This window comes from Martes martes, assembly GCF_963455335.1.
Source record: "Martes martes genome assembly, chromosome: 18".
Classification (NCBI taxonomy): domain Eukaryota; kingdom Metazoa; phylum Chordata; class Mammalia; order Carnivora; family Mustelidae; genus Martes; species Martes martes.
In genome coordinates, this window is record NC_137906.1 from 29,398,284 (window position 1) to 29,540,589 (window position 142,306).

The window sequence follows — 142,306 nt, forward strand, 5'->3', positions numbered from 1 at the left end:
TTCCCGATTCTTAGAACACTGCCTGGCATACAGTGGACTCTGAGAATGTATTTGTTGAATTAATGCATTCAATAAATCCATTCATTCATTCATTAATTCAATAAACAAATAAATTCATACATTCGCTGAACTCTCACTATGTTCCAGACACTGGGCTATGGAGGAGACTCGGGATGTAAAATTGCTTGCTTGGCCCGTGGAATGTCTTTAATATGTAATACTCATTAAAACCAGATTGGAAACACTGGATATGTCTGGAAATAAAATCTTTCCATTGTGCCAGGGTGTAGATTCATTATCCATGCATCCGTTCATTCTACAACCGTTTTTAGAGTCTACCTGCTAGTTACTGGGGACAAAATAATATTACAGACAGACTCTGTCTCTGCAGAAATAACATTTACAGTCTATCAAGGGAGACAGACATTAAGCAGATAATTACAATTGTGCTAATAAGTACACGGAAGGAGTACAACTGCCTTATATGAACACTTAGGACATTTCCCTGAGAAAAATGATACTTTAACTTCTGCCAAAGAGGTTAGAAGTTTAACCAGGGGAAGGAAGGAAAGAACAATCCGGTTAAAGAAAACCACTTCTCAGGAAAGAGCTTGCTGTATTAGAAGCACAAAGGAGGGGCGCCAGGGTGGTTTAGTCGTTAAGCCTCTGCCTTCGGCTCAGGTCATGAACCCGGGGTCCTGGGATCGAGCCCCGCATCGGGCTCTCTGCTCAGCGGGGAGCCTGCTTCTCTCTCCCCGTTTGCCACTCTCCCTGCTCCTTCTCTCTCTCTCTTTCTCACTCATTGTCTCAAATAAATAAAATGTAAAAAAGGAGACGGTAAAGGGGGAGGAGGGAGAAATGAAAGCTGAGATCCAAGGAGGCAGAAAGAGGCCCCACCATATTTGTGGACCGTGTGAAGGAGGCATGCTTTACTCCATGGACAACCCAAGGCTTCTAAGCAGAGGATCCGATTTCCCTGTTTAACAGACTATTCTGGTGGGTGTGTTCGGGATGGTGGGGCTACAGAGATTGCTTTGGTATGGCTCGGTCCCGGTGTGGGGATGGAGATGGGGACAGCTGTGAGAGATATTTAAGAGGACTGGAAGAGGTTGGGGAAGGAGAAACCACCTGGTGGGTGATGGTGCCTTTACTGGAATGGAGAATGTCGAGGAGCTCTTTGTTGTGGGCCGAAGAGAATGAGTTCAACGCCCAGCTATGAATGTACGTAACGGGATCACAAGTTTCAGAAACATGGTGATCCTTATTGCATGTGATACACTCTGATAATTTTTAATCAACTTTATTGAAGTAGGTTTTACATATAATTAAAAATATCCATATTACACGTACAGTTCAATGAGTTCTACAAAGGTGTATACCTCTGTATACCACCACAATTTAAAATAAAATTTCTTAGGTGCCTGGGTGGCTCAGTCATTGGGTGTCTGCCTTCGGTTCGGGTCATGATCCTGGGGTCCTGGGATCGAGCCCCACATTGGGCTCCCTGCTCAGCGGGAAGCCTGCTTCTCCCTCTCCCACTCCCCTTGCTTGTGTTTCCTCTCTCACTGTGTCCTTCTGTATCAAATAAATAAATAAAATCTAAAAAATAAATAAAATTTCTATCACCTCCCAAAATTCCCTATCACCCATGTTAATTCCCCTCCATCCCTGGCCCCAGGCCTTCTGTCTTTACAGGTAAGTCTGCACTGCCTAGCATGTCACATAATTGGAATTACACAGTGTATATCTTCATTTGTATTTGGCTTCTTTCAGCCAGCATAATGTTTCTGAGGTTCATCTAGGGAAGAAGTCCGCAAACTATGGCCTATGGGCCTAATCTGGCCCACCAACTATTTATATAAAATTCCAAGGAGTGTAAAAAAAAAAAGTACAAGCACTAAGAATGACTTTATATTTTTAAAATGTCTAGGGGGGAGGTGAACTGAAGAAGAATATTTCATGGTGTGAAAATGGTATGGAATTCAAAATCGTGTCCATAAATAAAGTTTTATTGAGACTTACCATTGGCCCATTTGCCCCCATATTGTCTATGAGTACCTTTATGCTCTGGAAAGTTGTGACAAGCTGAATGGTCCCCAAAGCCTGAAATAGTTACCATGTGCCACCAGGATCCTTACAGAAAATGCTGGCTTTTATGGTGTTCCACGTGTCAGTAATCATATGGCTGGAGTCACACGGGTAGGCAAGAAATATTTTCCTTTTTGCCTGTTGATGGACATTTGGATCGTTTCCTAATTATCCCTCCTCCCTATAATGCGCCGTGATGTTTTCTATTCCATTTCAGTTTTTCAAAAATTGCTAGTCACGATCCACTAAATTGATTTCACAACTCATCAGCGAGTCGACTGTCAGTTTGGAAACAATACTGGTGTAGACTGTTGAGGGAAAGAGCGGAGGACACAAGGCAGAGGGAGAAAAGAGGAAATCCAGCGATGAAATGTCGAAGAGAGGAAGAAGGGTGCAGAAGAGTCAGGCAGAGAGCACAACCGAGAGATTTGCTCCTGGGAGACAAGGGGAGTCTCAGTTTCCAAAAGGAGGCCATTATCTGGATCAAAGGCGGCGGACACTTTGTATATAATGGATGGGGATGACTTTAGCGAGGTTTGGGTGGAATGAAGACAGATTGAAATGAGTTGGTGGTACGTGTGTGAGGAAAATTGAGACCATAAACGTAACTGAAATAAGAGGTGGAAGTTTGCTTGTTTTTTGATGTAAAAACCACAAGGATGCTTGAAGAACGCTAAAACAGGAGCATAACTGGAATTTTCAGATGAGGAGACAAAAATGGCATGATGTTAAGGAACTGGCCAGAGTAGCTTTTTGGTTTGAAGAGCTCAGATTGGTTTGGGTCAAGGATCTGAGCTCGTAGTGCGTGTTCTTCTATGATCCAGGGAAAAACTGGCCCCTGCGTAATCCACCGTTTATACCTTTGCTTTATAAGTCTACAGATGAAAGAATGCTTTAATAATTTTTTGTAGGCTTCTTGGGAAGAAAACATGGTTATTTATTATCTGAGATTTGTGAATAATAAGAAATTCGTCTACTTTTCTATCAGGTGGGGCTCTGGTCCATACGAGGCGTTTATGGAGGAAAATCATAAGGCATTCTAAATATCAACATTAGGATCTTCTTAAAAATAGTTGGAAACCCCCACTGATGGACATTCTACAAAGTATTTGTCCTGTACTCCTACTTGTTGTGAGATACACGGAGACAAAAGAACTATTCAAGGGCACACTATTCCAGACTTTTTCCTAATGCTTTATTTTTTTTTTCAATTTTTAAAAAGATTGTATTTATTTATTTGACAGAGAGAGCACAAGCAGGAGAGCGGCAGGCAGAGGAGCAGACTCCCCACTGAGCAAGGAACCTGATGCAGGACTGATCCCAGGACCCCGAGATCATGACCTGAGCCGAAGGCAGACGCTTAACCAATTGAGCCACCCAGGCGCCCCATTCCAGACTTTCTATTAAGGACTTTACTGGGAAAATTGCCCAAATACGAATAGAGTAATATCATTAAGTTATTTAGAGATGAAAGGACATCATCTGCAACCAACTAGGAAATGAATCAGGGAAAAAACATGTGTGTATTCGTATTCATGTATTCATTTAAAGAGAACGTTAAAACAAATGCAGTGACATGTTAACATTTGGGGAATTTGGGTGAAGAGTTTAAGAGAATTCTTTGTACTCCTCTTGCAACTTTCCTACAAGTCTAAAATTATGTCAAACAACCACGAAAGGATGATAAGAATCATATCTTGGCAAACTTCCTTGGATATAAAAATGTGGGTGGCATGAGAAAATTCACAGCTTTTCTCATTTAGGTCAGAATTAATGTAAAGTAAAGAATGTTAGCGCCTGCTAACAACACAAAAAGAGAAAACCAGGTAGCACATGCCTCATTTTTTTTTTTTTAATTTTTGAAAGAGAGAGAGAGAGAGAGAGAGCGCGCAAGCATGCAAGCTTGAGAGGGTAAGGGTCAAAGGGAGAAGCAGACTCCCTGCTCAGCAGGGAACCTGATGCGGGACTCAATCCTGGGACTCCAGGATCATGACCTGAGCCAACGGCCATTGCTTAAACAACTGAGCCACCCAGGTGCCCTACAAACCTGTTGATGAAGAGAACAACAGCTGTCTCTGAGTAGGTCCCCAGAACTTCAGACCTGAACCTGATTACACCTTGGATCCATCTACCAATTTGCAGGAAATACAGAGAACAGAGGAAAATCCAGGCTAAGGAAAATTCTAGAATAGTAACCCTGATGTCTTCAACAAATCAAATGTAAAGGGAAGAAAAAAGATTTAGGAAAACTTATGGATTAAAAGTGACTATATATATCATATATGTATGAATATATATGACATACATATGACTTAAATATATGACAAAATATAGAGAGAGACTATGTTAAGAAACTATGTATATATTTTTATGGATATATTTTTATAGTATTTATGGATGCACATTTGGGTGATAAAACTGCAAAGGAATTGTAAGGACATGATTGCTGTAAAGGTCAGAAAGTGGTTATTTTTTCTTGGGGTGGGGGGAGCCGGATTTGTTTTGGGCAGGGGCTCCCAGAGGACTTATGTGGTGTCTGAGAAGTTTCCTCTCAGGGAGGGGATGGTGATTATAGGGTGTTAGTCAAGGACAATTCATTTCTTTTAAGCTGTTCCTATATTTTAACAATAAAACCTGTTTTTGTTTTTGTTGTTTTTGTTTTGTTTTTTTAACCGTGTTCATGAACTTGACGAAGCTAAGGAAGCAAGGTCTCAGTGTTGCCACCTCAAGTTGCCTTTAGGAATTGCAGACTTCTGTCCAAAATTTCTGAGTAAGGTTTAAAAAATGATTGAAATCTATTTTTATAGGTAATTTTCTTAACTTTTTTTTAATTCATAAGAGAAATACTAATGGTAAAAATTCAGAGAGTGCAGAAGAAAATAAAATGGGATATTGCCAATTTCTTTTTCCCTCTTCTCTAAACCCCTACTCCCATTCCATAGATTTTGCCTTCTATTTTGTAAATAAAAAATCTTTGTATCTGTTACTTAATTTAGAAAGAATCTACTGTTTCCTTACTCTATAAAATGGGAAATTTATTGCCACTTGCACCAGCTCTCCTATCCTCTCCAGCTCCTGATTTTTGTTACTTAATTTTATTTCTTCTACAAATAAAAGTGAACACTCTTCATGCCTTTAAATATCACACTTAAGGGGCGCCTGGGTGGCTCAGTGGGTTGAGCCTCTGCCTTCGGCTCAGGTCATGACCTCAGGGTCCTGGGGTCGAGCCCCGCATTGGGCTCTCTGCTCAGCAGGGAGCCTGCTTCCCCCTCTCTCTCTGCCTGCCTCTCTGTCTACTTGTGAGCTCTCTCTGTCAAATAAAATAAATAAAATCTTTTTTAAAAAATCACACTTAAAACTTTGAAACTGTCCAAGGTGGCAGCCGACAAATATATTTGGGTAAATACTAGTATATGTGCTGCCAAAGGCAGTACTGTTTGGGTAAATATTAAACCAGTTATTCCCATTTTTCATGGGGGGAATAATTTTCATGTTTTAAAGTTTACTTTCAGAATAGAAAATGTTAGTTTCATCTCTCTAGTTTCTGTTTTTTACGATCTACTTTGTAATGTAATGCAAAGACACTTGGAGGTGTGACTTTAGAAATTACGAAATTTTAATGATATCCATGATGAGATGTTCAGGGATGAAATATCTTGATGTCTGCAACTTTGAAGTGTATCAAAACAGAAGACATATTCATGAATAGATTACATGCTTACGAAATCAAGCATATATAGGGAAATGCTCATTGTAGAATCTAGAAAGAGGGCACGTGGCTGTTCACTGCACAGTTCTTTCATTTTTTTCTAAATTTTTGACTGTTTTCTTTCCTCTTTTAAAAAAGATTTTATTTATATATTTGTCAGAGAGCGATCGAGCGAGCACAAGCAGGGGGAGCGACAGCCAGAGGGAGAAGCAGGCTCCCTGCTGAGCGAGGAGCCAGATGTGGGGCTCCATCCCAGGACTCTGGGATCATGACCCGAGCAGGAGGCAGATGCTTAACCAACAGAGTCACGCAAGGGTTCCTAAACATTTTCAGAATACACTGGAAAAAGTGACTTGTTTTGCTCTGAACCGGCACACAAGGCTTCTTTCGGTAGAAAACAATTTTATTAACATAACTGGGCAATTTACCAAACACAAGTTAGATAGCACAAAACATGTAATTACTACACTGAAAATGCGACGCAGTCATTTGCGCAGATTTCGGAAGAGACGCGCACAGAAGAGGGGAGAAAGGGGATGGTTTTGTGGTTGTAACGTCATCGGTCTTTGGTGAAGTGCTTTACTGGCTGCAAACGTGGGAGACAAGTCTGTTCCTTCCTCATTAAAGGAATAAGCAAATGCACGCCCTCTCGCATTCGTGAGAAACACACGCTGGTACGGCAAGAAGGGGAGCGCTTATGAGGCAGGATGCGTACTGGACAGGCGCCGCAGTGAGGGTGCTTGGGTCTGGATCCCACCTACACTGGCCCTGGGAGATGGATAACGACCTCTCCATCACAGGGTCGCTGCACTATAAAGTGGAACAGGAGCAGCGGACTATTATTATTTGTATTATTATTATCACCTGACAAGTCATAATTACGGCTCCACATAATGGAGGAAGCTGGACCAGCTGTCTCAAAAAGTCTTTTCCGTCTTGGATCCTGCGGGAGGATCTGAGACAAATACCCCAGATCGCACCAGCACCTTTTTTGAGCACGCGTCACTGGAGAACCTTACACCTGAAGCCCCGCAAACTCCCGGGGCGCCTAGTCAACGGCCGATCCTGCGCAGGCGCGGGGGCGCTCGCCAGCCCCGCCCTTCCGTGGTGCATGGCCTGTTCCATTCCTCAGGGATGTTGACAGTGGGGACAGCTTGGAAGCCTAGGCCCGGAAGTACAGGTGTGTCACTAGCATTTCCAGACTCTCAGCGCAGGAGTGATCACTGGCGGTTATGATATGTCTACCCCGAAGCCTGCGATGGGCTTCTGAGTGTTGGGAGCGACTCCACAGTGCCTCCCCCCCTCACCTGGGGACGTTAGGGCTGGCCGGCGTGACGGCCAGGTACGGAAGCCCAGAGGGCCCCGCCCACCCCGAGGGGCCCCGCCCACCCCCGAGGGGCCCGCCCCGCCGCCCCGCCTCCCCGCCTCCCCGCCTCCCCGCCTCCCCGAGCCCCGCAGATTTCCCACCCCGCGGCGACGCCAGGCAGCTCCTCCTCGTCTCCGCCCCGCCGGCCGCGGCCGCGGGGGACGTCAGCGCTGCCAGCGTGGATACCGCGGCGGGCCGCGGGAGGCGGAAGTAGCACTCGGACCGCGGAGCCTCCATCGGACTCCGCCGGCCGCCTCAGCCATGGACGCGTCCCTGGAGAAGGTCCGTACTCGAGCTGGGGGGAGGGGGTAGGTGGCGGCGTTGCGGCCCGGGGTCTCCTGGCTCCGGGGTGACTGTTTCCCGGTCGCGAGCTGCCATTGTGACCGGGGAGGGGCCCAGGGGCTAACTGGCCCTGCCTGAGGAGGCCTGGACGCGAGGGCGTCCGGCTGGGCGCTCGCGGCTGAGGCCTGGTCACGTCATGGGGCCGGGAGCCCCTCGGATCCCCTTGGGCCGAGAGAGGCCGGGCCGGTTCTGCCCCGAGCCCGGTGCGGGAGCCGCGGGGCCGACCTTGGGGCCTGCCCGAGCTCGGTTCCCCCTTTCGGGTGACAGCTAGCCACTTGCGGCCCCAGAAGAGCGTGGACAGAGGCTCCGGTGGTTTCGGAGCCAACTGCAAGCCTGTAGGTTTTCTGTGGTCTCCAAGTCAGGGAGGAAACAGTGTTGAAGCAGTGGGTTTCCAACTTCAGCATGACTAGGGATCCTCTGGGGCCGTTGGTAAACAGCCAGATTTCCGGCCGTGGGGTCGGACCCTCAGTGGGTGCGGACGGGGATCTGCCTGTTTAACAAGTTCCCGCACGTGATTCTGACGCTGTAGTTTGTGAACACCTGTGAAGAGCCCACTCCTCCCCTGGTCCCGAGGTCAAGAAGGGGTGGGTCTTCTGTAGGTGGTGAGTTTGCTATTCCCCCTTTCCGGTGGGGGGTGGGTGGGAACCCGAAGTGCCCAGATAGCCTCGCTTTCCTCTGGTTTGCCCTGGGGGAGCAGCCGCGGGAGGTACCTGGCTCACTGCTCTGGCAAGGGGGATGGATTCTAATTGTCCCTGATTTGGGGCTCATAGATGAGAACCAGTGCTTGGATACCTGTCTTCCCTCCAAGTTCTTCGTCTTCGAGCTTGTGAGTCTGCTCGTGCAGACCCTGTTCTTTGGTGCATGCAGAATTCGGGAGCGGTGCTGCCTTATTTTGGTTTTGAACTGGCAGAAATGTCACACTTTGTCATCGTGCCCCCCCCCCACCAGTGTGTCATCTGCTGTAGATTGGTTCTCTTGTCACTGGAAAGTTGAAGGGATGAAGGGAGTAATTGTACCAGTACAGCCGGGTGTATAGCTTACACCTCATAAATTGGGTGGAAGGCAGTCAAGAATAGAAAAAGATTATGTTTTTAACCTTATGTGTTTTGCTGGCTAGGAATAAAGTCTTTCCAGGCTTTTGATTAGTACACAGTGTCTACCTTGTGGTACCTTTTTTTTTTTTTTTTTTTTTTAAATTTATTTGACAGAGAGAGAGAGCAAGCACAAGCAGGGCAGCTGCAGGCAGAGGGAGAGGGAGAAGCAGGTTCTCCTCAAAGCCAAAGGCAGATGCTTAGCATCTAAGCCACCCAGGCACCCCTACCTTTTGGTACTTTTGAGTTATAGGCTAGGTCAGTGATTCTCAACCACGGTTGCAGTTTTGTTCCCTAGGGGACATTTGGCAGCTTGTTTGGAGACATTTTGGTTGTCACAGCTGGGGGTCCGGGGGGGGGGTGTTGGAGATGCTGCTGGCACCTAGTGGTTAGAGGCTAAGGATGCTGCTGAACATTCCACCTTGCATAGGACAGGCTCAATACCAGAGAATATGTGCTTAAAACGTTAGTCGTGCTGAGGCTGAGAACCCCTGGTCTAGGTCACCTGTGTTATGCCAGTAGTTGAATATAAAATGATACTAAAATTGCCTCTTCTTTGTTGTTTCCTGTCCAGTTTCATAAGACAGGATGGGCGTTGTGTCTTTTCAGTTAGAAACCTAAAGAACTGGCGTGACCTTTCCTCCAAGAATAGTTTCTTACAGGCAAATCTGCAAAAACAGTGGGTTGGAATCCCACTTTAAATACTACTTTTCTGGCGTTTAATTAGTCGATTATACTGGTTTCTCCCTATAAATGTTAATTGATGCCAAAGGATCGTAAACTCTCCAAATGAGGATCTGAAGTGCGATGAAATTCCAGAGTGCCTACGGCTGGAGCATTCACAAAAATGGCAGTGATCTTTGAGGAATTCAGAATGTGTGGGCTGGAAGTTTCTGCCTTAGGCCAGTGTGGAAATTCTGAATGCAAGTGTTTGAGGACTAAGACTGTGTCTTATTTTTATATTCCCTGTTCACATCTAATGAGCGATTTCGGTTGGTGCTAAGTGGGCAGAAAAGAAAAAGAATTGCTATGTGAACATTGAGGGTTTCATGTTCTGAAAAACAGTTTGAATCAAAGTAAAAACATTGAATTGTGTCTGCTCTCCCTGTTTCTTTGAGGGGTAGGCTGTTCTGCTAAATTGTCCATTGCTAATATAAAACTATTTGAGCAGTCCTGAATGATCCCATTTAAACGGATCCTTGCATAATTTACACTGGCTACAGAAACCACAATGTTACTTGATTCCCATCCTCTAATTTCAAGTAATAGCTCTCTCTGAATGTAGTAGTCCGTCCTCATCTAGTACAATCAGTCAGTACATTTCCTTTGGTTCAAATATAATTCTGTGTGCTTGCCTTTTCTTTACGTAATATGTAGATGCGAGACCTGCCATGACAGAGCCGTTTTCTTGTCCTGACCACTCTTTGTTCCCAGTACTCTCCACTGTATCTGAAATTAGTGAGGTCTCAAGAAACCAAGACAGGTCAATTGAAGGGGCAAGGCATTCAGACTGGAAGAGTAGGAGCAGGGGCCTCAGACCCCCAGTACTCTGTGTCCAACTCATTAAGGGGCAAGGCCCTGTCGCATAGTCTCACAGTGTTTACTTAGGTTAATAATCAAGTTTTAAAAATGCCACAGGAAATAACTATTCTGATGCTTTAGATCTTAAGTTAACACACCTGCATACACTTTTCAGTAAAAACTCCTTTTTTTTTAAAGGAGTTAAACTTTAAACTTGTACAACAGCCCAGACCTTTTCCTGTTCCTTAAAAAAGCTCGTTCTTCCTGGGTATTATGTTTGGACAAAGCGTATTGCAATTTATTTGCATTTACTTTAATTCCAGCCTTGAGTAAACTTAAACTCAGCTGTGCTGGCATGCTGGGCTGGATAATGCCGTGTTGGGAGAAGCTGGCCTGTGCATCGTAGAATGTTGAGCCGCACCCCTGGTCTCTATCAGCAGCATTTCTCGTAGTGTGAGAACCAGAGTCAGAGAATGAAGAAGTTGTTCCCTGGCAGGTGGGGAGACTGCCTCTGGTTGAGACCCACTGACTTAGAAAATCTGAAGCTGCACTGTTCAGTAGGGGAGCCACTAGCCCCATTTGGCTCCTTAAATTTAGATTAGTTAAGATTAAAATCTAAAATGCAGTTTCTCAGTTGGCACTTTTCAAGTGCTCTAGAGTGACGGTGTGGCTTGTGGCTGCGCCACCGGACAGTGCGGACATAGAACATTTCCATGACCACAGACGGTTCTCTTGGGCAGTACTAGAGAGTGAGGCTCGTTTATTTGTTGTATATTTACTTTTTGTCTCTACAAGAGGCAACTTTGACCCTGCTTCAGATCAAAATAATTGTAACCCAACCCATTATTTTTTCCTATACTCCTTCTAAGCAAAATTTCTCCCCCACCCCCTTTGGACCTGTTTTTGGAAAATTGTTTCATCTTACTGATGGCAGGTTTATAAGGAGCAATAGGAGCGTGACTGGAACGTTCCTGATTATTACTGATAACGACTACCAGGATTTCTATTCCTGTTTTGTATTTTAAAAGCTCACGAAAGGAATACCTGTTAGCCATGTTTGAAATAACCATTTTCAAATGGAAAAAAAAAAAAGAAGGAAAGAACCATTTTCTGTGGTCTGACTTTGTAGACCTTACCAGAAAAGGGGACGGGAGATGATGGCCTGTAATTTTAACATTCATTTAAAGCTGACGCCTATATCATCATCATGTAACGATTTTGCATACAGGTGCTTGGTGGCCAAAGTGGTAAATGATTATCAAATGCTGGGTGTCCAGGAAAATATGGTACAAAGATCCTGATCCTAAAAATTTATGGCCTCGGGGATTTTTGATTTATTCAAGATTGTAGAGGCAGTCAGTGACTGAGCCGTTGATGGTCCCCAGTCCATTGTGTGTGCCACCAGACCTAGGATTATGAGTTAAAATTATAGAGAGGAGTTGCCTGTGTTTAATGTCAGCTGTTTTCACCTAAAGCAGTGGCTTGCTTTGAGTTATAATTTTTCTTGAAGCCCGGCTATGGTCATAGCCCAGTGCTGAGAGAAACGCGAAGTGAATAAGATCTGATCCTTGCAGGAGGTTATGTTCTGGTAGGGGCATACCTGTTTAGACAAATCCTTGTATAGCATGGTGGGATAAAAAGGGGAATGCATGGAATTGAGTGGCCAGGAAAGATTTTTGTAGAAGAGATTCTTTAGGTAGACTATCAGAACCATGTCTTTTCTAGTTTCTAAAAAATGTAAATAAAATGTAAATGCTTGGGACGCCTGGGTGGCTCAGTGGGCTAAAGCCTCTGCCTTCGGCTCAGGTCATGATCTCAGGGTCCTGGGATCGAGCCCCACATCGGGCTCTTTGCTCAGCAGGGAGCTTGCTCCCCCCCCCCCCCCCCCGCCTACCTCTCTGACTACTCGTGATCTCTGTCAAATAAATAAATAAAATCTTTAAAAAAAATGTAAATGCTTACTTTACAGTACAATTGTGCCTCATATTAATTGCTGGTAGATCAGAAGGGAAAGGAAACCCATTTCACGTTTTGAAGTTTAAATCAGATATTTAAAAAATATGTTTCCAGTCACTTTGAAAATGTCCAAAATCTAGCTTACATCTATTTTTCCAAGCAATATTCAAAACAAAAATATTCATTATTTTTAATTTTTTTGTTTGATTTCTGTTATTGCGGTTTTTTGCTTTATTAAATGATAAATATTTAGTTGCCTTAAAGTTGCATAGTCTTTGCGTCTAGCCTGGGACCCTGTCCACTTTTTATTTCTGTGGAAAATGCATTCTGAGTTTAAAAGAACTGAGGGAGGAGTACACTCTTCTAATAAAACCTTCTTCCTATATGCGGAAAAGCAGAAACAGCAAGATAAAGCCTTCACTGTAAAATGTAACTCCTTGGGGTGGCTCAGTTGGGTTGAGTGTCGGACTCGATTTCAGCTCAGGTCTCGATGTCAGGATCTCAGGGTCATGAGTTCAAGCCCAGTGTTGGGCTCCCTGCTGGGTGGGGAGCCTACTTAAAAAATAAAATAAAATGCGACTCCATGACATGGAACATTTAGCTACAGTGATCTCAGGACCCTAGCGACACTGAATTACTTACTAGACTGTACATTGTATTAGGTGGAATCCTATGAGGTTGTGTGGGTTTTGTGCATTAAAAACAGTTGAATGTAGGCACTTTCACACAGTTCAGCCTTGAAGGTCTGAAGATGCATAGATACCACACAAAGGCTTCAGAATCGGTGGGTTCCTTTCCTCAGAGAGACGTGGCTAGCAGCGTTAGCCCTACAGAGTTCCCATTCAGTAAGGGACAGAGCGATACTGGTGAGGATAATGGGTATCTTTATCTTTCTGATTCCATCCCCACCAAGTCCTAGGAAGCACTCTCTATAAGAAGCACATCTCAGTGAAAGAGTTCTATTTTCAAGGGACTCTAGCATGCTTTTTTGTAGGCATTTTTTTGTGTGTTCCAGAATGAGTGTGTGATTCCAGATGAACTAGTAAACGTCTTAGAAATAGAGCTTGCCTGGTGTGTGGTACTTTTCCATCTGTGTAGTTGTTGGGAAGCATTTATTCATGATATATATAAAGCCTGAATGAATTGATTCTTCAGAGGAGTGGTCTCTAGGAATATGTTGTTGAAACTTAGACTTGAATCCCTAGCATTCCCAACACATATCTTAAGGCGAGTGATCTGAATGCCTTTTTCCTAAACCCTCTGCATGCTTCTGTGACAGGTTTGATCTGATGTTACTAACTGCTGCCTCCTTATCTCTACCAGATTCTTACTTCCCTGCTATTTTTGCCCCTTCTTTCGCCCATATGTTCTGTTTTGCCTCTCCTCTTGATGAATTGGTAAGATTAGATCCTAATGCCCGATGGAATATTTGAATATTCTTCAGCGAGGAATCTTAAGCTCCTTAATGAGCCAGTGATTACAGTATGTCTTCATGTTCTCACAGACACACTCAAGCATAGAGTCCGTGATAGTTAAAAGGTTTTCCAAGAGTATCCACTTCTTAGAAGACACAGACAGTAGTGCCTAGTTCTTTTTTTTTTTCTTCAAGATTTTATTTATTTATTTGACAGAGAGAGATCACAAGTAGGCAGAGAGGCAGGCAGAGAGAGAGGGGAAAGCATGCTCCCCATCGAGCAGAAAGCCCGATGGGGGACTCGATCCCAGGATCCTGAGATCGTGACCCAAGCCGAAGGCAGAGGCTTAACCCACCGAGCCACCCAGGCACCCAGTAGTGCCTAGTTCTTAGTGAAAAACTGTTCTGTTGAAATCAGGCGAAAGTATTTACAAATGGAGGAATTGAGATGCCAAGACAGCAAGCTAGGTTTGCAAGGCACTATATCAACTTCCCAGAGAATCCCTGTCAAAAATTTTCTCTTGTCCTTGACCTAAAAGGAACAGCTGTGTTCCTGGAGTGGCTCCTTGGTGCTGCTCAGAGATGTGTAGTGTTTGGGGTGCTTGTTGAGCTAGTGCTGGATAGCAGACACTGTGTCTTCACTGGGGAGGAAAAGAAATGATTTTAAGAGAGTTGATGATAGTTGCATGATTATCTCTCCGGGATTCACCTTGTTTAGAAAGATGTAGAAGGCCACAGTAGTTAGTATGTTAGAAACACAGGATTTTGGGGCGCCTGCATGCCTCAGTCAGTTAAGTGGCTGCCTCTGGCTTAGGTCATGATCCTGGAGTCCTGGATTGAATCCCAGGATCAAGTCCCGAGTTGGGCTCCCTGATCACTGGGGCATGTGCTTCTCTGCCCCTTTCTTTGCTCATGCTTCCTCTCTCGCTTGCTTGCTCTCAAATAAAATAAATAAAATCGTAAAAAAACAAAACAAAACAAAACAAAAAAGCAAAAAGCAGGATTTTAGAGTTTTTCTGATTGCTTTGATTGAAGAAAGGGAGTGATTTTTTTTTTTTTGAGATTTTTGTTTATTTATGAGAGAGAGCACCAGTGGGGTGGGAGGCAGAGGAAGAGGGAGAAGCAGACTCCCCGTTGAGCAGGGGGCCCGATGTGGGGTTAGACCCCAGGATCATGACTCGAGCTGAAGGCAGATGCTTCACCGACTGAGCCACTCAGACTCCGAGGTGGTGATTTTTTCTTTTAACATGTCTAACACATATGTTGTAAACTAGCGTTTGATGACATCACAGTCTTCTGTCCAGTATGAGCAGCTGGCATTCTCACATGCCTTAGTTCTTCTTTGGTAATAGTTCTAGAACTCCCCAATTATGAACATTCCGCCAATGAAAAAGCTTATTAAAACTACAGTATCACTTCTATTGATGAATGTTGTGCTTTTTAGATTTTAAGATTACATTTTAGGCTTCCTTTTCCCCTCTCTTCCGGGGGTCTGCCTCCCTATAAAGGGTTAGCTCTGTATTTCCTAAATAGCCGTTATTCATATACCATTTTTGAATTTTGCCACATCAGTATGCCATTTACACTATTATTTGCTTAATATTTCTTCTAAATTGACTTTAAATCAGTTCACCCACCTTTTTAAAATTGAGGGACAATTTATGTGTAATAAGAATACCCACTTGGATGATCCAGGTTGCATTTTGGCGGTTATACACAGATATATAATCATGAGCACAATCAAGATATGGAACATTTGCATCTCCCCTAGAAGTTCCCTTGTGCCTCTTAACAGTGGGTCCCAGATACGCTTTCTGTTCTGTAATCTGCCCCCCTTTTTAAACTTAGATTTTGCTAAACGGTAGTGTCTAAGAATTCAGGGTTCGAGGTGTTATTTTTTTCTCCTAATTCATTTGAAAGTAAGTATATGATGTTTGTTGTCACACTTGGTTCCACCGAGGAAATATATACAAGAGCTTGATTAAGCATGCTTGGAAGCTCTGAGAACATTCTAAAATTTACTGTAGAGCAGTTGTCAAATTTTACACCCTAAAATTTTTCTACTGCAGTTTCCACTTTTGAAAGGTTCTTATAAACAACTTCTTGGTAAATAAACTTTATTAACAAATGGTTATTTATCTGCTTGGTAATAACTCCCAACATCCATACCACAGGTTATATCCTATATATGGGATGTCAAATCAACTTAACAGATCATGATCAGCAGGTTTTTAAAAAATGAAAAAGAACTTGGGAAGCCTGTGTGGCTCAGTCAGTTAAGCACCTGTCTTCAGCTCCAGTCATGATCCCAGGGTCCTGGGGTCGAGCCCCGCATCGGGCTCCTTGCTCAGTGGGGAGCCTGCTTCTCCCTCTCTGCCTGCCACTCCCTCTGCTTGTGCTTTCACACACACACACACACACTCTCTCTCTCGGACAAATAAATAAAATCTTTTTCAAAAAATGAAATAGAACAAAACAAGTAGGATGTATTTTCAAATAAGGGTAGGAATAGTGCCAGCATTACTTTATACTGAATTAATACATTTCTAGCCTAGAGCAAAAGTAAGTGATTTTTTTTTTTCTGCTAATCCCTGCACCCCTATTCCAGTTAAATTTAGAACTTCCTACTAGCTTTTGGAAAACTTGAGAATTACTCCATGACTTCTTTTACTGTTTTCCTTTGCATTTGACTCTTGACTTTTTTCCTCCAACATTTAAGTTGAGACCTTTAATTCATGATGTTTTCACATTACAAGTGTAATATTTCTTCTGATAGTGGCAGGATATTTACCTCTTCCACACTGACTGAAAGTGATGAAAATCAACTAGTATAAAAATGGTTCTTGGGCACCTGGGTGGCTCAGCGGGTTAAGCCTCTGCCTTCGGCTCAGGTCATGATCCCAGGGTCCTGGGATAGAGCCCTGCATTAGGCTCTCTGCTCAGCAGGGAGCCTGCTTCCCTACCTCTCTCTTTCTCTGACTGCTGCTCTGCCTACTTGTGATCTCTGTCTGTCAAATGAATAAATAAAATCTAAAAAAAAAGGCTCTTAAATGTTTGTAAAATAACGAATGGTGGAGCTTGTTTTACAAAATGAGCTGTTGCAGTTCTGTGACAATTATCGTACAAACAATTGAATGGTTCATCTTTAGCCTTGAAATTGCATTAAGCCATACCACGTGCTTTTGTTAGATATAATTGAAGCAAAAATACTGAATCCACTTCATTACACAGCAGAATCAGCCGTAACTGAAATATAATTTATGAATTTACAATCTAACAACAGTCTAATGGCTGTCTCTGAATCGTCAGTAATGAGCATGTAGTGGTTTCGTGATTAGGTACACACACTTTGTAAATGCTTTGTTGCACTGTTTTAACAGTCTGACTGCTGCAAGCCTCTTTAAGGCTTAGGGACCTGGGTGAGCAGCGGCCATGGGTGTCCAGCTCAAAAGTCTGAGTTGACCTTCTGCTCCCTTTCCTAGAAAAGCATCTGAAAACCCCCCGCACTCACCTACTTTACAGCCTGGATTGACTTGCTTAAGGTCGGTAGGAAAGACAATGGAAAGGAAACAGCTAAAGGCCCCTGGCCTCTAAAGGATTGGTTGGAATCTGTTGACCTTTTCATTAACAGAGGGATTTTTCCTGAAGTTGTTCCTGGTAGGCCCCAGATTTTCAGTCGGGTCACTTTGTTCAAGATTTCAATGAGGGAAAATGGATTCAGATGTGTTTATAGGTAGGAAAAGAAGTCCTTGGCAATACTTGGACTTCAGGTGCACTCCTTGCAAATTATACATTGTCTTTGATTTTACCTTGTAACTCAGACAGCCGTGACCATAGACATTTCCATGGGCTCCGCTAGATGGAACAAGGGCATGAGTTCTGGAATGAACATTTTAGTCAAGGCCAGGGTAACTGTACATCCTGGTTGGCCCAGGACGCTCCCAGTTTATACCTATTGTCGTGGCTTAATTATTAATAGTGCTTCCTTCACTCTTGAAAATGCCCTGGTTTGGAGGTAAGTTTTTGGTCATCTAGTCATCTAGTTGACACTGTGAATTTTTCCCACTAGGAAGAGCCTTCTGATACACTTTATCTAGCTGAAAACATTAATCAAGGAAGGATCATCTTAACACGAGGTCTGAGACACTTGGGTGGTTGAGTCGGTTGAACACCTGACTCCTGATCTCAGCTCAGGTCTTGATCTCTGGGTCATGAGTTCAAGTTCTGCCTTGGGCTCCATGCTGGGCGTGGAGCCTACTTTTAAAAAGCTTAGAGGGAGGCCTTTACTCTAATTAAGACTTTTGAATACAGGGTTTTTTCAAAGTGTGAGTTGCTTTGTTTACTTATTTTATAAAATTGAAAAGCAGTATTGCCTAGTGGTTAAGAGCACTAGTGGTTAGGGTCGTACAGGCTTTGTTTTAAATTCTGGCCTTACACCCCAATGTTTATAGCAGCAATGTCCACAAGAGCCAAACTGTGGAAGGAGCCTAGATGTCCATCCACAGATGAATGAATAAAGGAAATGTGGTATATATACATAATGAATATGACTCAACCATCAAAAAATGAAATCTTGCCATTTGCAACAATGTGGATGGAACTAGAGGATATAATACTAAGTGAAATAAGTCAGAGAAAGATAATTATATGATCTCACTCATATGTGGAATTTAAGAAACAAAACAGAGGATCATAGGGGAGGGGAGGGAAAAATAAAACAAAGATGAAGTAAGAGAGGGAGATAAACCATAAGAGACTCTTAATCTTAGGAAACAAACTGCGGGTTGCTGGAGTATAGGGGGGTGGGGTGATGGGGTAACTGGGTGATGGACAGTAAGGAGGGCCCTTGATGTAATGAGCACTGGGTGTCATATAAGACTGATGAATCATTGGGAACCTGGGTGGCTCAGTGGGTTAAAGCCTCTGCTTTCGGCTCAGGTCATGATCCCAGGGTCCTGGGATCGAGTCCCGCATCGGGCTCTCTGCTCAACAGGGAGCCTGCTTCCTCCTCTCTCTCTGCCTTCCTCTCTGCCTACTTGTGATCTTTGTCTGTCAAATAAATAAATGAAATCTTTAAAAAAAAAAAAAAAAGACTGATGAATCACTGAACTCTACCTCTGAAACCAATAATACACTAAGTTAATTAATTGAATTTAAATTAAAAAAATAAATTCCAGCCCTAAAGCATACTAACTGCCTTTGGATTAGTCAGGAAATAATACATATAAAAGTATTAGTTGGCATAATGCCTGGAATATAGGAAGCAGTCCAGTAACTGTTAGTAATTAACAAGGATCACAGATCTCATTGAGCCCTTTTTCTGTGCTACATCCTGTGCTTGGTGCTAAGGAATAAAAAAAAAAAAGGACATTCTTCCTAGGAACCTAGGACAGATACTACTCTTTTCCCCCTCAAGAGCCAAAAACAATCTTAATCTAAATACTGAATAATAGATACATTTTTTTAAACAAGCAGTCTACACGTATGTATGTATGTATGTAAAGATTGTATTTGTCAGAGAAAGAGAACATAAGCAGGCGAATCACAGATGGTGAGAAGCTCCCGCTGAGCTAGGAGCCCCATGTGGGGCCCGATCCCAGGACCCTGGGATCGTGACCTGAGCCAGTGGCTGTAACTGACTGTGCCACCCAGACATCCCCTGATACACAAACTTAATCATTCACGCATTTAGGTTTGTGTCTGGCTGTTGCCTTTCTGTTGTTTATTAGCAACTGCCTTGTCTTGCACTGTAACAGGAACTGAGGATAAGAAATATGAATTAGATAATCACGGCTGCCCTCACTAGAAGCCCGAGGAGGCATGGTTTTTAGTTTGAAGGAACCAGTTAACAAATACACATTTTTCCTAGAGCATTCCTTGACGGAGCTTATTATTATCCTGCAGCTGGGTAACACTTTATATTTTGGATTTCTCCAGTTAACAAGCCCTTGAGGGTGTGTGGCATTGGAGTCCCATCACACTCAGATTTAATTTACTGGAAGTTAACTATAAATGTTATTTTCCCTAGCCACCCACTTTCCGCCACCTGCTCCACCCTCGACTTTGCTTCCTAAATGAGAGGAGGAGCCAGAACGATTTAAATGTGAGCCATTCCTCTCAGTGAGCACGGGCTCTGTATGGAGAGACTCACACCAGAGAACGCGAAGCTGCGTTTCGCTCCTGCCTTCCGCAGTGTGTCTTGTCATCACATGTGAATTCTTGTGTTTAAAAATAAGTACTGTTCATAAGAGAGTTCTAAACTAAGTCAGCTATTTTGTCTACTTTCAACTGAAAAACCATGTTCCAGTCCTATAGGAAAATGCTAGCTGTGTTGTACTTAGAGCCAGTGTGTTGATGCCCATTAGGCTCTGCCTTCCAAAGGGGTTTCAGGTGTAACATGACAGTCCAAGAATCAAGCCGACTTGAGGCCCCTAATCCTACAAAAACAGTCAAAATGAGTAGAGTCTGAATCACTGCCTTCAGGAAGCTTATAATCTAATTGGAGAGCATATACTGGAAAGATCATCTCTAAAACAATTCACAGTAAAGGATGTCAAGGAATCATAAGGATAAATGACAGTTGCATATTAGAATGGCCCCGGTTTCACATGTTCTGTTCAATATACATGTGTTTCTGTTCCCATAAATACAGATCTTTTTGTCAGGCAACAGATCCAGAGTCTATGGTTAAGCAAAAACAGTATTGCTATCTTTAAAGAGAATACAAGAGAGAGAAGTGGTTTTATCCATCAAAGTTTCTTGGAAGTATTGAATTGTGATTTAATAGCTGGAAAGATAAAAGGCAGAAGGACATTTCAGACAGGGCAAGTGTTACAAGCATGAAACAGGGATGTATGGTTGATCAAACAGAGCTGTTTATCTTTTCATTTGGCCAGATGACTGGGAACACCCTGGAGGGTCACAGAGGGTAAGGGTAATGAGGTACATGACCAGTAGACGGAGGAGTTCAGATACATTCTCTTAACCATTATCTGTTCCTCATCCTACTCACAATCATTAACTGAGAACACAGAGACCATTTGAGATTGTTTTGTAACCCATCTCATGGTTACATTTAAATTGTGAATTTTTTTTTTTTGCAAACATCAGTTTTAAAATGATTTTTCTATCCTGTGTAAAATTGTATTGGACGTGGCTACGCAGTTATTTTGTAATCTGTTTTGGGGTCTGTGTGATGTACCAGAAAGGTCAGAAACAGGAGTCAGGAAACCAGAGTTCTGGCACTGCTCTGTCACCCATTCGCTCTGTAACCTTAGGCCAGTCACTTTACCTCTGAATCATTGATTTTTCACTTCTCAAATGGTACACCAGAGGTTTACATGCTATACTTTACTTTTTTCTTCTTTTTTTTCAGTGATTTCCTTTCCAAGTGAAAGTTAAGACTCTTGTTGTAAAACAGATCTGATCTCCTTAGTCGGGTGCAGGGAGCTAAAAGCCCCAACTGCCTGTCCATCCCTACTTCCCCAAAGTTCTTCCTGGAAGTCTTAAGACTCAGAAGAACACAAATGGAAAATCCTTGGACTAGATCCCTAAAGTTAACATTTTTCCGAACTTTAACTGAGTAGCATTTCTTAAGAACAGTTTTGAGGAGGGGGTGCCTGGGTGTCTCTGTCACTTAAGCAAGTGTACAACTTTTGATTTTGGCTCAGATCTCTGGGTTGTGAGGTCGAGCCCCATGTCAGGCTCTTCACTGTGCATGAAGCCTGCTTAAGAGTCTCCCTATCCCTCTCTTAAACAGAACAAAACAAAACCTTTTTTTTTTTTTTTAGATTTTATTTATTTGTTTGACAGAGAGAGACATAGAGAGGGAACACAAGCAGGGAGAGTGGGAGAGGGAGAAGCAGGCTTCCCACTGAGCAGGGAGCCCCAGGGCGGCGGGCTCGGTCCCAGGACGCTAGGATCGTGACCTGAACTGAAGGCACATGCTTAACGACTGAGCCACCCAGGTGCCCCCAAACAAAACAATTTTGAGAAGATATGGCAATACTCATTGTAAAACAACCTATTGTACACTTACTCCATATAAGTTATGATTAGGTACAGTAGGCAGTCTGAAGGGAAAAAAGCATAAATACACTTGAAATACACTTGAAGAGTAAGAGGGGAACAAAAGAAAGCCTCCATAACTCTTTGTAACCCAGCTTGTATGGAGATTCAAGACAACTGGTTTGCCTTAAGATTGCTAGGGAGATTAAGAAGTAAGAAAGGAAAATGAGTTTGTGTGTTTAATTTTGCATGATTTTTTAAAATGTTGTCTTAGTGATCTTTTGAATGGAAGTAAAAATTCACTTGGTAGTAAAACCAGAAAAGAACAAAAAGCCTTGAGCTGAAAAGACTCCCTCTGATCTGACGCCTGTCCTTCCAGTTCCCTTCTCTGGAGGCACTCAGTGTGCCCAGCTGTGGAAGCTTCCAGAGTTTTTGGAATCACTTCCAGATTTTTTTTTTTAAGATTTTATTTATTTATTTGACAGACAGAGATCACAAGTAGGCAGAGAGGCAGGCAGAGAGAGAGAGAGGGAAGCAGGCTGTCTGCTCAGCGGGGAGAGCAGAGAGCCTGGTGTGGGGCTCGATCCCAGGACCCCAAGACGATGACTTGAGCCAAAGGCAGAGGCTCTAACCCACTGAGCCACCCAGGCGCCCCGGAATCACTTCCAGATTTATGAGGATATTAGTTTCCTGTGGCTACTGTGACAAATGAGCACAGACTGGGTGCCTTAGGACGACAGAAATGTGTTTTCCCATGGTTCTGAAGGCTAGAAGTTTAAAATCTGTATCAGTGGGCTGAAGTCAGGTGTGGGCAGGGCTGAACTCCCTCCAGAGGTTCGAAGGGAGAGTCCCTTTCTTTCTTGGGCCAGCTGATGTTGCCTGCCGGTACTCATTCCTAGGTCCATGGCCCCATCATTCCAGTTTTTGAGACCAGACCTTCAAATCTCCCTCTGCTCTGTCTTTACATGGTCTTCTCTTGTGTATTTGTGTATTTGTGTGTGTGTGTGTGTGTGTGTGTGTGTGTGTGTGTAGGTGTGTAGTCTCCTTCTACTTCTTTCTTAGCTGGATGCATGTGACTGCATTTAGAGCTCACCTGGACACTCCATCTATAGATCTTTAACTTAATCACATCCGCAAGGACTTTGCCATATAAGGTAACATTCACATGTTCCAGGGTATTATGTGAATTTGTTTTGAGAGGCCATTTTTCAGCCTACTACAGCGATAAAACAAATAGGATACTATGCATACATCTCTGTACTTTGCTTCTAGGAGTGTAGAACTGGAATCATCTAACAAAAATTCAAGACTGGTTAAATGATGAAGTAGCCATAGAGTCAGGTATAGTGTCACCACTACAAATGAAGTGGATATATACTGACATGGAACCATATTCATGATAAAGTAGAAAAAAGCAAGTTGCAGGACTTCATAGGGGTGGCATGTGAGTTTAGAAGATACATGTCATACCTGAGTGGCTTCCCCTGGGGAGTAGGAATGGTGGTTTTTTTGTTTTGTTTTTTTACCTGTTTGTACTTTGGAATTTTAAAATCAAATGTATTTGAGGGGCATCTGGGTGGATCAGTTGGTTAGGCATCTGACTGTTGGTTCCGGCTTAGGTCGTGATCTCGGGTCATGAGCTAGAGCCCCAAGTTGGGCTCAGTACTCAGCGAGGAGGCTGTTTGGGATGCTCTGTCTCTCTGCCCCTCACCCCATTTGCATGTATTCACTCCATCCCTGTCCCTAAAATAAATAAATAAAATCTTTAAAAAAATTTTAACAAAAATAGAGAACTTGTAAAACAAGTACTTTATAATAAATTCATGTGTTTTATAATAGATCCATGTGTTTTATAATAACCCCAGAAGAAAATGGACTTGAGTTTAATTTTTTGGATGAATTATGTTGCAGAAGTAATACAGGATTATTGCAATTTAACCTTTTTTGATTTGTTGCCCAGATAGCAGACCCTACATTAGCTGAGATGGGAAAAAACTTGAAAGAGGCCATGAAGATGCTAGAGGACAGTCAGAGGTGAGCCTGGAACAGAAGTGACCCTATTAAACGTGTTCAGCCTGTTGTGAAGCTGGTGGCACTGGTTTCCTGCTGGTAAAAACACCTCTTGGTTTCACAATGTCACACTTAGCTTAGCTTCATCTGACTTTAAAGACGGTGTTTGTTTTGCATAGAAGGTACTTTGTAATTAAAAGATTTTGAAATTGTGGGGCAGGACTTACTAATGTTCAGTTCTGCCTATTAAGAATTTCATTTACTTAACAGATTGATTTGAATTCTATAAATGCTCCTTGCTCTATGTTTAGGTCATATAGAGCATCAGCTAACCAAAAAATGGGTTAAAGTGTTACTCATTTCATGTTCTTTTCCTGAAATTCAAACTGTACCCCAAACTGGGGGCTAGGACAACGGGAATAGGGCAAGAGATGTGGTAAATGTATTTCAAATCCTATGTCAGTTACTAAGAGGTTAAAGGCAACATCATCACATGTTTACATGTTCAAATCTTAGAAATTTGATAAGATAGAACAAATCATTTTTTATTTCCTTTAAATCAGAAGAACAGAGGAGGAAAATGGAAAGAAATCATCAGGAGATATTCCGGGGCCACTCCAAGGCAGGTAGGTGACAATGAAGATACATATTTTAGTTGGGTATGTGTTTTCTTTAAATCGAGATTTCCAGACTATAGTTGATGGATAATTTTAGTTGTGATAAGCACAGAGCAAATTGAGAGTCCTGTACCGTGTCATATCAGAAAACCGGAATGCCGTTGGCTAGTTGTGATAATGCTGAATCTGCCTGCTTCTCACCCTTTCCCATTCAGGATTTAATTTAATTTCCCATTCAGAATTTAAGAACTTCAGGACTCAAAAGTGATGCACAAATTTAAAATTCTGTAACTCGACTGTCATACTTAGTTCATCCTTGAAACCCGTCCTCTATTCAGTAGACTGGGCTTTATGGTGAGAGATACATTAATTTGATAAGATATATCATTTTTATAATACAGTAAAATGAAAATGTCAGCTTCATTCTTTTGTAGGCAGGGTGATTTTTTTTTTTTTTTTTTTTTTTTGGCAACTAAGCCAGTCTGTCCAGTGTGTATGGTTGAAGCTAGTAGGCAAAGATCAGAAAAATAAGTAGCTATGTACCTAAGATACTCACTGATGTTAAGACTCAGTCTGGAATTAAAGTCCCAGCCCAGCTTCCCTCAAGCTTTTTTTTTTTATAACCAGGAAACTGCACGTAGGTAAACAGTACAACTCCCTTCAATTGTCCTTTGACCTGTATGTGAATATGTACAAGGTTGCAAAAGAGAAGCATGGAGGAAGGACCACTTGTGTCACAAGTATCCTAGCTAACACACCCAGATACTAGCATTTTAAGATAGGCTTCCTGACTGTAGCCTGACGGTGCTGATCTGAAGCCCTTGGATGTGAAATGAGTTCTACAGCTGAGAGCACAAACCAAGTCCTGTCCCCCCCTCTTCGCACACCTCTGGAAGGGAATGAAAGGGTTCTGCTGATCCCACAGAAATTTCCCTACAAGAGGTAGTAGCAGGAACTTCTCGAATTCTCAGAATAGGAGGGCATTAAAGCCACAGAGCGGGAGCAGTCACGCTTAATAATGCTGACACCAACACAGGAGATCGTGTTTGCCAGGCACGGCGATAAACGTGTTCCATGCACTGATTGTGTCCTCACTGTTCTGTAGTGGGGCTGAGGGAGTTTCAGCAGCTTGCTCAAGGTCACGTGCCTAGCCCCCACTCTCTCCACAGTGTCCAGGGGCCAGAGCCCCTCTCATATGAAGGTCAGCACCTTGGGGAGAAGGGGTATTAGGGCATTGTTTTGTCTGTGCTGCTTTTTCAAAAGAGAACCTTTTTGTTAGTGATATTCTCATTAATGGAGTGATACTATTTTTACATTACAGTTACTACAAGTCACCTCGCCATTGCTTACTACCGTAGCCATTCACATTCTCCTCATAAGTTTTCAACCCCTCATGTAATAAGCGTTTAATAACATATCTTGGATAGAAGTAAAACTGTTTGCACTCGCAGTAGATCTCCAGTTTCCCTGCCTGGGGAAGTGGGGGTAAGAAGCGATGCTTGCATTTCATGTTTAAGTCTGTTAGAACAGCCAGGCAAGACTCCTCCGTGGAGGGAAACTAGCCATACCAGTGGCCTCGGAGTAGTCTTAGTCCCGCTGTGACCTTGCAGTATCTTAAAAAGACTATGTTGGTTCTTTAACACGCTTATTAAATGTTCTCCTTGGACTCAGATGAACAGGTAGAGAAGTAATGCTGACGTAATACTGGTGAAATTTCAGAGATTGATCTCCTGTTTGGGTAGAAGATTTAATAATGACATGGTTATAGTGCAGATTCGGTTCATTTGAGGTTTGTTTTTAAAAGATGTCTAGTGTATCTCAAGCACATTCTTATGCTCAATTTAAAAAGAACAACTCGCTAGAGCTGCTTCAAGTGAGGGAGGTAGAGTGGTGAGGGATGTGTGCTCTTTCCGCCCGCCGGTCAGCTCTCTTCTCGTTCTGCAGTGGACAAGACATGGTTAGCCTCCTCCAGTTAGTTCAGAACCTGATGCACGGAGATGAAGACGAGGAGCCCCAGAGTGCCCGGTAATGTGGGACGGTTGGCAGCTTCTGTTTGAAAGTATATGTGTTCTTGATTTTGATAGTGATTGCATTCTTTTTTTTTTTTCCCTGTAAACAGTGATTGCATTCTTACAAGTTGCTAAAACAGAGCTATGTTTCATTCAGAGTTACGCCTGATATTAAAACAGTGTTCATTTCTTCCCTTTCGGAGAGACATTTAATATATTTTAGGGAACATACTTCACAAAAGGAAGGCGCTCCCTCAGGCTCAATCCTGTAGTTTCTCTGGCATCCAGTCTTAGAGAGGGGCTGGCACAGAGAGTGGAGAGCACTGCTGTGGGCTTTCTGCCGCGGCTGGCTCCTGCTTCACGCTTCCGCTTCGGACCGCGGAGAACTGCCGCAGCTGAATCTGTTGGTGGCAGGCCCCGCTGTCTGTGAATCATCCGTTTATTTTTATTCATCTAACTTCGCTATTCATTTAGTTTCATGGTTAGTTGTTTTAAATTTAATTTTGGGGGGAGATAAGTAATGGCATTCTCCTTTTTCAAATTTCAAACAATAAAAAAGGCCATTTTCGGTCAGTGATATGATGGCCTGTGTTACCTGAACCCAAAATTGATGTGAATTCCAAAATGACAGAGGCCCTGCATGAAAAGGGGAATTTCCTTCATACTCTTCCCCTCCCCGCTTGTTCTCGTGTGTTCTTCAGAGATAACGTATGTGTATGTGTACACAAGCAAAGTCTCCGTATGTTGTTCTGCACGTTGCTGTTTTCATTTATGTCTTGGAGTTCATTATTTATCAGTATACAAAGAGCTTTTGCCTGTAAGAGCTGTTTAGTTTTCCTTTTGATGAATGAACCATATTTTATTTAACTGGTCTCCTGTTCATGTTTACTGTCGCAAGCATTGCGGCTGCCAGTAACTGTACGTGTGTCATTTATCATACAGACGAGGGCTTCTGGGGATCGAAGTCCTAAAGTGGTATTTCTAGGCCAGATAGTTTGTATATTTGTAATTTTGATAGATACTGCCAAATTTCCTGGGGAATTATGCCAGTTTGTAGCCCCACCTGCAGTGCATGAGAATATCTCTCTGCCCACACCTTGCCTACGAGGCTCTTAGCAGACCTAAGGACGGTTGCCAGTCCGCAAGGTGAGCAGTGATATGTCGGCATAATTTTAGTTCACATTTTTCTTATGAGTCAGGTTAGGTTTCTTTTTATGTATTTTAAGGCCCATTTACATTTCCTTTTTTATGAATTATATCCTTTGCTCAGTATCCTGTCCAATTTTTTGGTCTTATTCTTATTGATTTATACTTTTTATAAGGGAAATTAGTCCTTCCATTTTAATTATGCATAAAATGCTACGTGGTTCTCCTTGAATTTGCTGTATTGTTATAAACAGCCCACAGACAGTGTGTGTGAGGGGGTAGTTGATCTTCATCTAATGATTCTTTGAGAAAATTTTCTGTCCAGTGTATCTCAGCACTATGCTCTGTAGTTCTTACAGCTGACATTTAATTAAAAAAAAAAATGGAGACAGAAAATTATTCACAGTTTGTATATTTAGTAGATATTCAATAAAAAGGATATGTATCTCCTAGGATTTGAATTTTTAAAATCTTTTTGTTCCCCAGGTTATCAGTACTTTATATACATGAATTTCCTAAATTTATCTGAATATTTGACTTCTAGGCCATTAAGTGGATTTCAAATCTGACAGATTTCTGTGAAAACCCTGTGTCTCTAGGTTTTGTTTTATTGCTTTATTCATATTCTAAATAAATAAATATTTTAAATTTTAAAAAAATAAAAATTTTAAATAAATACTCTTTTAATATAATTCATTTTGATTAATAGAATCCAGAATATTGGAGAACAAGGTCATATAGCTTTGCTGGGGCATAGTCTGGGAGCCTATATTTCAACCCTGGACAAAGAGAAGCTTAGAAAACTTACGACCAGGATACTTTCAGACACTACATTATGGCTGTGCAGAATTTTCAGGTAAGGACACACATGAGTCGGGTACAGACTTTTTTTTGGAGCTATGCTGCTTAAGTTCATGTCTGCTTTTTCCCTTTCCTCTTGAAGGGTTTCTTAATCTCTGAATGTCTCAGTTTCCCCATCTGTTAAATGGGGATAACATTAGTCTTTATGTCATGGTATTGTTACGAGGATTAAATGAGCGAAGACCAAGAACATATGCACATATAGTTTGGATAATGTCAGAGTTAGTTATTTTTAGGATTCCTGCTTGGCATATGTTGATAGAAGATGGAGTAGGAAAAATGCTTCAAGTATTTTTAATCAAAATACTAGCTTCGGCTTTAGTAGAAGGGAAATGCTGCCATAAGGAATTTGAGTGTGTGTTATGAAATGGAAATTTGCTTTATGCTCCGATAATGTTGGCATTATTAAGGAATTATAGCAGGTGAGGAATCAGTAGAAGACACAGGACCAGTGGTATTTTTGTGTTTATGCTGTTACTTATAAAGAAAAGAGATGTTTGCCTAACCCTGTAAGATTTAACGTGAGAGACACGCTTTCGGATGTTGGGAAAGAGCTTGGCCTGATGAGAATATAAACTGTATTGGCAACTGTATTGCAAAGAAGAAATTTTCTTCTATTCTAGTAATAGTCTACCACCTGTAATTGAAATTCTCTCTCCTTTTCTAGAAAGCAGACTGAGAAGAGTAATTGGCCCCAGGCAGATAATAGCAAAAGCAAAAGTTGGGTTGCCTAGCATTTTTGACAATTTTATTTACTTTGGATGTTTTAGGGCTAAAACCGCTAAGAACCTTGAGTGTGTTATTTATGCTGGCCTTCTTGTAGAATAAGCCAAAACCATGATTTCAGCCTTTTTACATCAAAGAGATTCCTCTTCTCTGCTGTTTTTCATAGTCACTGCTCTCTGTGGAGTTGAGTACAGATGAAGGATCGTTGCCTCTGTTCTGAGGCATAAACAAAGATTTATGTATTTGAAAGAGTGAGTGAGCAGAGGGAGGGGCAGAGGGAGAGGGTGACAAGCAGACTCCTTGGCAGAGGGAGAGGGTGACAAGCAGACTCCTTGCTTGAGCAAGTAGCTTCTCTCAGGGCTCAGTCTCAGGACCCTGAGATCGCGACCTGAGCCGAAATCAAGAGTTGGAGGCTCAACCGACTAAGCCGCCCAGGAGCCCTTCCTCTGTTCCTTATAGCCTCCAGCTGTAAGGTGTGGTCAGCCATCTATGATGCGGGTGACCCCTATCTCCCTCTGACTGTTCTAGGTGACAGTTTCTAGGTTAAAAAGGAATTATTTCCAGGATTATAAGACTAGGATTGTAAAATCAGAGTTACCCAACGATCAGACCATATTGATATATGGCTGTCTCTTAACAGGTATGAAAATGGCTGCGCCTATTTCCACGAAGAAGAAAGAGAAGGACTTGCAAAGATCTGCAGGCTTGCTATTCATTCTCGTTATGAAGACTTCGTAGTGGATGGTTTCAATGTGTTATATAATAAAAAACCTGTCATATATCTTAGCGCTGCTGCTAGGCCTGGCCTGGGCCAGTACCTTTGTAATCAGGTAAGGTGGTATACGGTGGATATTTTAAAGCAATTGTGTTTTGTTCTGTCCTGAAACTTTATAGTGTGTAATACACCCATTTCTTTAGCTCCAGTTTCAAAAGGAAAGAAACATATATGCTTGTTTTGTCATTGTCAGCAAATTTATTAAAGTATATTGATGAATTCTCGGATATATATATATATATATATGTGTCTGTGTGTGAAAAAAATACGTATATATATTTGAGAGAGAGCACACGCACATGCAAGCAGTGGGTAAGGGAAGAGGGAGAGAGAGAATCTTAAGCAGGCTTCATACTCAGCATGGAGCCTGACGTGGGGCTCAGTCTCACAACCCTGAGATCATGACCGGAGCTGAAATCAAGAGGTGGACACTTACCCGACTGAGCCTCCCGGCGCGGGGGGGGGGTGGGGGGGTGGGGTGTGTGTGTGTGTGTGTGTGTGTGTGTGTGTGTTTAGTTGTGCAAAGGCAACCACAGTCAACATGTTTTTTTGCAGAGTTTTTACACAGTTATGTGTTTTTACGTGGTTATGTCTGGCTTTTTTCATTTAGTGTTATAACCAGTACATATGCTGTTTGAACAGTTCTTCCAACTACAGTTTGTTTTTAATATCTTCATAATACTACTTCAAGTGACTGTATGGTATTTTGTTTTATTTATTTTTTAAAAGATTTTATTTATTTATTTGACAGACAGAGATCACAAGTAGGCAGAGAGGCAGGCAGAGAGAGAGAGGGGGAAGCAGGCTCCCCGCTGGGCAGAGAGCCCGATGTGGGGCTCGATCCCAGGACCCTGGGATCATGACCTGAGCCGAAGGCAGAGGCTTTAACCCACTGAGCCACCCAGGCGCCCCACTGTATGGTATTTTAAATACTGTTTCCCTTTTGGGCAATTAAAGTGTTCACCTTCTTTTATTTATCTGACCATTTTCAGGTAATGCTTTTTCCATAGGATTATTATGGACATCTTTGTGTACAAAACTTCTTCTGTATTAAGGAAATATTTTCTATATTATATTGTTTAAATAGATTTTCAGAATCTATCTAGAATTGCTAGATCAAAGAGCATTACCATTTTTTAATTTCATGGTACATATAGCCCGATTGGGGGGGGGGCTACAAAAAAGTGTTCAGCCTCTTGGCCAAGATTGTTTTAAGGCAAAGCCCATAGGATTAGAGCGTTTGTCTTTTGTAAGATGGAGGAGTCCTGGGAGGACACATGGGGGGAAACTCAGGGATTTAAGTTGATTATGAGCTGTGGTCATTGGTGGCAAGAAATTATGTCATCTTTTTCCTTCCAGATTTTATTTGTTTATAAGCAAGAGCAGGGAGAGGAGCAGAGGGAGAGGGACTACAGACTCTGCACTGAGTGCAGAGCCCAACATGGGCCTTGATCTCACAACCCTGAGATCATGACCCAAGCCGAAACCAAGAGTCAAATACTTAACCAGCTGAGCCACCAGGTGCCCCTTATGTCCTCTTCTGAGTGTGTACAGAAAGAGCAGATTTATAATATCCTTACAGAAACCTGGAACACATACTTCCTAACTACTACAGGCCAGGTTCTTATGGACCCACAGTTGTCTTGGGTCAGCAAGACAGCTGGGACAATTGGGACAGCAATTCCAGTTGGAATTGGGACATTCCCAATGCTTAGGAACAGCAGTCCAATCTTCAAAAGCTGTATGGGAGCACCGGTGTACTGTCATAAGACCATCACAAGACCATGCAACTCTTAGTCTTGGGGTCATGAGTTCAAGCCCCACACTGGGTGTAGAGCTTACTTGAAAAAAAAACAAAAAACTGTAGAAAGGTATTTTGTTAAGTCAGGCAGATGGCAGAATAGTATATATACAGTGGTCATATTCATGTTTTTTAAAGTGTTTATGTGTGGGGTGCCTGGCTGGCTCAGTCAGTGGAACATGTGACTCTTGATCTTGGGGTCATGAGTGCAAGCCCCACATTGGGCACAGAGCTTGCTTTAAAGAAAGAAAGTGTACATGTGTATGTTTTTTGTATCAAAAAATATTTTTATAAATACTTAGAAAATATTTAGAAGGTTTTATACTAATTTGTTAACAGTAGTGGCTTGATGGCTTATGGGGTGGGAGGGGATATTCACTTTAAACTTCTCTATTTTTTACTGTGTGTTTGACTTGGGCTTCATTTTCATAATTTAAAAAGAAAATCCGCTAAGGGGGAGAAAGTGTGCTCATTAAATTTTTGGTCTCGAAATGGTACTACCAAGTCTTAGTTACACAGGACAATATGCTGCCACTGTTTAAAAATTTCTAAAACTATAACTCCTCAAGGATTGGGAAGCTAAAAATAAAGAATATAAAATTTATTTGACAATTACTATCTCCATTCATAACACTGACTTCGTTTCTTTTAAGAAATGTACATCTGCTAATCCATATTTATTGCTTTTTTAGGAGTGGGTGGATCCATAAATGAGATCCTGTTCTTTGGATGCCTTTTGCTGGTGTTATTTGTCACTAATGCTTGGAGGAAGGATCCTAAATTATCTCTCAAAATGCTTAGAGCTTGGTTGTTTCTTGGTTTGGATGTGTTTTTATTTTTTGGTATATTCTGGAATATAACAAAGATAGTTACCCATTTAGAACACAAGTTGATAGTTATTCATTTTGTCGACACAGAATATTACATTGTCTGTAACTCCTTACAAGAATCTCGGTGCCTGGGTAGCTCAGCTGGTTAAACGTCTGCCTTCAGCTGAGGTCTTGATCCCGGGGTCCTGGGATAGAGCCCCACATTGGGGTCCTGGCTCAGCCAGGAGCCTGCTTCTCTCTCTCCCTCTCCCCCTCCCCTGCTTGTGCTCTCTCAAGCGTGCACTCTCTCAGATAAATAAATAAAATCTTAAAAAGAAAAAAAATTTCTGCTCCTGGAAATTCACCCTTTTTTTTAAACTTGACTCTCTAGAGGTACTTCAGCATCTGTTCATAATATTAAGAGTTCCTAAGGAGAGATATTGTTTAAAAAGGGTAATTTTGAGTTTCTTAGAGCCACATTCTTTAAGGGGCTTAAGTGGATGGTGGCAAAGCTCTTTCTTACAAAATGGTGTGTTTCTTCTTGTAGCTCGGGTTGCCCTTCCCCTGCTTGTGTCGTGTGCCATGTAACACTATGTTTGGATCCCAGCATCAGATGGTGAGTTCTCTTTTTGGTTTGTAAAATAATACGGAATTGTTTTTGAAACCGTGTGTTCCTTTCAACTGAATTCTGTTTGTTGGCCTCCAGATAATTATTGGCCTGTTCATTTATCATTTATATCTTCCCACTGCATAGTACATGCTTCTGGAGTTGAATGTCCATGAAGGTTGGGTGGTAGATAGATCAGGAACACCTGACTCTTAAGGAATCTTGTCATTACTGTATCACCTGCTCTAAGTAGTAACCTGGGAGTCCAATTAAGCACCAGAATTTCTTCTAAAGCTCATCCTTTGAAAGGTTATCATTGTTGTCTGGATTTGTAAATGGCAGATTTTGAAGATGAGGTTCTTTATTGTAATGTGGGGTTGGAGTTGAATTCTGCTTTTTTTTCTTAATTTTTAAAATTTTAAAATTTAAATTTAATTAATTAACATAGTGTATTATTAGTTTCAGTAGTGGAGTTCAGTGATTCATCAGTCTTACATAATAACATCCAGTGCTTCATTACATCACATGCCCTCCTTAATGCCCATCACCCAGCTGCCGCATCCCCCACTCCACTTCCCCTTTAGCAACCTTCAGTTTGTTTCCTGTGATTAAGAGTCTCTTACGGCTCGTTTCCCTCTCTGATTTCATCTTGTGTTTTTTTTCCCTCCCGCCCCCTATTCTGCTGATTTTTAGACATTCAAGTGTTAAGCCTTTCCATACTGAAGCCAGAAACAAAAGGGATAGATTTTAGGGCTCCCTGTTTCTTTTTCCAGGGTAGTTTGATCTTCTGGTTTGGATACATCAATGAATAATATTGGAAATAAATTTTTGGCTATTTTGGGGGATTGAGAGAATATATTCTCATAAGTATTTAAAATTAGGGAAATATTTATCTGGTATATATGCAGTTTTTAACTTTGATCTCATTTAAGTGATTTTTGTACTTAGTCTTCAAGGTAAACTATGTGATTTTTGTCTCTGTGATCAGCGAAAATAGAAAAATGGTCAAGAATAAGAGTTGAGCCTGGGTGGTTCAGTTGGTTAAGCCTCTGACTTTTGATCTCAGCTTAGGTCTTGATCTCAGGGTCATAGTGTGGAGCCTACTTTAAAAAAAAAAAAAGGATAAGAAATGATTTGCATGATTTATATTGAGAGTCATCTGCTTCTTTTAAAAGTTAGAATTTTTTATTGTATAGCGTTTTATGCAAGTTGCTTCATGTTTTTGTGGTTTGCCTTTTTATCTAGGATGTTGCCTTCCTGGAGAAACTGATTAAAGATGATATAGAACGAGGAAAACTGCCCCTGTTGCTTGTAGCAAATGCTGGTGGGTATTATGAACTGAATCTACCGTTTCAGATAGGAGAGAAAGACTAGGTACTCAGCCTTAAAAACAAAAAGTCTAAAGTAATATTTGTGTGCCACATGGTTAAGGTAGTTTGTATCAGCACCGTGGTGAGAATTACAGTACCACACTGGGCTCCTTTGATTCCCTTTAATTGTGGGTTTGTTTGGGGAGTCAGTTTGTTGGGTGTGTGTCTGTTCTCATTTAGGTTATAAGTACTTCTCTTGTGTGCTTCCTTTCTAAATTGAATTTTATTATTTTATTTATTTATTTATTTGACACAGAGAGAGGGAGATCACAAGCAGGCAGAGAGAGAGGGGGAAAGCAGGCTCCCCGCTGAGCAGAGAGCCCGATGCGCACCTCGATCCCAGAACCCTGGGATCAGGACCCGAGCCGAAGAGGCTTAACCCTCTGAGCCACCCAGGCGCCCCTCTAAGTTGAATTTTAAAATGTCATACTTAAATGTCCACCTCGAACATGGCAGTTCAACCACCCCTTTCTGCTCTGCTTCCCTCATCATATTTAGCATTGTACTTGAAGCTCTAGACAGTGCGTAAGGCAAGAAAAATAATGATGTGACACACGTACTAGAAAGAACCAGCTGTCTTTACTTGCAGATGGCATGATTATACAGACAGAAAGTCGTAAGGAAACTACAGAAAAGCCATTGGCTTTTCTGCAAATTTTCTGCAAATTTCTGAAAATAAGCAAATTGATCAGGGTTGCAGGATTTCTATATACCAACAACAAACCATTGAAATTCAATTAAAAATGCCATTCATAATAGCATCAAAAAAATGAAAACTTGGATTTATGGATAAATTTAATAAAATGTATGCAAGATTTGTACACTGAAAACTATAAATGTTGCTGAGAGAAATTCAAGAATGATACAGCATATGCATCTGTGGAAAGACTCAATATTATGAAGTCTTAATTTGCTCAAATTAATCTAGATTCTACAGATCAGTCCCTATCAAAATTTCAGCAGGCTTCAATTTCTTCCAGAAGTTGATAAGTCAATTCTAAAATTTATGTGGAAATACAGAGGATTTGAGGATAGCCAAAATAATTTTGAAAAAGAACAAAATTCAAAGATTCAGGCTATATCTGGCTTTTAGACTTAGTATAAAGCCACAGATAATCAGGACAGTGTGGGATTAATTGAAGACAATAGAGTTTAGAAATAGACTCACATGTATGTATTACAAAGATGCCAAGATATTTCAAAGGAAGAAAGGTAGGTCTTTTCCACCAGTGATCTTGGAACAAGGAGATAAGCACATGGAAAAAAAAAAACTGAACCTTACGCCTTACCTCACTCTGTATACAAAAATCAGGTAGAAATGGTTTATAGACCTAAACCCTGTGAAAGAACCACTTGCAGTGGTAGTGTTTGTTAAGGCAGTTGGTGAGGGTTTGCAACCTAGTAAGGTGGGATTCTGGTAACTGGAAGTTTGGGACAGTCAGGAGAATGTACTGAGTCCTGTTTTACTCATGCTCCAGGAAGAGGGACCCGCCTATTCAGCCTGTGGTGTAAACGGACTTAACAAGGGGACAGGGTAAAGCACTCAGTATGTTTCAGCTGACTTTAGAGTGCATGTTCTATATTAAAACAAAGAACTTCTCGTATTGAGTTTTAAAAAAAAAAAAAAACCCGCAAATTTATTTACATTTATAATAGACACACCTACATAAAAATAACCCAGAGAGTGACAAAAAGCAAGCGTGAAAATGGGTATCTTGGGCACATAGTGACAGAACGAAAGTACTGTAGGCGTGTTGGTGTGAGATAAGGTAGACTCTACGCTAATTACAACACGTGTAATCCACTAAGACACAGCAGTTACGAATGCTGATGAGCATAACTGAAATAGATAAAGGAAAACCTCGGGAAAAATTGATAAAATACAAGCATAAATGGACAAACCCACTATCTTAGTGAGAGATTTGAATATCTTTCTCCTGAAAGAACATCAAGTAGATAGGGAAAAAAAAAAAGCTTTAATAAAGAGGTTTTAAGTAACAGCATTAACAAGCTTGCTTCTATAGATACATACAACGGAGACTATGTACACGTCGGAATTTGAATAACCAACTTGTAAAAGCTGATTTTAAGCCAGTTCACATAGCTAATCTCAATAAAACGGATATAATGTTACTTCCTTCTGAGAGAGAATGTATTTAAAAGCTTCTGTCATGCTGTAAAGACTCAGAAAGTATTTGTTCCTTTTAGTATCCTTTTTTGTGTATTTCGTCCTAGGAACTGCGGCAGTAGGGCACACGGACAAGATTGGACGTTTGAAAGAACTCTGTGAGCAGTATGGCATATGGCTTCACGTGGAGGGGTGAGTGGAGGGCAAGATTGGCTCTCTGGTGGGCCTGTGCACAGTGCTCATCAGGGGCGGGCATCCAGGCTCTTAAAACAAACAAAATAACCCAGAGTGGCATGACTGAGAAGAGATTTTATTGGCCTACATAACTAAAAAGATGGTGTTAGGATTATTTTAGGCACAGCATCAGCCAGGGCTCGGCATCTTTCTCCCCCCACCCGCTGCCCGTCACTGGGCCTCATTTCCTCTGTGGCGCCTCCTTTGGAGACTTTGCGATGTTGGTGCAAAGTAGTTGCAGTGGCCGCAGCTTGCTCTCCAGGTTTTTGTCCTGAGGGTCAGAAGTCCCAGCAAAAGTCTCCCTCGCCGTGGGAAACTCCCAGAGTCCCTCGCCGTGGCCAGGGAAAGGTACCACTTCCATTATGTAGGTGTTATGCTTGCCCGTGGAGCAGGTGGCGGTGTCTCCACCCAGAGCTGTGGTCTGATGGAGGAGGTGGGGGTGGTTTCCCGGAATGGCTTAGGGGAGGATAATGGGCAGCCACAGGAATCCATCCCTGGCACACCATATGGGCTGGGTTATTTTGTCACTCTGGGAAAGCACTGATGACTGGAAAATAATAGGTTTGAAAGACAAAAAATAAGACAGCCATTAACGTTGCCATCAGTAGGTGACATCCCCTGAAATACATTTGATTAAAGTGCATTTTCAAGGTTTTGCTGAAATTTGTATATACTGCATTTTCTGGTGATACACTTATAACCCCGCTGAAAGACATTTTAATGTCAGCTTGAAACAGCACAGCCTTTTTTTTTTTTTTTTTTTTTTTAAGTATAAACTCAGTGAATAAGCAGCAATAAATAATTTGGTTTTTTTTTTCCAGTGTGAATCTGGCAACCTTGGCTCTAGGTTATGTCTCCTCATCAGTGCTGGTATGTGACTGATTTAATAAATATTGTGTTTTTAAGAAGGATTTAAAATCACTTAAGCCCCAAGGCGCCTGGGTGGCTCAGTTGGTTAAGCATCCAACTCTTGATTTTGGCTCCCGTCTTGATCTCAAGGTCGTGGGTTCAAGCCTTGTGTTGGGCTCTGTGCTGGGCATGGAGCCTACTTAAAGACAACAACAACAATCCCTGACAGCTTTTCATGTTTTTTTATGGATGGAGGAGGGTGTTGGGTTTAATGGATTCTGATAGTCTGTAGCAAAAAGTTGTTTTCTCTTTGGTAGGCTGCAACCAAATGTGACAGCATGACATTGACTCCAGGTCCATGGCTGGGTTTGCCGGCTGTCCCTGCGGTCACCCTTTATAAACACGACGATCCAGCCTTGGTAAGCTCACTCTCACTGGGAGGGACTGGGGAGTGGCTAATAATCACTCTGGAGTCTGGGAGCAAAACATGGAAAAAGTGAAAAATTTCCTTATGCCAGTTCTGTGACTTTTTTTTTTAATCAAAAAAATGTTTCTAACATAAGTGAAACAGTACTGTGTATGTTTTTTCTATTTATTCTCATAGGCCCCCATGTGTATGAAGAATGTTTTATGACATTTTATGACTGTGTAGTATTCTCTTACTTACCTCAATTTAATCATTCTCCATTTGTCAACTTTGAGGATGTTTTCAAATTTTTGTTACTAAAACAATGAGCATCTTCAAATTATTTCCTTAGAACAGGTTCCCAGAAGTGACATAACTATTAAAAGTAGTTAAAGCTCTCGATCCCCATTGTCTAGAAGATTGTAGAGTATTTTTCCTAAGAAGTGGTTCTTAATAGTCGATCCCTCAGTGATAGGCATATGCAAAATAAGCTTTGAGTGTTTCTTATTAAAGCAGTTAATGTCTTGCTCAGTTGATAATGGTCCCCTGTTTGAGGACGCTCAGAACAGCTTTGGCTCTGGGACGGGACCCATCTGGATTCTCATCCTGGCTTTGCTACATCTGAGCTGTGAACCCTTGAAAGCAAATTCTCTGACCTGGATTGTCTAGAATACTCCCCTCATGGAGCCTTTAGATGATCAGATGAATAAGGCCAGCCAAGTGCCTGCTGTAGCATCTGACACACACTAAGTGCAGAGGAAAATGGTGACTAATCTGCTGTGTCTTCGTTGGCTTTGATCACTGAAACCATATTGGCTTCTTTAGACTTTAGTTGCCGGTCTTACATCAAACAAGCCAGCAGACAAACTCCGTGCCCTGCCACTGTGGTTGTCTTTACAGTACTTGGGGCTTGATGGGATTGTGGAAAGGATTAAGCACGCCTGCCAGCTGGTGAGTAGAAACCTTAAGTTTAAATGAGCCATCAATACTGTGGCAAAAACAGTTACAGAAAACTGCCTCATTGCCTCACCCACTGTCCATGACCCTGTTGCCTGGATTTGGCTTCTAAGCGACCAGAGAGCATGCGTACATTTCCTGTGCAAAGTTCTGGGAGGGACTGCAGGGGTGTCCCAGCAGTTGCGTCCATAGAAATGAGTTCAGATGATTCATGTTCACTCATGTGAACATAGGATGAGACAAGGAGTCACAAGATGAGAGCCAAGGATTGGAGAAGGAAGCAAAAAGGGGTGGCGGGGAGGGTGGTAAATGAGGCCTCTGACTGGCTGTCTCTTGAGGAGGAAGGAAATATGGCTGCTAGGGGTTGATGATAGATGGGCTGCGTTTTTTTTTTTTTTAAAGATTTTATTTATTTATTTGACAGAGATCACAAGTAGACAGAGGAGGAAGCAGGCTTCCCGCTGAGCAGATAGCCCAATTTGGGGCTGGATCCCAGGACCCTGGGATCATGACCTGAAGACAGAGGCTTTAACCCACTGAGCCACCAGGCGCCCCTGGGCTGCATATTTTTTTTTTAAAGATTTTTATTATTTATTCACTTGATAGAGATCATGAGTAGGCAGAGAGGAAGGCAGAGAGAGAGAGAGGAGGAAGCAGGCTCCCCGCAGAGCAGAGAGCCCGATGTGGGGCTCGATCCCAGGACCCCGAGATCACGACCTGAGCTGAAGGCAGAGGCTTAACCCACTGAGCCACCCAGGTGCCCCTGGGCTGCATATTTTTAATACCAACTGGTTTGGGCTCCCAAATGGCAAGGCTCTGGGGACAGTTCTGTAATTTTCCTTCCGTATGAGGTGTTCTCATTGTGAAGATGTAATTATGCTCTAGTTTAGATAGCAAAGAAAGTTATGTTTATGCCGTTTGAGAGCTGAGTTTGGAAGCTTCACGTTGCCTGTTTGCTTACCTGGTAGATGGGTGATGTAACAAGAGATTGTTAGGACTGAATGAGCTCAGACCTGTGAGGCTCTTACAGTAGTGCTTGATTCCATGCAGACGGATTTAAAAATAAATCTTTGTTTTAAATGTGTTCTGTGGAATTGGTACTTCCTCACGTGTCATTTTTATGTTTAGGGGAAACTAGTGTCTTCGCGTCCCTGTAGCAGCTCTCTTTGCGTTTGTCATGTCAGGATCGTTCATTCTAACACTCCTTTCTGATGCAGCAGAAACACTGTAAATGAAGTAGTTTGATTTTTACATGAGATGATTTTGAGGTTTCTGTTCATTAGGTTTACAGAAGCACATTTTGGGAAAAATGTTGTCACTGGACTGTCAGCTCACGTCTTGAGGTTTGGTTGTTCAGAAGGGAGAGGCCTTTATTGCCGTGGTAACTCGGGCACTGCAGGGAAGGTCTGGGCATCAGGGGAGGGCTCCTCAATTCCCTCTGGCTTGCAGAGCACAGGAAAATAATGAGACGTCCGCTCCCAAGCCCTTGAGGTCACTGCAGCTCTGTCTTCCTGCAAGCAAGCGCTGTAGCTGGTCCCAGGACCGCCAGGCGCCTCTGATGGCCTGTCACTGACTCCCCGCTGCTCCGAGTGTGCTTGAGACTGCAGGGACACTTAACACATGTGGTTGTCTGTACGGTCATGCCTCTCTGGGTACCCTCCTCCTCCACTTCCTCCCATCATCATCGTCATCAGTGTCCTCATTCTCCTGGAAAGCAGCTACAGAGCATTTACTCTGCACACGGCAGTGCGCGTGCGCGGTCTCATTCGAATGTTCCTAGACACGAAGGCCACGGGTAACGGCGTACTGGGTAGTTTTCGTGAGGGGTTTTCCAGTGTCTGATGCTCAGTGAGTAACTGCAGAATGAATGAACCCAACGCCGTGAAGTAGCTGCTTGTTGATCCCACATCAATAACGAGACCTGGGACGGAGATAGCAGTACAGTGAGGAGGGGGTCATCGCACAGGCGATGCACATGGTGTTCTGGAGACTGCTTCCGGGTTCCTGCCAAACAACCCTGTCAGATAGCTACCCTCCTGGTTTTCTCATCGATGGACCCAAAGCACAGAGAGGCTGAACAAGGTGTCCAAGGTCATAGCTAGTAAGTGGCAGATGGACTTGGGCCTTGTCCTGTAGGTGAGATTTTGAACTCAGGTGTGCGTATTGCGGACCCTGTTCTCTGAACAGCGTTTCCTTGCTTGCCTTGGCTCTTCTTCCCCAGTGTCCTGTTCTGTGTCTTGTGGGCCTTTGCACGCAGTAGCTTTGTGGGGGGCTTTTGAGCTCTAACTGGCATATAACGTTTTATCAGTTTCCGGTGGACAGCATAATGAATCGGTGTTTGTGTATACTGGGAAGTAATCGCCACAGTTACAAGTCCAGTTAACACGTGTCACTATTCATTGTTACAGAATTATCTTCTGTTGTGATGAAGACTTTCAAGATTTACTCTCAGCGATTTGCAGATAAGCAGTATAGTTCAGAACCGTCGTTACCATGCTGAACATGACATCCCTGTGACTGACTTGTTTTACAACCAGAAATTTGTATCTTTGAACCACCTTTACCCATCTTTCCCACCTCCCACCCCCTGCCTCTGGCAGCCACCAGGCTGTTCTCTGTATTTATGAGCTTGAGGGATTTTTTGTTTTGTTTTAGATGCCCCGTATAAGTGATATCATACAGTATTTGTCTTTCTCTGTCTCAGTTATTTCACTTAGCATATTGTCCTGAAGGTCCATTCATGTTGTCACAAATGGCAAGATTTCATTCTTTTTTATGGCGAATAAAACTTCATTGTGTGTGTGTATCTACACTACCTTTTCTTCATTCACACATGCATGGATGGACACTCAGGTTGTTTCTATATCTTGGCTGTTGTAAACAGTGCTGCAGTGAACGTGGGGGTGCAGTTTTCTTTTCAAATGGGAGGTTTTTGCTTTGTCTGGATAAATATCCCGAAGTGGAATTGCTGAATCATACAGTGGTTCTGGTTTTAAATTTTTGAGGAACCTCCGTACGGTTTTCCATAGGGGCTGTGCCAGTTTGCGTTCCACCAGTAGTGCTCCAGGATTTGCCATTTTCTCCACATTCTTGCCCAACTTTCTTGTATCTTTTCTCTTTGATACTGGCCATTCCGACAGACGTGGGGTGACATCTCATTGTGGTTTTGACTTGCATTTCCCTGATGGTGGGTGATACTGAGCATCTTTTCGTGTACGTGTTGGCCATCTGGATGTCTTCTTTGGAAAAATCTCTATTTGGATCTTCCCATTGTTTAATCAGATTTTGTTTTTTTCCCCTTGAGTTGTAGAACTTTTATATATTTTGGACATTAACTCCTTATTAAATAGTTTATTTGCAAGTGTCTTCTCCCATTCAGTAGGCTGACTTTTCATTTTGGTGTTGGTTTCCTTTGCTGCGCAGAAGCTTTTCAGTCTGATACAGTTGTTCATTTTTGCACTTGTTGCCATGTACTGAGTAGGTTTTGAAAGAATGAATGACTTATGTTGCTAATATGACAAAATCACTTGTGTCTTATAGAAAAAGCTTTTCTGGAAGCACTACCTGTAACTTTCAACTGAAAGATGGGGGAACGTTTGCAGTTGTTGAAAAGCAAGAATTGGCAGCCTAACTCAGGAGCCATTAACTGACAGATGGCTTTATCTGCCTGAGATCCTTGTTTGCAGGCCTGCAAAGAGCCTCCTGAAAACCAGTTCTTAATATGTTATGTTTGGGGCTCCTGGGTGGCTCAGTGGGTTAAGCCTCTGCCTTCGGCTCAGGTCATGATCTCAGGGTCCTGGCATCGAGCCCTGCATCGGGTTCTCTGCTCAGCGGGGAGCCTGCTTCCTCCTCTCTCTCTGGGTGCCTCTCTGCCTGCTTGTGATCTTTCTCTCTGTGTCGAGTAAATAAGTAAAATTAAAAAAAAAAAGTTATGTTTAGCTACTGAAATTATAAGTAATTATTAAAGACATATAATGTAATGAAATTATAGTGATTATTAGCTGTTTTTTGTCTTTTGCAGAGTCAGCGGTTACAAGAAAGTTTGAAGAAAGTGAATCACATCAAAATCCTGGTACAGTATTATACTTTGATCTGTTTTTGAAGTGAATAGTTCAGGTTCAAGTTACAATGATCATTGTGACAATTCTAATAAAACCGCATTCTTTGGAAGAGAATCATGATGACTTTAAGTCTATAGAAAGCACAAACCTTAGAAATTTTTACCATTTGCTGAACCCCTTTGGTGCTTTTCATATAATCATTTGTAGTCTTATTCTGTTAAAATTTAGAAATGCGCAGAGATCTCACAAACACGATTGACTTCACTGCCAGCGATTTTAAAACACCCATCTTACTGATATGAAAAGTCATTTTGTCTCTCACAGTATTTTGACGACATTTTCAGAAACCTTCTGACACTAGAGTTTTCATTTGCACCGAGTGGGGAGTGAGGAAGAGATAAGCAAGTGACCTTGCTCTTGTCTTCCCCTGGTATCTCCCTACAAGATGCCAGACTCTGTCAGAGAGTGCTGTCTGGGGGTAGTTACCAGACGAGGAGGTGAAGATTTACCAGGGCTTAAAACCAGTTATCAGTTCAGGCTTGAATGTTTGCATGTTTTGCTTCATTGTATTTTAGAATTTCAGAAAATATAGGTCAGATTCTAATTTAAAACAGGGTCACTGGGTGCTGCAGGACACAGTTAAGTATAAAACTAATACTTGAGTTAGTTTGGGGTTCAAGTTAATGCAGTAGATTTCCATTTAGTACACAATTTGCTTTAAGTACCTGATGGGGGCTGCTCTGCGTTGGCTTCAGAGTAGGAGCTTGGAGCTCAGTTGACCTGAGATGACCCAAGTTCTAGCTTGGAAGAGGACAGTGGCCCACTGGAGAAGCAGAGAGATGCACGTAAGTCAGGAGACTTGGGTTCTAATTTCAGCCGTAGCGCTGAGGCCCTGTGACGTTGAGTCACTCTCTTAACTGCCTAAGCCCGTGAGCTCAGTTGTCAGTGAAGGTATGTTGGTTGGACTCCTTTAGTAAACAGAGAAGCCCAGACTGTGGACTAGCAGGAGCAAGATGGCAGGAGTCACGGCAGTGCTGGGCCAGTGGACTTTCTTTCCCTCCCTCGCTGAGCCCGCTTGGGCTCCTCATGTCCCCTCTTCCTCCTCCTCCTCCAGGCTGGGAGATTGTGCTGGTGCTGGTTAATCACCAGTGGGTTTGGGGCATCTGTGTAAGGCCCGGGAACCCTGCCCCAGCCCTCCTTCCAGTGGATGCTTTTCTCTGGAGACGTACAGCCGCTGGCCAGCCCCCTGCAGCACTGCAGCTGCGGTAACCGTCCTCCTCCCAGCTGCTGGGAGTGAGATGCGTGCTGTGCGCTGTGTCCGGCGCTGAGCCTGGGCGTTCGTTCATTTACCCCTCATTTACCCCTCACTGTAGTCTCTTCATTCTAGCTGGAAACACTGTCCCTTTCCCTTCTTTTCATGACTTGTTCCTTACCCTTCAGATCTGAGTTCAAATACCATGTCTTCAGGGGTGCCTAGGTGGCTCAGTTGGTTGAGCATCCAACTTCTGATTTCCGCTCAGGTCATGATCTCTGGATCCTAGGACCGAGCCCCGAGTCGGGCTCTACATTCAGCAGGGAGTCTGCTTGAGGATTCTGTCTCCCTCCTTCTGCCCTGCTCGTGCTCTCTCCCCCTACCCACCCCTCTCAGATAAATAAATAAATCTTAAAAAAAAACAACATAAAAAACAAATGTCATGTCTTCAGAGAGGCCTTGCTTGACTGTCCTTTGTAAACCAGCCCTGCCACTGTCCATCGCTCTGTCCCCTGGGTGTGTCCTTCATTGCAGTTCTTATTACCTGAGACCATGTGTGTGTTCCTTGTTTGTTTTGCTTTGTAAAAGCTTTGTAAAGGCAGCAACTTTTGTCTTTTGGCTTTTTCATACTGTGCCAAGCTCAGTGTTTGGCCGGGAGTAGGTATTAAGCGTGAATAAATAAATCTACTCTGTGGGTTAGTCACAATGGCTGTCCCCTCTTTCCTGGTGAGGAAGCAGGCACAGAGCAGTTCAGTGACTTGCTCAGGCCACACAGCTAGGACACGGTGGAGCTGGGATTCACACCGCAAAGCCCGTGTTCTTAACCAGGGGGCCGTTGGTTCCCAGTCTGTTTTCAGGAGAACTTAGTATTTGTCCTGCTTCAGTGACTGGTTACGAAGAGCAGGTCAGATAATGTGAGACAAAGCGGGATGAAGAATGTAAGGCCCCACGAACTACCAGTCATCACTGGATGGTTTTGCTCTTCAGAGTCTTTGTGTGGCGCGGCCATAGAATCCTGGGCATTGAGCCCTCACCGGACATCCCTGTGGCGGAGTGACGCCACTTCTCTCTTCACTGTGGCTGCCTGTCCCAAGTCCCATCGTAGTAGGTGGCTGAGCCAGGACTTGCACCCAGCGTGTCGAAGATGAGCCGCATCTGCAGCACCATAGCTCCTTCTCCAAGGCCCACGGGCCTCCTCGCCCGGTCAGATGGCTGACCCTTCAGGAGCCTCCCGGTCCCACAGCACAGCCGCGCTTCCCTGCTCAGCAACCCGGGGCCTCGTCCCGCCGCCCGGATACCTGGGGCGGCTGCTCGTTCCGCGGGGCGGAGTCCATCTTCTCCGCAGCGGCGTTGTGGCCACTGTCTGACCGGCTCTGCTGGGTGCGTGGGCTGCGCTCTAAGCTCGGCATTTAGGGGGAAGCTAATGTTTCCCCCTTACCTCTGGAACCTCACAGGGCCCCTGTGTACAGCTGACATTCCTGCTGGCTGTTAAGATAGTCTCCGTCCTTGGGTTCTGCTACTTTGACCGTGGTGGGTCTAAATGAGGATTTTCTAGAACTCCTGCTTGGGACTTGCGCTTATTAAACGTGAGGGTTCCTTTTTTCCCTAATCGATTCTGTCAAGTTTGTTTTTTCAACTATGACCTCTTTCTCCAGTCTTACCTCTGGACCTTGATTCGGCAGCATACTGAACCTTGTCGCTCCGTGTTCCGTCCGTCCCTCTGACACGTCCCATTGCTGCCTCTTTGCTGCTGCCTCGTGAGTTTCTCCAGGCCTTTCTTTGCTCCCGAGTGGCCTCTCATCTGCGTCAGCCATTCGCTTTGTGTTTCAGTGACTTTTTCTTCCTTCCAACGTGTTCTTTTTAGTTTTTGTTCAACTTGGTGCTTTTGGTCATTTTCTTTTTTTAAATTGTTCCTGGTCTCCATTTCTCCGTAAGTATGATAGTTACCATCTGTTTCTGATTGCTGCTTCATCTTGGGTCACCCCTGGATCGTGTCTGCCGACTTCTGCTCCGTGTGTGTGTGTGTGGCAACCTGTCATTGTGAGCTAGATATTTTTGCGTGTGTGACTGGTCCAGGTCCGTGTCCTGTCAGATCCACAGCTTTAGGACTCCTGTGCCACACAGGACATCAAGCCCGGTGCGGTGTGCATCTGATGCTTTGGTCTCTCGTGAGAGAATTTTCTCTCCCTTTGCAGACAGAGCCTCAGACAGAAGCCCTCTTGCTGACCAGCGGGTGGAGTTTTTCCTCTCAGGACCGTCCTTTGAGGGTCCTTTAGCGCCATCCGCACATGGGCCTGAAGGCACTAGATGTGAAAGCCGGCTTCCTGTATCTCCGCCCCTTCCTCCAGCCCCGGCTCGGCCGACAATGTTCTTTGCTTTCTCTTTTTCCTGGGTTCACTGTTCTTGTGAGCTTAACCGTGGTTTAAAGGTTTTTTTGGGTTATCAGGATATTGAATCCAGCATTTCAGTCTGCCGTGTGCTAGAACCAGAATTCTGTGCACGTAACCCTGGACAGTATTTCTCATGCACTGACAGACATTTGAGACCACCGAGCTCAAAGAAACAAGAAACCGAGGACTGTATTAAACTATATATAGAAGTCTCTGCACTCGAATCGTCCTGCCTTATCCTAAGTGAGGATGGGGGAATGGCTGTAGAAGTTTGCTGCTTTTGTGTCTGTTTCCATCTTGGGTTTGCTCCATTCTATTTAGACATTCAGCCCCTCCAGCTTTGAAAGTATCACTAGATGGATTTACGTGACAGGCAGAGGAGATGACGGGTGAGCACAGGAACCAGCCCGGTCGGTTGGTAGGTTGGATACACACACTCTGCTTGATCTAAGTCACATCCGTGTGGTCCTTTGAGAGGTTAGTAGAGAAGACCTTGGGCCAGCTCCTTCCTGGCTTTGCATGTTAGCATTTCTACCATGGAGAGCCTTGGAAGATAGGTTTGGGGATCTTTTTGTTGTTGGTTTTAAAGATTTTATTTGAGAAAGCACGAGCAGAAGGGGGGCAGAGGGAGAGGGAGAAGCAGGCTCCCCGCTGAGCAGTGAGCCCAATGCGGGGCACAGTCCCTGGACCCTGAGATCATGACCTGAGCCAAAGGCAGATGCTTAACTGACTGAGCCACCCAGGTGCCCTGGAAAATAGAAAATGGGTTTTATGGCTAGAATTGTTGAATGCTCAAGAGATCCTCTGTCCCTGTGTGCCATAATTTGTCAAGCGCGTTGCTGTTCCCTTTGTATTCTGACCTTCTGATGGAGCTGATGGCCGGCTGTGTGTGTGTAGTGCAATGGTGGACATGAACTTCATGCTGGCTTATCTTAATGCAGTGAATGTTTTTGTCTGTAATGAAATCCATTGATGAAGTTAGTCATCTGACCCCTGTCCCGAATATAAGGACCACTTCAGTGATGGAGAAGATACGAAACTTCAGCTCTGGACTGTGTTTATCTCCTCCCGGGGAGACTTACATCCTGTTCTGAGAGTGTTACAATGTGAGAATATTTTGTCTGTGAATATAAAAAGTTGCAGTCAGGGGCGCCTGGGTGTCTGCTCAGTCAGTTAAGTGTCCAGCTCTTGGTTTCACTCAGGTCACGATCTCAAGAGTCATGAGATCGAGCCCCATGTTGGGCTCCACACTGGGCATGGAGCCCATTCTTCCAACCCCTGTGCCCTGCTCTCTAAAATTTTTTTTTTTTTTTTTTAAATATAGTGCAGGTTTTTTTTTTTTTTTTTAAAGATTTATTTATTTATTTATTTGTCAGAGAGAGAGAGAGAGAGAGAGAGGAGCGAGAGTGAGCACAAGCAGACAGAGTGGCAGGCAGAGGGAGAAGCAGGCTCCCTGCCGAGCAAGGAGCCCGATGTGGGACTCGATCCCAGGACGCTGGGATCATGACCTGAGCCGAAGGCAGCTGCTTAACCAACTGAGCCACGCAGGCGTCCCATGCTCTCTAAAATTTTAAAAAAAGAAAAGAAGTTGCAGTCAGTCCTGCTTGAGTTAGCTTTAATTTCTGGATTCTTGAAAGCTTCAGCTCTCCCAACACTGATTCTGGTTATACTTTTTCCTTGCCTCCTTTGACCTTTAATGGCAGGCTTACGTTTAGTAGTGGCGCAGTTTCCTCCTGCTTTAATTTCAGCACTCCAGTGTCAAGATGTCACAGTGCAGGAGAGCCTTCTCGGAGCCAGCTGAGAATTAACTTCTAAGAATTTTACTAAACCCTTGATTGTTGTTTCTGTAGCAGCTGAAATTAACCTTTGAGTTTTACATGTTGATTAAGAAAACATGCTATCTGTAGCCTGTTGTTCAAACCCACAGTTTTATTTTGCAGGTGTTAGGATTTAATGTTACTTGGTAATAGCAGATTGATTTTTCAGGTGGAAGATGAGCTCAGTTCTCCAGTTGTGGTGTTCAGGTTTTTCCAGGAATTACCAGGCTCAGGTAAGTGATTCTAAAACATGTTATTTTTGTATTTGTGTTTAAGGACTTCGAATTTTAAACCATTACAACATATATAGATAGTCCAAAATATTTTGACTGCTAAAATCTTCAGTCATTGTTTCAGAAAATGTTAATTTTCAGGGGCACCTGATTTTGGCTCAGGTCATGATCTCCACCTTGGGTGTAGAGCCTGCTTAAGGTCCTCTCCCTCTCCTTCTGTCCCTCCCCACCCCCACTCTTGCCGGTGTTTGCACTCACTCACTCCGGGAAAACAACGACAACAACAACAACAAAAAACCACCTCACAAGAACTCCAGGCCTAAATGCCTTAGCGTTTTGCCGATCGTTTCCTATGATCAAAGCAGTGGTTTCCAAATGCTAGTCCCTAGACTAGCGCTAGAATGAATGGGTACGAGTCCCTTGAGAATAGAGATCTGGATACACACTTACATACCGTGAATGTGAGTATCTGAAGTGGGGCCCCCGAATCTCTTTATTTGTGTGCGTATCGTAGTTTATTGCTTAAGTACTTTAAAATACAAGGTGAACATACATTAAAGACAAGGGCAGTTGAGATTGGGAATAACATGAGGCTCTATTTAAAGGCTGCCCAAGCGCCACCATCCTAGCGCAGGGCACGGTTATGTGTCCCCTGGACAGCCACAGTAACCACTGAACTGCTCTCTCACACACCTCATTCCAGACCATTCTCTGAATGCAGAGTGGGTGGTGATGCATGTGGCAGTCCCGTGGTGCCTGGTCACTGCCCAGACCTTTCAGTATCTTACTGTTTCTGTTGAATTAAGTCCAAGCTCTGTCCCTTGTGAGGTCTGTGGGGTCTACCCTTTGCTATCTCCTTTAGGCCACCTCTCGTCTTGATCACTGTGCTTTAGTCAGATTGGTCTTGAGTTTCTAGAACATTCTGTTCTGTCCTAGAGCAAGACCTTTGCAATTGCTGTTCCCTTTGCTTCAAGCACATTGCTCTTCAGTCTTCTCGCTGGCTCCCTGGCTTCATTCAGGTCTCCAGAATGTCCAACCTCCTCAAAGAGGCCTTCCGTGTCTGTCCTGTCTTAGGTGACTATATCAGAGTCCCTACCTTCTTTCTTCACACCAGCAACAGAATATGGTGATTTCATTTTTTTCTTTATGGTGTTTTTCAATAGAATAGAAACAGCAGGATGACAGAAGCCTTGTCTGCCTTATATCCCACGCGCCCAGCACAGCACCTGGTACGAGCAGGCACCCAGACCATTTAAATGGAAGGAGATAATTTTTGTTGTGAGGCCCCCTCTGGGTCCTCTGGGGTTCTCTGATTTACCTCGCACAGTGGTTGATAAGACTAGTTGATGACTTAGCGTGTTAGACTTTCATTTCCTCTCAAGATTCCTTGAAAGAAGGACTTCTTTCTTTCTTCCATTTTTTAAGATTAATTTTATTTATTTGTCGGAGAGCGAGAGAGAGAGAACAAGCAGGGGGAGCAGCAGGCAGAGGGAGAAGGTTCCCACTGAGCAAGGAGCCTGATGTGGGACTTGATCCCAAGGCCCTGGGAACATGACCCAAGCCAAAGGTGGACACTTAACCGACTGAGCCACCCAGGCGCCCTGAAAGAAAGACTTCTTAAATGAAATTAAGAATTCTATTTGTGAGACTATATTCAAGCATTCTATTTTTCATGAGGAAAAAAATGTGGACTCTTAAAACCCCCTGATACACATTTTCAAAAAATTTTAATTATGGTAAAAAGAAAAGTTTACCATCTTACATGTACAGTCCAGTAGGGTGAAATGTATGCACGTTGTTGTCCAGCAGCTCTCCAGAACATTCACGTCTTAAAAACTGAAACTCCATACTCATTACACACTAACTCCCCATTTCCGTCCTCTCTCCCAGCCCCTCATGACCACTGTCCACCTTCTGAGTTTGACTCTTGTGGGAACCTCCTATCACTGGAGTCCTACGACATGAGTCTTTGTAACCGGCTTGTTTCACTTAGTGGAATGTCCTCAAGGGTCATCCCTATTGAGCTTGTGAGAGAACCTCCTTCCTTCTTGAAGATGACCAGGTTTTGTTTACTCATTTATCACGAGCTACACATTTTAGTTTCTGTAATGTTTGCGACTTCTCTCCTGGGCTCATGTTGGGAGCTCAGTGAAATAGGGTTTGAGGGGTGCGTATAGAGCTGTGTGTCTAGAAGGTGAATCCCCTGTGTTCTGGTGGCAGATCCAGTGGCCAAAGCCGTCTCCGTGCCCAACATGGCACCTTCAGCAGTCGGCCGGGAAAGACACTGCTGTGACGCCCTGAATCGCTGGGTAAGAACGGCGGTCCGGTGCCCTTTCTTCTCCAGCCCGGGTGGGGGCGCACGTGCTCACGTCGGGGAAGTCAGACCCTGGAGGGATGCTCCTGTGGAGGCGCAGGGCTTCCCTCCAGGGCTCTTCCTCGGATCACCGGTCCCCGTGCCGTGTAACTTCGGGCCGGGCTGATTCCCTCGGCTGACCATTTCCCGGCCGCTGAGGACGGCTCGAAGCCACATGCCAAGCGGGGACTGTGGGGCGGCCGCTTGGGCCTTGTGAGCGTCTGTAGCGGTGTCAGAGGGCTCGTGAGCCAGACCCCACCCCAGCACCCGGCCATCTGACAGCACAGACCGAGGACACTGTGCTCCTGCTGCCATTCGGTGCTGAAATGGCCCTTCCCGGATTTGTGTGTAAAGAATGTTCTGAACAGTGTCAGGGTGTCCACCACAGCCGTGTGGTGTAACGTGGGTCAGGCCCCACCTGGGGGCTTTGATGAGTCCGGATCCATTCATACGATGACAGGCAGAACAGCCATTAGAAACCATGTCGCTGGGTGTTTATGGCAGAAAGGAAATGGTCATCGTAGCTTACATGAAAAGCTGCAGGTTACTGCCCGGTACGTAGAATGTCGTGTTTTATGGCAACAGAAAAAACAGACACCCGGGATGGGTCTATCAGACGTGAGCAGTGGGCGCTTCTCAGTGGTGTGCTGTGGGTAATTTTTATTTTATTCTTTTGGTTTGCCTGTATTTCCTAGATTTTTCTACACTGAAGTTGTATTTTTTAGCAACAAAAAGTGTAGAACTTTTAGTCCGTTTAAATGAAGTGGCCCCAAGTATTCAAAGAGAATCAAAAGATTGGGGGGGCCTTGCCCCAGGGAGCCTCCGGGCCTGGGGCTGAGTGGGCGAGGGTAGGTGCGGAGAAGACTGGCGGGTCCCTCCCTGGGGAAGCCACCTCACTGTGTCCTTGTCCCTGCAGCTGGGAGAGCAGCTCAAACAGCTGGTGCCCACAAGCGGCCTCACGGTCATGGACCTGGAAGTGGAGGGCGTGTGCATCCGGTTCAGCCCTTTGATGACAGCGGCAGGTAATGGGTCTCTATGGGTTGCCCGCGCTGGTTCTGGGAGCGGCGGGGAGCTGTGTGCGCAGGTCCGGGCTGTGGCTTCGTTTGCTGTTCCGTGGGATACTCCGCTCTGCCTTCGAAGGGGCTTTTTCTTTGTTATGCGCTACCATAGGTAGATGAGTTTTCCAGAGTAACTTCTCAGAAATAGCCTTCTCCACTCGAGTCTCCCTGTTTGGTGTCTTGGGGCCCTTCCCTGTCTCCTGTGTTGTGCTCAGTCTGCGCCGTGGAGCTGCGGACCCCGGGGCCCCCCTGTTTGCCGAGATGCGGGTCTGTGGGGCAGAGGCCATGGCTATGTCCCTCAGAGCTCCCCAGGCAGTTTGCACAGAGCCACGGAGGTTGAGGGCCGCTGTCTTAGGTGTCTTAGAAAGCAGGATGGCTGCAAGTGCATGCGCTCCCATGGCGGACCATCCTGGTTGCGCCTGTCTTGGCCGTTTCACACGTGTGGGCGCCTCAGCGAGCGGCCTCCCATCCAGACCCACTCCCCGCTGCCAGATGCCACCTGCCCTGGGGGGGCCAGAGGTGGGGCCACCTCCTGTCCTGGGACTGAGAAATCCGCTGACAGACGCATTAAAAACTGTGATGCTGCTGTTTTCTGAGATGAATTAAAAGATTTTCTGAAAGTCTTTGATTTTTTTCTTTATCAGATATTTTTAACATTTTTGGAAAGATACTTGATCTAAAGCCTCAAAGTAGGGGGCTGTGGGCATTTGTCCTGCAAAGAAAAGCCCACCACGAAGACGGCTGGTGGCCTTGTCTGGCAGTGATTTCTGCACCGGCTGTGTGGGGCCTGCGCCCCAGAGGCTTAGTCTGTAAACCCAGCGGAGTGAGCCAAGGACACCGGGGCAGCACGTACAGAGGCTCAGTGGGATCCCTTGCCCCGTCTGAGTCGCATGCGGGGGTAGTGATGTTGGGTCCTGCAGCTGTGGGGGTGTCAGGCTGTCCTGGGAGCTGTTGTCAGCCCGCCCTCCTGCCTCCCCGCACACCCCCGCCAGAATCCCTCCCTCCCCATGATGCTCATGTGCAGCGACAGCCATGTGCTTGCCTCGGCCTTTCTAGCACGTCGTACGATGTTCATGACTTGCACTGAGTTCATGAGAAGAATCTGATTTCTCTGTCCGAGTGTCACTGTGTGTGGTGCTAGGGCTCATTCTGTCTTCTGTGTAAGAGAGCGCGGTGTCCACACCTGGGCCTTGTCTGTTTCCATTGCGCGATCTCTCCATAGGGGCTTAGTAGCCTTTTTTTTTTTTTTTCCCTTTCTACTGCTTCAGCTCCTGCTAACCAGATGTCCCCGTAGCTGCCGAATTCCCGAACAGTGAGAGGGGAGCCCTGCCCTCTGTTTTTCACCATGTTCTTACACTTTTCTTGAACTCTCTGGGGACGGTTTCAGTTTTAGGCACCCGGGGAGAGGACGTGGATCAGCTCGCGGCGGGCATCCAGAGCAAGCTGCCGGTGCTGACCTGCACACTGCAGCTGCGGGAGGAGTTCAAGCAGGAGGTGACAGCAACGGCAGGTCTCCTGCACGTCGATGACCCGAACTGGCCTGGAATAGGGGTTGTCAGGTATGTGTTCATCCCGCTCGGCCGTACAGAGGCCGCGGGTGTGTCATTTTGTGGACCGGCTCTGTATGGGCACAGCATACCGATCTCTTGGAAATTCAGTGAGACCCTTCCGACACTTAGAAAAGCCCAGCACAGCGGTGGCATGGCCGCCCTTGCCCTCAGTAAAATAGGGATCCCTGTATTTTCTGTGCCAGCTCGCAGGTGACTGGGGGCAGGGCACTTAAAAGTGCACAGCTGATGGTTACTCCCACGGGGTACAGGGAGCCACAGATCACTGAGACCAGGGACCAGCTCACCGGCCGAGCACACGCCTCTGCCCTCCGTCGCTTGGTGCGCACGGATATCCCTTCCGGGAGGAGGGGACGCTCCCTGCTTCTGCTACGAATGAGGCTTCCAGACCTGGCCTCTCTTAAGTTTCATGGACTGGAGACTTGGGCCTTCCTTGCCATGTTCTTGACAGTGTCTGAGCCTGAGACGCTCCTCGGCCCATGTGTCTCACCTTCCTGGAAACAGCCAATAGCTTAGACCACTCGCAGTCCCGTGTGCGAAGAGACGTCTGATCTTTTAGACTGAAATACTGTTACTTGATATTGTCTGTAGGTATGAACATGCTAACGATGACAAGAGCAGTTTGAAATTAGATCCAGAAGGGGAAAAAATCCATGCTGGACTCCTGAAAAAGTTAAATGAACTGGAATCTGACCTTACATTTAAAATGGGTAACTACTATTTTTATAAGTCAACTCTGGACTTCGGAAGGCCATTTTCTGACTGGTTAAGGGACTTTGGACTCTGTTCCCTGGGAGGAAATGCTGGTTTAGTTCTTTCTAGTGTGGGCTGGCTCCCTCCCGCTCCCACAGCCTGTCCGGGCGTCCCGTGTCCCCGTTAGCACTTTCCTCGCCCGGGGAGGGAGGCTCCTTTGTGCCTGGTCGTGCCTTCGTACAGGAAACCAGACCCCGGGCAGCCTTGTGACCCAGGACTGGGGAACCGAGTCGGTCGGTTGTTTCTTCCCACAGGCCCGGAGTACAAAAGCATGAAGAGCTGCATCTACGTTGGCATGGCGAGTGACGATGTGGATATTTCGGAACTGGTAGAGACCATTGCAGTCACAGCCCGAGAAATTGAGGAGAACTCACGGGTCTGTAAGACTAATCTGCGTCTCATTCCTTTTCTGGGTTCTCTCCAGGCAGCTAGCGGAGGTCCCAAAGGAAGCCGCTCCCCTCAGAAATACCTGTTTGTTCCTGAAAAGTGTGTGAAGGCTTCCTCTGAGCTAAGCCTTGCACCGGGAACCTAGAAGCCCATGGGGACTGAACACAGTCCCTGCCCTGGGTGGGCTCACAACTGGGAGGCCAAGAACCGCATAGGCAGGCGAGGCAGTAAATGCCGTGGGGGAGAAGTTAGGGGTAGCAGAGCGTTCGGAAGACATAGTCACCCCTGCCTGACAGGGTGAGGGGAGACTGCCTGAGCGTAGCGGGTCCTGGGGCTGCATGAGGCACATGTTTCTCACAGCAGAACTTCCTGCCAGTAATAGATCTTCTTTGGCCAGCTGTTAAGGAGACCAGACTGTAGACCTCATGGATGTTCTGCAGACCAGGTACTTGAGTCAGTAGAAATCCCTCAGAAGCAGAGAAGAGGAACTAAAGCAAGATGGCTCTGAGGAAACCAAGGCATGTGCGCGGCCCACTCCCGCTAGGGAGGGGAGAGGAGGCTGGCTGTGAGCTAAGGAGCCAGCTCTCTTCAGTCTCGGGCGGACTTCCTAAAGGTTTTTCTAGACTCACTCTGTCACTTCCAGTTCCATTCCGTGAGTGCCGAGCCGTGTGTCTGTTTTCTGGTGGGGGGACGCAGATCACATTTCTCTCGTCCCTTCCCTGACAGATGAGGCTGGTCACCTAGGTGTGTCTTACCTTATCCAGGCATTTTATCCTCTTCTGTTTAATTTACTATTTTACTTTGTATCCTGACACCTAAAAGTGCAAGATTCCATTTACTACTACACTTCTGAAAAATATCGCCTGTGCTGTGGTAATAGTTCTAGGTCTCAGGCAAGCTTAGACAGCTGGGGTGACTGGGTGGCTCACCCTTGATTTTGGCTCAGGTCATGATCTCAGGGTCATGGGATCGAGCCCCACATTGGGCTCTGGGCTAAGCACAAAGTCTGCTTGGGATTCTCTCTCCCTCTGCTCCTCCCCACACTTGTGTCCGCGTGTGCACACACACACACACTCTCCCCCCCTCTCTAAACAAAATCTTCAGAAATCTTGGACAAGTAAAGTCTTTCTTGGTCCTAACACAGCTTCTAGAAAACATGACAGAGGTGGTTCGAAAAGGGATCCAGGAAGCCCAGGTTCAGCTGCAGAAGGCAAATGAGGAGCGGCTTCTGGAAGAGGTGAGGCTCAGACAGACCTCCCAGCTGCCGCCGCACCGGGGCCCCCGGCGGGATGGCCATGAGCTACAGCGGTTGTGTTTTGCAGGGGGTGCTGCGGCAGATCCCCGTCGTGGGGTCCGTGCTCAACTGGTTTTCTCCGGTACAAGCTTCACAGAAGGGAAGAACCTTTAACTTAACAGCAGGTAGGACCGACCAACATCATCCCAGGTCTCACTGATTTTGCGAGTTTTGATGCGGTTCCTGGGATGCCCCACTCCAGTGGAGGAGCCCGGTGCACACACAGCCCTTGCTCGGCGCTGGGTCTGTGCCAGGAACCGGTCCCAGGAGCCGGAACGCATCTGCCCCGGGGAAACTACGGTGTTGTCTTCCTCTCTGGCCCCGCTGGCTGCGGCGACATGAGAGCAGACCCCCCCTCCCCCGACCCCCACCATCCCTTGGGAACATGCTTTCTCGGCCCGTCACATCCTCCACGCAGTGTCCTTTGCTCGGCGCTCAGCCGAGTGCTTCCCGCAGTCTGTGCGCGCTTCGCCCCAGCAGAAGGCTGCTTCTCAGGGGAGACGAGAAGGTTGTAGTCCGGAGCCCGGGCCAGCTTACTTCACACCTGGCAGCCAGCAAGTAGTAGCCGTTGTCCGGAAGGATGTCCCACTGTCGCTCTCTTCCTTTCCTGTTCTGCTGGGGGAACAGTGCCCTCAGCCTGGGGTCCCTCCAGAGGAAATGACGGCGCCCGCCGTGTCCTCAGACCGTAATCTGATTGACACGCCAGGCCTGGGCCATCAGCAAGGGGTCTGTTCCTTGTGGCTAAAGCACCTTTCCCACGCGCATGTGGACCCCCAGGCATGCTCGTGCCACCCTGCCGGCCGAGGACCATCCCAGGGGTGCGGGATCCCCGGGGAGGTCTAGGGTTGGGACCCCTCCCCCCTGCGGGGCCTTCTCCAGTTCCCAGTGCGTTCCGGAGGCCCGAAGGCTCTGCTGGCCTGAGCGGGGCTGAAGGGCCGCAGGAAGCTTCTCGGGGAACGAGGCTGCCCGGGTCAGCTCCCCGGGTGGCACATGCTTACCGCTCTCTCCTCGGCAGGCTCCCTGGAGTCCACGGAACACACCTATGTCTACAAGGTACAAGGCACGGGCGTCACACCCCCGCAGACCCCCTCGGGCACACGCACGAAGCAGAGACTTCCAGGTATGGGACGTCTCCCGGGGGCATATGAACCCTGAGAACTGGCGGTTCCTCTGGGGAACGTAGACCTTCACGTCCTGGGGCTTTCCCTGCTCGGTGCTCCCTGCGTCCTTCTGTTTTCTTGGTGCTTTCACCTGAAGTCCTGTTTCTCTTAAGACTCGCTGTCATTTTAACCTTGGCAGTTGCCTGGAGCTTTAACTTGGAGAAATTTCTCTGTAGCGCTTCACGGGGCGTTAGGGTCCCGAGAGCTGGCATCACGTCTAACCTGGTGCTGACCGGTCTGAGCCGCGCCGGCTTCCTGCCCGTTCTCCTTCCTCACCTCCTCCCTCTGGGGCGTCCCAGCTGGGGACCGCAGGGCTTCTCTGGGAGCGCGCCAGGAGCTTTCAGCACGGTCCGTGGCCCTTTCTCTAGGCCAGAAGCCTTTCAGGAGGTCCCTGAGAGGTTCCGACGCTCTGAGCGAGACCAGCTCGGTCAGCCACAGTGAAGACCTGGAGAAGGCGGAGCAGCTGAGCGGCGCAGCCGAGCCCGACGCCCCGGAGCCCGGCGGCCCCGAGCCCCCTCCCGGCACTCGCACCCCGCAGGACGCCGAGCAGACGGGTGCCCTCCGGAGCGGGGCCCAGCGCCCGGAAGATGACCGTCTGCAGGTAGAAGAACCGGAGAGCTTAAGATAAAAGTCGGTGTTTTGCTTGGAGACTGTAGTATCGTTTCAGGGAAGAAGTTATACTGACAATGTGAACCGTGCCACGTGCTAATGCGAGAGAAATGACTGTTGTTTGTGCGGAACTGGCATTTTTGCACACATCCGTGCCTGAAAGCCAGACTTTTTAGAAGGGCAGTTGATTGTCTCATTCCATGGGTCTGTGGAGCAGCTCCCGTCGTTTCTGTCTGCCCAGCTGTAGTTCGCACCGGTTTCCCCCGTTACATAAACACTTTGATTCACAAAGAACACTTAGAGCTCAAGTGCCCGCCCCTTGGAACACTCGCGCTCACCTTTCTAGACCCAAGTGTAAGACGCTGTATGCGGTTACGTGTAACTCTCCGTTGAGGCCGCTTTCGATAGAGCGCTCTGGACTCGCGCCGCCCGGGGAGACAGCGGCGGAGCGGGCGCTGGATTTGGTGGGGCTGCAGCGCACAGTGGGTGTGGATTCAGCTCGAAGGAGACAGGGATTCAGTGGGATGGTGAGCGAGCCCGAGCCCGGGCCTCCTGTGCCCGCTGCTGCTTCCCCGGGGGTGTGGGGGCCGGGAGCCCCCCCACCGCAGGTCTATTTCTCCCTTTATGTACTATTTGTAAACACATTAAAGGACTATCTATGAAGAGTAACTATAAAACTCTTGACCATATATATGTATATTTTTAAATATGGGTAAAGCTTTTAAATTGGCACACAGGTACAGGCTGTGCTCATTTCTACGTTTAATATCTGAAAACCTGATAGAGACGCTCCTCTTAACTAATGTGAACTAAGTTCCAATTCTAGAACAAGTAGATCTTTGAGCCGGTTGACATGGGAGCTTCTGTGGCTTCTCCCCACTAGCAACTCACCTCTTTGGGCCCAACTCAGAAACAAGAACCAGCAACATCCTTGCTTCGGCTGGTCAAGCCAGACCGCTGCGGAAATAACTAGAAGTAAGCCCTTAATTACCACCCGTTTCTACTTTTCCAGAATTACCGCGTCTCTTCGTTTATCCTAGGTAATGGCCTCCGTGCCTTTAGTCCAGCCAAGTCAAGCTATGGGCCGCCTCAAGGTAGTGGGGATTCACACTGGGTTTGTGGACTGTCCTGTTGGAAGCCTTAGTTACACCGTATTAAGCCTATAATTAGACTCTGATTGGATGTGATCTCTGACATTTGGCACTTGTCAACATGCAATTTTTTTTTTTTTTTGGTGCAGATGATTAAAGTCTTCCCTGTTTATTTGGTGCAATGAAGTATAGCAGATAAAATGGGGAAAGGGGAAATTATCACCTTTAACATGATTAATTTTTAAACGTTTTTATATATATTTGGAATTGTTAAATTGGTTTTGCTGAAACAGAATTTCACCCTTAAGACACTATTTGAATGTTGGTTTCAATAAAGGTTCTTGAAATTGTTACCAGTGAGTTCAGTTTCTACACAGTAATTGATCAGACTTCGTGCCTGCCTTTTCAGAAGCATAAAGGTCTCTACAGGTATGACTGGCATATATCACAGTTGGGGCATTTTAATGACCTTACACCTGACAGAACAGACTTCTCAGTGGCTTTGTGTAGCTCTCATTAAGTACAATCTCCTAGGAGATTATTTTGATTATACTGCACAGCAAACTGACCAGGTTCTGAACCTAGCATTCATCTAGAAGTGTGATACCAGCTTTGAAAATGATGCTTCTAAAACATTTTTGGGGCCAAAAAACCCCTCTGTGAGATGGATCAATTTTCAGAGAATTTTAGTGCATTTTAAATACTGTTTTTAAACAAACTTACCATTTTTCCTTTACTCCCTGACGTAGCAGAATGAGCAGCACTCACCGCGCATCTGAGACGGCTGCTTGTAGAGTCACGAGGCAGGCGGCTCCTCTGGTGCCCTTGTTAGCAAAAAGGAGAGGCTGGAGGTCAGCTTCCGTGAAGCAGAAAGTAAACCCTGTAACAAATGCCTTTGCCAAAATAAGATTTTATTTTGAAAGTCATTTGAAGGACAGTAAGGAGGGAGATCTGGGACTCGGCAGAGGGAGACTCTGATGCACGTTCTTTGCAGGCCCCACGGTGGTCCAGCAGGCCAGCAAGTTGCTTTCTTTGGTGATCCCGTGTTCAGCTTCCGGGAGAAGAGATCTTTTCCCACAAGCCACCTTCATTCTTTTTGTAGAGCAGAGCCTTGTTTCCAGGAAACAGTGCGCTGGTGGGAGATGGGTGTTTTTTTAAAAACATCAAGGTAGACCTAATATGTTCCACAAAGTGGGGCGGCTCAGCCAGAGGCGAAGTGGAAAGGTTCTGGAAAGATAAGATTCTGTGTATGAGAGAGAGGAACAAACCTGGCTGTTACCTTTCCTGATAGAGCCGTCACAGTACCTCCATGTTCTTAAACCCGGACCTGGACATTCAGGTCACCCAGCATCCAGCCACTGCAGAGTCACCAGACGGGAGGGCCCCGTGCTAATGGGGAAAGGAGGTTGGCGGCATACTCCTCCCAACCCATGCCGATGCCCGGCCGGGACCTGACTTCCCCGCTGATCTAGAAGTTCAACGGGGTCTGCCGACGGCACCCTAGAAATAACTACTGCCCACTGAGAGCCGAGCAGCTCTGCTCTAAGCACCTTTTTTTTCCTTACAGATGAAGAAAACGGCGTGCAGAGATTTAAGATTTACCCAACCCGTGAATGTTCACCTCTAGTATTTGCTTGTCGTCTTGCTGCAGCCAGAAGTCCACGTGCGGGAAGGGCACCCAGGAGTACGGTCCCAGACGCAGCTGTTCGGTCTCTGCGTCGTAGATACTAATCATCTAAAATGACCATTTCGAGGGCAGAACGTGAGGCGTGCTCCCCGCTTCTCAGAGCCCGCCAGTAAAGCCAGCCCAGGGTAGGCCCGCAGCCCCGCATTTACCCAGAGGACAAGCTTCTCGAGAATGTCTCACAGAAGCTGCTCCGGCACCGGGTGACAAGCAGGATCTCCTTCAATCCCGACAACAGTCCTCTAGGAAGACCGTGTTTTTCCCACCTGGGGTGAAAACCTGAGGCCCAGAGGGACAGACACTTGGCCCGCGGCGGCACACGGCACTGCGGGGAGCAGCTGCAGACCCGGGCACGCAGAAGCAGGTAGCGCAGGCCGCCCGCCACCCGATCCGATCGAAGGCAGCGAGAGAGCACCGCGTGCCGGTGCGCATCTGCCGGCCGTCGGGTCCTGAACGCCCCAGCTGCCGGGGTGGGGCCTCTAACCGGCAGCTGTCGGGCTTGGGCTCTGAGACTGGACTGGGTGCCGGTGTTAGCGGAGCCCAGGCCATTGTGCCGCCAGAGAGAGCGCATGAGTCATCTCCCAGCTGCGCGCGGGCTGGCCAGAGTGCGCTCTGAACCCACACGCGTCCCGGGAGGACGTCCACATCTGGTCAGCGCGCACGTCCCTTCGCGGGCTGCGACTGCGCCGGCTGGTCTCACCCCGGGAAGGGGCCAGAGAACCCTTCAGGCATTTTGAAATGACATGTAAGGCTCGGGTGGTTCTTTTTCCTTCAAAATTAAGGTATTGGTATTAAAAAGCACCCCTGGATGGGGCGCCTGGGTGGCTCAGTGGGTTAAAGCCTCTGCCTTCGGCTCGGGTCATGATCCCAGGGTCCTGGGATCGAGCCCCGCGTCGGGCTCTCTGCTCAGCAGGGAGCCTGCTTCTCCCTCTCTCTGCCTGTCTTTCTGCCTACTTGTGATCTGTGTCTGTCAAATAAATAAATACAATCTTTAAAAAAAAAACAAAATAAAATAAAATGCAATTGTTTCCTATTTTAAAAAAAAAAAAAAAAAAAAAGCACCCCTGGTGATCAGACTTGTGGAAAGTGAGCTGACGATTCTCGTGGGCGAATCCACCTGCTGCAGCAGACCGCCCTCCAAGGACGTGGTCCACACGTGTGTGGGCTGCCGAGGTGCAGAGGCAGAGACCTCTCCCCGCTGCCTGGCTCTCCTTTCCTCGTGAGTTGTGTGTAGGCAGAGGTTGCACCAGGAAAAAGGGGTTCGTTCTCTCTGCGCTGGATGCTGGGCGCGCACGTTACCTCCCTCTACCCCTTCGAGGCCGAGTGCCTACAGCCTAAAACCATTCCTTACCCTTCCATGTTGTGTGTGGAGGGGAGAGGGGTGACCCCTGATCATTTTGTAGCTTTAAAGAAACTCCTATACAGTGTTCACTTCCAAGGTCTATAAAACTTGAGGCTTTGGAGCGCGATGCCCTTTTTCCCCCAAACCCCTAACACAAAGATGATTTCACACTCACTGGTCCTCCTGTTAAAGCCCGGGCAGCCCGCAGCGCCTCCTCTGGACCCCGGTCTGGGAAGGATGCTCGGTAAATCTCCGCGGTCTTAATGTTGACAGCTGCGGGGGACGAACGACATTTTCTTTGACTTAAGACGCAAATGGAAAGTTCGCGTGATCTTACATTTCTACCACATGTAACAAAGTGCGGAGTCTCCCCGAGAGAGAGGAGAGTCCTCTTGTTCCATTTCCACTGTGAGGAGTCTCCTGCACCCCCCTCCGTGGAGAGGGACACCGCGGCCTTCGAGCCGAGCCCACCGCGCACCGCTGGGGCCTGGGCCAGCCAAGGGGAGACTCTGCTCCCAGCCCAGGGTGGCTGCACAGCGCCCCCAGCGGCCTGCCATTCCTCCCGGCGGGCACGTGGCCGACCCCCCTGCTTGGCCTGGGGCACGAGTGTGGCCTGGGATCATGGCCAGATCCGGTGTTTGTGTTCTGGCTTCTCTGGAGCCGGGAGAGCTTTACACCTTCCTTAGGAGGAACTTTGTTCACAACCAGACCTCACGAGGTTGCTTATGGGTAAGGAGATGCAAAGGCCCCAGCTGCTTGGAGCCCCATTACCATTGCCACCGGGTCTGCCTCCCACCGGCTCCCTTGTTTGTCTTTCATGGCCTCAGGGTGTGGACGTTCTCGGTTTCGTAGACAGAGGTCAGAGAAGGCACGCTCCTTGCCCGGGACCCCCCCCCCCATTGGGCCCACAGAGGAGCCAGGACAGGAACCTAAACAGTGCCCCAGCAGGCTCACCACGTGGTCCCGTCAGCATGGGACTGGCCTCTGACCCTCGGTGAAACATGCTACTTACCGATGCCATATATGATTGGAAAGTGGTTTTCATTTTCTTCCCGGTCATTTAATTCTAACAACAACAAAAAAAGTTCAAGATTTAATGTCTAAGAAATACCCAACAGTTGCTTTCATGTTCCATAATCAAAGCCAAGAAGGAGCCCACACCACAGAAAGGGGGAAAAAAGCAGAACATGCAAGGGACTGTTTTCCTGTGTCCCTGCCAAGTTCCTGAGCCGTGGGGCTGGGGTCCGCAAGCCCCGTGCCGAGCTGGATCCTCCCGGCCCCCCACACCCGCAGCCCTCCGCCCGCACGTGGCGGCTGCTCCTCCCTCCCAGGAGCTGGGGAAGCCTCGGAAAAGCCCGAGGAAGGAGAGGGGGTGGCACTGAAGGTGGGGGTCAGGGCAAGGAGGGTCAGTGTCAGGAGGCCGCGCTGGGGGTGGTCGTGGCCACAGAGGACACCAGTGGGGCACGCGTCAGCCAAGCGCCGCCGGACTGTCTCCCATGACCAAGGTGTCTGTCTTCAGGGGGAGGGCACCAGTCTTGGGGAGGACGACAGAACTCACCTGTCACACATAACGTCACTAAGTGAATGTCCTCCTCTTGTCTGTCAAATTCACCTACAACGAGAGTTCTCAGTTAGCAGCACACACGCTGAGCGAGGTGGGACAGGGCCGGGGGGACAGCAGCCACCGAGCCATGCCTGTCCAACCTTCCGCCACAACCAGGCCCGTCTGCAGAGGCCAGATTCCCGCGGACTGACGCCATGGCACCCCGCCTGCCTCGGGCCCAAAGGAAACCAACCGGGCCGTCCCCTCCTCTCTCCCCGGTGAGGGCAGTGGGGGGACCACTCACTTGTAAGCTCTTTACTATTAAGTAAATTCTGTCCTGATCAACGGTCATAAAAAGGTCTATCACTGTAAAAAATAAATAAAAGGAAAATACAGGCGAGTGTAAGGAGTACGTGGGTTATGAACGGCCACAATCCCAGCGCGTGCATTTCCTTACCGCCTGTGCCCTGCGGAGCCCACACCAGGGGGTGAGGGTCTGGGAGCAATTTTGTGTCCCAACCACATGCATCTGCCTTCCAAGTAATCCTAAGTCTTGCTTAGTGGCTCCTTAACTATTTACTCGTGGACGTTTAACTGCTTCCTAACGTAAAGAATGTTCTTACCGCCCATCTTCAGGCCTAAAGCTCTATGCACAACACAGATGATTTTCTTAGAGTCCCAGGTGGGAATTACTGGGTCCAAGGATGTGAAACCTTCGGACTGAAGCCCCGGGGCCAGGTCGCTTCACCCACAGCTTGAAGCAGCATCTAGTCCCCTGCATGGGAGCACGGGGACAGAGCGGGGCTTTTTTCATGTGACTTAAGTAGGACTACAGTGGCATCGTTGGTTTTAATATTCTGCAGATTAAGACAGACATTCCTGCCCAGAGCGGGGTTCTGTCTTCACACAGTTCAGTGCCGACTATTTTGCACGGTGCCGACCGCTGGTGCCCGGGAAATCTCGGCCCCGGCCCCTCTGCCCCTGAAAACTTAGCTCTGTTCTGCACGAGTCCCGGCAGGGCCATGCCCGGGGCTCCAAGCTGCGGGGACCCCCAGAGGTGTGGCACAAATGAGGACTTTACCCAAGCTACAGTGGGTGCAGACTTTGATCAGAGTTGGGGAGAAAGCAGGGCACTTACTAAGAAGCTGATGAGTAAGTTTTTGTGACAACTGCCTATCGTCACTGAAGCCTCCCACGAGGTGCACCTCCAGCCTGGCAAAGAGACGGGACGGTGGTCAGAGGACCGCACGACAGCCACGGGGACCCTGGGTGTGCTTGGGATCTCAGCTCTCCGCGTCCACGAAGCCTCGCTCTACAGCAGTGCTTCCTCCGGGCCGCGTCCGGGCCGTGGCGCAGGGAGGACACGTCTGGGCGGCACTGGGGGAAACGGGTGTGGCTGCCAGGGCTGCGCAGGCCTCTGGGGACCCCGCCCAGGGGCCCTGATGGCCGAGGGGAGCTGCGTCTGCATACGAGATGCCCCGTTCTGCAGGGACAAGACTGCCTCACACTTTCACCCACCCAGCGCCGGGTGCTTCCAGAAACCTCTTAACGCATCTCAGCCTGAGAGGGTGCGGGGCTAGGGAGGGGAGGCGGCGGCCGCTGCGGGGACTGGGGGGGCCCCCTCGCCGCACAATGTCCTGTCCACCTCACCCAGAAGGAAGGAGTATCACTTCCATTTCCAGAAGGAAACAGGGTCTGTTCCTAAAGCCACATGTACCCAGTACACCAGCTTTTCCAAGCTGGGGACACCGTGCCCCTCCCTTGGGGTGACCCTCCCTAGGACGGTTCCCGCACACACAAGCACGGCAGAGCCCCGAGAAGCCCCGTGGCTGGAAACGCCCAGCTCCCCTGCTGGACCCTGTGTTCCCTGCCCTCGTCTGCTGATCTGTCCGCAGCCTGGGACAGCGAGGGACAGCGCTTTCCAGGACCAACAAAACCTTCCTGAGGAAGGAACCTGAGCTGGCCACGTCGCCAGCACGAGGACAAGCATCGGGCGGCCCCAACAAACATGAGCCAGCGAGAGGAGCAGTGATGGCCACGGGGCTGGCCCGGGGACTCCGGGTTTGCTTGCCCGGGTACCCTGCCGCACCCCTGCCAGCGCGCCCACGTTGGTTCCAGAACTGCACCAGGATGCCTCCCGCCGGCGGGGCCCGGGGAAATCAGGCACTGCCCGCACGGCTCACCGGCCCCTGAAGCCGGCCCAGCCTGGCTGCCACAAAGGAAACTCAGGCTGAGCTTCCCTGCCTGGGCGGCCTCCAGCCCTTCCCAGCGCGCACCATCCCGGGGCTTCCCGCGGCCCCCCTGCCTTAGCACGTGAGCGCCCCGGGGCAGCTTCTGTCTCCCGTGGTTGCGGCTGCGGCCTGGGGACCTGGAACGGGGTCTGGCTGGGAGGAAGTCCCCGCCAAGTGGCTGCCGGGAGAGCGAACGAACAAACGAACGAATGAATGAATGAATGAATGAACCCAGGGAGACGGCATCTGGGGTCTAATGGAGCGACGTCCGACAGGTGAACATCTAAAAGCACACGAGTGAGGAGACGGCTGGAGGTTCCAAGTCAGACCTTCGGGACCGTCAGCCTGTACCCATCACCCCACAACCACCGACGAGGGCCCGGAGCTGTGCCAGCTGTGCTCACCTGGAGCAAGCCGGCCGTGGCCGTGGCCGTGGCCGTGACCTCCCGCGCGGCCGCCTCGGCCGGCCCCTCCACACCACTGCGCACAGTTCCGGACGGCGCGGGACAGAGGGGCGTGGAGCTCACCTTCCACACTGGGCGTGGTTGGAGAAGGACTTTATGGAGCTCATGATCAAGGGGACCTCTGCTCTGGTGTCGGTTCCATCGCAGTGGGTCAAGCAGGTGGCCCCGTTACCTGGAGAGAAGGGAGGAATGACTCGGGTTATTCCCACTGAGAACCCGGGACGCACGGCACACCCGCTCCGGTCTCTCCGGACCGCATCCCTCCGGGTAGCCTGGACGGAGGAGCGACAGAAGCACCTGTGCTGCCCGCCGAGCCTCCTGACCGGGGCCCCGGGAGACGCCGTGCAGACTCAAGAGAAGGGGAGCGGGGCCGGGCTTCGGAGGGGACCCCGGGACACTCGGGCACAGGCTCTGATGGCCCCACGCGGGCGGCCGCTTTCAGCAACGGTTCCCTTCGCGTCTCTCGCCCTACCTGTGTGCCTCAGGACCACAATGTGACAAGTGGTGGCATCATCAGAACCCAGAATGGAGATAGAGCCTGTTTGAGAAAGAAAGAAAATAAAATATCCAGTAGCCTTGGGGGGTAACGCCCAATTCACTGCTTCCTAACCTACCATCCTTTGGGGAGGTCACTGCCAGCTCTCTTTGCTGAACATACAGAAGGCCCTGGGGTCCCACTTGTTGAACAGACTGACCTCTGAGAAGTCTGGCTCTTTCCTGTTTAATTAAGAAAAAAAAAAATAAAATAAAATCGTGATGGCAATTAGTAGGGCTGAGTACCCAGCGAGGGCTGGCAGGGCTCGGCGCGTGAGCACTGCGCGGCGGACGGGCTGGGCTCACAGGGCAGTGGCAGCTGTTGCAGGGGACGAGGCGGAGGAACAGTGCGGTTCTGGGCTTTGATGAACCTACAATACGAGACCTAACTCGGAAGCAAGAGACTCTGCCCAGCTCTGCCGCTGGGCAGGGAATCGGGGTGTCCGGGCAAGCGCCCCGGCCGGCTCTGCAGCCACAGCCCTTGTGGGAGGGAGGCTAGGACTGTCCCCGTCCCCAGTCTGGCCCTCCCACTGTGGGACCCCCGCACTGAGTATGCACCCCAAACACGCACCTCCCCACGCGGTTCACGACAGCCGGACGGCCAGCAACGCCGGGGACTACAGAGGAAGGTGGCTCGGCGATGTACATGGACAAGAGGAGAAGGTGTCAAAAAAAACCACAAAACCCCAAAACGTAAAAGCTCTTAAGTGTGCCGGTTCTATGGCAGGGCTCAGGGGCCACCAGACACGGGAAGCTCAGTTCTGCAGATGCTCTCGGGTGGGGTCCCTACCGACACAGAAAACTGGAAATGAGTGGCCAGAAGTAAGCCACCCCATGGAAAGGCCGGGGTACCATCAGGTGTCAGGACTTCCTCTCCTCGAACATGAGCCTGAATTCTTCCACGGACCCGTGTGTGCGAGTGCAGGATCCTGGACCACGTGCCTGGAGGGAACCTATCCCCCAGGATGGCAGTTACACTGGAGTTAGGGTTTCAAAACTCTTATTAGAGTTTTGAAGCCTAAAAAAACATTTAAAAAAATAGTAATTAGGGGCACCGGGGGGCTCAGTCGTTAAGCATCTGCCTTTGGCTCAGGTCATGATCTCAGGGTCCTGGGATCGAGCCCCAGGTCGGGCTCCCTGCTCAGTGGGAAGCCTGCTTCTCCCTCTCCCACTCCCCCTGCTTGTGCTCCTTCTCTGTCTCTCTCTGTAAAATGAATAAAATCTTTTTTAAAAAAAGTAAGAAAAAAAAAACACCCACAGGCGTTCAATTCTTTAATGAAAACTGAAGTTCTTCAAAGACATCAGGTGGATATACAACTGCGATCATTATAGGATACACGGGCTGTGTCCTTACTTCCTTCTTACTCGCAACAAGCAAGAGAGAGAACAAATTCCCATCGCAGCGGGCAGACAGGGGTGCGTGCAGCGTGGGGCCTGGAGCAGAGCCTTCGGGTCCTACACGCCTGTCTCCTGGCTGGGGCTTACTCGGGCTGGTGCTTGCAGACTTCGTAAAACACAAGATGTAAAAACAAATTAACTCACTAACTAACCACGATCAGCTTGATTAGTTACACCTTGTTCTCTCTTTGCAAACTTGCATTAAGTGGAAGCAAGGCAGCCGTGAGCATGACAGCGGCTCCTCCGTGGAACCAACCAGAAGGAGCCCAGAACCTGCCATGTCAGTTGGGCCGAGAGGGACCGGCGGGGCTCGCCGTCCTGACACCCAGGGCGCCTTCTCACCTTCAGGGAGAGTAAGAGCCGGGAGGGCGCAGCGTCTCCTCTCCGTTAGTCCTTGCACACATACCCCTGGCTTTATTCTTTCGGGGCTGGGGGAAGGAGGGTGAAGACCACTTTCACGAGGGGTCCCCGCCCGAAAGCAAAGTCGAGACCAGAAATCCCATCGTCCCAGCCCCCCACCTCTCCCCCCGAGGCTCCTCTTTCCCCGACAGACAGGAGCATAAACTAATTATCAGAAGAGATGATGCCAAGGCCCCTGGGAGGCTCAGTCATTAAGCCTCTGCCTTCGGCTCAGGTCTCTATCCCAGAGTCCTGGGATCGAGTCCCGCATCGGGCTCCTTTCTTAGCAGGGAGCCCTCTCCCTCTGCCTGGCCACCACCCTGCCTACTTGTCTCTCTCTTTGTGTCAAATAAATAAAATCCTTAAAAAGAAAAAAAAAAAAAGACGAAGAGATGATGCCACAAAGCGAAAAGAACATGTTGTTTTGGTTTCCCAATTTTAAGAAATAAAAAAAAGTTTAGCCACACGTCCCCGCTGTGGAAAAACACCGAGAGCTCCTCGGTGAACTCCCATCCCGTCCCGAAATAAAGGAGCCCCATCCTCTTGACCTCTGACGTTCTCTGGACCCTCAGAGGCCCTACGGAGCCCCCGGTGCGGCAGCCTCTCCTTTCCCAACGCCTCTGCCTTCGCGCCGCTCGCTGGAGCCAGGGCTCAGCAAACTTTTCTCGGAAAAGGGCCCCAGAGGAACTCTTTTGGGCTCTGCCGGTGCGGTCTCGTCCTGCAAGCCCCAGGCTCTGCCGTGCAGCCTGAGAGCGGCAGAGACAACACGTCAACAACCGGGCAGGCGCCGTGAGCCCAGAAGACCCTGCGGACGGACGACGCCGCAGTCTGAATGACCATTTCACATGTCACCAAGTACACCTCGATTTCCACCCCCGGCCCCACCCCCAATTTAAAACTGTAAAAGCCACTCGTGGCTCACGGGCTGTGCAGAGACAGCATCGGGCTGGGGGCTGCAGTTTGCTGACCCCGGTCCTGGCCAGTCACAGAACGACCAAGTGGCCCCTTCCCCCTACTCCTGGAGTCTGTCCATTCTTCCTGCAAATTCTCCTGCCCTGGGGAAAAGGGGATGATGCCGTCTGCTCCTTAGTCTGTCTGAGGATTAACTAGGGGGCTGTCCCCATGCCCGCCTGTTTCCCTGACCCCGAGGTCCCCCTCACCACCCACACTACCCTCCCCGATGGCTGCCAGTGGCCCTGCGTCAGTTCTAAACGTGGCTCTGTCACACCCCTTTTCTGCGTGGAAACCCTTCGAGTCCCCCAATTTCACAGGTGGGAATCATTACAGGGGCTGATGAAGACTGAGCTCTGTGAATGTTGGTAACGCAGGAGATCTAGAAACATCCTGTGTGCATAGAGGCAGGAACTAAGCTAAGGTGCGTTCATGTCCTGGAATCCTATGGCACCACACTTAGCAAGGTGCTGGGGGGACTGGGTAAAAGAGCAAAGGCTCGAAGAGAGCACCGCCCGAAGGAATGTTCTGGGGTGCGGACCATGACCTAGACCCGCCCTGCCTCACAGAGTAGCCACCAGCCACACCCCGCTGTCGAGCTCCTGAAACATGGCCAGTGTGACTGAGGAACTGAGCTTTCCATTGTCTTACACGGTAATGGCATGTAAGTAGCCCCAAGTAGGGGGGAGAGTCGGGGTCCACACTGAGCAGAGCCGCGTTAGAGCCAAAGGCAGGCCACCAGGGTCCCCACGCCGGCTTCGCCTCTTTAGGACTCGGGACTCTGGGCAACTCACTCCACCTGTCTGTGCCTCCAAGGGCTCATCTCTCAAATGGGCTCATCTCTAACACAGGCCTAGTGACAGCACCCGCTTCCGCAGGTGGGGCCCAGTCCCTGGCATTCCAGGAACGGGAGAGGCAGCTGCTCTGTGCCGGGCCTGGCTAGGGACGGGCTTCTAACTGCCACCACAGCACAGGCCACATCATTCCGTGAAAAAGACACATCACCGACCAGAATATGTAGTTTGCGCTCACTTTCAGACGTACATTCTCGTATATAAAGAAAACCCTCTGTCGAGACGGGTACCAAAACGTCCGGAGTGGTTGTGGTCCTCTTGACATTTACATGTTAGTTCTTCCAAAGGGGAGAGGCTACTTGTTACAGAAAACCTAACGAAAGCTTTCAGCTCCCCGCACTGCGTATTCTTTGAAAGATCCACCGAAACCCCTCTGACCCGAGGCCGCCCACCTCCCTGGGTCTCTATCTTCTACTCTCTCCGCTCACACCCTCTGCCCAGGCCAATCCACCGGCCCTCGGGGCGCTTCCCTTCCTGCCCACGCAGCTCAGCTAGACTTGCCCAGCTAGAATGCCCTCACCCTCCTCCCCCTGCTCCGATCTCTCCCCTGCGTCCATCCTTCTTCCCTAAGACTGCTGAAAAGGCCGGTGAGCACCCCCAGTTTCCTGGAATGCACGCTGCCCTCCCCCCCCCCGCCCCGCCCCTACACAGGCCGGCCGACTCCCCACCGAGCCTGCTGCTTCGGACTCTCATCTTTCTGACCTTTTATCACAGAAATTCTCAGAGAAACATAAAAATAGTGTCACCTCAATTCTGCAGGCAGCTGAAAGATTTTCCCCTTGATGAGTCCTACTCTGACTTCATTAGTTAGCGAGGTAAGAGTGATGCAGCCCCAGGAAAACGCTCAGCACAGGGCCCAGTGTCCGCTCGGTCCCCGGCAGGTGCTGGCTAACATCACAGCTGTTTTCGTGACCTGCAGGCTGGGAATCACGGAGTTTCCCCTTTCTCCTGCAACTCCCCATCCTTCAGGTCGTTCTCAGGGGTCCCTCTGTTCATTCATGGACATAACAAGTATTTACAAAGTGCAGATTCGTCACCAGAGACTGCCCTAGGCTCGGAGGACACAGAGCAGTAACAGACACACACCGCTCAGGAAGCCGACGATCGGAGGGGGCAGGGGAGGGGGCAGGGGAGGGGGTGGGGCAGGTCAAGGGAGAGGTCGACACAAGTATGCAGACAAAATAACTCCAAAGTGTGCAGCGGAGAACAGGAAACCCCAAGACGACCTTCTGGGAGCCCCCGGGCTATGTCAAGCTCCCGGGCCTCACCTCTCAGAGGGAAAACGGGCATTCTTCCTGGGCGGCACTTAGCAGCCCAGGGCGTCTGAGCCCTTCTGTGATTACAGACCAGCCCCTGTAACGCGGCGGTGAAGCATTCGGCCCTGATTGTAGGACACACGCGCACACGGTGCCCAACCGACATCAGAAGCTCAGGACGAAGTGACTCCAGTCCACGAACGGACGGATTCCCCCTCAGCCGGATCTGGACCCGGTTCTTTTTTACATTAAGAACCCCTTTCTCTGCCTAAGCGTGGACTGAGGGTTCAGAGAGAACTATTTGAGGACAAAAGCAGGAAGACGAAACAAAACCTAACCCTTCCATCAGGGCGTGGTCCTCAACAAGGCTCAGCTGGGGGAAAAGCAGGGCCCTTTCTTCTGGCTAAAAATACCCGGGGGCCCTGAGCCTCGGGGTTGGGGGTGGGGGGGGCGAAGCCCGGGGGAGCGGCCCGATCGATGGCCCTGGCCGCAGCCCCGCCGGGAGGAGCCGCTCCCCGCGGGGCGCGGTCCCCCGCGACTGCCGGCGCGCAGGGGCGCTGCCCGGTTGGCCTCAACCGGCCAAGCCCGGCTGGGGGTGGGGACCGGCCTGCCCCGGGTCGGGGAGTCCCCGGGCGCCCTCCGACCGGCATGCTGTGCGACCTCGGGCAAGTCGCCTAACCTCTCTGGGCCGCCGGCCCCTCGCCCGGCCTCGGCGGACGCCCTCGAGCGTCCCAGGGAGGGGAAAGCCGCACGGACGCCCCGAGCCAGGGCAGAGAGTCGCTGCCGGCGGCCGGGGCTCCCGACGTGCCGCCGGCCGCCCCGCTGCGCCAAGTTTAAACTCTGCCTCCGGGAGCGCGGTTGGAGGCGGTGGGGCGAGGAGGGTCGGGCCCGCCCGCCAGGGTCCCTCGGGCCCGCCTCGAAGCCCCCCTCCCCCCGGCGCGGGCCCCGCTCACCTCCAGAGGCGGGTGGGCTCGCACGAGGTCCCCGGCGGACTGCGGCAGCCGCACTCGCCGCCCTTCGACGAGCAGCGGCATCGCGGAGGCGGCCGCCCCGGCAGGCCCAGGGAGGCGGCGGCCTCCCCAGCCCCGGGCCGCCCGCGGCCCCCGCCCCCGGGCCGCCCCGCCGCGCCCCGCCCCGCCCCCCGCGGGCGCCGCCGGGAACTGGAGTCCCACGGGGCAGGGGGCGGTGCATCCCGGAGCGGCTGGGGAAACCGAGGGCGGGGCCGCACTGCCCTGTGGGAGATGTAGTCCAAACGGGAGGGGGGGCGGCCCGCGACCAGCCCCCTCCGCAGGGGGCGCTGGGAAATGTAGTCCCGAAAGCGTGGACGTCCAGGAAAGGCGGAGCCTCAGCTCCTGGTGCCTTGCTTGGCTCGGTTCGCGGGTCAGCCAGCCTGGCCAGAGTGTGGGTTCCGGGATCTGACCGTCTCGAGTCAAGACCACGGCTCTACTACTTCTTGTCGTGACCTTGAGCAGGTTATCTGATCTGAGTTGCGGAAGCTGCTGTGCTCCTCCACAGGATTGTGTTCAATCAACAATAAACGTTGAACTGCGAAAATAGAGCCGAAACTTGGCTAGCCCCACACATTCAGAAACCCTCAGTAACACTTGCTGCTTGGTGTCCAGGAGGCACGCACTGATGGGCTCAGAACCCTGGGAATGAAGATCAACAAGATACCGTCCAGTCCCTACTGAGGACAGGTATCTGGGTGCGAAGCCTCTCACCTAGGGGCTCTCTGTTAGGAAATTCGGAAATACTCCTTAAACAGACCCAACTCCACATCGCGGTAACCAGAAGGCAACTTTACGAAACTGGTGATGAGATGAAAAGCCACCTCACAGAGCAAACACTGCTGGAATGGCATTTGAATTCCACTGCCTTAGTTTTTCAAAGCTCCCAGGGGGATTCTAGGACCAAAACTAAGAACCAATGCCTGGCAGGTGGCAAACACTGGCCGCTCCTCTCCAGGTGAGACCTCTTCAGCTGGTACCAAGGAGGCAACCGGTGTGGATGGAATGAATGTTACCCTTGCTTCGGAAAGACCCTGCCATGAAAGTACTTCCTGCTTAACTACCTTCTCACCAGGCAGCTCAACCGCTACTGCCGTTCCATGCATTTTCACTGAATCCTCACAACCCTATGGTCGGTAATAGTTACGTCCACCTTACAGCTCCAAGTGGAGCTCAGACTTGTTCAAGGTCACACAGCTGGCTAGAGAAACGCCGATTGTGTTATCCGTGACACCTGAGAAGTCCCTGGCCCTTTCACACTTGTACTAATTCACCACTTCTCATTGAGGAAGAGCCGACCACAGCAGACAGACAACAGGATAGACCATGGAACTCCGACCCCGAATGAAGGCCTACTTTTCAATAAGAGGAATAGAAAATCCTTTTTCTAGAATTCCCAAGGAAATTTCCCCATTTCTCCCCCCGTAGATGTTCCTTTAAAGCATGTGCGTTTTTCAAATAAGTGTTTGTTTTGCTGGAACCCGTTCAGGCCTGGGGGGGGGGGGGCGGCTCTAGCGGCTGGGCGTGCTCACAGAGTCCCTGACACGTTGGTTGCTCCTGGAAGTCACTCTCCTCCCCAGCATGTACTTTGTCTCCCAGCACCCGCAGCCGCTATGGCGCGACTTCTGCCTCTGATGGAGCAAGGGCTCAGCTGCAGTTTCTCACGGAGCTTTAACAGAGACCAGTAAAAAGCACAGAAACCACGACACCAGTGTTAGAAGCCTCTTTATTGAGGTACCTCCCTTGAATCCTTTACTGGTGTAAGAACCAAAGGTCCAGATTAACCATGCCATTGTTTTATTTCCACAATATTTTTTCCCTCCAACTCCTCTGAAATCAAACAGATTTATTTATAAAGATAGCCTTAACTACATTAAAACTTCTCAACCCACAAAGGCCCACTTACCGTTACCTTATAGGGACACATTTTCATGTACTCATTTACCCAGGGTACAAAAACCCCACCATTTTGCCAGCAGTTAAAGGAACAGAGAACCCAAAGGTTCTCGAATCACTTTCTACCAAGTCACCCAAAGAAAATCTGCAATATCCAAAACTTTTTAAACCCATAAAAATTTGTTTTCCAAAAACATATTTACTCTACATTGCCATCAATATAATTATACAAGAGCATACAAAGCCCTAGGAAAGAGAAAGTATTTCATTACAAAATATTTGTGATCAAGAAAATATCGCTTGCCTTTAAATAATAGGAAAAGTGGCAGAAAAATAAATATGTTTAGAGATGTCCATTTTCACAAGTAACAAAAAAGTTCACAAATAAGGAATGAAGCTAAAATATGCATTGGCTACAAAATGAATCTAGCAAGGTTTGCACACGTGTCATAAAGTGAGGTTGTTTGGACTCCTCTCTCTCAGTGTTTAGTTATAAAAGTACAAAAAGAGCCTCCCCAGAGGAAGATCTCACCAAGCTGAAATCCACGATCCGAACAGCCAGGAGACAGAAGCTGGAGCTGTGACCTTGGTCTGTTGTTGCTAGCGATTCCACCAGATGACCCAAGGCCCCCTTCCCCGCCCCGTTAGCACAGAGAAATTCTCAAAATGACCAACTGATTCTAGTTTAAAAAAAAAAAAAAAAAATCCAAGTAACATTGCACTACAAATGAGTACTTTCCGTTCTAATAGCTCCTGAGAACCCCAGGGTAAAATGTCAGGTGCTGTGTTTTATAAAAGTCCAACCCCACTCACCATGCATGGGAATTCCATTTACCCCAAACTCTGTGTTTCTTTTAAATCCATTTTGAAACTCACAAGCATACCATTTGTCCGCGTCTGTTTCCCTAAATCCTCCATCTCCTCTCTCTAGGATTTCATTGGTCTCCAAAGCCCCTGGGGATCTTCCCTGCCAGCTCCAGCCTCCAGCATCAGGGACCAGCTCTGGCCACCTCCGCGCCTTCCTCCCGTTCCCCCCTCCACCCCACTGAAATCCCAACACGCAGATCCAGTTCCTGCTGAGGGGCAACAATGTGTCCAAAGTAAATCATTTTAAAGACACTGAATAGCGTCTACATAGAGCATTTTTTCACTGAAAAGAAATCAGATCAACACAGTCTTGTGACTACGGCTCAGACAAAACCTGTATGAAAAATGCAATTGGTTAAAACAGGCTACTGCCAGTATTAGAAATTTCACAATGATGTCCGAAAGCTGTAACAGAAATAAAATATACATTAAACAGCCAAGTCTTCAACATTTATCATCAACTCCATTCTAAAATATTGCACATGATATCCAGTCTTTTTCTTGTCTGGAGGGGAGTAAAAAAGAAAAAAACCCACGTCCATTCAGACAGCAGAGTAGGTCTACTTTGCAAGTAAGATGCCTGAGGCATGTCCTCACTTCCGAACAGGGTGAGCCCTGGTACTGAAGGGCATGGTAGGGAGGAATGCCCGTCTCAATCACAAATCCTTGCGATCACAGGGGACTGGTCTGGCAGGTATAACACGGGAGGGGAGCCCACACTGCTCGAGGGACTTCGGAAATGCGCGTCAAAGGAGCCTGGAGTGATCCCAACTTCACCTTTCAAAAAATCATCATCCTCGTCTTCTACCACCTCCTGTATAAAGAACAGAGGTTGTCAGTAGGAACATCAGGGCGGTGTGAAATTTCAAGAGTTCCTCTCAGGAACGTGCCACTTCTGGAAAGAGGAAAGTAAAGAAACGTATCTTAATTCTGGAAGCTTCCCCTGACACGCACTTTTTCATTACCAACCACCCACACAACTGTCCGTCACATGTCGTAACTGTGATTTAGGTCTGATTTTTTTGGAACAGATTTTAAGCTCATAGAGGGCAGGTGGCACATGTCTTTCTTGCTCAGCGTCCTCACCCTTGTACCTAACACAGTGTGAATGAGTGAAGGAACGATCCCCCCACCCCCAACCCAAGCTAAATACAAAGAAAAAAAGAGTTTCCAACGACTACTTACGAAAAACGAGACCTAAATAAATTTGAGATTGTGACTTGGTGGTGGTGGTCCCACGAAGATGGGGATTTGCTGAGCTGATTAACCTTCACTTCCCAAAGTTCACTTACCAAGTGTCTAGTTTAAACATTCATCAAAAAACCAAAAAATTCTTTTCGTAAGCAGAATATAAGCTGAGTTTGGATTTTTGCAAAGGCGGCATGAATAAAATGTGTTTTTTAAGTGTGACATTGCTGTTTACTTGACTGTGGTCTGTAACCGCGCTGGAGCTTCCCAGGGTGCTGAGTCACAAATTTACCTGTTTAATGGGTTTCTTCAACTCCTGAAGCTCTTCTGCACTCAGGTCTTCCCATATCTGATAAATAGGATCGATGAATTTCTTCGACCTGTGGACAGAGGTCAATTTCAAAATCACGTTCAACGCCACACTAAAGGTCAGATTTGTCTGGCTCTTTTCTCACAGGATCCACTACCCAAAATAAGAACTATGGCTCAAATAACTGTCGTGCCAAAAAATACTGGATGTCAGTACCGTACATAATGGGGCTCCTAGTCTGTAAAGCTTCATCTACTCAGAAGGCGTATTCAGCTACTGTTTCTCATCTTTTTATTTTTTTTTCTTTTTTCCATGTTTTTATTTTCAAGTGAAATTATTTCTCAACTCTGCCAGGACTGACAATGAGTTAGAATATGTCCAAATGAAAACAAAATTATATTTCTCTGTAATTTCATTTTTTTATATTCCTATGGTAAATCTATTGAAGATTAGTCTGGGAAAAAAGACCAATGTGGTGGCTTCAGTCAACCATGACTCGGAAGACCAGACAATCCTAAATGTGGTGTTGCTAGTGAGAAACTGCACAGCACGCAGAAGTCGTGCTTCCTTATACAAATGCCAAGTTCAAGACTGGCCTGGCGGTTTCTCACCATCACCCACCCAGATAAACTACACGGCTGCCGTTCATCCTTGGCAACAGCGGGGAACGTGCTCTCTAGAGGAAGGAACAAGTCGCTTGGCAGAAAATTCTGAGCCACGAAAGGCAGTGCCCTCCCCACCCAGGCACCTCTATGCCCAGTCCCTTTCCGGTTGAAACCAACTGGTTTACAGATAAACAAAAGATAAATGAGAAACCTCTGGTGTCAATCCGGGGTTCTTCCTGAACTATAGGTCTGCACAGCCCTCAGCCTCTAAAAGGCCTTCTCTGCCTTGGGGACCCGAAACATGTGAAGGGGACCCTGAGCCACTGATAAACAGTGGGAACGCCACTTACGACAAAGAAACCCCCAGCCTGCGAAAAGCAAATACACGTCCCATATACAGTCCCCTCACCCCCCGGCCGGTCGCAGGCTAAGAGTCCCACCTCTTAAGCACACAAGGATCGAAGGGGAAGAAGGTGTCAAGCGGGTTTGTGCAGGTCTGCACCGAGTCCCCGCCCGCCGTGTTTCGAATGACCGGCAGCATCTGGCGATTGTTCCTCTCGATGATGGTGTAGCAGAAGACCAGCTGGTACTTACTGCAGAACAGAGCCGAGACACGGACAGAGTTAACCTCGCGGGTAAGTCTGCATGGAGGTGCCTGTCTGTGTGACAACCAGGCTGACCACAAAGATGCTGTCACACAGAACATGTGCAAGAAAAAAAATCACATAAAAAAGGAAGCGATGCTTTTAGGGTGCAGCTTATAGGCCTGCTGCATACACACCTGCTGAGGAGCAGGAAGGTGTGGCCATCACTTTACACCATAAGCGGGCTTAGGATACGTACAACTCACTAAAAATCGTGTTTGAGGGAGGACTCTTATGGTTTGCAAGATGCTGTAAACTGTCTGCAATTGCAGACGTCTGCAATCTGTAAGAGAATGAGGAGGCTGGCGGAAAGGCGGTGCTCCGAGGACAGTGGTCGCTGAGGGAGAGACCTCACCACTGAGGTGAGGGCTCCACCGGACACGCCTGTAATGAGGCCCCTAAGCTGCCGCCCCCAATTCTGAAAAAGTAATGGTCTAAATCCCAACAAACAATTGATTAAAAACAAATGGACAGAACAAGACTCAGCAGATCAAATCAAAGGCAAGCGTATGGGTCCACAGGAATCCCCATCCCATTAGGGAAGCAAAAGCAGCAGCTACAGGACGCCGCATCAGTTTGACACAGACCTCCGGGCCCAGCTCTTGCTCTCGGCCTCACTCCAGACCCCAGACCCGCAGCCTCTCGCACAGCCTGCTCCCCGCCATGAACATTCTAGGGGCTCCTGCCTCTGCTGCTCTTCGTCGGCCGCCTCCTATCTCCCACAATGTGCTGGGACCTTTCACACCGCCCCCCGCCGTGCTCCTCCTTGTCGTCTACTCCTTTCCTTGATTCTGTTATCATTTCTGAGATCTCAGGAGACAGAACACCTTGAACTACAAGCCCAGCAGAAGAAAAATAAGATTACTGAATAAGAGCAGCAGGTGGTCTAAGGGACTAAGGGATGAAGAATTATCTTCGTCTTCTAACAGAACAGACCCTTACATGTTGAAGATTTTAAGCTATGATCCTACCCTGAACACCTGGATCAAGGGCTCGAAGTCCCCAACTCACTGGGTACACAAAGCAGAATCACCCGGGGAATAACGCTAGACCGCCTGTGTTCGCACGCCGGCTCGGCCACCGGGGAGCCCCTTCTTACAGGTCAGCCCGTCTCCCCAGGGCGCCACCGTCCCGGTCTGAATCAGGACTTACCACTACAACCCGGACTGGGAGGACGCAGGGAGTCCTGCGTGACGCGCCTCCAGGTGCGCGGGGACCCAGCCCCGGCCGCACACGGCCTGACGGGACAGCGGCTCGCCAGCCCGGCTCCGGCCACTGCGGCGCACCCTTCCCGCGGCCGGTCTCTGTGTATGACTCTGAGAAACACCTTTGGTCTGCACCTCTCCGCTTCCTGGTTGCCTTACTCATTTCAAAGCGCTGAGACCCCCGCTGAATTATCATCTCTGAACACAAAGCACTAGCAACTTCCGGTAGTATCAAAGCATAAAAACAAAAGCTTAACGGCAATGCTTCCTAAAACGATGGGGTTACAGGTTTTTATGTGTTCTATAGTGACTAATTTTACTAATTTCACAGAAATGTAGTGGAACTGTACAATACTGATACTAACACAAACTTATTTTTAAATAATTTCCACCCATAAAGTGTAAGTAACTTACCTCGTGATGGCAGCAAAAAAGTTCACTACTGAAGGCAGACAAATCTTCAGGGGATTTAGCTGACTCATCACTATACGTTCAAAATTTAGACTTTGAAGGTATCTCAAACCTTTGATTAAAAAACAACACATTTGTTAAAATGTACAAACTTAACAGTCGAAATACCTTGCAGCAGCACGGAGTACTTCACACACCAAAAATATTTCTCACAAAGTCACTTACAGAAATGGTTCAAGTAAGTGAGAGCCACGCAGTCACACACGCAGAGCCCGGAGGAGGTCGCCAGGCCGAACCACACCCACTTGTGACTAAGTCAACTTTTCCAAAGAAAACTGTATTCGTTCAAAGACCCGGAGGTAAGTGCACATCCCTAGTGGGCTATAAACTTCCATAGACTTCTATGGGCTATAAAATTCTTGGAATTCAGGTATTTGTAAACTTAGGATATTCTGAGTTTGTAGAGGAAAAAAAAACCCATGTGATTTGATCTCAGTTAATCATGAAGTCAGTACAGAGCTAAGGCAACAAGTGTGGTCTCTACTCCCGAGAGGTAATGACTATGACCTGGTGTTCCTCCTTCCCGACTTCGTCAGACAGACACATATGCCAATTTGACGAGAGTAAGCAAACAGCAGGACCTGCTGCACACCTGAAATTACCGGTGAAGCTGAGCAAGTTATTCGTGTGTGTGATAGCTGTTTTTATGCTTACAAGGAAACTACGGAGGTAGAAGTAAAAGTTAGACACCCCTCTCCTAGAACAGATAAACAGAATTCTCTCCTCTATTAGTAAAAGACACCTCGCAAGCAAACCAACTTGTGCTTAAGTAAATTTTTTTAGATAATTCTTTAATGTATTTCTTTAAGTTTTATTTATTTAAGTAATCTCTACACCCAACATGGAGCTCAAACACACAACCCCGACATCAAGAGTCACACGGTCTTCCGACTGAGCCAGCCACACGCCCCATCTTTGATCAGTATTCTGATAAAAGTAACTAAAAATGGGATATTGTCAGGGCTTACAAGAACATGCTCTTTAACCAAGACTCTTACCATTTATTTATGCCCAAAATAGCAGATACTTTGCTTAAGTTGGGCTAAAACCGTGTCCTACTCCTAGTTTATACAACTAGCTGTAACCTTTATAGAGAAGTAACAGGATATGAGTAAACAATACAATGTAACACACACAAGTTTCAGTTCAGAGTTGTGGTTCTCAACTCTCAAGGCAGCTGTGCCCCCAAGAGGACTTGTGGCAGTGTCTGGAGAGTTTTAGCTGTCACAACAGTCTGGGCAGGGGTCTGGGGGTGCTACTAGCATTTAGTGGACAGAGAGTGCTAATCATCCTAACATGCCCATGACAGCCCCCACAATAACCAGAGACCCAGCCCCGAATGTCAGATTTTGAGGTTTAGAGGAAACAGCCTATTAAACCATTTGAGTTATTCATGCAAATAAAAAAAACCATTTAAACGGACTTAACTGGTACTGTTCTTGTCACACTAACCTGATAAACAAGCTTCATCTGGTAGATTTAAATTATATGCAACCCTTAGAAATTAGCAAAACTGCAAACTGGTAGGTTAATGGTTAAGTCCCTAGACAAAGCAGCCTGACGGTTATGACCCCAAGCTTCAGAATCATACTCATCTAATCCTGCCAATCAATATCCTGCATCTGCTTAGAGTCCCCCTGGGAGGGGGGAACAACGCCCACCCTTCCCAGGCCAGCACGAGGACCGGCAGGAAGCACTGTGCTGGGCCTCACCCCTGAGGAAGGGCCCCCTCATGGCTCATGATCAGCCTAGATGTCACCCTCTAAAACAGAGGTGCTCCACTGCCAATCCGTTTTCTGTTCAACAGGGGCCTTACAGCATTATAGGTCTAAGGGCTGCTTGAAATTACGTGTCAAAGCTTAAGTGCATGGGCAGTATTCTGACTCCAGTTTTCATCAAATTCTCAAAAAAGAAACGACCCTCCCTCTAAAGGCTGCCTAGTGTTCCAGGACAATCCAGCTCACTCCCGTCAATCCCACGTCACTGACCTTCTTTCAGGTTTCCACTTAAAAGCTGTTTGTGTCTAAAAACAAAAGTGTAGAACACAGCTTGGCAGGCCGAATAAAATGGTCCGTGGAGAGCAACGTCACAAAATGCCTTTGCTCCTGAGTCCTGGTTATTAAGGTATCTGTGCAGCCAGTTAAGCAAAAGATCCAGGCACGATTTTACGGTACTAGGGACAAGAAAAACCCAAGTCAACTTCACTTGCTTCACAAAAAACCAAGAGTGACGTAAAAACACACAACTGCTCACTACATACAAAGAACAGTCAGTCTGCAGGCTTCTTCATCTATTACCCGTGGGCACAGGGAAGCAGTGAACGAAGGAAGGAAGAGGAAAGGCGGCGGAAGGCAGCTTTTCAATTCTAAGGTAGAACTCGAGACCTTCTAGCAAGAACAGGCCCCTAAAGCTGCCCGCGGCCCCGAGGGATGGACTGTGTCTCCTTATGGACTCCGAAGGACTCCTCCGATGGCCTCCCTGCCCTCTCAGAGCAATACGGCCTTAGGAAAGGGCACACTTAGCAACATCTTACAAGGAAGAGACTGTGTGACTGACTTCGCCCTTCCCTATGGGGTTCTGATGAAGTCCTGTGGCCTACGATGTAGGGTAGAGTGGACAGATGGCTTTCAGTTGTCAGGGACTGGCCCAAATACATCTGCACGGATCACTGGAAGAAGTAGGCCCAGAGCTGGCCTCCTGAACAGATCTTTCTATTACCTTTAAAAGAGTTTTTTCTTCAGCTTTAAGATACAACTGATTCGGAATGCAAATGAAAAATGACAAACCTATAAAAAGAATCAAAACAGTATACAACACCGTACAATATCCATGAAGACAAATGGGGCTTCATGTTCAAGTGTAACCATGCAAAACAGAGGACAGAAGCTTTCCATATGGGGCTTTATATGTAAACGAGACATTTTATTCTGAAATTGCCGTTTGGAAATGTAAACATCTTACACAGAATGGGGGAATAGATTTTTTCACTTTAAAGGCAGACAAAAATTAGAGCAGGTATTTCTCTGACTTAAGACAATGCTATAATCTTTTTAAAGCATGACATGAAAAAGCACTTGGAAAATTAGGTTACTTACATAAGAGGAATAAATTTAGCTCTTGCCAAAAAGCTTCCAATATAATTTCCAGCAGCTTGCCTGATGATGGCAGGATTATTTGGATCCTGCAATTTTTTCCAGAGATGTTCCAAAAATGCTTCTGCGAATCCCTATAAAAAGAGAAGGTGGGGCGCCTGGGTGGCTCAGTGGGTTAAAGCCTCTGCCTTCAGCTCAGGTCATGATCCCGGGGTCCTGGGATCGAGCCCCGCATCAGGCTCTCTGCTCCGTGGAGAACCTGCTTTCTCCTCTCTCTCTGCCTGCCTCTCTGCCTACTTGTGATCTCTGTCTGTCAAATAAATAAATAAAATCTTTAAAAAAAAAAAAAAAAGAGAAGGTATTGCTCTAATCTTTTTAAATGCTGAAGAAATCTCCGGCTATCGGTATCCTAAGACTGTAACTCAACCGGAGAGGACAGTGCTACTATCTCTGTCATACCACTAGATAAAGAATATATGCAGTTCTCATGGTTCTTAATTTTACAGCATTCTGAGATAATAGCATTAAAAACTAAAGGTGTTCCCCAGCCTTAAAAAAGTTTCCCAAACGAGCTGAAATTTAGATACTACCCTACAGATTTCATAGGCTGTGACGGGGCCCTGGAATCCACAACTGATCCCACCATTTGGCCAGAAATGGAAAGCAGGGACAAGCCACATTTGCAGGGGAACCGTGCAGCAGGCCTGTCACGGTGCCAAGTCCTCTCCCAGTCTCTGACCACATGTACTGACCTTACCCAGAAACATAGACACAGATTCAAGGACAGTGTTCGACTAATTATGCTAATCACAGAAAAAAGACTAAAGCTTTTTTTTAAACAAAAGGCACAAACTCCAACTTCTCCCAAATAGCTCTCTTCAAAAGCTACTAACACATACTTTGGGGCAAAGAATTTAACCTTCTTATCCATGCCCAGTACTCTCCTGACTCTTCTAGGAAGCTACAAAACAGTGGCAAAGGAACAGTCATCCGTATTTCCATTTTTTTTTTTTTTTCCAAAACAGACAGCCAAAACCTAAAGTTTTAAAACTCTGGATTTAGAAGTTGTTTGGGGCTAGTTAGGATCAACTGAGAGAATGAGGACAGAAACAGTTAAAGATCCGCGGGGATTTTAATAGCCAGGGCTGGAATGAGAGGGAAGGGCACCGCCTAGTGGAGCAAACGCAGAATGCCACTTTCGGAGCACCTGGCCTCGGACGAGCTATCATCAGAGGCACCAGAAAACTGAGCTCAAGAAAAAGAAATGCTCACCTCTTGTGTCCCCTCCCAACACCCCCCACCGCCACCCCCAGTTTTTAAGGGAAAATCATGGGCAAGAATAAAATAAGTAAGACCATGCTGACAGTACTCACCAGTTTAAAACTGCAGAGGTAAAACATGAAAAACTGTACGTGGCAGGAGGCGTGGGTGGGCAACAGGAGTTTGTCGAAGATGGTTATGAGATCTCGGTACAGATCCTTTGTTCTGTGGGTATCTACCTTGCCTAAAGAGACAATTTGGCACTTCAGCCTTACTCATCATTTTTAAGCTGCCACTTTCGTTTACAAAGTTTCTAAAAATAAAATACCATTAAGAAACATCATCCACTAAGCTATGATTTTAACAAAATGCCATTTTTATTTTGCACAGATTTTCCTTCATAACTATACTAATCCGGCACCGACAATGAAGCAGGCCCTCCCCTCACACACCGCTCTGATGCCATAAATAGGAAGCCCTTCTAAAGGGCAATTTTACTATTTATGTAGCAGAACCCTTTGATCCACTAATTCTACTGCCAGAAACTGATTACGGGCACACTACCAGACACACACACACACACACACACACACACACACACACACACACAGGATATTCATCACACATTTATAATGGCAAAAAAACGATGGGGGAAGGTGCCTGGGTGGCTCAGTCGGTGAAGTGTCTGCCTTTGGCTTAGGTCATGATCCTAGAATCCTGTGATCAAGCCCCGCATCAGGCTCCCTGCTCAGAGGGGAGCCTGCTTCTCCTCCCTCTGCCCTTCCCCCTCACCTCTCTTGCTCACTCTCCTTCAAATAAGTAAAATCTTAAAAAAAAAAAAAAAAAAAAAAAAAGAGGGGGGAGGGAGAAAAAAAATAAGAGACCAGTTAAATCCACACAATCAACAGCAACCTAGAAGGATAGCGAACGATCAGAGAAAATGTTCACAGCAGGGGGGGGAAAGGGCAGATTATGAATCACTGTGTGCAGCATGACCCCCAAACCCACTGAAAAACACACTCCTAAATATCCACATGCTAACATAAAAGAAAAACATAGATCAAAATGCTAATAATGGTTCTCTGAATAGTACAAACGCAGACATTTAAATTGTCTTTTTTAATCCTTTCCTATAGTTTCCAAATTTTCTCTCAACTATATAATAACAACCAAAAAATTAAAATAATAATACAGTCAACTCAGATTCCAGTCTTAGAAATTATTCTGAGGGGCCAACTATCATTCTCAACTCTTCACGACGCGAACGGAAGAATTCTGTTTCCATGGCAAAGCCTCCAGATGCACAAAGTTCCAGGATGGCAAGAAAGGCCCCGATTCGTTCACAACACAACACAGCACTACACCCCCAAACTCAATCCCTAACACCAACGCTGTATCGACGTGTGCTACTCCTAGACGTCCTGAACAACTTGAGCGTGCTTTGATATCCACCTAAAACTGACCAAACTCCAGGAATCATCCCCAACTACAACGGTCAGTGAAACCATCAGGTGCTTTGAAGACAAATATAGCTGAGCCCGAATCCGGTCCCACCATTCTCAAACTGTGTCACACTGGCAGTCACGGGACCTCCCTAGGCCCTCCTTTCCTCATAATCAGAACGGTGATCTGTGCAGGACCTCTAGGAGGACTCGGTCACGTATGAGAAACACCCAGCACACAGCCAGGGGCGCTGTCGCGTTCACATGCGGCTACTGTGACGAGTGCGGGTCATTACCATCTACGAAGCAGACGTCCTTGAGGTAGGACAGAAGCAGAGACAGCAGGATGTCCAGGCGCTCGGCTACAGGATGCACCATGTGATCGAGCCCTTGTGGGTCAGCCTTGGCGTCACATTCAGTGTCTTCGTCCTCATCCTTTGAAGATAAAGGACAAACTGACATTAAAAACTGGACTAAAAGAGGTTAAGAGGGAAAATTCTCAGTGCTGATTATTTCCTTTGAAAGATAAAACAAAGAGAAGACACAGGCCCCCCCTCTAGGCAGAGGCTCCCCACCAAAGGTGTGACCCGGAACCCCTGGTGGCATTCTAAAAAGATTCCGAGCCCAGCCGGAGAGTCACGGGCACGGCCCACCTGGGGCAAGGCCATGTGAGCAACGCAGCTTTCCCCGAGCTCCTGGGACCCACTGTGCTGGGCCCTGCTGGTGCCAGGTCTCCTCTCCCAAGACAGGGCACCCGTGCCCCAGCTGCTGGGAGCACCAGTTCACCGGAGAACAGCCCTTGCACTCCTTCCTCCCGACCCCAGCTGAAATGCCCAGCTGACAAGGGGTCACGGGAGGCTGTCTCCCTGGCTTCAAGCTGGGATCCACATGGGATCTGGGGTCATCATGCTGCAGCTGTTTTCCTACTGGGAGCAAACTCTCGCTTAGTTCCCTCCCCTTTCCTTTCCCGCTTCTTCACACCCTTTGTCCCTAGTGACCTAAATGCCCCCTCAAGCCCTCCTCCTCCAGTAAGCCTGGCCCCAGGCAGAGAAGTACTGCATTAAGGCCTAAGACTTATAAAACAGAGAAATCACACTGGTATGCTTTCCTACGTTATCACTCCTTCACAAACAATATGCGGATTACAAAACAAAAAAACAAAAACAACTAAGAACAAAAAAAACCTACAAAAAAAACAAAAACAAAACAAAACAAAACCAAAAAAAACAAAAAAACAAAAAAAAACCCAAAAAAAACCCATGAAACCTACTCCACCACTCCCACATTCAAAGCCTTGGAAATAAACGAAGTCTACTGGACAGTAAGCAACCTGACGGCAGCCACTCATTTCAACCTCACTTTCAAGTTTGCCGAACAACTGTTTTAACCTAAAGCCTTGGAGAAGATGAGGGGCCGTTAGCCACCCCCACCCACCCTGTCGGACACTGACCATATTGAAGAGTCCTTCGGTGGTGGCGTCTGGCCCACTGCCAGTCTGAACGGCCGCTTCTTCAGCATCCTCAATATCCTGCCGGGATGCATTCACCTACATTATAACGAAGGGGAAAAAAATGATGGCAGTGAAAATACAACTACTTCGGGGGTGCCTGGGTGGCTCAGTCAGTTGGGTGTCTGCCTTCAGCTCACGTCCTGATCCCAGGTCTTGGGACAGGGCTCCCTACTCAACAGGGAACCTGCTTCTCCCTCTCCCTCTCCCCTTACCCCCCTACCCCACTCCCATGCTTGCTCTCTCTCATGCTCTCAAATAATATCTTAAAAAATAAAGTAAAATAAAAAATACAATTACTTTGGGGTGCCTGGGTGGTTCAGTGGGTTAAGCATCTAACTCTTGGTTTTGGCTCAGGGTGTGATCTCAGGGTTGTGAAATCGAACCCCACATTGGTCTCTGTGCACAATGTGGAGCCTGCATGAGAGTCTCTCTCCCTCCCTCTGCACCCCGCCCCCGCAACTTTCTCCCTCTCTCCCTTAAAAAAAAAAATACAAGTACTGGGGCGCCTGGGTGGCTCAGTGGGTTAAAGCTGCTGCCTTCGGCTCGGGTCATGATCCCGGCGTCCTGGGATCGAGTCCCGAGTCGGGCTCTCTGCTCAGCAGGGAGCCTGCTTCCTCCCTTCTCTCTCTGCCTGCCTCTCTGCCTACTTGTGATCTGTCTGTCAAATAAATAAACAAAATCTTTAAAAAAAAAATACAAGTACTTTATTTGGGTACTGGAAATTCATCTGCTATACATACTTTAAAAAAAAAAAAAGAAAGATTTTATTTCTTTATTTGACAGAGAGATAGACCACACAAGGAGGCAGAGCAGCAGGCAGAGGAAGACGGAGAAGACGTGAGGCTCGATCCCAGGACCCCAGGAAGGCAGATGCTTCACTGACTGAGCCGCCCAGGCGCCCCTGACATTACATACTTTAGAGGAGTCCACATGAGCACCCCTTCTGATACTGTGACTCAATATACAATTATGGTGCCAACCTACCAACTGGCCTGGGTCACAAAGGAATTTACGAGACTACAAATCAAACCCCTTTCACTACATACTTCCATAAAATCGTTACAAAATGCAGTGTGCTGGTCTAAATCAGCTTCCACAAACCCAACATGCATCCCAACTCTTACATGTTGTACAAGAAGCATATCATCCATCAGCTGAGCAGAAAAATGACAAAATGCAAGTCAATTTGAATTACTGAATAGTCACTTTGGTATACAGTCCTTCAGACACCTTGTTCCACACAACATTCAAATCCTGCCTTTTTTCTCTCTCTACACGACCTTCTTTCTAAATGTGCTCTCCACCGTCGCCCAGTACGACCCGTGGGAAGACCACAGGTGCCACGTGCAGCGGGCCAGGCAGCTCTCCGTGCAGCGAGCCGCGCACCAGCCTGCCCGCCCTCCTCCAGCTCTCCCCGGGCCTGCTGCACTACTGCCTCGTCCCGCCAAGGTATCAGGGCTCTCCTCCAGCACTCACAGCTCCGCAGTCCACAGACCTCACGTCCTCCCAACAGCCCAGAACCATCCCCTCCGACACCCTCACCAAGGCCTCCAACAGCCCCACTCGACAGCCACACACACTGCCCCCCGCTCCCCCCGCCGAAACACAGCTTCCCCCTCCAGGACGCGGCAACAGACCCCCTAATCAGCAACTCCAAGGACTTCGGCTCTGTTCAGCCTCCTTAAAAACGTCAATAGGAGCCCACACCACTGACTAAACCCTTCCTCCTTCCAGACCCCCCGCAGGTGTCTGCCCTGGCCTCCCCTCCCACTCGGCACCACACTTCCTGTCTCCCACGTCACCAGCACCACAGCACAGTGCGCCCTGGCCCCTCCCCACCCTACCACTGCTTGCTAGCCATCCTCCATCTGGAGCCCAGCTGCCCCCCAATCCATCCACAACGGAACTCTTCCTCTCCCAACCTCCTCCTGACTTCTCCTTACTGCTAACACCGACTCTGCTCCCCGGGGAGCAAGTGCTCTCTTACCCTCTACCTCCCCACTTCCAGCCCAGTCTCAAGGACCAGTTCGCCCTTTCTCCCCCGTCACTAGCATCCATGACTTCCTTCGTTCCCACTGCACCCCACTGCAGGCCTCTTTAAAAAAGGGTCTAAGAATTCACCATCACTTCCCTAGGAATGCCTTCCTCACCCTTTCGCATGGTATCAGGTTTTCCAGCTCGTAACGACCGTGTGTTCCAATCACAGCATTTACCACGACTGTACTTTCACATGGCTGCGGCCATCTAATGCCTTGTGTCCCGACCAGGAGAGATGGGACCATCTCTATAAGCCAGCACATCCACCAAGCTCCAGAAATGTTCAAAGAAATCAAAGGTGGAAATGTGGATTCTTCTCCATCAGTGCTACTACTGTTTCACATACTATGACCACGTATTTAATAAATGAAAATCAATGAGAAAAACCGATTATCAAATACTTACATCCAACTTGAGTAGCTTCTCAATCACAAGCTCCAGAATTTCATGCCTCAAGGTTGGGAAATACACACTAATCCTTAGTAAGTTATGAACATAACATTCCTAAAACATAAAAAGACAGAACGCTTCAACAGAGGGTATTTCTTAGTGACATAAGAAAACATTAATTACACAATCTTTAGTTTCAATTAAACAGAAAAAAAGACTACTCAGCAACACAGAAACTATACGGTTCCTCCATCAACACAACGTTCAGTCTAATTAATCTAATTACCCCCCAGTAAATTAAATTTGTTTGGGGAGGGTGATTTTATTAAGATTTTATTTTTCAGTAATCTCTACACCCAATGTGGAGCTCAAACTCACAACCCTGAGCTCAAGAGCCGCACGCTCCACCGACGAGCCAGCCAGGCGCCCCCCCACCACACCTGTTAATTAAATCTGTAAATGTAAATCTGTAATCTGTATACCTCTACAGCATTTTTAAAACTGGTTTGTTGAGATATACGTCATTCATCTACAGCGTACAATTCAACAGTATCCGGTATATTCAGAGTTGTGCAACTGTCACCACAACCGATTTATAATTTTCATCACCTAAAAAGGGCAGGGCATTTTTCGGTAGTGTACGCCCTCCCAAGCCCTAAGGAACCACTGATCAATTTTCTGTCCAAGGATCTGCCTATTCTAGACCTCGAAGGGGAGTCTTCTGCCATGTGACATTTTAGCATGTTTTCAAGATTCACTCACTTCGTAGCAAGTAAACCACTCTGCTTTATTGCCAAATAATACCCACTGTATACACGTAACACATTTCGTTGATGCACTGGCCCGTGAATATTTGGTTGTTCCCATATTCTGGCTATTAGAGATAATGCTGCTTCTGAATATTCTTGTAAAGTGCTGTGTAGATGTTCATTTTCTGCTGGTTAGACACCTAGCAGTGGCAAGGCTAAGTCATATGGCAATTCTCTGTTCAACCTTTCTGAGGGACAGTCTAGAGGCCTTCCCAAAGCACTTCCAGCACCGACCATTCCCCACTCTCACAGCAAGGGAACAAGGGAGGGTTCTGACTTTTCCACATCCTCTCCACTACTTGTTACTGTTTGTCCCTCTAAGTACAGGCATCCCAGGGGGTGTGAAGTGGGACCTTGTTATAGTTACGTCTTGCCTTTCCCTGATGGCTAGCGATGTTGAGCTTTTTTCTTTTGCACATTGACCATAAGCGTTATCAATTCTGGACAAATATCTGCTCAGATCGTGTGCCCATTTTTTGAGTTATTTGCCTTTTTATTATCAAGATATTGAAGAGTGCTTCATATATTCTAGATTACTCCTTTATCCACTATACGACTCGCAAGTATGTTCTCCTAGGTTTGGGCTGTCTTTCACTCTCCAGAAGGGGTCCATGAAGCAGAGCTGGCTAGCTGTAAGGAAATCGAATTGGTCTGGTTTTCTGTGGCTCTCGTGTTTTGGGCATCCTATCTGGAAACTGTTGCCTAATCCCAGGTCACAAAAGTGCTCATCTATGTGTTCTTACTAAGAGCCCTTTTTTTTAGCTTACATTTAGGTCTTTTATCCACTTTGAGGTCATTTTTGTTGATCATGTGAGGGGGGCCCTGCTTCATTCTTTCATGTAGACTTCCCCTTGTCCCACAACCATTTGTGGAAAAGACTTGTTTGCCCCGTTAAATTATCTTGTACTACTGGCTTTTGTATATTGATCCTATATTCTTTTTTTTTTTTTTAAGATTTTTATTTATTGGGGCGCCTGGGTGGCTCAGTGGGTTAAAGCCTCTGCCTTCGGCTCGGGTCATGATCCCAGGGTCTTGGGATCGAGCCCCGCATCGGACTCTCTGCTCAGCAGGGAGCCTGCTTCCTCCTCTCTCTCTGCCTGCCTCTCCGCCTACTTGTGATATCTCTCTCTCTCTCTCTGTCAAATAAATAAATAAAAATCTTAAAGATTTTATTTATTTATTTGACAGAGATCACAAGTAGGCAGAGAGGCAGGCAGAGAGAGGAGGAAGCAGGCTCCCTGCTGAGCAGAGAGTCCGATGCGGGGCTCGATCCCAAGACCCTGGGATCATGACCCGAGCCGAAGGCAGAGGCTTTAACCCACTGAGCCACCCAGGCACCCTGATCTTATATTCTATAACCAGGTTGAACTCATCTTAGTTCTAACAGTGCTTTGAGAATTCCTCAGGATTTTTCTAAATGCAGGATCATGTCATCTGTAAATACAGGCATTTTTACTTTTTCCTTTCCAATTTGGATGTCTTTTCCTTTTCCTGTGTGCCCTTGTTAGAACCTCTAGTACAATACTGAACAAAAGTGGCAAAAGCAGATATCCTTGTTCTGTTCCTTATCTTAGGGAAAAGTTCTTACTCATTCACCATTGAGTGGGATGTTACCTGTTGAAAAAGCTGCCTTCTATTTTTGTCATGAAAGGGTTTTGGTGTTCCTCAAATGCTTTTGTGAATCTACTGAAATGATCATGTGGTTCCTGTCATCTATTCTACTGACATGGTGTGTTTTATTAACTGATTTTAACAGGTATTAAATGAACCATGCATTCCCAGCATAAATTTCACTTGGTCTAGTACATTAACTCTTTATGTTGCTAAACGCCATTTTCTAGTGGGTTGTTGAGTATTTTTACATCAATAGTCATAAGAGATACAAGATTTATAATATGCCACTTGAAACAGACTATCACAAACATTAGCAAACCTTATTAACTCCGTATTTAATACGTATAATACCTTACTTAGAAAAAGAAGCATGCTTAGTAGGAAACCACTATTCATTAGTCATTACTGAAAACCACAGGTCATCTAAATATTATACAAAACTTAAGAAAAATTCATCCATAAACAGTTCTGCCTTCATGTTCAAATAAGGCTTGTTTACAATTGGTAATGTATAAACTATTACTTCTAGTAATTTTTATCTATATTATCACTAAGCCTATTTAGCTATTTCTGAAATGGACTCTTCCCCTGACTTGCATAAGGGAAAAAGGGCCTGGGGATCCTCAGCGAGTTCCTAAGAAAGGAATCTGAGTCAAATTCTTAGTCTTGAGTTCAATCTGGAAGACAACTGCTAAGAAAAAAAAAATAACATCACCTAAAACTAAATTATAACTTTTCCATTATTTTCCCCATGAAAAGATTTCTTACCAGTGTTCTTTCTGATTTTCGAACAAATGGAAATTTTTCCACCAGTATTGGCATAAGAAACCACGGTGTCCTATTTAAAAAAATAAAAAAATTTAAAGATCAATCCATGTTAACTGGACCTTCCTGGAGGGTGACATTTCCATTCTAAGAGTAAATATGGATGCAGGAGGCAAATGGTCACTAACTACTTCAAATAATCGGAACTTGAAATAACTTGAACTTGAACTAACACATAGTTTCAGAGAAGATCTACATTAACTTAGCAGGAAACAGCCTCCTATTAACTTTGATATCAACGGCAAATCAAAGGGGGATTCTTTTTCCTACAAAAGCAACAGAGCTTCAGTTTAAAATCTAAATGTTTCCCTCTGTAGTGCTTTCCCACATATCTTACTTTAAAAAGGAAAAAAAAGTATCATCTTGAGTATTTTTTTTTAAGTTAGCAAATAATAAACTTATAGGGGGAACTTGAAGTCCACCCTTCCAAAAGAAACCCAAACTTTTCTTAGAACTGTAACTTTTTAAAAATGCAAATATGGGGTGCCTGGGTGGCCCAGTCGGTTAAGCAACCGACTCCTGATTTCACCTCGGGTCGCAATCTCAGGGTTGCAGGATGGAGCCCAACGTCGGGCTCCACACTCAGAGGGCAGCCTGCATGAGACTCTTTCCCTCGCCCTCTGTACCTCCCCCTGCTTAGGCTCTCCCTCTCTAAAATAAAATAAATCCTTAGAAAAAAAATTTTTTTAATATAATCAACATACAAAACTAGAACTGCAATTTTTATTTATATGGAATGACACATGGGTTGTTCACTGAAAATTTTTGGATATCACATCTTGTTGAAGATAAAAACAAAATTTCAACGACTATACAAAATTTGGAGGAAAATTTGCACACAAGCTTTAGGAATTTACATAATTTTAATTAAGTCCTTAATTCTTAAATTAATTTTTAAAGAATTTAAATACAGACAATGAAGAGAGAACTAAAATGCCATTTTGTAGAATGTTCTATCAACAAGATACAAAAACATGTACCATACAACTTGAGTTTTGATGCTATGAACACAATAAATCCCTACTAACTGATTACCATTTTCTTGAGACTTAAAGACCCTGATCACAATAAGAAGCAAAAGGATACTCACGAGGGGACGTATCTCGCTATTATTTGCAAGGCTCTGTGACATGTGTCAAAATTGGCAGGAAGATCTGCAAGGAGAAAAGTGAGAGTATGAGCATTAAGATAAAATTGAAAACCAAAAAATTATGTGGGTTTTTTTTAGTTAAAAACACCTGCGCACCAAAACTGAATCAATTATTAGCAAAATATTAAATTTAAGATATTTCTCCAGAACCAACCATCAGTGAAGACTAAGTGGATTGATGACATAAGTAATGCGCGAAAGGCAACTGATCACATGTGAACGCTGAATGTAACAAAAAAGAGTCTATCAAAGGTTGTCATCTGTTGCAGTCTAAGCATTAGAATAAATCCTGGAGTCGCTCTTACTTTATCCTTCAGCATGATTCTCCCAGACACAGGAGGAAACCCTCGCTTTAATCCTCTTTATACTTACTATCATCTTCATCATCAGAATCTGAAACATCGACGTCACCGTCCTTAATGACCACCCGGGCTTTTGAGGGGAAAAACAAAATATGTCACTCTTTTTGTCACCAACCTAAACAATCAACAACTACACAAAAAAGTGATTTTTCCATTGTCCAAACTTAGTACAATGATTGAATTTGCAGTCTAAAGAAGAAGAAAAAAAAAAGTCAAGCAACTTTACAGTTAAAGCTAAAAATTCCTGACTTTTAACACTTCCTGAGAATCTCACTAAAGCAAATTACAACATTAAAAAAAAAAAAAAAAAATCACAGCAACAAATCTCGATGCCTCCACAGAAATCCTTACAGGGAACAGACATGTTCCAAAACTGCTGCCAATATGCATCTCAGAATTTTCCATGCTGGTACAATCCCCACAGGTTTCAAAGGGTAGTATCTTAATAAAGAGGTATTTAAAAAAATGAAAAAACAAAGAACCACTTACGAGGTACAAAATGAGAAACAATCATGCTGAGACAAGGTCTAAGGAAGACAGTCTGCGCTGATACAAGATTACCAAGGAAAGCCAAATACTCCTCCACCACCGTCTGACTTCTATTCAACCAGGGTAGTCTCTAGGAGGTGGGAGGGAGGGAAAGAGAAAAGAAACCTTTTACTGATACAATGTGTTTTGTTTTCAAAGTACTGAATCACAAACTAGTCAATGACATAAGTGGCCAACTTACCAATAAAATACTGATCAGCTGCTCAAATTCTTTAGTCAAGTACATGATGGAAGAACGGAATTCTAACAGCCAGTTAATGATCTGGTCATCCTTAAGGCAAACAAAGAAAAGTCCTTTCAAAAATCACAAATCCTCTAAAATAACTGAAAAGATGATACCTATCTTGCACCAAGCACCTGCCAATAATATTTAAATTAGGAGAAAAAAGTCACAAACTTGCCCTGAAGCCAAAATTGAACCAAAAATTTCTTAGTTTGTATCAAAACAGAAGGAAGATACCTTTCCCTGTTTTAAAAAAAAGTAATGCAGGAACTCTGACACACAGAAAAGAGAATTAAATGCAATATTTCATTCTGATTGCTTCTGTCTGCCCTAAGTGGAAACACTTCAAATGTTGACACGTGAGAATTTTTCAAACTGCAGAATGATGATAGCAAATTCAAATACTATAACACCACAAGGACCAAGAATTACCTCAATTTCCTCTATATTCATGCTGATGTGCGAACATGTTAACATTCAGTCTAAGCTAATTAATTAGAGACGTCAATACATGTAACTTTTTCTCAAGCCAATCTATAACTAGACTTAACTATATTCAGATCCAGGGGCACCTGGGTGGCTCAGTGGATTAAGCCTCTGCCTTCAGCTCAGGTCATGATCTCAGGGTCCTGGGATCGAGCCCCACATCGGGCTCTCTGTTCAACAGGGAGCCTGCTTCCCCTCTCTCTCTGCCTGCCTCTCTGCCTACTTGTGATCGCTGTCAAATAAATAAATAAAATCTTTAAAAAAATATATATATATATATATACACATATATATATATTTTCCAGATCTGTTACATATAGGGGCACCTGGGTGGCTCAGCTGGTTAAGCGTCTGACCCTTGATTTTGGCTCAGGTCATGATTTCAGTATTGTTGAGATCAAGTTCCACATCAGGCTCTGCACTGAGCATAGAGCCTGCTTAAGAATTTCTCTCTCCCTGCCCCCTCCTCCGACTCATGCATGTTCTCTCCCCCCACCTCTCTCTCTCTCAAAAAAAAAAGTGTCAGGGCGCCTGGGTGGCTCAGCCGGTTAAGTGTCTGCCTTCCGCTCAGGTCATGATCCCAGGGGCCTGGGGTCGAGCCCCGCAACAGGCTCCCTGCTCAGCATGGGAGCCTGCATTTTTAAGGCAAGAAAATAACTTCATCATTAATAACTTCTAGTGACATGGGAAAAACCACTAAGAGAAAACAAGCCATGTATAAAATATGTTATCGGTTAGGTAAATATAAAATATATTGTTTGTATGAATTCATATGCACAATATACCTAAGAACTATAAACCCCCAATTTTGAAAGAAATGGTTAAGGCTGATTCAGGCTCAGGAGGGAAAGGACCATATAAACAAAAAAAAGACGAACACAAGAGACAATTAACAGACAGTGCTGTGCTTCTAGGGAGATTATCACAGACCGTATCGTACCTATGTGACTACCAGCCAGGGCTGTGCCTGCAATTACAGACCACTGATGGGGGCACCACTTAGTAAGTGCCAAGAGCACACAAATGCATCTCTTACCGACCCTAACAATGCTGAAAATGGACTGCTGGTGTTCCCACTTTACAGCTGAGGAAACTGAAGCCAAGAGAAATTAATAAGCAACCTGCCCGTTTGAGAAGCTAATAAAGAACCGGGTTCAAACCTGTCTGACTGGGTCAAAACCTACGCTGTCCACTTTCCCACAATGCCTTGCTCCACAAAGAGAAGGAGCCCACCCCCTTCTCCCCCATTCATTCAACCGCTGACCGTCTGTGATGCGCAGCGACAAACTTCAATGGGACCGACCCTTTCCTGATGAAACCCCAAGTAAGCGGGCAGTAAAATCAAGTAAATAGCAACTCATGTGCACTATGGTAATTTCATCATGTCCACAACCAGTAAAGGTAGCTTTACTGGTAGCTCACCGAGGCTTAAAGCAGAGAAGACAAGCTAAGGTATGTGCAAATAAAAAATGAGTTAACTCTATCCTATCCCTTTTCCGCTAAAAAAAAAGGTGCAACAAAATGATAAAGCTAGCATCTGAACTGCTCCTCCTTTTAAAGTAAACTAGTTGCAGACTCTGGTGGTTTAGCACTGAAAATCACTTGCAACACTCTCTGAACTAAGAAGAGACACAAATGATGCAACTGTTGGTACAACAAGATACGATGAAAATGGCTGATAAAAACTACAGTGGGGCACCAGGCTGGCTAAGTTGGCAAAGCATGCGATTCCTGATCTTGGGGTTGTTTGAGCTCCACACTGGAGCTCGAAGAGATTACTTAAAAAAAAAACAAAAAAAACAAATAAAATCCTAAAAACAACAACAACAGAACACAAAGAAAATGGTCCTTTGTACCAGTGGAAGAACGCAAGGGTCAGGAAGAGCTTCAAACAGAAGTGACACTTCTGCTGTCTCCGAACAGACTGGATGTTCTCTGGGGGCTACATTCCTCATAGAGCAATAAGCATGTATTCAGAAAACCAAAAGTGGTTCCATTACGGCTGGAGTATATGGCAAGCAAGTCAACAGACAAATCTGGGAATCAAGAAGGGGCAGAGATAAATGGTTACCGAAGTCCCTGAAAGCCAGATTTGTAATTAGGAAGATGTGCTGGAAGGGTAGGGAATGGAGTGAATGAACACCCATGTGCTCAGAGAGAACCAAGGAAAGTTCCATTAAAGCGGGCACTTCAGGGGCATCTCGGTTAAGAGTCTGCTTTCAGTTTGGGTCATGATTCCAGGGTCCTAGGCTCAAGCCTTGCAACAGGCTCCCTGCTCATCAGGGAGTCTGTTTCTACACTCTCTCCTTTCGCCCCTCTCCCTGCTCGTTCTCTCTAATAAATAAATAAAATCTTTAAAAAAAAAAAAAAAGGATACTTCAGCTGGATCTCAAACAGGAATTTTGTAGATAAAGTAACAATAACAGTAAATACTAATATAGTAATTACCATGCCAGCCACTGTTCTAAGATTCGAACATGTAGTAAGTCATTTAATCCTTACAACCATCCCATGAGGTAGGTGCTAACATTGCTTCCCACTTTACTGCTGGGGGCAATGAAGCACAGAAGTGCTGTATAATTACCTCAGTAGAGCCAGTAGAGGAGGCCATGAAGCCAGAGCCCATGCTCCAACAGGTACCAACTAAAGTGGATACAGAGGCCCTCTTGCAGTCACAAAAGGCACAGGCAAAGAGATAAAGATGAAAAGAAGTGGCACCCAATGCTTGGTGTAGAGATGACTTTTGTAAAAATTTTATAAAAGAAAAAAAGATGAAAAAAGTGGCAAATTCATGGAATAAAGTAGTGAGACTGAACATAGAAAGAAATGCAGCAGATCATGCTAAGGTGGGCCTTCCTGCAAAAGCCATGAAGGTTTCCCTCAGGAAAATAACATGTTTAGTATGTGCTTTAGAGATGATTTAGGCTGCACGGTGGAGGGTAATATTTGGTGGGGGGTCGGTAAGGGGAGCTAGAGGAGAACTGGAACCTAGATAACCTAAAGGAGTTAAGGGAAGAATCCAGACCAAAGGGTACCAACAATGCAAGAAGCCTTGAAAGATTTTTTTTTTCCCTCCAAAGGCCCTGGTAAATCAATGGAAATGAGAGGAGACAAAGTCGAGAAAGACCCCAAGTTTCCTAGCTCAAGAACTAGGTCAGCAATCCTTCAGGCCCATAAAGATTGCAGAGGAGTGCATTTGGGAGAGAGAAAATACTAAATTTAGGGCACTTGTAATACTTGTGGGCTGGCAGTTAAGAAACAAACTGGGAAGGGGGATGGGTGGCTCACGCGGTGAAGCATCCTACTCTTGATTTTGGCTGGGGTCATGATCTCAGGGTCCTGAGATCAAGCCTCATGTCAGGCTCCGCGCTCAGCAGGAGTCTGCTGGAGATTCTCTCCCTCCACCCCACCCTGCTTGTGTGCCTGCTCGCGCTCTCTCTCTCTATCAAATATATAAATAAACCTTTAAAACAAACAGGTCTGGAACCCACATGAGCAATCTGAGCTATAGATACAAACCTGGAAGTTACCAGGCCATGGGTGAATTCCAAAGCCACGAGGGCCTAAGGACATCATGAAAGAAGAATCTTCGGAGGAAGGAAAGGGTCAAATCTGGAAACCTCACCAACGCCAAATTTAAGAACCAGTCATAGGAATGATTAAATGTAAGTAATAAGAAGACAGGAAGATCCCAGAAAGTGAAGGAAAGGTTTTAAGAAGTGGGCAGCCAACAGTGTCAACTGCTACAAGTTCATATGAGGCTTGGGGGGGATAGAAAAAGTCCGCTGAAATCAGCACGTAAGAAAGGACTGGTAATCTCTGTCCCGGTAATCACAGCAGAGGACTTCACAGTTGACTTAAACATGCAGGGAAATGAGAAAGTGCGGGCTGTCAGCAGGAACAAGAGCTAACAACTACAAAGCCCTTTGTGTCAGGGGCTGTTCTAAGTGCTTCTCATATATTAATGCACTGGATCCTCTAAAACCTCTACATTTAAAAGACCCCTCTCTACTGTTTTCCTGGTTTTACAAAGACAAAAACAGAGGGAGAGAGGTTAAACAAGTTGCCCAAGATCACACACTGGGAAAAAACCATGTAAGGATTTGATCCCAGGTAATCTGACTACTAGGACCATGGTAAGAGACAACTCTTTCCAAAATTGGAAAATAAAGGGAAGAAAAGGGAAACAAAATTCATTGACTTGTGCCTACATGACAGGTACATATCTTAAAAGGTACATCTCTTGAAACATTTCCAAAAACACTGAAAAGGAAACTAGCCTGAAAGACAAGTCAACTTGTGTTTTTGTTTTTTGTAGTTAAGAGACAGGAGAGCAGCACGGAGCATAGAGGAAAGAGTTCCAGAAAGGAAAGATAAAGCACAGATTCTCAATCTGAGCACTGGCACTTCAATCTCAACCTGACACCCTGGACTCCAAAATTCTTTGTTGTGGAGGGCCACCCTGTGCATTGCTGGACTTTCGGCCACACCCCTGTCACCCACCTCACTGGATGCTAGTAGTAGCCCTCCCTCCCCAAGACGGGGCAACCAAAAATGTCTCCAGTTCAACACTGAATGTGCCCTGGGGGCAAAAGTGCCCCTGGTTGAGAGGGGCTGCATTACAGTGAGGGATCATACAGAGAGAGCAAGTTCCAGAGGATGGAACAGGACCAAAAGGGCAAACTGAATCTGTACAAAGTGGCAACAACTTTGCTAACGATCAAATGTAAATTAATTACCTTTATGTCTGGATCTGACAGCTGGTTCTTCAACAACTCGAAGTCATTGGTTTCACCCTAAACAAGAACAGGGTAAAAGAAAAAAAAAAGTAGTTCTGCTTGCTTCAGTTTCCTGTTAAAGACGAACGGCAGGACTTTTAACTATTACAAAAAGAACATCATACACACATCAGTGGACTGTAAAATTGTTATCTCCAAACATTTAAAAACTCATGTTAGTGCAGCTAGGCGGCTTGGAAAAAAATAAAAATGAATACTGAAAGGTTGTTCACATTTAGGTATACTTGTGTACTGACACCTAAATGCAACAACTGATGGTGCAAGATACCATCCATTCACGTATGTGGATCTAAAATGCTTACATGTATAAAAACGAACATTCATAATTTCCCTCCATCACCGAGATTTAGTAGAAGCACTTCTAAACTAAAACAAAGTCAAAACAAAAAACTACTGATAGAGCTGGTTTATTGTCCCAAACAATGCGTAGGTAATTCCTCAAGAAATAAAATGCTCTTAGGCGCCTGGGTGGCTCAGTCAGGTAAGAGTCTGCCTTCAGCTCAGGTCATGATCCCAGGGTCCCAGGATCGAGACAGCAATGGGTTCCCAGTTCAGTGGGGAGTCTGCTTCTCCCTCTGACCCTCCCTGCTCTGGTGTTCTCACTCACTCTCTCTCTCAAATAAATAAATAAAATCTTTAAAAAAATTTTTTTTTTGTAAAGAAAGAAAAATGCTCTGATCTAATAATGACTTTTATTCTAGCACTTGCTCAAGTTTTTTAAGGATACTCTGTAAGTAAAGCATGTGAAGATATACAACCTCAGCAAAAAGGTTATTACTCTAATTCTAAGCTGATAATATAATGCTGTTATTAAATAACTGACTTCAAGACTGACATCTCAAATTCACTTTATTACATCTACTGGTCTTTAGTTTTATAAAGACTTGAGTGTATCCTAACCAGTAACAAATTAACCAAACCTCTGGGGCGCCTGGGGGGCTCAGTGGGTTAAGCCTCTGCCTTCCGCTCAGGTCATGGTCTCAGGGTCCTGCAATCGAGCCCCACATCAGGCTCTCTGCTCAGCGGGGAGCCTGCTTCCCTCTGTCTCTCTGCCTGCTGCTCTGCCTACTTGTGATCTCTCTCTGTGTGTCAAATAAATAAAATTTAAAAAAAAGAAGAAGAACCAAACTTCAACCTATCAATTACATCTCAATAAAGCAGGGGGAAGGGGCACCTGGGTGGCTCAGTCATTAAGTGTCTGCCTTCAGCTCAGGTCAAGATCCCAGGGTCCTGCAATAGAGCCCTGCATCAGGATCCCTGCTCTGCAGGAGGCCTGCTTCTCCTTCTCCCACCACCCCTGCTTGTGTTCCCTCTCTTGCTGTGTCTCTCTCTGTCAAATAAATATAATCTTTTAAAGGAAGCAAGCAAGCAAGCAGGAGTGGGCAGGGGACAGGACACCAAACCTCACATTATCACCTCTTACCTTTTTGTACTTCAGCAAGACTTCTGTCACAGTCCCACCAAACCGAACAGTTTTTCTTGGGGGAGAATTGAAGAAATCATTCTCTAATGTGAGCATATCTGAAAGCCTGTAGAACCAAGATTATCACACTATTAAGTGCAGGACAGAGAATAATAAAAATTGTAGTAGTCAATATTTATGGAGCCAACATCATTCCATGGGACTACTGCTAAAGCCTCCTACCTGGCCTCCTTGCTTCCACTCTAACCTCCCAAAGTCTTCATTCAGTGATCTAATGATCTTTCCAAAACTTAAAACAGATCCTGCTACTCTACTCTCCTGTTAAATTCTCCAAAGGTCTTCCACCTCCCTTAGAATATAATTTCAAGGGGCGCCTGGGTGGCTCAGTGGGTTAAGCCTCTGCCTTCGGCTCAGGTCATGATCTCAGGGTCCTGGGATCGAGCCCCACATCAGGCTCTCTGCTCGGCAGGGACTTGCTTCCTCCTCTCTCTCTCTCTCTGCCTGCCTCTCTGCCTACTTGTGATCTGTCAAATAAATAAATAAGATCTTAAAAAAAAAAAAAAGAATATAATTTCAAACTCTTTGTCACTGTCTTCAAGGTCCTACATTAAACTGGCCCCTACCTCTCCGACCTCATCTCCAGTTAACACGCTGCAACCGTACTGTCCTTGATATTCTTCAGACTTGCCAAGCTGATTCCCATGTCTCTTCCTGTTCCCTTTATCTGAAATACTCATGCTCCAGATCTAGACACACTGAGTTCCTGTCTTCATTGAAGCTGAAGGTCAAAAGTCAGAGGGGCCAAAATTGAAAGTCTCCATCCCCTCACTCCCCCTATTACCCTGTTTTTATTTCTTCAAGTTAACTCTACCTGCAACCATGCTATTCTTTTATTTATTTGCCTGATCACTGTCTTTCCCTCTTTAAGCTCTGTTGAGAGCAGATGTCTCTTTTGATAGACTACTGTTTTTAGTGTATAACCACGAAAATACAGGCCCTTAATAAATACTATGAAGGGTATAATTGCTAAGTGTTTCATAAAGTTTTTTTTTTCCTTTTCTCAGAGCGGAGTAGTGGGGGAGAAAACAGCATCTTACTAATGACTCCAAAAGTTAAACCCCAAAATGTTTTATGGGGATTAGGTGCTTCCAAAGTTAAGAAAGACAGGGACGCCTGGGTGGCTCAGTCGGTTAAGCGTGGGACTCTTGATCTCGGCTGAGGTCATGATCTCAGGGTCCTGAGACTGAGCCCCACCTCCAGCGCTGAGCTCAGCGGGGTGTCGGCTTGAGATTCCCTCTCCTTGGGGCCCTCCCCCAGCTCGCTCTCCCTCTCTCAAATAACAAATCTTTTTTCTTAAAAAAAGAGTTGAGGAAGACTATTAAAAAACGTGCATGTGGAAACAAATTTCAAACATCAACAGAAAATTACGAGTTCATTTGCCATCAATGACAACGTTCGCCTGATAAATCAAAGCGCTCAGGGAACTCTCTCCACGTCTGGACGAAGAAGCGGGAGGGATGAGTAAAGCAGAAGAGAGTCCCCCGGCCTGGGGCGCTACGAGGCAGCCCCGTGGGGAGAAATGGGGACTCTGGAACGGAGAACAGATTCATTTTCCCAGCCCCTCTCCCACCTTTACTACCCACTTAAGGGGCCTGGCCTTACTCCCGAGAACCCGAGATGACCCTCTAGCCGTTGCTCCCACGATTTCCTCAGCTCTGCCCCTGGCCCTTTCACATCCGCTGCCCTAACCCCGGTCCCTGGGCTTCGGTCCCAGAGGCGCAGAAGGAAGCGTCCCGGACTCTCACCCAGTCCTCGACGCGCCCAGCGTCTTGACTGCAGAGGCTGGGGCGGCCGCATCCCCGGGAAACCGCGTGTGAAGCAGCGGGGCCGCCATTGGGCCGGACAAGCGCGACGACTGCGCTTCGCACCGGAAGTCGTGCTCCTTCGGGCATGCCCTGTGGCCCGGAAGACGCACGCGCGAGCGGCGGCCTTCAGCCAATCAGGATTCCCGAGTGAGAGCGCGGCGATCCGGGCGGGCTAGAGCGCCGCCAAAGCTCGCGCTCCTCCCGGCTCTGCGTCAGGGCCCCTCCTCGCAGCTGGAGGACTTTCCGAGGGGTGCGGCGTTTGGAGTGGCCACAGCGGGGGCGGAGGAGAGATCTTTCGCGGCTGCCAGCAGCTCCCGGCGTTGTGAAGGAAGCGCGAGAACCCCCCGGGGGGTGCTAAGCGGTGGCCGGGTTCCACGAGTATTACCTTGTCGGAGTCAAAGCATCCCTCAGTCAAAGTGAAGAAACCGAGGCTCTAATTAACCCAAACCCGCGCAGCGATGGGGGCGGCCGGGGGATTCGAACTAGGCTGCTCCACCGAGCATCCTGGGCTCTGTACCCTTGGCACTATCCTCGCAGACGTCCAAACTCATCTTGGGGATGAGGTTTGACGGAGCCATTTGCCCATAAATCCCCGCGCTGTGGCGGTCTGGGGTGAGACATCAATGAGTGAGGAGACAGTTTGCAAGAGGCGTTAGCCTTTGAACTTAAAGTTTTAAGGGAGGTCCAGGAGTCGGCCAGATCAACAAAGCAGCGAAAGGTTTTCGAACATGGGGAACAGCAGGTGCCAAGGCATGGTGGGTGGGAAGGAAGGGGAGGGAAAGAGGGATTGCCCCTCCCCTCAGTTTCTAGGAATGGAAAAATGTTGCAACCTTTGGAAACTATAGAACCATCAAAAGGATATTAAACCAACGACAGCAACTTGTTAAATATAAAGCACTGTTCTACTTTGCAACAGTGTAAAATCGGTAACTATCACCAACTCCATACGGTCCCAGCATTTCTTTCTTCCTTTTTTTTTTTTTTTAAGATTTTGTTTATTAATTTGACAGAGAGAGATCACAAGTAGGCAGAGAGGCAGGCAGAGAGAGAGAGAGAGAGAGGAGGAAGCAGGCTCCCCGCCGAGCAGAGAGCCCGATGTGGGGCTCGATCCCAGGACCCTGAGATCATGACCTGAGCCGAAGGCAGAGGCTTTAACCCACTGAGCCACCCAGGCGACCCAGTCCCACCATTTCTTATGCCATTGGTTTAGAGTTCCTTCCGAATGTTGGGGAGATATCATCAATGTCCTGAGAGTAGAAGAAATTGCACCCTAACTCACAGATACTCCAAGACAGACTTAAAGTTGGAATCTCATCCCCTCCATCCCCAAAGCAGAAGGAAAAAAAAATTAAATCACATTCATTGGCACTCTCAAACACTGTCAGTAGAAATTTAACTCTGCACTGTCAAACAATTTGACAATTACTTTATTCTTTCATTTTTGAGTCTGGCATGCATGAAAAAAATATATTAATGCAGGCTATACATTTTAATAAAATGGATACCGGTGAATGTATGGCCCAATTTATGAAACAGAACTTGAACCTGTACTGTTGAAGCTTCCTGTATGTTCCTCCCAGGTCCCACCTTCTCTCTGCTTCTTCCCAAAGCTAATTACTACCCTAACTTTCTAAAACCATTTCAACTTTTCTTATGTAATTACCATATATATTCCTAAACTATTATATATATACTTTTGCTTATCTTTCCATGATAAAATTAGTTCCACGCTGCATTATACTTCTGATTTCAGTCCATCCCTGTTGTGTTTCTCTGCCATGAAGCATTCCATTATATGAATATACCATGATTTATATATCCATTTTCTTATCACCAACATTTAGATTATTTTTTCCTCCCCCAACCCCCACATATTGCTGTGAATATGTTCGTATAGTCTCCTGAGTCACGTGTGTAGAAATTTTTCTAGGGTAGAATTGTTGGCTTGGAGGGGATTCAAGACACAGTTGAAAGAGTTTTCCAAAGTGATTGTGCCAATATACACTCCAAGCAATATCTTTCCCTTAAGCTTGAGCACAGCTCCTTATTTTCCCAAAGCACAGTTAAGACTAGATTCCATGTTAAAAATTTTTTTCAATGGAAGCTTCAACATAATACAAGGAAAATCTTAAAGCTAAATAGCATAATTCACTGTTGAAGATCTTTGGTCATGTCCCTTCATTGGAGCTCCTCTACTCAGTCACCTTATTCCATGGGCCAACTCATCTTGCCAGGACAAAAGCTTTCTTTATCCAGTCTTGCCTTCCCTGGAGTCCCATCTCTTTTTATCTCCAGCTCTAATCAAAGAAAGTGAAGACGGGGCACCTGGCTGGCTCAGTCTGTAGGTTGATCTCAGGGTCTTGAGTTCAAGCCCCACATTAGGTATAGAGATTATTTAATTAAAATAAAATAAAAAGGAGTTCTTCCTTTGGCTGCACATGTACTTAAAAAAAAAAAGGAAAGGAAAGACCTCTCCTACAAAAACAAACAAACAAACAAAGAAACCACACACATACACACAGAAAGGCGAAAAAGCATTAACACGGCAGCCTGCAAAGACAGCCTTGGCCACAATGTAGTCATTCCTTTTTATCACTGTGCATTGCATTTGTTCATAATTGTTTTGAGCTTCTTCAGTCCAGAATGAACCTTTGCTTTACTTTCATATACCCAGAAGGCCCATTAAACTGTTTTTTCAAAAGAGCAGTCTTCCCTGAGAGATGAATTTTACAATCATCCCTAGAGTAATTCTGTTGGTTAAAGCTTCTTGGCTTGAAAGTAACAGAAACTATCTCGAGCTAGCTTAAGCAAAAAAGGAGACTTTGTTTCTAAGGATACAAGGATAGATTAAGGCAACAAAGAATTTCTCATTGACTAAATTTGAGTCAAGTGCCCTTCTCTAACTGAATCCAGACAGGTGAGGTCATATTGTACCCAATGGCTTCCAATTTACTTGCTGTGGATGAGAGGGCAGCTATTAATGCTCAAGAAATGTTTACCAGGGGCCCCTAGGTGGCTCAGTGGGTTAAAGCCTCTGCCTTCAGCTCAGGTCATGATCCCAGAGTCCTGGGATCGAGCCCCACCTCGGGCTCTCTGCTCAGCAGGGAGCCTGCTTCTCCCTTTCTCTCTCTGCCTGCCTCTCTGCCTACTGTGATCTCGGTCTGTCAAATAAATAAATAAAGTATTAAAAAAAAAGAAATGTTTACCAAAAAAAGTTTTCCAAATGGCTGAATGGTTGGAAAGATCCAGATCAACAATTTCTAAACAGCAAAACCAATGGGAGGTATTCCATGTGTTCCTTTCCCCTTTCCAGAAAGAGTCAACAATTAGTTCATGAATCAATTATCTTTCTAAAAACTCCATTCACTAATGCAAGTTCTCAACTGTGTATCTCCAGTATATATATGGCATATTGTATTATAATTTATGAATTTTGGCACTTGTCAAAATATAGTTTTCTCTCTCTCTCTTTTTTTGTTCAGATGACTAAAAAGCATATAGTCTGGGGTAGTAAAGCTCTGTCAGTAAAGCATGTGACTCTTGATCTCCAGGTCATGAGTTCAAGCCCCACAATGGGCATGGAACCTATTTTTAAACACGTTTGAAATTTTTAAAAATTTTAAAAAATGAAAAGCATATAGTCTTCCATGTTTATCTAGTCCAATGAACTATATTAACTCATACAAAATGGGAGAAGGGTAAATTATCACAGTAACAAGGTTAATTTTTAAATGTTTTTATATTTGAAATTGTCCCATTGGTTTTGCTAAATTTTCTTAATTTTTTTAAAATTAATTTAACAGACAGAGATCACAAGTAGGTAGAGAGGCAGGCAGAGAAAGAGGAGGAAGCAGGCTCCCTGCCGAGCAGAGACCCTGATGCAGGGCTCAATCCCAGGACCCCGGGATCATGACCCAAGCTGAAGGCAGAGGATTTAACCCACTGAGCCACCCAGGCACCCCAGTTTTGCTAAATTTTGCCCATTAGTAGAACCCACAGTCAAATGCAGGATAAAAATTTCAACTTTGTTGTTTCCTCTATTACTCTGGGCAACTGGTTCATGTTCTTAGAACTCTAGTTGCTTTATCTATAAAATGGGGATAACTATTTTTTAAAGATTTTGTTTATTAATTTGAGAGAAAGAGTAAGAGAGCACAAGCAGGGGGAGCTGCAGGCAGAGGGAGAAGCAGGCTCCCCACTGAACAGAAAGCCTGATGCAGCACTCAGTCCCAGCCTCCTGGGATCATGACCTGAGCCAAAGGCACTTAACGGACTGAGCCACCCAGGCACCCAGGGGATAGGTATTTTTTTTTAAGCTATTTCAGAGCTAGTGTTAAGGATTAGATTGGAGCACATAAAGCAGAGACCACAAAGTATGACACAGTGAGCAGAACAGGATAGGTTCTTAGTAAATGACAGTAGCATTTGCCCACTTGGTTTCCTGTAAATATGAGATATATTGAGATACTTGATAGAGTCACAACCAGGTGAAAACTGACCTATGAGATAGATGATGGAGAGAAGAAAATAACTCATAAATTGCCCGGCAATAATATCTTGCATATTTTGCATCTTGTGACTTAGAATACAGTCTGTTTCCCATGGTTTTTAAAACTTTCTATTTTAAAAAACTGCATCCAATGCCTAATTACTTTGTGCTTATCTAGTTCTAGACCAATTAGTTAGCCCCTTAATTTCTTGCTGTACAATAGCACAAATAGAGAGAAAGGAAATGACTTCTGTAGAGACCGAGTCATCTTTGTGTCCCATGTGGTACCTAGCACTTAGTATGTACTAAATAGAAAATACATCTATTTAATTACTTTTTAGTAACTCCAGTTTTAGAAATCTTGGGTAAGACCAAAGGTAAAGATGAGACTCTTTGAACTCTGTTATTTTGTTTTTCACTATCACTATCTCTAGCCAGTGATTTTCACAACTGAGTTCTGACTTATACATTACATCAAATGCTTGGATTAGTGTTGAAGAGAACAACACATTGATTCTGATTCTTATTCAGAATGATGTCAGGTATGACCTTAACTATTAGAAGAATAAAACCAAGTCCAAAATACTTCAGCGTATTTTATATGTCTTGTGGGAGAAACAAAAGAGAGGATTCCAGCCTTCAAGGAGTTAGAAACATGTAAAATCAGATTTAACTTGCATATTAACAACTTTAGAGAAACTTTAAAAAGCAAAAAAGGGAAGGCACAGAACAAGATCTAGAGTGTCCTGTTTATTACACAGACACACACACACACGTGTGTGTGCAGGGTTTTGCACAGAGTCTCTGAATTGGTATCCCAGACACCAGACACTAGTAACAGCGATCGTTTCTGGGTAAGGGCCGTGGAGGACTGTGGAGTCAGGGGTTGGAGGAACACTTACTTTTCAACAAAGAGCCTTCAGCACTGTTTAGTACAATTTCACTTCACCTTGTTTAAAGATTTGAGGAAGAGAGAGCATGGGGAGCCTGATGTGGGGCTTGATCTCCTAACCCTGAGGTCATGACCTGAGCTGAAATAAAAAATGAGATGCTTAACAGACTGAGCCACCAGGTGCACTTCACTTTTTCTTTTTGAACCATGTCCTTAAAAAATGAAAATGTTCTGGTGGTGACGGAACAGTGAAGTAAAATGCCTCATTATCCTTTCTGAACTCAAGTTCAAGCCACTAAGATAATATATTTTTTAAAGGAGGCTATTAACAATGCAGTAAAATGTTAATTATACAGATTTGTTGGAAGGAAGACTCAAACCAAGGGCTGTCAGATTTAGCCCAGACTCTGCCATGAACTACCTACAAGATCTGAAGCAAGTCCCTTATTTTCTTTATAATTTTTATTTGTGTGTTTGTTTCAAGGGAGGAGGGGCGAGGGACAAGACTAAATGGCCTTTGAAATTCTTAAAGTCAATGGTCAAATCATTAGTCCCTAGAATAGATTGGTCCCTATCTATTTATTAGGTCCAAATTTTGTATTACTTAAAAACATTCATTAGATTAGAAATAACCAAAATGTCCATGAGTAGGAAACAAGTTAATTATGAAAAATCCACTAACTGGAATACCGTGTTCATAAAAAGAACAAGGTCTTTAACTGCACGAAAGGGAAGGATCTTCAAGATGTGTGTTAAGTAAAAAAAAGCAAGGTGCTGAAAAGTATGCTAAGAAATACTGGAATATGCAAGCACTTTATACATACGTGAATATATATATTATCTATACAATTATATATATATTTTTTTCAATGAAAGGATTTACAAAAAACTAAAAACATTTTTGGGATGCCTGGGTGGCTCAGTGGGTTAAGCCTCTGCCTTTGGCTCAGGTCACGATCTCAGGGTTCTGGGATCGAGCCCTGCATCGGGCTCTCTGCGCAGCAGAGAGCCTACTTCCCCATCTCTCTCTCTCTCCTCTCTGCCTACTTGTGATCCCTCTCTGTCAAATAAATAAATAAAATCTTTTAAAAAAAACTAATAACATTTTTAAAAGTCGGGGGAGAACAAAATAGGAAGAGAGAAAATCTTAGGCAGGCTACACACCCAGCATGGAGTTCTCTGCAGGCATGATCTCATGATTCTGAGATCATGACCTGGGCCAATATCAAGAGTCATTCATTCAGCTGACTGAGCAACTCAGGTGCCCCTCAAAACTAACAACATTTTTACTGTGCTGCGGGATGCAGGGAAACTTCACCATACGCCATTTTATGCTTTTTGAATTTTGTAATAGGGAAATATTTTACCTAGTCAAAGATTTAAATTTTAAAAATTGGTTCATTCTATAAGAACATTTCTATTTTTAAAATTTTTAAAAAGATCTGTTCATTTATTTTAGAGAGAGCGCATGAGCGAAAGCGTCTGAACAAGGGGAGAGCCAGAGGGAGAAGAAGACAAGCAGACTTAGGACCTGAGTCAACGGCAAGAGTCCAGCCCTCAACCAACCAAGCTACGCTGGCGCCCAGAACATTCTTTTAAAATGTACGGAAAAGGGGCGCCTGAGTGGCTCAGTGGGTTAAGCCTCTGCCTTTGGCTCAGGTCATGATCCCAGGGTCCTGGGATGGAGCCCTACATCGGGCTTTCTGCTCAGCAGGGAGCCTGCTTCCTCCTCTCTCTCTGCCTGCCTCTCTGCCTACTTGTGGTCTCTGTCAAATAAATAAAAATAAAATAAAATGTACAGAAAGGGGAGTCTCACTGACAAATTCGGTGGAGCATGTGACTCTTGATCTCAGGTTGTGGGTTCAAGCCCTACATAGGGTGTAGAAACTACTTAAAAATAAAATCTTTCTAAAAAATTAAATACAGGGGCACCTGGGTGGCTCAGTGGGTTAGAGCCTCTGCCTTTGGCTCAGGTCATGATCCCAGGGTCTTGGGATGGAGCCCTATATCGGGCTCTCTGCTCAGCGGGGAGCCTGCTTCCCCGCCGCCCCCCCTCCAACTGCCTCTCCACCTACTTGAGATCTCTGTCAAATAAATAAATAAAATCTTTAAAAATCTTTAAAAAAAAATCAAGTCCAATCCTAGTAAAGGTTTTCTGTAGGGTTTTGTAAGCGTGGGCGCACTTGCTTGCATACCCCCTCTACCATACCTTTTGTCCTTTGTTCAGTAGTACATTAAAAGTGATTTTTCTCTAAGTTCCTAACTCTAGTTCCTGAGGTACTAAATAGCTGCTTACCTGGTACATTTTATATCCAGAAACTCAACTGTTGTGTATATTTATTCCTTAAAAAGAAATTTATAAATGTCAGGTGGTTTATAAACTGCCGGTTTAATCCGTTTATTTTTTTATTGTGGTAAAATATACAGAAAATGTACCATCTTAACCATTTTTTTAAAGATTTAATAATTAATTTATTTGAGAGAGAGAGAATGCAAGAGAGAGCACGAGCAGGAGGTAGGGGCAGAGGGAGAAGGAAAAGCAGATTCCCCACTGAGCAGGAAGCCCAAGGGAGGGATCCCCCGACCCTAGGACCCCAGGATCATGACCTAAGCCTAAGGCAGACACTTAACCAACTGAGCCACCCAGGTGCCCCATTATCTTAACCATTTTTAAGTGTGCAGTTTGCTAGTGTTAAGTACATTCACACTGTTGTGAAACCAATCTCCAGAACTCCTTTCATCTGAAAGGCTTTACCTATCATACACCTCCCTGTTCCTACCCCCAGCCCCAAGCCCTGGCAGCCACCCCTCTACTTTTCGTCTCGTGAATTCAATTCTATCATATGAGAAATGTCATATAAGTGGAACCATATAGTATTTGTCTTGCTGTGACTGGCTTACTTCACTTAGTGTAATGTCCTTCCATGATTCTTTGTTCCAAGTATCTGCAATGCATGGTCTTCCTGTCTGAGTTAATTTTTTAAAATTACAAATATAGGACTATGGAAGTATAGGACAGAAAAGGGGAGGAAATATAAAAACAGTTTACATTTTTGGAAGTTTTGATCAAAAGTTCTGTACCATCTAAAAAATGCTTTTGCTGGGGCGCCTGGGTGGCTCAGTGGGTTAAAGCCTCTGCCTTCGGCTCAGATCATGGTCTCAGGGTCCTGGGATCGAGCCCCCATCGGGCTCTCTGCTCAGCGGGGAGCCTGCTTCGCCCCCCCCCACTTGCCTCTCTGCCTACTTGTGATCTCTGTCAAATAAATAAATAAAATCTTTTAAAAAATGCTTTTGCCTATTACTAGAAATTTAAAAAGAAAACTATCCATCTAAAAAAAAAAAGAAAACTATCCATCTATTAGAGCATTCTTGCATATATAATCTACTGATACAAAAAAGAATGTAAGAGGAGGATATTCTCAAATGAATTTTATTTATCATTAAAATATACAATCCAATCAGATTTTAAAATCCTTGGGAAAATGGGAAATTTTTGTTCCTTAAATCAAAATAAGCATATAAATATAAATTGTGGCATGTTACAATGCACTGATTGTGTTAAGTTTTCTCTTCATTAGCGAGGTCACAAAGTACCCTTAAATACACAGACTTACACTTCCCAGTGTCCATTTCTGTGGGAAGTGTACTTACTTTCACCTTTACCCAGAGTATGCTAGGCGTTCTTTTCCACTTGGAATGCTGGAATGCTTTCACAAGCAGTCTATTTTAAAAACCAACTTATTTTAAAACAAAGTTCATTTGGAATAGCATAGTTTATTATGGCTTAAAATTCTGGCAATAAAGAAATTTATGACGTGAATCTGGAAAACTCTCCCCAACACCGACACAAACATACTTGGCAGAAGCAACGTCGGAGGCCTGTTGGTCTGAGACAGGTGAGGACCCCATACAGAGGTTTCCAAAACGAGGTTAAGGTATGTATTTGTGCTTTCATAAAGTTGGAGCCTAAGTCTGTGGAAACTTTGGTGATTCTGGAAAGAAAAAAAAGCAATTTTTATGTGAGATCGTATTTATAAACAGAATGGAACAATTCTTGATTTTCATTCTCTCTCTGGGAGTAAAGTTTTCAATAGAGAAGTCACCCATAGACTGGTCTGGAGTGTTACAAATGACAGGCTTACAAAAAAAAAAAAAGACTCAATAATAACTTTAACGTGGAAGGAAAACTTATAATCTACATCTTTTAACAAATCATATATCTACTGCACATTAATTCCAGCTCCACTATCTGTGTGGCACTGAGAAAATGCCTTAACCTTTCAATCAATATCAAGTCTACCTTCCTTGAAGTGGACACAATAATGGTGCCTACCTGATTGTTATGGGAAATAAGACAAGGCCTGTAAATTACTTGGTACAGGTGTAGTCTATTATAAACACCCCCAATAAATGGTATGTTATTAATAAATGCGGCCACATCTGTGTTGATTCAAAATGAGAATATAAAGATATAAAGATATATAAAACAAAGGTGAATAAAAATAAATTTATATAAAGATAAATAAAGGTGAATAAAATCTTCATGGTCTAGAAGATACCACGACTGCTGAAGAGCTAATGAGTCCTCTGAGAATAAGAAGATCTTTCCTTAAGCACCTCATGAACTGGAGAGCAGTTTTTTAAATTATTCTAGATGAGGGTTCCTCAACCTCACAGTAACAATGTTGTGGGTGGGATAATTCTGTGTTGGGCCGGGCTGGCCAGCGCACTGTGTGTTGTGTGCGGCCCCTCTGGCCTCTACCCACCAAATACCAGGAGAACCCCTCCTCGCTCTGCGGTTTTGTGTCGCGGTGGCCTAGCCCTGTGAGCTTCCAAGACCAACCTGGGTGTCAGCTCCCATCCCGGCTCACCTCAGAGCTCCCAATGGCTGCCTGTCTGGCCAAGGGTCTGCTCAGGGCCTGAACACCACCGCCTACACATTCTAGACTCCAGTATTGGCAAATGCCAGGCACCACGCAGGGGGATCTGAAGCTGGGAGTCAGAGACTCTGGAAATCACCCAACGTCAGGCCAGCGGACCAAGATGACAGGGCCAGGTTCTCTGAGAGCAGAGAATTCCACCCTGAGGACCTGGGTGTCACTGGGGCAGAGTGAAGCACCAGGTTGGCTGCAGGCCTGACGGGCCAGGCCATGCCCCTCTCCCTCTGTCCCAGGTCGGTTGCTCTTAGGTGAATGCCTCCAGATGCTGTGACTGGGGTCAAAGTAACTAACTCTTCCGCCCACCCAGGCAAACCGGGGTAGCTTCTCTCCTCTTATATAAACAGCCACATAATATCCTTGATTTTGCTTCTTGGCCCACAGAGCCTGAAATATTTACTGTCTGGGCCTTTATAGAAAAAATGTGTCAACACTTGTTTTAGGTAATATGTATCTTACGGTCAATATCAAGCAATGTGTCATAACATTTGGTGTTCCTTCTACCTGATGTCATCATAGTAGCAAAAAAAAAAAAAAAAAGTTATGTACAAGTAAATATACACCTGAAAGTGTTTTCTGAGATGAACGCCTATGGAGCCCACACTTGGGTTAGAAACCGCTGCTGGCGTCTAAGAGGTCCATTTTCCGCTCAGAACTAACTGGGAGAGACCTTGGCAATTATTATCATTATTGGCCTATTGCCACTTCCTTACAACAGAGACCACAGGTTTGATTTTAACACACCTTCTCCTTCTTCACAAGCCTTCAAAGCTTCTCCCCTTACCTCAGCCTCCGAGTCCCAAGAACCCATGACTACAGCATCAGATTACCCTTTCCCAAGTATGTCCCCAGCAAGCCATAGACTTTTATGGCTCTGTGCCTTCTCATTGATGCTTTTTCCCTTTGCATGGCATGTTCTTCCCATCTCCCTCACCCAATGAATGCTTACTTTGGGATCAAACTCAAAAAATCCCTCATGTAGCCCAGACCTGTATTCTGAAAGGCTTGGACTAGACTTCAGCGATAGCATACTGCATTAGTCATTTCTTTTCTTTTTATCCCCCTCCAATTTTTATTATTTATTTATTCATTTTTTTAAAAAGATTTTATTTATTTATTTGACAGAGATCACAAGTAGGCAGAGAGGCAGGCAGAGAGAGAGGGGGAAGCAGGCTCCCTGCTGAGCAGATGCCGGATGCGGGGCTCGATCCCAGGACCCTGAGATCATGACCTGAGCCGAAGGCAGAGGCTTTAACTCACTGAGCCACCCAGGCGCCCCTATTTATTCATTTTTAAAAGGCAGGGGCGGTTGGGGAAGAGGGAGAGAGAGAATCCTAAGCAGTTACCACACCCAGTTCAGAGTCCAGTATTGATGCGGGGCTCCATCTCACCACTCTGAGATCATGACCTGAGCCAAAATCAAGAGTCTGACCTTCAATCAAGTGAGGCATCCAGGCACCCCTGCACTAATTATTTCTGTATCTGTTCTTCCTCGATAAATAGTGAGCATGTGGACAGCAGAGGACTCTTACTTAACTCTGAATCCCTAGTGCATAATGTGATTGACTAGCACTTAACGGAAATTCAGTAAATGTCTGGTCAGTGAAATAATTATTTGAAGGGTACTGCATGGCTCTTCCTATCAAAAAATAATTCTCCCGGGGTGCCTGGGTGGCTCAGGGGGTTAAAGCCTCTGCCTTCAGCTCAGGTCATGATCCCGGGTCCTGGGATCGAGTCCCGCATCGGGCTCTCTGCTCAAGTGGGAGCCTGCTTCCCCCTCTCTCTCTGCCTGCCTCTCTGCCTACTTGTGATCTCTCCCTCTGTCAAATAAAGAAATAAAATCTTAAAAAAAAAAATTCTTCCACTAAGAATTACTAGGTAAACCCCTTTCCTTTCTTGTCTAAAAATTTCTCCTCTTTACAGTTGTTCCTTTGAGTTAGAGGACTAAGTCTGTAACAAAGCCTTCTGATGCCAAGGCCTGCATCCTTTCATCTCTATACGTATTTACCAGTATTTCTGGAAGCTAGTAAGTGCTTAAGCCCCCTTCAAGAATTATATTGAGACTTAATTCAACCATATAAATTACATGAAAGGATATGATTAATGGGAAAAATTAATGATCTCTTTCAGTCATACTAAGTCTTTTCCTTCTGGAATGACTGTGGTTTGTTAGTATTTTGCTTTTTTATTTTTTTTTAAATAAAAATAAACGTGAGTCACTGTATTTCATTTTAAAATCTGAGTGTCCAAACTGTACAAAACCAAAAGAGCCAGAGTTCTCTGTCCCTAAAGATTATCTATAGAATATATATGTGGGTGTACACCTATATACACTCTCTTGAAGGAAAACTGGAGAAAATTATAAGGAAATTAAAATTTTGACATCACTGAATATTCAATTGTTCCCTACCCTGGAAATGAAACCAACCAATAGGAAATAACCTTGTGGATAACATGTTGGTAGCATTTAAACAAGGAGCATTAACATAACCTCCAAATAGTGCTCTGCTGTCTACTCCCCCTCCAGAGTAGGTAATTTATGGAATAGGATTAGAGAGAAAGACAAGGAAATCGATACTCAGCGGCAAATACCATTATGACAGCTCTTAACCAACTGAGAAGCAGGCTCACCAATTTTGACCTTCACATGACCTTCTCTACCTTTCTAACTGACAAGGGGTTGGGGAGTTCAGCGGAACTGGTCCTCAGTAGCCTCAACCGTAGAGTTCATTCAACAGGTTAGCACCAAGGGTCTTTCAATTTAGTAGAAAGCTCACGGGATTTACAAACAGCCAAATGGTTTCCAAAGTTAAGGATCATTCAAGTTTCACTACACACTTACTTTTTACCTTTAAATTGTTTCAGTGTTTTTTTTTTACATAAATGTATTTTGAAAAGCAACGATCACTATTGCAAATAGAAAAACCAGTATGACTTGGCATAAACAGAAGTTATCTGTTGAAATAACTTGAACACATGTAGTATTACATCCTAGCTGGTGCAGTTGTTGCCTACCAAAATGTTGGAGAGCTGTTGGAGATCACTAAGTCCATGCTAAGGATGCTCTCCCTGATAGAATCATGAAGGCTGCTCAAGAAGTGAGAGGACGGGGCGCCTGGGTGGCTCAGTGGGTTAAAGCCTCTGCCTTCAGCTCGGGTCATGATCCCAGGTCCTGGGATGGAGCCCTGCATCGGGCTCTCTGCTCAGCGGGAAGCCAGCTTCCTCCTCTCTCTCTCTGCCTGCTTTTCTGCCTATTTGTGATCTCTGTCTGTCAAATAAATAGATAAAATCTTCAAAAAAAAAAAAAAAAAGAACCGAGAGGGCAATAACTTACAGGCTGCGTCCCTGGACCACCGAAAATCATTCTGTTTCAGAAGCAGTGCTGAGTCCCTTTCCCCACCGCACCCACAGCTCCTGCTGGAATGTCTTAATGACCCTGCCCTTACAAAGCGTAAATAAAAAGAAAGCAATCTCACTCTGATAGAGTAGGTAAGACCTTCACCTCACTAGGTTTCAAAAACCTACCAAAGCGGATATAAAAAAATTAAAAAAAAAAACAACAACAAAAAACCTACCAAAGTGGAAAAGATCTAATCCCTGAAGGAACAGGCCATTTGCCTCCACTTGGTTTTTTTTCCAGCAGAAGGGATTGAGGAAACCATCAGAACCCAGACCCGGAAACAAGGAATACTCAGGTGAAGATTCTGCCCACGGCACTTACTTGGCAGAGTGGCCTATGGCTGGGGTCTGGTTCTGTACTAGGGAGGGCTACTCTGCATCTCTGAGGCAGGGGCGGTTGTGCTCTCAGGGGACACTGATTGCTGGGCCTGAGAAGCTGGAGCTTGGGACTCAGGGGGTGGGGACGCCGCGGTGGCAGGGAATTCCTGACTTAGCTCCTGGCCCGCTGGTGGCAGAGTCTCAAAAGCCTGTGCAACTGGCTTCTTCTGAAACTCTTGGACAGGCGCAGACTGGCTGGGAGAAATCTCTTGGACCGAAGAGATGCTCTGGAGGGTCTGTTGGTTGTGAGCGAAGGCCTGAAAGTCCTGGACAGGAAGGGAGATCCAAAGGTTCACAGGTTGGGCCTGAAAAGACTGGGACGTTGGGACCTGGATCAGAGACCCAGGGGTGGCCAGGCCCTCCGACTGGGGAGCCTGAGCACCTGAAGACAGAGTTTGAGAGGCCAGGGGAATATTCTCCAGTTGGCTCTGGGAGGCCAGTGGGACTTGGAGGTGGCTCTGTGCACCCACAGACACCAGGGAGTGGCTTTGAGAGGCCGAAAGGATCTGGAGGTTGCTCTGTGCAGGCACCGGCACCAAGATATGGACCTGAGAGTCCAGAGAAACCGAGACGTGGTCCCAAGAGGCCACAGGCACAAAGGGCTGGTTCTGAGAGGCAAGGACCACTGTAGGTTGAGTCATCGAGGACAAGGGGACAGCAGGCTGACTCTCAGAGGCAACACTGAGCAGAGGAGGGCTGGTAGAAGCCAGGGAGGCAGCAGACTGGCCTGCAGAGGCAAGAGTGGCCACAGGCTGGCTCCTGGAAACACAGAGAGCTAGAGGCTGGCGGGTGGAGGCCGAGGGAAGGACAGGCAGGCTCCTGGAGGAGAGGACGGCTAGAGGCTGAGGCTGGTCGGGAGGAGACGGTGGGAACTCAGGCGTCGCCATATGAGTGAAAAACGATCCTTTCACAGGCCCTGGCAGCCCAGCCTCGGCGCCCAGAGACCCAGCATCAGGCCCTGGGGAGCGAACTCCCTCTGAACTCACGACAGCTTCAGGTTTGGGGCCCAGGTCCTCGCCGCCCAGGTTTTGCGCGTCGCCGCTCTCCTGGCCACCTGCCGTTGCGTCTCTGCCCTGGTCTTCCTGCTCCAGCTGGTTTTCGGGCCGGGCCGGGCCGGTCGTACTCAGAGAAGCAGATCTAAGCAGGAACGTCCTGGGAGCGCAGCGCCGCCGGATCCGCGTCAAGCTGCGGGACACGTTGCAGAGGCTGTGAGAGAGGCGCTGGCTCAGCGCGTTCGCCGCGGTGGAGGACGGCACGTGGAAGGGCTCCTTCAGGGACTCCTCAGCGGTCAGCTCGATGTTGCCGGTGTACCAGAAGACCCACCAGAGCAGGCTGAAGAAGATGATGATGGAACCCAGGTAGAGCAGCAGGTCGTAGAAGAGCAGGCGCGCGAAGACCCCGGTGAACAGCAGGGTCGCGCCCACCGTGTCGAAGACCACGCCCAACCAGAAGAAATGCCTGCAGCGCCCGAGGCCCCTGGGCTTCCTGGTCTCCACGCTGTTTCTTGAAAGCTCCATGACCTGCCACTGCCGCCGTCGCCGCCGCCTCCAGGTCTTCAGAGACCTGGCGGGCTGTGCAGCCGCAGGCCGGCCGTGGCCCCCGGGTCGCCATGGCAACGCCCGGGGGTACGCCGCGCAGGGGGCGGAGCGAGAGGGCGGGGAAACGAGGCTCCGCCCCACAGAGGGGCGCGTGCGCAGTACGCCCCGTCGCCCGCGCGCCGGTCCTCCCCGCATGCGCAGGGTTTCTGACCACTGCGTCACTCTCGTGTTTCCCCAGCGCGGAGTCTGCCATGTGGGGTCACGAGTGTGGGAATTGACGTTTGGGGACAGTGGGCTGTGTCCCCGCCTTGGGGGAATGAAGTAGCTGCATTCTTTTCCCCATGCCCCTCGCGTTCTAGAGCGAGGGTGGGTTCCCGAAGGAGAGCGAAGGGCAAGGGCCCTCTTTTTAGTAACTGCTTCCCAGCTGGGAGTGCAGCGTGGATCCCAGGTGCTGCCCCCTTCCGAGGAGTTCATGCTTTTTCTTTGTTCTGGTGACTTGGCCAAATTAGGATCGCTTGTTAAATCTTAGTTCCCATTTTACCCGTTTGCTGGTAGTGACATTCTTGTGCTAGTTAATACAAGACCTAGAAGTGAATTCTGGAGGCTTTTTCCACTTTACATGTCCTTCCCCTTCATTGTTACCACTTTTGATCACCTGCTTGCCCAGACCCTTGGGAGTACTTAAATAACAGCTTTTCCCAGTAGTCCCAACAGAGTAAGGTAGGAAGACTGTGTCAAAAATAAGAGGATCGACTGGAGCCCGAAAACTTCAATAGATTAAAAATGAGCTCATTTGAAGGTTGAGCATTGGGCGTGAGAATATTAAAACTAGTATAAGACCTAGTGTCATTCAGGTTCTGTTAATAAACAGTCATAGCCAGGCACTGACCTTCAGTCCCTCAGTTGTTAAAGGTCGATTCTTTTTTTTTTTTTATTAAAGATTTTATTTATTCATTTGACAGAGATCACAAGTAGGCAGAGAAGCAGGCAGAGAGAGGAGGAAGCAGGCTCCCTGCTGAGCAGAGAGCCCAATGTGGGGCTCGATCCCAGGACCCTGGGATCATGACCTGAGCCCAAGGCAGAGGCTTTAACCCACTGAGCCACCCAGGTGCCCCCCCTTTTTTTAAAATTTAAGATTTTATGTATTTATTTGACAGAGGGAGATCACAAGTAGAGAGAGGTAGGCTGAAGGAGAAGTAGGCTCCCTGCTGAGCAGAGCCCCATGTGAGGCTCAATCCTAGGACCCGATCTGACCCAAGCTGAAGGCAGAGTCTTAACCCACTGAGCCACCAGATGCCCTCGATTCTTTTCTTTTAATAACCCTTTAATTTTAGGGGGGCCTGGGTGGCTCAGTTGCTTGGACTGCTGACTCTTTAATTTCAGCTTGGGTTGTGATCTCAGGGTTATGAGATAAAGCCCCAAGTGGGACTCCCTGCTCAGCTGGGAGTTGGCTTGAGGATACTTTCTCCCTATGCCCCTCCCCCTTCTCATACTATATCTCACTCTCTAAATATTTAAAAAAGAGGGCGCCTGGGTGGCTCAGTGGGTTAAAGCCTCTGCCTTCGGCTCAGGTCATGATCCCAGGGTCCTGGGATCGAGCCCTGCATCGGGCTCTCTGCTCAGTGGGGAGCCTGCTTCCTCCTCTCTCTCTCTCTCTGCCTGCCTCTCTGCCTACTTGTGATCTCTGTCAAATAAATAAATAAAATCTTAAAAAAAATAAATACATATTTAAAAAAGATAACCTTTTAATTTTAGAATAGATTAGATGTGCAGAAAAATTGTGAAGACAATATAGACAGTTCCTCTCTACTTCCACACACCCAGTATTTGTGATGTGGGGAGCAAAGGCAAAAGAAAAAAATTAAATTTCCCTAGAATGTACAGCCTACTGACAAGTCCTTGAAACAGGCAGAGTGACCTTCCTCTAGGAACTCAACTGCCTAAGTGTTACTATTTTGTTAAGGACAAAAGGCAATCTTAGCTTAACATTATCCCAATCTCTCTGGATCCTATGGGTCTAACATATACAAATTCCTTTGGAAACTTCCTTTATCACTACCCCCCCCCCAAGATCTATGTTAGCAATCATCCCCCAAGCACAACCCAGTGATAGATATCTGAAGGGTCTGGTGACTGAGGGTTTACTAAACAGTAGTAAATTACCTTTTCCCAACAATAGCTAGCCCTTTCAAGGTCCTGGAAACCTTGCTTCCAAAATTCCTTAGAGACTTACATACCCCTGACCCCCTGCCAACTTGAAAGTATATACTCAGCCACCCCTCACAATCCAAGTGCAGCTTTTTGTCTACTGGTCCTATCCCGACGCTTTAATAAAACCACCTATTTGCACCAGAGATGTCTCAAGAATTCTTTCTTGACTATCCACTTGGAACCCCAACATTTTCATAACATCTGTACTTTGTTTTTTAAAATGTATTACAGGGGAGCCTGGGTGGCTGTCATTGGGTGGCTACCTTTGACTCAGGTCATGATCACAGGTTCCTGGATTGAGCCCCGAATCAGGATCCCCACTCAGCAAGGAGTCTGCTTCTCCCTCTCCCTCTGCTGCTCCCCCTGGCTCATGCTCTCTCCCTCCCATCCTCCCTCTCTCTCTCCCTATTAATTTATAAAATTAATAAAATCTTTTAAAAAATACATTATAAAGCAGCACCTTCTCTTTATAACTTTTTTTTTCTTTGTAAGCGTTTCTAAAAGTTTAAGAAGCAGTCTTCATGAACTTCTTGGTCAACCAATAAGACTACTTCTGAACCCAGTTACCCCAGAAATATGCTAAGGATACCTGATGTCACAAGGTAAAACATGGTCCATCTTCCTACGGTGTCAATTTTCCTTGATAACAAGTAGTTTAAAATACAAATATGAAAATAAACAGGTATAATGGAATAGAATATAAAATGAGAAAGCAGATTGTATTTAACAAGTTAAATACCCAAGATAAAAGTTCATTCCTTGTGGCTATTCAGAAATATTAGACAATGTGGCTGACTTTACACAAAGACTCCATGTATATAAACATGGTACACCTTCAAGGAGGCTCAGTTTCTTAGTAGTAAGAAACTTGAGAATTTTTTAAAGATCTTATTTATTTATTTGACAGAGAGAGAGAGGTCACAAGTAGGTAGGTAGAGAGAAAGGGGGAAGCAGGCTCTCCACTGAGCAGGGAGCCCAATGTGGGGCCTGATCCCAGGACCCTGAGATCATGACCTGAACTGAAGACAGAGGCTTAACCTATTGAGCCACCCAGGCACCCTACGACTTGAGAAATTTTTATATGAAATATTCATATTTATTTTTTGTATATTTATATTTTAACAATTTCATGAATATCAAAATAAGCACAAGATACTATAGGGTAGAATACAATGTCCATATACATTTAATAGGAGACATAGCTTAGTGCTGTATCTCCAGGATAAGGGCTTTTTTTCTCTTTTTAAAAAAATTTTTAAAGATTTTATTTATTTGTCAGAGAGAGAACACAGTGGGGGAGTGGCAGGTTGAGGAAGAAGCAACTCCCCGCTGAGCAAGGAGCCGGATGCAGGACTCCATCCCAGGACTCTGGGATCATAACCTGAGTCGAAGGCAGAGGCTTAACAGACTGAGCCATCCAGATGTCCCATCTTCTTCTTCTTCTTCTTCTTTTTTTTTAAGCCCCCCAACCCCACCATCCTCTCTTTTAAAAAAAAATCTGTTGAGAAATATTGCTATGTATAGGATGCTGACATAAGAAACACTCCATTTTTGAAGGGAAATAAAATAATCCCACAAACAAAAGACCCCTCTAGAGCCTGGGTGGCTCAGTGGGTTAAGCATCTGCCTTCAGCTCAGGTCATGATCTCAGGGTCCTGGGATCGAGCCCCGCATCAGGCTCTCTGCTCAGCGGGGAGCCTGCTTCCTCTCTCTCTCTGCCTGCCTCTCTGCCTACTTGTGATTTCTCTCTCTGTCAAATAAATAAATAAAATCTTAAAAAAAAAACCTACACCAATGTAAAAGAGAGAAAAAATTGTTGAGAAATTATTAATAGACGTATATGCATTTAAGGTAGCACAAAATCTTTGTGTTACTTTTGTCGTATTAGGACATGCGTCGGACTCCTGACTACAGAACCAACTCGGTGGCCTGTAAATACTGAGTAAAAAACTTTGTTCTTGTGGCCTGACAGCTTTGGCAAGCCTTCGTCTGGAGACTTATTTTTCAGTTAGTAAGCACTGAACCTTTTTTATATTCTGGATACTTCTCATGAAGGGCTTTATTTTTTCCTTTCTCATATGACATTTTAGCAAGGTTTATTTTACAAAGTACCCATTTATTGAGAGATCTGATAGTTCCCAATCTTAGCATGCTATGCTATTTTTTACAGACCTGGGCCTGTTCTGTGGAGAAATTCTGCTACAAATTTAAAGAAGGGAAACACATTCAGTCAGGAAATAAAGACACAAAATATTAGGACCTTCCTTTCAGGAAAATAAGTAGGGCATACAGCCAGTGCCCAGCCAAGTCATATTAGTTCCAGAGGTGAAAGAGAAAATGTCTGTCAGTACATTTATATATATATTTTTAAAGATTTTATTTATTTATTTGACAGACAGAGATCACAAGTAGGCAGAGAGGCACCCAGAAAGAGAGGAGGAAGCAGGCCCCCTGCTGAGCAGAGAGCCCGATGCTGGGCTCGATCCCAGGACCCTGAGATCATGACCTGAGCTGAAGGCAGAGGCTTTAACCCACTGAGCCACCCAGGCGCCCCGCTTAATTCAATCTTATCAAGGTTTGGAAGCTTTATGTATTTTTTTTTTTTTTTACAATATCAATCACAATACTGAGGTCCTGAAAAAGATGTTTCAGCACCTTGAACTTAGGAAATTCTTAACTGGAAAAAGATGATATTGACATACCGATGCTCACGGCCAGAAAAATGATCGTGGAGCAGCTTTGGCAGGTGTATAAATGAGTAGAAGCTATCATTTTTTTTTCACCCAAAATGACTATCCCACATTTGCGCCTTGCTCTGCCATAATTTCACAGGCAAAACTTTTGTGTCTTTGAATTCCAATATACCTTTAAATTTTTTCTTTTTTTAAAAGATTGACATATCTATTTTAGAGAGAGAGAAAATGAAAGCACAAGCAGGAGGGGCAGAGGGAGAGAGAATCTCAAGCAGACTCCGCAATGAGCCTAGAGCTTGATGAGGGGCTTGATCTCACAACCCTGAGATCACAACCTGAGCTGAAACCAAGAGCCGGACACTTAACCGACTGCGCCACTCAGACACCCCTACTTTTAAATGTTTTATAGGAGCACCTGGGTGGCTCAGTTGTTAAGCATCTGCCTTCGGCTCTGGTCATGATCCCGGGGTCCTGGGATGGAACCCCACGTCGGGCTCTCTGCTCAGCGGGGAGCCTGCTTCCTCCTCTCTCTCTGCCTGCCTCTCTGCCTACTTGTGATCTCTGTCTGTCAGATAAATAAATAAAATCTTAAAAAAAAAAAAAGAAGAAGAAGAAGAAAAAAAAGAGAAAAAAATAAAAAATAATAAAACATTAAAAAAGAAACTGGAGGGTGCCTGGGTGGCTCAGTTGATTAAGTGACTGCCTTCAGCTCAGGTCATGATCCTGGAGTCCCAGGACCAAGTTCTGCGTTGGGCTCCCTCCTAAGCAGGGAGTCTGCTTCTCCCTCTGCCCTTCCCCTCTCTCATGCTCTCTCTCTCTGTCATTCTCTCTCTAAAATAAATGAATAAAATCTTTAAAAAAAAAAGAAACTGGAAATGTATGAACTGGATTAAATTATCAGTTACTATGGGAAATAGGCATACCTAAAATATTAACATATTAAACTGTCTTCAGATTTTAACTGGTGAAAAATTATTTTCAAAGAATAGATCTCATTTATAGTAAGCAGCTACTGATTTGGCTCTCAAATGTTCTGCCAGTTTAAGTCCTGCTGAAATTTCATCTTCACTGATTTTTAGACAACATTCAATACCAACAATCTATACTTTTAAAAATCACCATGTGTTTGGATGTTCTAAAATTGAGTCAGGAATTTTGCTTAATTCAATCCTTTTTTTTTTAAGGTTACTCAAATAAATAAAACTTATAAAACAAACGAAACAAAACAAAATGCAAGAACTTGCTAAGCTTAACCATATCAAAATTTTTCTTTCACTTCGATCATGTCAATACGTCTTTCTTGTTATGATAGTACTCTTAATGTGAATACAACTTATAATCTGACAGTTTTTTAAAAAGATTTTTATGTATTTATTTATTTCATAGACAGAGATCAAAGTAGACAGAGAGGAAGGCAGAGAGAAAGAGGAGGAAGCAGGCTCCCCGCTGAGCAGAGAGCCCGACGCGGGGCTTGATCCCAGGACCCTGGGATCATGACCTGAGCTGAAGGCAGAGGCTTTAACCCACTGAGCCACCCAGGCGCCCCAATCTGACAGTTTTGTCTATGATGGGTTACACCTGTTTAACTGTTTCAAAAGTAAGGAAGAGTGGTGCCTGAGTGGCTCAGTCCATTGAACAGCTGACTCCTAATTTCAGCTTGGGTCATGATCTCAGGGTGGTGGGATCAAGCCCTGCATCAAGCTCTGCACTTGATGGGGGTAGAGAGGTGTCTGCTTGGGATTTTCTTTCTCCCTCTCCCAATGGCCCTCCCACCATGTTTACTCTCTCTCAAATAAGTAAATACATAAATACATAAATAAGTGTTTAAAAAAAAACGAAGAGAGTTTTCCTTCTTATATTCTCAGTGGTATCCCAGGATTAAAGAGATTTCCTATTAGCATTATAAATTCCTTTTAAATTCACTGAAATAAATAAAACACAGATTCTTTTGTATCATTGGCTATATCAACATTATCGTAAACCATAAACTCATCTAAATCTGGAAAGATTCTAGGATTTAGACTTCCAATGCTTTCTTGTTATCCTCTAAGAGGTATATATATATATATATTTTTTTTTTTCCCCACAAAACCCAACACCTAAAATCCCTGGCAAAATATTCTGCCTTTTTTATTTCTCTGATTGTATGACTCTCTACTAAGCAGCGTATAGCAAACTATCAGTTTGAATATTTCTTAAAACATTCCGGTTTTAGAAAACATTATGATGAGACACTGAATCTTTATGATCTCAAATTCTGTTTACATTCTTCCAATCTTTGTATTTTTTTTCTGAGTTATAGATAATTAATTCTGTTGAACTACTGCTAAAAATATATGCATGGAAATAAGGACAAAGATTCCTTGGAATAAGAGAGTCAACAAAAGTAAATCAACTTGCCACTAGAATATTTTTTTTTAAACAAAACCAGTCTTTTGGAAATGTTCAGCCGTATGTGAAATAGATTCGCCAAAATCTGAATCAATTCCTGGTTTGAAGCGACCAACTTCTTTAGAGAACCATTGCAGGTCATAGCTATAACAGACCAAAAAACCCATAATATAATACAATAGATATGGGGTGCCTGGGTGGCTCAGTGGGTTAAGCCTCCACCTTCAGCTCAGGTTATGATCTCAGGGTCCTGGGATCGAGCCCCACACTCTTTGCTCAGCGGGGAGTCTGCTTCCCCCCTCTCTCCGGCTGCCTCTCTGCCTACTTGTGATTTCTCTCTCTCTGTGTCAAATAAATAAATAAAATCTTTAAATAATAATAATAATACAATAGATAAATATACACCTATTTTTAACACCAGAATGTATAAAATAGGTGTTTTAAAGAAAGTCTATACTAGTTTATATTATTTACTTTTCTTGGACAAACATGCTATTAGTTAAACAAAATAACAATAGGACTGGTTAATAGTGGCAGGAAAACTTTGCAATTTTAGAATCTAGAAATTATGGCGTTCTGATGTAGGCCCAGGAAATTACAATTCTTCAACCTGTGGGGCTCAGTAGAACTCTGTAAATGGAGGACTCCCCACTGGTCATCTTTTATGCCCTGGAACAACCACAACCTCTTGTACTTACTGCAGCTTCTTCAAGAAAGAGTTAATCGTTCAGCAGAAAAACACCGTATTCTATTCTCCAGGGTATTTCTTTTTCTGTTTGTCCATTTTTAGTGGAGGCTTGGTACCGTCATATTTTCCATTTGTGTTAGGATAAAGTTCTCATTAGTGAGAGGTGTTCCCAATGCAAGACCCTATGTGAAGCTCATACTCTCATCTTTATTTTTATTTTTATTTACTTATTTTTTTGAGGGAGAGACAGAGCATGAGCAGGGTGAGGGGCAGAGGGAGAGGAAGAGAGAGAGAATCTCAAGCAATTTCTGTGCTAAGCTCAGAATCCAACCCTGGGCTCCATCCCATGACCCTGAAATCATGACCTGAGCTGAAAGCAAGAGTTGGTCGCCGAACCGACTGAGCCACCGAGGCACCCCACCATCTTTGTTTTTAATGGAATCTGTCAGTCTGATTCTTCATAAAGTCTTTCAGGGTTCTTCAAAGTTTGTATAAGCTCTTTATCCGCTAAGACACATTTCCTGCTATTACTGAAAGGCTGATGATAATATTAACAGCTTTACCTAACTGCTTTCTTTGTGTCAGGACCAGTCACATGAACCTCTTTATTGGCACAGTCCTTTAATTTTCACAACAGTACTATGAAGGTTTGATTATTACCTGGGTTCTATGGTTGAAGAAATGGAGAAACGGGGACCAACCTGTTCAAGGTCATACAGCCACTAGGTGGCAAATCAGTACACAATATGTGAGAGTGTAGGGGACCGGAAGTCAGCAGATAGGGCTTCAAGACTGAACCATTTGAACACATACTGTGTGCTATACAAGGGACGATGGGGAAACAGGTGGTCAACGCAGTACCAGGAAGTGGAATTACAGCTCTGTTCTGTTCTGTTCACCTTCAAAATAAAAAATTCCAGTTATTTTATCAGCGAAAGATGGGTTTATGCAGGAATAGCAGAGAATTGCAACCCAGGAGCAGCAAGCTACACCGAAACCATAGGCGAGTCCAACAAACAAGAGAGGAACATTATTTTGTAGAGAAGAAGAGGATGTTGGGAGCGTTTATTCTGAACAAAAGTCCCCTGCTGGGTGCCTGGTTGGCTCAGTCTGTTAAGCGTCTGCCTTCAGCTCAGGTCATGATCCGAGCGGTCCTGGGATCGAGTCCTGGATCGGGCTCCCTGCTCAGCGGAGAGCTCACTTCTCCCTGTCCCGGCCCCTGCTCATGCTCTCTCTCTTTCTCAGATAAATAAAATCTTAAACCTGCCCCCCCCCCCCCGCAAAAAACAAAAAAACAAAACTCTCTTGGAGAGAATAGTTCAGGGTTATGATAGTTTCTCACTGGCTGAGTTGCGGGGGTGGTTGATTTCTTGTGGGAGATGCAATGTACATCTTTCTCCTTTGGGGCCTGGAAATGATTCCTGTTGAGATACTTCTGGTAGGGATCTGTAATTAACAATTCTCTCCATAGCTGACCCTGAATAGTAGGGTTCCCCCTACCAGCCTCCCCTTCTAGCATCCTGATTCCACCTTGTGAGTCTTTGCTTGAAAGCATCATTGATCAAGAGTTAGGGTTTTTTTTTTGTATAGAGTGGTTCCGTCCCTCAGGGCCAGGAAGGACCTTTTTTTTTTTTTTTAAGATTTTATTTATTTATTTGACAGACAGAGATCACAAGTAGGCAGAAAGGCAGGCAGAGAGAGAGAGGAGGAAGCAGGCTCCCCCCTGAGCAGAGAGCCCGATGTGGGGCTTGATCCCAGGACTCTGGGATCATTACCTGAGCCGAAGGCAGAGGCTTTAACCCACTGAGCCACTCAGGTGCCCCAGGAAGGACCTTTCTTGATTGTAATGTAATGTCCCACTTCGGAAGGAAAGAGCAGCTGGAAACCACTTAAGGCCACATTCGAGTAACAAGGAGCATGAGGAGGGAAAAGTCTCATGCACTTCCCTTCTCAAGTCTGTATCTTCTCAAGGTTGCCTGTGCTGGAGATCGTCTTGAAATATTGAGCTTGCATCACCTTATTGGGTGCAATTATTTTTACAAAAGAGTGACAGATAAATACAGAATCAAAAATTACAGGATTCCACGAGATACCTGGGTGGCTCAGTCGGTTAAGCATCTGCCTTGGATTCAGGCCATGATCCCAGGGTCCTGGGATAGACCTGGGATAGACTCCCCTCCTTGCTTGGAGGGGAGCCTTGCTTCTCCCTCTGCCTGCTGCTCTCCCACTTGTGCGCTCTCTCTGACAAATAAATAAAATCTTGAAAAAAGTAACACAATTCCAAACTGTGTGTTGTTTCTAAACCAGGACCCTAGGTCTGGAGGGTACCCAACTGAAAATATTTATTGACACATTCTGACCTAGGGAAGAGAGGTTTATCGTTATGAAGGCAAACCCAGACTCATGGATGCCTCCTGGATGTCCCTGCTTAAAGCAGTCATGAAAACGGAATAGTAAATACTACAAGCACAAGAAAAGCATTAGAAAAAAAGCACAAGAAAGAATTAACTGAGTGCTTTTGGGAAGATACAGTGCAGGTATGAACTTGAAGCAACAGCTGATGAACTTTTGCAAAACAGCATATCTTCAAAGACTTTTTTTTCCCCCAAAGGAATATATATATATATATTTTGAGATTTTATTTATGTATTTGAGAGAGAGAGAGAATGAGAGAGAGAGAGAGAGAGAGCATGAGAAGGGGGAGGGTCAAAGGGAGAAGCAGACCCCCTGCCAAGTAGGGACCCCTATGCAGGACCCGATCCCGGGACTCCAGGATCATGACCCAAGCCGAAGGCAGTCGCCCAACCAACTGAGCTACGCAGGTGCCCTCTTCAAAGACTTTTTTAAAGTATTGTTGTTATCTCAAAAAAAACTGTTTTGAAAATAAATATTATTGAATTATACAGTCTGCAAAGTTGTAAATTCAGAGACCATGAATTTGGATAAGAACCCAGCAGCACTCAGTAGTTTAGATGAAAGAAGGACTTGGATGAATTCTGAACCTTCAAACCCTTCAGAAAAGGCACGTGAAATTGTGGGATCATGACGCGGCTCTTCCCAATAGTCCACGATCAAAAGAAAAGTTTCCCCCTGCACAAGCCTTTGGGAAATGTGGACAAGGAGAATGTCTTTTCACGGGAAAGCTAGGAGAAGCAAGAGTGAGAAAAAGGTATCCGGGCGTGGGGCGCCTGGGTGGCTCAGTCGTCAGGCGTCTGCCTTCGGCTCAGGTCATGGTCCCAGGGTCCTGGGATCGAGCCCCACTTGGAGCTCCCTGCTCAGCGGGGAGCCTGCTTCTCCCTCTCCCACTCCCTCTGCTTGTATTCCCTTTCTCGCTGTGTCTCTATCAAATGAATAAATAAAAATCTTAAAAAAAAAAAAAAAGGTATCCAGGCTGGTCTGGGCATCCCAGGAAAGCTGTCCGTCTGGATATCGTCTGCTTCCACCAGGAAATCTTCATTTGATGAAGCAGGGCTTCAGATGGTGTGCAGGTCCAATCCGGGTTTGCTGCTGTCTTTATTTTTTTGGTAATTTTAAAATTTTATTTATTTTATTAAAAAATTTTATAAAAATTTTTAAATTTTATAAAATTTTATTAAAAATTTATTTTTGATTTTTTTTAAATTTTACTTATTTGTCAGAAAGAGAGAGAGAGAGAGAGCACAAGCAGGGGGAGAGGCAGGCAGAGGAGGAAGCAGGCTCCCCGCTGAGCAAGGAGCCCATTGAGGGGCTCCATCCCAGGGCCCTGGGATCATGACCTGAGCCAAAGGCAGAGGCTTAACCACCTGAGCCACCCAGGCTCCCCTTACCTACTGAGTCTTAATAGTGCTGTTAGTGTGCGTGATAACCCTCAGGACTGAGGATGGTATTGCCAGAGAGCAAGAGTTCCTGTCCCTTTTTGGGTCCTTCTAGCTGGATTAAGAATCAAACTGACATGAGACAGATCAACAGGAGAAAATTCAATTTGATTTTTTATACACAGAGACTCCACATAGACATGAAAATTCCAGAAACAGGCAGAATAGGTATATAGTTCATCCTGAACTAAGGAGAATGGGTTAAGGGTCCAGGACTTCAGGGGAAAGAAATGCAATTCCCAGGGCAATCAGAAGGGCAGATGTTTGGTAATTAGATGTTTGCCCTGCCCTACAGATGGGTCATGCAGATAAAAGTCATCTCTCATAATAACCCTTATTCTGGGAAAGACCCCCAATTGTATTTTTCTACGTAGTTAAGGGAGTGGCCAATAGTTCTTCTGAGCCCGCAGGGTCTCCAGTGCCTCTGGCTCCAGATAATCTTGGGGCGCCTGGCTGGCTCAGTTGGTGCTACCTTTGATCTCAGGGTGGTGAGTTCAAGCCCCACATTGGGTGTGGAGCCTATTAAAAAAAAGAAAAAAAGATAATCTTCACGCCAGAGTGGCTCATCTTGGGACAGCCTGCCCACAGCCCTTGTGGTTTGCACAATGAAAGTGTTGTAAAAACCAGCCAATGAGGACACTCTTGTTGAAGCAGCTAACCAGTAAAATGGGTTCCCTGATCACTATGAACTTAAGTGGGGAAAATGTTTTCCAACAGCAGAAGCACTGCCTTGTCTCCAAGACAAAAGTTTGGTCCAGTGATAAAACACACAAACCATGACTCAAACATATTTACATCTGGGAGATGGGGAAGCTGTATGAAATCCATTTGTGTGAATAGATTTCCCTGGGCTATACTTTGGACAGGTAAGACAAGCGAGGTAGTCACGTTGCGTGGCTTTATTCACCTTTCCCCACCAATACTGGTTCGTGAACACTGTTATTGTGTTAGTAGATTAATGGTTTAATGCATGTTCAAGTGTTAGTGAGAATTTTGGAACTTCTGGTAGGGCCAAATTGTTACTTGGTCCAAACCAGAATTCTCTCTTTTTATCAAGCCAACCATTTTTAGATTTTCAATATTGTTTCTCCCTCTCTGGGGCCAAACATTGGATATCTCTTACTGGTTTTTCCAAAATTATCGTTTGAGAGAATGTATCTTTGGACTCTGATAGAGGTCTGGCTATTGGTCTCCCTAAAAGGAGCATTTTTGGTGGAAATATCATTGACATGGATTACTTTGACCTCCAGGGAGTAGAGTCTGAAAACTGAGCATTTTAGAAGTTTTTCTTTCAGATGACTCATCTAGGATGCAAGCGAGCTGGTTTGCCAAATTTCCTAAATCTGGAGTGCCTGGTTTTCCATCCCAGCCTGGACTTTTTAACTAAAAAGGTCCAGCTTATTAAAAAACACAGAGTTGGGGTGCCTGGGTGGCTCAGTGGGTTAAGGCCTCTGCCTTCGGCTCAGGTCATGGTCTCAGGGTCCTGGGATGGAGCCCCGCATCGGGCTCTCTGCTCAGCAGGGAGTCTGCTTCCTCCTCTCTCTACCTGCCTCTCTGACTACTTGTGATCTCTGTCAAATAAATAAATAAAATCTTAAAAAAAAATACAGAGTTGAATGCCACTCATGAGGTGACTTCAACATCTAAAGGGAGACCAGAATATTCTTAAAAGCCAGTTTGGAGGGGCACCTGGGTGGCTCATTCAGTTGAGTATCTCTCTTGATTGTGGCTCAGGTCATGACCTCAGAGCGGTGAGATCGAGCCCTGCTTCAGACTCCACGCTCCGTGGGGAGTCTGCCATGACCCCCCACCCCCCCGCCCCAGGGCTGTGCTCTCTCGAAAGTAAATAAATAAATCTTTTTTAAAAATAAAAGAAAAAACAACTTGGAGTTGATTATAATAGACAGGAACAGGTTGATCGGGCTTTTGTGGGAAAGCCTGAGTTTTGTACCAGTCAGCAAGTTCTGACAATCTTATTACCTGGTGGAGATTTCCAGCAAGTGCTCTAGCATCTTGCCAAAAGTTAGGGGTCTCTTTCTTTCAGTCCCCTTCAGGATGTTCCCACTGGGCTAGTTTCATCCAATGTTTGGCATGCTCGTCACCAACAAGCCTGTGAACTAATAGATACAAATCTTGAGAAAGCAGGTTGGTAAGAGTGAAGAACTATGCTAAAATTCTTCTGTAAACTTATGGGGGTCCTCAGTCACTTTGTGAAATTCTTGCACTGAGGCCCACGATTTGGCTGTAGTCCAGGTGATGTGGGAAGCGAAGGCAAAGCAAAAAATGAAATGTCTTTCCTCCCTTCAGTCCATGGACAAGTCCTTCAAACAGGCAGAGTGCACTTTCTCTGGGTGTTCAGCTGCCCTGATGATACTACTTTGCTAAGGACAAAAGGCAACCTTAGCTTAACATTATCCCAATCCCTCTGGATCCCGTGGGTCTACTTTAACATATACAAATTCCTTTGGAAACTTCCTTTATCTCAACTCCCACCAAGATCTATGTTAGCAATCATCCTCCGAGCACACGGCCCAGTGATAGACATCTGAAGGGTCTGGTGACTGAGGGTTTACTAAACAGTAGTAAATGACCTTTTCCCAACAATAGCTGCCCCTTCAAGGTCCTGGAAACCTTGCTTCTTCCAAAATTCCTTAGATTTACACTCTCCCTAACCCCCTGCCAACTTGAAAGTATATAACTGCCCATTCCTCATAATCCTAGAGTAGCTCTTTCTTCCCACGGGTCCTGTCTCTCTGGTTTAATAAAATCACCTTTCTATATGAAGACGTCTCAAGAATGCTTTCTTGGCTATTGGCGCTGAACCCCAACATCTTATCTAAGGAACACAAGAAAAATGAGAGGCTTCTTTAGAGCCTCAGACGACTTTAAAGAAGTAGGTTTTAATAGATTCAGAAGAGGAGGGAGCAGAGAGAAAGTCTGATGAACAGGTAGCTTTGGCAGGAGAATGGTGCTGGAATTGGGGTCTGAGCCCCAGGTGGCTGCTTTGGTTCTAGAAATAAGAAAGTGGGGTCAATGAGGACTCAGAGCTATTTTGATTTCTTTCAGTTATTTGCCTCAGGTAACTTCGAAATAGTGTTTTGCTAATAGGCAAAATTAGAAGCCTCAGGGTACATGTAAAATATTATTAAAATAGTAATAGTAATAGTAATAGTAATAGCAATAATGATAGACTTTCCATTCAGGCTTTTGATTTTCTTTTTTTTTTTTTTCCTTTTAAAAATTTTTTCAGGGGACGCCTGGGTGGCTCAGTCAGTTAAGCGTCTGCCTTCGGCTCAGGTCATGATCCCATGTCCTCGAAACAAGTACCACCTTGGGCTCCTTGCTCAGTGGGGAGCCTGCTTCTCCCTCTCCCTGCCCATTCCCCCTACTTGTGCTCTCTCTGTCTCTCTAACAAATAAATAAAACTTAAAAAAAGAAAAGAGAAGAGAAACAAAAATAAAAAAAATTTTCAGGAGCCATGGCTTTCTAATTTAATTTTGAGTAAACCAAGTATGGTGAGATCGAAAGTTCTCCATAATGAAGTTCTAAATTACTTCTGGTTCAGTTAGTCTACTTAGTTGTAGATGTGTATGTGGAAGGACGGTAGTTTTTAAACCTAAAGGACAGGCCGGAGTTTTGGTGGGGGTGGGCAGGAATCCCATTTCTTAGAGATTTTTCTCTAAAGCAAAAAGAAAAATCTCTACACAGCCATGTCAACAGAAACAGCCTGGTTCCAAGAAGAAATCAGAACAAAGGCCAGCATGGTTCTGTTGGAACAGTCCGGTTCCAAATAGGACTTGGACCAAAGGGCAAACAGGCACTCTCAAAGTAAAAACAAACAAACAAGAAAACCCAAAGCCTTAAAATAGATCTTGAAATCCAGGAGAAAGGCATGGCGCTTGAAATCCAGGAGAAAAGTTACCTTCAATCTGCAGGGCTGGAGAGAAAGCAGTGAGCCCAGTAGGGTCTGAGGGTAGAGGTACCTGTTTGCTCACCAGCTTCTGAATTTGTTGGGGGTCTTCTCTGGATCCCACTTCTGATCACCAAGTAATGTTAACCTTAAAAATGAGGCTGTCCGTTATGTTACTGACAGTGAGGATGGGTTTATTCAGGAAGAGCAGAGAACCGCATCCAGGATAAGCAAGCTATGGCAAAACCATCGGACGTCTAACAAAAGAGAGGAATATGTTCCACGGAGGAGAAGAAGAAAGTTGGGAGGCATTGTTTCGAATGAAATCCATTAGAGAGAAGCAAGAGATCAGGGTCATGACAGGTTCTCACTGGCTGGGGTGCAGGGCTGGTTGATTTCTTGTAGGAGATGCAATGTACATCTTTCCTGGTGGGGCCAGTAACTGACAACCCTTTCCTCTTAGGATTCTTCTGGTAGGGATCTATAATTGACAAATCTTCCTATTGGCTGGTAGGGCTCCCTCTACCAGCGTGGACCAGTGTAGTTGATGTGGGTGTCTGTGCATCTGGGGACAGAGACACCCAAGTGGAAAGAGGAGGCCAGGATGGCTTCAGTGGTCAAAGAGTTTAGGACATGATAGGGAGGGTCGCATTTTGTGAGCAGGCGGGAATCAAAGAAGGGCCCTAAGCGAGGGGACGATAACACGTACAGTTTTAGAATCCCCTATTAGGTAGACTGAAGACAGCATCGGTCATCAAGGTACCAGTTAGTTAAGATTTATGCAATATTTCAGCATTAAGAGCAAGAATGGAGACAGCAGCAGTAGTGGGGTATAGAATTAGTGCCTGGCCAAAAAAAAAAAAAAAAGTGTTAAGAAGGTAGATTTCCTAAGGAAAGTCTGTGGGAGATTTCACTGATGAATCATAGCCAGAAACTTAGAAAACACTGTCCTATGGTCCTCTCCAGCCCAGTGGCTTTTAGCGTCAGTTTTATACAGTATGTCCTTTATGTCTTTCTGTTATTGAAGTACAATTAGCATACAATGTTATATTAGTTTCAGGTATACAATATTTTGATTCAACAATTCTATACGTTACTCAGGGCTCACCTCAATAATTGCCAACTGTTACCATGCAACGTTAATACAATATTGACCATATTCCCTATGTTGTATTTTTCACCTCTGTGACTTATTTTGTAACTGGAGGTTTCTACCTCTTAATCACCTCTGTTCTGCAACCACATACACACACACACACACACACACACACACACACACACACAGCCGCCCACCTCCTCACCACCCCTTTGGCCAACACCAGTTTGTTCTCTGTATTTAAAAGTCTGTTCTGTTTCTTTTTTTAGATTGCACACACACGTGTGTGTCCTTTAAATCACAGGCTTGAATGTTCTGTGAAGTTGGGGACCAACAGCCTATCTTGCTCACCATTGTATTCCCACCAAAGGATACCGAAACAGATTTTAAAATAGTTGTTACAGATCAAAGATTAAACAGTATGTCCTTTGACTAATAGAAATAAAGTTCGTCATCAGACGTGAGAAGAAAATTTAAGTTCCTTTTTCTGATACAAGCAAATCTTTTTTAAGGCTTAAAGCAAGAGGGCGCCTGGGTGGCTCAGTGGGTTAAGCATTTGCCTTTAGCTCAGGTCAAGATCCCAGGGTCCTGGGATCAAGTCTGTCTTTTGGCTCCCTGCTCAGTGGGGAGTCTGCTTCTCCCTATGCCCCTCCCCCACCCACGATCGCTCTCTTTCTCTGTCAGATAAATAAATAAAATCTTTTTAAAAAAAGGGTTTAAAAGAAGACCAGGGGCACCTGGGTGGTTTAGTCAGTACAAGTGTATGACTCTTAATTTTGGTTCAGGTCATGATCTCAGAGTGGTGATATCAAGCCCTGCCTGGGGTTGGGGGGTGTCCACACTCAGTGGGGAGCCTGCTTGAGATAAGCGCTCACCCTCTCCCTCTGCCCCTTCCCCCGCTCACACTCGCGCTCTCTCTGATAAATAAATCATCTTTTTAAAAAAAATAAAAGAAGTCCACATCACAAGTTTTATGAAGAACTGCTAAAACCTTAATAGCATTTGAGAAGATTTTTAAATTATTCCAGTTGAACAAGGCTTACAATAAATTACACCTGCATTTTTCAGTGTTGTTTAGTCATAAGATATTTTTTGAGAAAGTACTCAAAAAAAGTTATTATTTTTTGAAAGAAATGCTTACCTTACTTACCTGACGGTGAAAAGCAGTTCTTACACAAGAACAGAGAACAAAGCTTTTTAAGCCCAACAACACAACCACCAGTGGATTCTTAAAAAAGCAATGTCATGGGGGCACCTGGGTGGCTCAGTAGGTTAAGCCTCTGACTTTGGCTCAGGTCATGATCTCAGGGCCCTGGATCAAACCCCCACTCGGGTTCCCTGCTCAGTGGGGAGTCTGTTTCTCCCTCTCCCTCTGCCTTCCCCCCCCAAATAAATACATAAAACCTTAAAAAAAAAACCTAATGTCACAACAGCTCCTTTATAGGCTGCACGATCTTGATTAGAAAATGATGACAACAGTTTCTCAAAGGAAGCCACTTTCACACTTCAGTTTTTTGAAGTTTTTTTTTTAACTTCACTCATTCTTTTTTAAATGTGGGAAAATACATATAACATAAAACTTACCATTTTAACTATTTTCCTCAGCTTTTTGGCAACGTAATTGGCACATAACATTGTGTGAGTTCCAGAGTTCAAGGTGTATAATACGCTAATTTGATTCACTTATGAATTGCAAAAAAATGATTTCCACCATAGAGTTTGGTAATACCTCCATCACATTACAAAATTGCCATTTCCTTTCTGTGGTGAGAACACTTAAGGTTTACTCTCTTAGCAAATTTCAAGTACATAATACAGGATTTTTTTTTCCAATTTTCCAAATTATTTATTTATTTATAAAGTAGGTTCCACACCCAGTGGGGAGCCCAACACCAGGCTTGAACACATGATCCTGAGATCAAGACCTGAGCTGAGATCAAGAGTCACAGGCATGGGGCGCCTGGGTGGCTCAGTGGGTTAAGCCTCTGCCTTCAGCTCAGGTCATGATCTCAGGGTCCTGGGGTCAAGCCCCATCCTGGGATCAAGCCCCATCCTGGGATCGAACGAGTCCCACCCTGGAATCGAGCCCCACATAGGGCTCTCTGCTCAACAGGGAGCCTGCTTCCCCCTCTCTCTCTGCCTGCCTCTCTGCCTACTTGTGATCTCTCTCTCTGCGTCAAAAAAAAAAGAGTCCCAGCCTTAACCAACTGAACCACCCATATGTTCCTAATGCAGGATCATTAATTAAAATCACCATGCTGGATGTTAGATCCCCAGAACTTACTTGTCTAATAGCTGAAAGTGTGTACCCTTTGACCAACATCTCTCCATCCCCTCTCTCTCCGCATGACATTCCCCCATCCTCTGGTGACCACTGGTTTACCGTTCTTATGAGTTCAGCTTTTTTAGACCACCAACACTGTATGTGATATCATACAGCATTTGTCTTTCTCTGGCTTAATTTTACTTAGCAAAATGCCCTCAAGGCCCATCCGTGTTGAGTCAAACGGCACGATTTCATTTTTGCTCATGTCACAGCTGAATAATATTACAGAATGTGTATGTATAACTCTTTTATTTCTGAGTTGAGTCTTCTCTCTCTTTTTTTAATCTAGATAAAAGTTTGTCCGTTTTGTTTATCTTTAAAAAAATGCTCTCAGTTTCGCTGACCTTTTCGATTATTTTTCTGGTTTCTATTTCATGTATTTTCTGTTCTGATCTTTGTTATTTCCTACCTTCTGCTAACTTTGGTCTTACTTTCTTCTTTTTCCAATTCGTTGAGGTGTCAGTTTACGTGGTTGATTTGAGATCTTTCTTTCGTTCTTAATGCCGAGTTTCTCTCTAGAAAGGTCCCTCTTAGAACTACCCCTTCGGCATCCCATAGGTGTTGCTGGTACATTGCATCTCCGTTTTTGGTTTGATTCTCTTTGACTTCTTCTTTGACCCATAGTTTGTTCAGGATGGTGTTGTTTTATTTCCATATATTTGTGAATTGTCCAGGTTTTCTTCTCTTGAGTTTAAGTTTTTATGCTAGAGTGTTTGGAAAAGGCATTTGATATGATTTTCATCTTTTTACATTTGCTAAGACTTGTTTTGTGACCCATTGTATGAGTTCACCTGGGGAATGTTCTATACACTCGTGAGAAGAATATGCATTCTGGTGCTTTCGAATGGAACATTCTGTATCTATCTGTTAGATCCATTAGATCCATTTGCTCTATGGTGTAATTCAGGTCCTGTCTTTCCTATTTTTTTTTTAGATTTTATTAATTTATTTTTAAGTGATCTTTACATCCAAAAAAGGGCTTGAACTCACAGCCCTGAGGTTAACAGTCCCAAGCTCTACCACTGAGTGGAGACTTATTTTATTATATAGTACATGAGCTGGGACTGATGGGAAGGGGTAGCTGTCATGGGTAACCACCATGCTGATGAGCAGTGGATGGCCACTCTGAAGGCCAGGAGTGGGCCAAAGGGGCTGCCAGTCTGCATCGTGGTTTTCCCAAGGCCACCCATCAGCTCCCAACCCCACATTCTGATCCTGAGACAGGAAACGACATCGAAGAGCGCCCCGGCCACCAACCATGTCCACTGCATAGCCCATCACAAAGCCCATGTTCACGAGGTCGAAGCAGCTGGGCTCTGACTGTCTGTAGTGCCCTGTGGTGACCTGCATCTCATTGGAAGCTTTGGTCACTCAGTTCTCAGGTCCTCTGTTTCCTTATTCAACGATCTATCCGTCGTTGAAAGTGGAGGACTGAACTCTCCTGTTATGATGGCATTGTCTAGTTCTTCCTTCAGATCTATTAATATTTGCTTAATATATTTAGGTGTTCCTCTGCTGGGTGCCAACATATTCACACTTGTTATATCTTCTGGATGGATAGACCCCTTTATCATTACATAATGAACTTCTTGGTATCAAACCGTATTGAGCCGAAAGTCTGTTTTGTCTGATATAAGGGTAGCTACCCCTGCTCTCTTTTGGTTTCCACTTGCACAGAATATCTGTTTTGCATTCTTTCACTTTGAGTGGAAGCGTGTCCTTGGACCTGAAGTGAATCTCTTGTAGGCAGCAGATAGCTGGTTTTTCTGTTTTTAAACATTCAGTCACCCTGTGTCTTTTGATTAGAGAATTTAGTTCATTTACATTTAAGTTGGGGGTGCCTGGATGCCTCAGTCAGTTAAACATCTATTCTATATGAATCATTGCTTTCGTGATTTATTCCACAGAATGACCACCTGGATCTGCATGGACACAGGAAGGTTAAGGAATATTGTTTGTGAGACTCGTGTTATGTAAAGAACCTTGAGAGCCTGGTTTGAAATATGCTATCTGGCCTCCAGGTCAGAAGTGGCCTTTCTGTTCTGGACACCGAGAGCTATGGATCTTGTCTCGCATCCCCTCCTCCTTCAGGCTGGGTTGGCCCCCTAGAATGGAATCCAGGAGGGGAGGTAGACACACATAGCTGAGGCTCTTTGAATATGTAGAAACATGATAACATAGAAATGCAGCTTGCTCCAAACTGCACATAGGTGAACAAATGTTTAGCTTCAAACCCTATCATTTACCCTATCAATATGGCCATTATGGGGATGGTCAGTTGGAAGGCTCACCTGAGGGGAAGGCTCCATCCAGACCTCCAGGACTCCAGCCTGCCTGTCTCCAGGGGGTTCTCCAGCTGATGAGGCTGGATTTTTTTTTAACTCTTTGGGGTTTTTTTCTTTCTTTTTAAAAATTATTTTAATTAACATATAATGTATTATTTGCCCCAGGGGTACAGGTCTGTGAATCCTCAGGCTTACACATTTCACAGCACTCCCCATAGCTCATACCCTCCCCAATGTCCATAACCCAACCACCCTCTCCCTAACGCCCCACACTCCAGCAACCCTCAGTTTGTTTTGTGAGATCAAGAGTCTCTTATGGTTTAAGTACTCAATTTGATGTAATTTTGCCTTATTCTCACTTACTGCCTAAAATTACCCTCATATATGTGTAGATTCCTTTCCTCTTTTGTTTCTTTTAGGTTTCTATAATAACACAGTTTTCTTTCCTTTTCAAAACCTAAACACAGCCATTGTGAATATTTGTTCAGAACAACATCAGACTCTTGGTTTTGGCTCAGGTCATGATTCCTGATCCAAGATCATGAGATCCTGCAATGAGATCAAGCCCCATGTTGGTATCTGCACTCAGCAGGGAGTCTGCTTGAAGTTTCTCTCCCTCTGCACCTCTCCCCACATGTGCATACTCTCTGTCTCAGATAGATAAATCTTTAAAAAAATAATTATGATAGGTATAGACTTATTCTTATCATTTTGTTAATAGTTTTCTGGATGTTTTGTATTTCCCCTAATCCTTTCTTCCTTTCTTTCTGCATACCTTTGTGAATTGATGATTTTCCATACTGGTATGATTTAATTCCCTTCTCTTTATCTTTTGTGAATCTACCATAGGTTTCTGCCTTGTGGTTACTGTAAGGCTTACATGTAACATTATATAGATACAAACATCTACTGTACCCTAACAATTTAACTTTGATTGCATACAAAAATTCCATGCTTTTACTTATCTCCTTTTATTTTTTTCAAGATCTTATTTGTTTATTTGAGATAGAGAGTGAGAGTGAGAGCTGGGAGATGGAGAGGGAGAAGCAGGCTCCCTATAGAGCAAGGAGCCCAATGAGGGGCTAAATCTCAGCTCCATGGGATCATGACCAAAGCCAAAGGCAGATGCTTAACCAACAGAGCCATTAAGGTACTCCTCCCCTTTTATGTTTTTGATGTTATAATTTACCTGTTTTTATTTTGTGTATTCATTAACAAATTATTGTAGCTATAGCTCTTTTTAGTACTCATGTTCTTTAACTTTTACACTAGACTTAAGTGGATTACACTCCACCATATTATAATATTCAAGTCTTTTGAACTGACTAAATACATACCTTTCCTATGTGTATATTTTCATTTTCATCATTTTTACCCATTTCATCATCATCATCATTCATTTTCATTTTTATCATATATTTTGTATATTTTCATGATGTTTTCATGTTACTAATTAGTGTCTTTTCATTTCAGTGTGGAGAACTCATGTCAGTGTGTTGTTTTTTTTTTAAGTTTATCTATTTAAGTAATCTCTACACCTAATGTGGGACTTGAACTCACAGCCCCTAGATCAAGAGTCACAAGCATCTACCAACTGAGTCAGTCAGGGGACCCTCTGGGAGTCTTCATCTCTCCTTCCTTTCCAAAAAAATGACTTTGCCAAGTAAAGTATAAAAAAAAAGTATTTTGGGTTGGCATATTTTTTTCTT

The 142,306-nt window shown here is 45.5% G+C and overlaps 4 protein-coding genes across 8 annotated transcripts; 1 reads left to right on the forward strand and 3 right to left on the reverse strand.

Annotated features, from left to right (window-relative positions):
* Window positions 1-7,250: 7,250 nt before the first annotated feature.
* Window positions 7,251-61,502, forward strand: PDXDC1 (pyridoxal dependent decarboxylase domain containing 1). 4 transcript variants are annotated; one of them, XM_080830258.1, is made up of 24 exons: window positions 7,309-7,445; window positions 23,455-23,528; window positions 24,068-24,130; window positions 26,066-26,146; window positions 27,986-28,132; window positions 29,504-29,693; window positions 32,796-32,864; window positions 34,101-34,179; window positions 36,461-36,545; window positions 37,409-37,457; window positions 37,754-37,855; window positions 38,668-38,793; window positions 42,821-42,871; window positions 48,489-48,552; window positions 50,773-50,861; window positions 51,822-51,927; window positions 53,351-53,522; window positions 54,123-54,241; window positions 54,539-54,660; window positions 55,816-55,908; window positions 55,994-56,090; window positions 56,981-57,085; window positions 57,494-57,726; window positions 60,393-61,502. In XM_080830258.1, exons 1-24 carry the CDS (start codon window positions 7,425-7,427, stop codon window positions 60,450-60,452), a joined length of 2,397 nt encoding a protein of 798 aa, XP_080686384.1. In that variant the 5' UTR covers window positions 7,309-7,424; the 3' UTR covers window positions 60,453-61,502. The 4 variants fall into 4 exon arrangements, with proteins under 4 accessions (XP_080686385.1, XP_080686384.1, XP_080686387.1 ...); XM_080830261.1 differs by having other exon boundaries at window positions 7,345-7,445; window positions 23,459-23,528; XM_080830259.1 differs by lacking the exon at window positions 60,393-61,502 and having other exon boundaries at window positions 7,251-7,445; window positions 57,494-59,178.
* On the reverse strand, window positions 59,720-72,580 carry NTAN1 (N-terminal asparagine amidase). 2 transcript variants are annotated; one of them, XM_080830262.1, is made up of 10 exons: window positions 72,435-72,580; window positions 66,704-66,806; window positions 66,562-66,627; window positions 66,153-66,261; window positions 64,533-64,606; window positions 63,410-63,463; window positions 62,864-62,917; window positions 62,027-62,124; window positions 60,447-60,560; window positions 59,720-60,052 (listed from the first exon to the last, which is right to left on the reverse strand). In XM_080830262.1, the coding sequence occupies exons 1-10, from the start codon at window positions 72,513-72,515 to the stop codon at window positions 59,873-59,875; spliced, it is 933 nt and encodes a 310-aa protein (XP_080686388.1). In that variant the 5' UTR covers window positions 72,516-72,580; the 3' UTR covers window positions 59,720-59,872. The 2 variants fall into 2 exon arrangements, with proteins under 2 accessions (XP_080686388.1, XP_080686389.1); XM_080830263.1 differs by lacking the exon at window positions 66,704-66,806.
* A 1,615-nt stretch (window positions 72,581-74,195) lies between these two features.
* RRN3 (RRN3 homolog, RNA polymerase I transcription factor) lies at window positions 74,196-103,577 on the reverse strand. Its single transcript, XM_080830615.1, has 18 exons — window positions 103,451-103,577; window positions 101,646-101,751; window positions 100,163-100,219; window positions 94,896-94,985; window positions 94,655-94,784; window positions 94,176-94,235; window positions 93,744-93,807; window positions 92,597-92,666; window positions 89,421-89,519; window positions 86,919-87,014; window positions 85,765-85,903; window positions 84,140-84,270; window positions 82,770-82,900; window positions 81,663-81,847; window positions 79,618-79,726; window positions 77,795-77,947; window positions 76,732-76,819; window positions 74,196-76,065 (listed from the first exon to the last, which is right to left on the reverse strand). The coding sequence occupies exons 1-18, from the start codon at window positions 103,537-103,539 to the stop codon at window positions 75,904-75,906; spliced, it is 1,959 nt and encodes a 652-aa protein (XP_080686741.1). The 5' UTR covers window positions 103,540-103,577; the 3' UTR covers window positions 74,196-75,903.
* Window positions 103,578-112,305: 8,728 nt separating this feature from the next.
* Window positions 112,306-119,200, reverse strand: LOC308359444 (uncharacterized protein). Its single transcript, XM_080830486.1, has 2 exons — window positions 117,550-119,200; window positions 112,306-112,883 (listed from the first exon to the last, which is right to left on the reverse strand). The coding sequence occupies exon 1, from the start codon at window positions 119,120-119,122 to the stop codon at window positions 117,587-117,589; it is 1,536 nt and encodes a 511-aa protein (XP_080686612.1). The 5' UTR covers window positions 119,123-119,200; the 3' UTR covers window positions 112,306-112,883; window positions 117,550-117,586.
* Window positions 119,201-142,306: the final 23,106 nt, after the last annotated feature.

Bases quoted from the DNA above. Each gene is read 5' to 3' on its own strand.
- PDXDC1 (XM_080830258.1), top strand. From the start codon at position 7,425: ATGGACGCGTCCCTGGAGAAG. The intron at 29,694-32,795 runs GTAAGGTGGTAT...TTCTTCTTGTAG, and splicing joins GCCAGTACCTTTGTAATCAG to CTCGGGTTGCCCTTCCCCTG. The intron at 51,928-53,350 runs GTAATGGGTCTC...GGACGGTTTCAG, and splicing joins CCCTTTGATGACAGCGGCAG to TTTTAGGCACCCGGGGAGAG.
- NTAN1 (XM_080830262.1), bottom strand. From the start codon at position 72,515: ATGCCGCTGCTCGTCGAAGGGCGGCGAGTGCGGCTGCCGCAGTCCGCC. The intron at 66,628-66,703 runs GTAGGTTAGGAA...TTTCTCAAACAG, and splicing joins AGTGACCTCCCCAAAGGATG to GCTCTATCTCCATTCTGGGT. The intron at 63,464-64,532 runs GTAAGTGCCCTG...CTCTCGTTGTAG, and splicing joins ACTTACTCATCAGCTTCTTA to GTGAATTTGACAGACAAGAG.
- RRN3 (XM_080830615.1), bottom strand. From the start codon at position 103,539: ATGGCGGCCCCGCTGCTTCACACGCGGTTTCCCGGGGATGCGGCCGCC. The intron at 79,727-81,662 runs GTCAGTGACGTG...TTTTAATCAAAG, and splicing joins AAGTGGAAACCTGAAAGAAG to GTTTGAGATACCTTCAAAGT. The intron at 76,066-76,731 runs GTAAATTTGTGA...TTCTTTATACAG, and splicing joins TGAAGAAACCCATTAAACAG to GAGGTGGTAGAAGACGAGGA.
- LOC308359444 (XM_080830486.1), bottom strand. From the start codon at position 119,122: ATGGAGCTTTCAAGAAACAGCGTGGAGACCAGGAAGCCCAGGGGCCTC.